The sequence below is a fragment of the Cupressus sempervirens genome, chromosome 10, assembly GCF_028749045.1.
Source record: "Cupressus sempervirens isolate cs-2001-9-10 chromosome 10, ASM2874904v1, whole genome shotgun sequence".
NCBI lineage: Eukaryota > Viridiplantae > Streptophyta > Pinopsida > Cupressales > Cupressaceae > Cupressus > Cupressus sempervirens.
Genome location: NC_143127.1, coordinates 957,590,462 through 957,734,640, shown reverse-complemented (window position 1 = coordinate 957,734,640; position 144,179 = coordinate 957,590,462). Strand labels below are relative to the sequence as shown.

Sequence of the window (144,179 nt, the reverse complement as noted above, 5' to 3'; positions counted from 1 at the left end):
TGAAGATCTATGAAGATAACCAAGACTAAAGAGAAACCATAAAAACCATAACATGTATCATGTCCTTCTACACAAACCTCTAGATGTAAACGGTGCTAGTATGATCTCCTCCATAAAACACCAACTAAGAAGCCACAACAACACCCAAACCATATCATATAACTAATCATGGATGTAAGTCTCTCACAAGAAGATCAAACTCATAAACCATTCCTAAATCAAGGAATAACCATTTCTAATCCAAGGAATATGCCCAATATAAACCATCTCCCAAACTCAACCAAAATAACAACATATGCACAAAGAGATAACCAATACTAAATAATCTCTCAAATGAACCCTTCAGAACTAACTCATATACCATAGCTCAAGATCCATATAAATGAAATACAAGCATGGACATAATGCACCTAAGAGAAACAATGGGCTATACCTCTAAAGTAGTAAACTACTAAGTAGACCAAGAGTCAGGAATGAGAATGCTCATCAAAATATCGAAGTCTCCAACCAAGACTCATCTAAGAATAATCTCCTCTCAAGTCCATATCAGGTGAATGCCCCTCTGATTTCTTTCTCAAGCTATTAACTATCCTAATCATCACCACCATCTCCAAGTATCCATGAGCGTATGTAACCAATCAATCTATGCCAACTCCAAATGCAACAAAGAAACATCATGAAGTATCCAAAAAATGGTCAATGTATTCAATGCAAAGAAACTAAACCAAGATCAATTTCAAAGTTCCAACCAGGGCCTTATGAACATAAACATGACAACATGATCTAAATTATCTCAACTAAAAGATATAACATGTATCATACGAACATACCATAACATGTCAAAACTCTAAATGCATATCAAGAGTATACAATGACATAATAATGAAACCATCTTAACACCAAGGATGAAATGTCAAATGAAAGCATAAACCACACCTCTACCAAGAATCTCATGAGTCCTCAAGATGAAACCATCTCCACACACCATGAAGATAACCACCAACAAGTCCACCAAGAAAATGTTAAAGATGCTTCTACAACAAGAGAATCTAAGACATCCTCCAACATTTGAAAACATTCAATAGATATATGTCAATGCTAATAACTCCCACTCAACCATGGTATTGACTCACCCATGATATCATAAATTCCATCTTCTACATGAAGACCCTCTAGCTTTACACACACACAACCAAAGTGTTGGTACCAAGTGAAAACAATATCTCCAAACCAAGAAGATATAAACCAAACCATGAACGAATCCTGTACTACCACCTCATCATTGTCAACGCTCCCACTAAACTATGTATCCAAGATATCCATGACATCATGATGAGAAAAACTATCCTCTAACAATTAGAATCAACCAAGGCATCAAACCATCAAAGAACTCAAAGTGCACATCATGAGCTCCTCAAAATAAACTAAATAACTAAGATCCTCAACCAAGAAGATATACCACCATAAAAAAATCATGAATCCAAACTAATGAGCATTAATTAATTGCCTATATATCCAATCATGTCATGCTGAAAACCATGACACCATGATCACATCCATGTATCAAGTATCTAATTCTCAAAGTGTCCAACCTATCAGCATAAAATAGTCAACCACAATCCTCCACCATGACTGTACTTGGTAACAACATTTCATCCCTTTTATATGAAGGCAAAACAAAAAATCATGTGACTAAGAGCATAGACAACCCAAATCCATGCCACCAATCTAAATATATAATTTATAATGAAATATCAATGGGAAAAGATAACCCATATTCAAGTCATAAATGCAACCTATAAGTATAGACAACTTACAATATTGTACAACTTGTAGACCCAATAAGTCTATTCGAAACTACAATTGGAACAATTGTTGTGTTGTCATTGATGTCAAATCTATTGGTGAGACAGTTTTCTATCTGATCTAAATGTTGTATCTATTTGATTGATGAAGAGGATTTGAGAATTTATTAATAACAAAAGCAACTAGAGGAAAGATTGAGTTATGAAGAGGATACTACAAATGGACATTTGATTAGTTACACTTTGAAAAGACAAAGTGATTTTTTAAATCATGTTGATAGTGGAGAAGATAGTAATGTTCAACTCTTGAAGTTGTGAGAAAAGATAGATCAATTGTGTAAGCTTGAATGAGTAACAGAGTAAAAGAGTAAGGAATTTTGATGTACATGCCGAGTGATTCTAGTATCAATCGAGCCACAGTAAGTGCCTAGAAAATTCTATGTTGACTGAGCATTAGTATCGACTAAGTTGATTTCTTGAGATATGGAAAATTTGTTGAAGATAAGGATCAATAAGTTAGATCATTTAATTTTAGGAGAGGATTAGGTAAATGGCCTAAGAGATGAATTCAAGGATAATTTTCTAGAAAAGAAGAGATACATAGAAAGGTGATTAGATATATTGTATTTGATGGATTGAATCATAAACCCTAAGATCTATGGTATTGATTAAGTGATAAAAGATCATAACTGCCTATTTAAAGAGGTAAAAATGCAACCTTTCTATGTAGGAGAGAGAGTGTAGAGTGTAGAGCAGTTGTGCATGTGTGATAGAGTTCCAGAGAGTTGGAGTTGTTATTGATGTTGTTGATTGGAAAATTAAATAAAAGGCTTAATTAAGAAGAAGTGAAGAGTGATTTCTTGAAGGGTTGCCAAGTGAATCTAATATTGAGATGGTAATGAAGGCTAGACAGTGAATCAATATTAGGGACTAAATAGAGATTTGAACATGCAAATTGAGTATTACTTAAAAAATAAAACTTGTTGTTACTTTCTAACCATTGTGAATAATATTTGAAATCCTTTAATCAAGGTTAACCTAATAGTCATAAGGAATTAACAGTCTATGTAAATCCTTTAACCGATTGATATTCTAATGGAATGTTTTAAAGTCCTCTAACAAGGCTACTCCTAACAGGGTGATTAAATCCTTTAACAAGGTCACATTTAACAATGTGTATTGTAACCTTTAATCAGGTTGACTCTTAATAGGGCTCACTTCAAAAGAGTGAAAATTGGTGACATGTTGCTAGTGGTTTATTCCAATCAGAGCATTGGTGCTTGTAGAGAGAAGTTTGAAGGTACTCACAGCTAAAGATCATGGCATACAAAACAAAGGTTCCAAAGTTGAACAAAGAAAATTTCTCTTGATGGTAGAAGTCGATGAGACTCCATATAGCTAGTATTGGTGATGATGCACTAGATTCTATGGACAATGCATATGTGGACATAAAAACAGTTCCTCTGACTGATCAACAACTGAAAGAAAAGAAAGAACATAATCAGTCAATTTTGGAGATTGCTTCAACCCTAAGCTATGCTAATTTTGATGACCTAAAGGAATATAATAATTCAGAGGAAAGGTAGGATAAACTAATGACCATCTACGGAGGAGATGAAAATGTCTTGAGAGCCAAATCAGAAAGTCTGAGAGGTAAGTTTGATGAAATGATAATGATAGAAGGTGAGAACATAGTGAAATATTGCATAAGAATCAAATAAGTTGTCTATGCTATTATAGGAGCTAAAGGAAATATTAAATATGAAACAATAATCAATAAGTTATTGATAATTCTAATTCCCATTTATGTTATTAGGGTTTTGCAATACAAGAACTAAGATGTACACTAGGTAATAACCTAACTTTGGAAGGTGTTATTAGTAGGCTTATTTCTTTTGAGATGTCAAATTTTGATAATTACACTCCTGCTGCTATTGAATCTTCTTTTAAATTGCAATTGATGCTTAACAAGAAAGGAAAGGGAAAACATGTGAAAAATGACAGTGATACTTCTGATGATGAACTTGAGGCATTGATATCTAGGAGATTTGGAAGAGGCAAAGGAAAATACAAAGGTAAACTTCCCATAATATGTTTTTCATGTAACAAGGTTGGTAATATTGGTGCAAGGTGTCCTAATAGAGAACACAAGGATGAAAGAAAAGAATTCAAGTACAAAGGAAGAGGAGATGACCAAGACTACAAGAAGAACAAGAAATACAAGGGCAAAGGTAAGAAACCATGTTATATTACTGAAGAAGAAATTGATACTGAATCTAAAAGTAATGATGAAGAGTTAGTCTATGTTGCTATGAAAGAAGATTCTAATGAAGAAGAGAAAATTGCTTTAATCTCTTATGTGAACAAAAGTGATAGATGGATAATTGATAGTGGTTTCTCTATCACATGACTGGTGATAGAAGTAAATTTGAGGACATTGAACCATACAAGGGTGACTGTGTTAAATTTGGTAATGATGTTCCATGTCTTTTGAAAGGTAAAGGGACAATTCAACTAACTGATAAAATTAAATGTGACAATGTTTACTGGGTTGAAGGACTTAACTATAATCTATTGAGTGTTTCACAGTTATAAAAATCAGGTTACAGAGTTGAACTCCATCATATAAAGGCCAAAATATTTGATACTGATGGTAAACTAATTGGAAGTGGTGATCAAACAAGAGGTAACTTGTTCTATGTAGATTTATCTGATGAGACATGTTCATTTGCATAATATGAAGATATTTGGTTATGACACAAAAGGTTATGTCACATAAACTTTGACAATTTGGTTAGCATTAGTAAAATTAAAAGAGTAAGAGGTTTGCCTAAATTGAAGAAACCTAACAATGCTATGTGTAAACAATGTCAATTGGGAAAAATGACAAAGTCTAGTTTCAAGAGAAAAACATATTCATCTGGTGAAATTTTGGAATTGGTTCATTTTGACTTATGTAGACCTATTAGAGTTCAAAGCTACTGTGGAGATAAATATCTCATTTTATTTGATGATGATTACTCTAGAATAATGACTGTGATATTTCTAATAGAAAAATATGATGCTTTTTAGTTGTTTAAGTGGTATTTGGCTAGAGTTGAAAAGGAGACATGGAAGAATCTAAAGTGTGTAAGATCTGACAGGGGTGGTGAATTCATTTCCAATGAGTTCATCATATTCTACAATGACAAAGGAATCGAAAGATAGATGTTTTCACCTAAGACCCCTCCTTAGAATGGAATAACTGAAAGTAGAAATAGATCAACTATGGATTGTGCTAGAACAATGATGATGGGGAAGAATGTGTCATAGAAATAGTGGAGAGAAGCTATAAGTATAGTTGTTTATACTATGAACATAAATGATGTAGTGCAAGGTAGGAGAATCCTCAAAGGAGATGTACTAGCCCTTGGAAAATAACCATACATTGAAAGATAACAATAACTCAGATATTTAGATCCAAAACAATACCAATTCTCATAATATAATTATAAGATTTACATCCAACATGCCCAATTATAAGGCATTTTGAGTTATGACCAAATATGTAAGAAAATACAACAACAAGCTCTGCAAGATTTTGCAAAATCCAAACCCTAGCTAGCTCAAATCCACAATCGGGTAGAAACCTCAAGAAGAATCTAAACTTGTGCTCTCAAGCCACCAAGCAAACTTCTTATTTTTCAAGATTCAATTACTAGCTTTGCTCACAAACTTTACCTAACATCCTGGTGTAAATTGCCTCACATTTGATGATCTATCCACACACTTAGGAAAAACTTCACTCACTCAGCTACTCCATCTTCTCCATGCTAGATCCACTTAGAAAATGAATAGTGACAAGGCAAGGCCCTCTACTTATACCAAACCAAGCCATAAGTCAGCCTAGAAAGTTACATTAAATAAACCCTCAAGCCACAAGTTACATTATATAATGCCACATAGTAAATCCCTTTTTGATGTAGTGCAAGGTACGAGAATCCACAAAGGAGATGTCCTAGCCCCCAATAATAAACCACATAGTGAAAACACAACAATAATGCAAGATCTGATACTGAATCACAACTCTTTATTCATAAAATCAACTATTTACATTCAATATGCCTGGCTATAAGGCCTTTTGGGTTGAGGCCAAATAAAAAAAAAAATTACAAAATAATTCTATAAGATCCCTCAAGATCCAACTCCACACTAATCCTAGCTAGTCCAGATCTGCACTCTTGAAGAAAACCTAAGGAAATCTCAATTTGTGCTCGCAAGCCCACCAAGCAATCTCTTAGTTTATGAAACCTCAACTACTAGCGCCCTTCCCAAAGTTTTCTCCTATACTTCATCCCTTTCTCCAAGCTAGATGACCACGACTTCCTTAAGACTCCACCAAACCCCCTTTTAATACCCAACTAAGCCACAAGTTGGCCCAATTCATTACAAATTAAATTAAATCCTTACATTAAATATATGTTGAGCCACAAGTCAGCCTCCAACAAATATTAAATACCAAAATGCTTTAAAAGGCTTACAACCCAAATTAAATGCACACATGGGAGATAACCAAGACCCAAATAGGTCCACACAAACTCCTAGATCGATCCACATTAGGATCAAATGCTACATGCATTAAATGCACCAAAAAAATCAAGAAAACGCTCAAGAACTCCATTTGGCACCAACACATGGCTAAGTGTCAGAAAAATCCCAAGCATTATCGAGCAACCAATACATACTAAGCACGATAGTGAGTGTCAAACAATAGAATATGTTGAGCTACTTGAGCAACTAAGCCCCTTCAATGACCAAGCACCTTGGCCAACACTATACCTAATAGTGACTAAGAATAATTCCTTTGTTGACCAAATCCACAACTCCTAGCCAAAATCCCTCCAACATGCAGGATTACAAGTGAGCCCAAGATGCTCCTACATTAGACACCCTAGGTTTGAAAGATGTTCTTAGTAGCTAGAAGAACATCTTCTTGGATTCAACACATAAATCCCAAACTGGTCCTTCACATACATATTCTCCAAGTCCTCAACTTGTAGACTCTTTTCCTTGATCCACTTTTGCTTCTTCACATCCATCCTTGGTGTGTTACAGGTCTGCTTCCCATGCTGATCTCTAACCCTCTCAAATACCTTCAACTCAAATTAGTTACAAATACTCAAGTTCCTCCTATCGAGCTCTTCATTCTGCAAAGGAATCAGGGAATGCTTCCTGCCACCTTTCACAATTGTAAACACATTCTTGAATCAATCATTCACAACCCTATAATCATACTACCAAGGTCTACCAAGCAACACATGACAACTGTTCATTTCCACAATATTACACAATACTTGATCCTTATACTGCCTAATCTAGAAATCAATAAGGCATTGCTCCCTTACTTCCAAAGCATGCTCACCTTTTAACCAACCAATCATATGAGGATAAGGATGTCTCATTCTCTTTAAACCAAGTTTTTGAACCATCTCCTTAGCAACAAGGTTATCACTACTACCACCATCCATAATCGCATCGAGCTAGACAACTCTCTCCTTTCTCAAGTTGACTATCATGGACTTCAACCTCATTCAAAATAGCTCTCCCACCATGAGGAAATTCAAAATATCTATGCCTTGCTTCACTACATTTGAAGGAAGTACCCCTAAAATCACCTCCTCCTATCCTCCTCTTCTGATCAATAGGTTTTGGTTCATCTTTTGCACTCGGTTTAGCCTTTGCCAAGTAGTCCTACTTCTCCTTCCCTCAAGAACTACCTTGATTCTTCTGATTCAACTTATCTTCTTCTCTCAAAGCATATTGATAAATATCCTCAACTGAATCAATCTTCAAGATACTAACCTCATCTTGGATGTTGAATCTCAAACCATTAATGTACCAAGCTACCTTTTCTTTTGACAATTCTCTATGCCTAGACCAAATAGTCAATTTGTAGAACTCCTTGGTATAATCTTTTACAATCATATCTTTCTGTTTCAAATTCTACAACCTTTTGAACAACTCAAATTCATAATCAATAGGAATGAACTTAGCCTTCAGCTTAGTTACCATCAACTTGCATCTACTCATCTTCATTTCACCTTCCTCCTCTCTATCTCTTTTTAGTTCCTTCCACCAAAGAGTAGCATGTCCTTTCAACTTATTTTGTGCCAACCTTACTCTAAATGGATCTCCAATATCCTCAAGCTCAAAGTAGTTTTCTAATTCACCAATCCAATCAATCAGGTCTTCAGAATTCAAAGTACCTAAGAAATCAAAAACCTCCATCTTATGCTTTAGCTTCAACTAAGATCCAGGTCTACCAAGCTTACCAATCCTAATTCCAATAGGTCTCTCCACACAATTAGTTATGTCCTCACCACTCAATCCAATAACTTCAAATTCTTCAACAACTTCCTCATAGCCATCTTCAGTTCCACATGCCAAGTTACATGACCTATAGCACTCACAATTTTAGCAATCATGTCACTCTTCATCAGTGTCATCTCAGATCTAAAACTGGCTTAACCTCCTCCATTTTAGACCTAAAATCAAATTTAACCTTCTCTAAGATCCTTTCTTCCATAACATCACTAAGATCATCAATTTCCCTAGGATCCAATCTTCTTGGGGGAATCTTCCAAGATCTCTACAAACCTAAGGCAATAAATCCACAAATCTAGAAGATCAATCAACTCCACTAGATCAACCTTCACTTCTAGCCTTCACCCAAGTCCTAAAGAAAATTGCCTCAAATTTGGTGATTTGTTTACAAACTCAGAAACAACCTTCACTTTGATACCACCTGATGTAGTGCAAGGAAGGAGAATCCCCAAAGGAGATGTCCTAGCCCCCAACAAATAACCATATAGTAGAAACACCAAGATTTGATACCAAATCACAACTCTTTATTCATAAAATCAAATTTTTTACATGAAATAAGCCCAATTGTAAGGCCTTTTGGGTTAGGGCCAAATACAAAAAGAAATTACAAAATAGTTCTATAAGATCCCTCAAGTTCTAACTCAACACTAGTCCTAGCTAGTCCAGATCTACACTCTGGAAGAAAATACCAAGGAAATATGAACTTGTTCTTGTAAGCCCACCAAGAAATCTCTTGGTTTACCAAGCCTTAGCTACTAAGCCTTCCCAAAGTTTTCTCCTACACTTCATCCCCTTCTCCAAGATGGATGACCATGATTGCCTTAAGACTCCACAAAACCCCCTTTTTATACCCAACTAAGCCAAAGTTCAACCCAATTAATTACAAATTAAATTAAATCCTTACATTAAATATATGTTGAGCCACCAGTCAACCTCAAATAGATATTAAATACCAAAATTCCTTTAAAGGATTACAACACAAATTTAATGCACATAGGGGAGATAATCAAAACCCAAATAGGTCTAAGAAAACTCCTAGACTGATCCACATCATGATCACATACTACACATGCATTAAAATCACCAAAATGATCAAGAAACCCTACAAGAACTCTAGTTAGCACCATCACACAACTGAGTGTCAGTAGACCCCTAAGCATTGTCGAGCAACCAATACATGCCAAGCACAACAGTAAGTGCCAAGCAATAGAAGATGTCAAGCTCCTTGGGTGAACGAGCCCCTTTAATGACTAAACACCTTAGCCAACACTACACCCAATAGCGACCGATCACCTTTCCTTTGGTAACCAAATCTACAAATTCTAGCCAAAATCCCTCCAACATGCAAGATTGCAAGCAAGCCTAATTTGCACTTGTATCCCTTTTTCCCTCTTTTCTCCATTTTTATTTATTTATTATTATTTTTCTTCTAATTTTCATCACTTTCTCACTCCAATTTTTTATTTTTATTTTGTTTCCTAAAATTATGTCCTTTATTTTCTAATGCAAGATGCTCCTACATCAGACTCCCTAGGTAGATAGAAATATGTGTCCCACACTTTGATGCCAAAAGAAATATCTACAACCATCTTCATCTTCACCAAAGGCTTCCAATCCATTAGGACAAGAGAAAAAATCTAAAAATAAACTATCTATGCTTCATCCACTTAAACATCTGAATCAAATGAATCTCAATAACCCAATCAACATGCTCACTCCTAGGAACAAACTAAACATAATGCTTCACCAATAATTCTTGCAACTGATCACAACTAGCAAGACCAACATCCTCAATCATGAAATTCATGTTAGAAACATTATGTAACTCCAGAACCAAACCAACATGTAAACTCAAATACACATTAAGAGCAACATGTAAATCCTCAACTACATCAAGAACTAGTGAATCCACACTAGCAATATCAAACTCCACATCAACACCACCAAAAAATGCCAAACTCCCAACACCAACAATATTATTTCTCACAATAATATGCTCCACACCATGTAAATCATTACCCACAACAACTTGATTATCCACGATCAAGTGCTCTGCAATTTCTATGTTAGACTCAACCAAATGATCATGAAAACCAATCTCCATCCCAACATCAACAAGATTAGGAGCCTCTTTGAAAACAAAAACAAGTCAATCTATAGGTTTTGTATTAGACTCCATAAAATGATCAACAAAACCAAATTCCACCTCAACCTTGTCATGCCTTCTTTGTTCTTGAACAAGTCTTCTAACCAACTAGACAACTCCTTTTCAGATTAGTAGACTCCAACTCTAGTTGTGTACAACTTCCTTCTTTTGTTTCTCAAATCTTTTAGATAAAGTAGTATCCACCTAAGAAATTGCCTCCTCATTAATCCTCTTCTTCACCACATTACAAAGATTCACAATCATCCCATAGTCCAATCTTCTTGGAGACATCTTCCAAGATCTTCACAAACCCTCTACAAAAAATCCCACCCAAGCACCTTGTGACAAACCAAAATTGTTTTCAAGTCAGATTGTGAGCTGCCACCTCACATGAACAACTAGGAACAAATCACAAATCTAGGAACATAGATTTGCAATACAAATCACACAAACTTTCTGTGGCCATGCTCTAACAAGATCATACTTCCATCTTCACAACCATCACTTCATGTTAACATCCATCTCCAAGTCCTTTGTAATTTCAAGTCAGAACCATGATATGCCACCTCACAAAAAAGATATCTAGGACTCTAGAAAGAACAATCCACCACTTGAACAAGATCTTATTAGATAAGTTTGTCCCAACCCAAGGTCCTGGTACAAATTGCCTCAACTTTGGAAATCTGTCTACACACTCAGGAACAACTATACTTTGATACCATTTGATGTAATATAAGGTAGGAGAATCACCAAAGGAGATGTCCTAGCCCCCAAGAAATAACCAAACAAAAAAATATAAAAATAACTCAGAGATTTAGATCCAAATAATGCCAATTCTCATAATATAATTATAAGATTTACATTCAACATGCTTGACTATAAGGCCTTCCAGGTTATGACCAAATACATAAGTAAATACAAAAAGATCCAAACCCTAGCTAGCTTAGATCCACAATCTGGTAGAAAAAATTATGCTCACAAGCCACCAAGCAACCTTCTTGTTTTCCAAGTGACAACTACTAGCTCTTCTCACAAAATTCACCTACCATCCTAGTGCAAACTGCCTCACATTCGGTGATCTATCCACACACTCAGGAAAAACTTTACTCACTCAGCTACTCCATATTCTTCATGTTGGATCCACTCTAAAAATGAATAATGACAAGACAAGGCCCTCTACTTCTACCAAACCAAGCCACAAGTCAGCGTAGCAAGTTACATTAAATAAACCCTCAAGCCACAAGTTACATTAAATAATGCCACATATTAAATCCCTTTTTCCCGCTTTTCTCCATTTTAATTTAGTTTTTATTATTTTTCTTCTAATTTTTGTCACATTCTCTCTTAATTTTTAAATTTTTAAATTTTTTTTTTGTCTTCCTAAAATTATGCCCCCCTTTATGTTTTGATGCAAGATGCTCCTGCATCAAGAGTGCAAGTCAAGAAAGGTACAAATGCTACACCTTTTGAATTATTGTATGGTTATGCACCTAATGTAAAATATTTTAAAGCTTTTAGAAGAAAATGTTACATACTTAAAGACTATAGAAATGGAAAAATTGATGCTAAAAGTGATGAAGGTATACTCCTGAGATATTCCACCAAGAGAAAAGCTTATAAGTGTTTGAACTCTAACACTAACAAAGTTGTGGAAAGTGAAAATGTGAAAATTGATGAATATACATAGAAAAATGAAGTTGATAGTAAGAAAAAACCTAAAGATTACAATCATTCATATATGTGAATGATAGTGCTCCAAGCACTCCACCTAAACAAGAAATTAAAGCTGTAGATCCTCAACAGACTAGGAATGTTGAGTTACAATAGCCAGTTGTGGAGCAATAGACTATGGGTCTCGAAAAATAGATAAATGATGTTGAATCATAGATAGAGGAAGTTGAACAAGATGAAGACAGTGCTAAGTGTACAAAACCTGAAACAAAACCTGAACAAGAAAGAGATAATGATCTTGAAATTATTTTTCAAGATGAACCTGTTGAACAACAAAGAAGGAAAGTGCATGTGTTAGAAAAATATTTAAGAAGACATCATACACCTAGACAAATAATTGGAGATAAAAAGTTTGGTATTATAACAAGGAAAAGACTCAGAAGTGATACATGCTTATTTATTGAGTTTGAGCCCAAATTAGTGAAAGATGCTTTGGAGAATGAAGATTGGATACAAGTTATGAAGGAAGAAATTGAATAGATTGAAAAGAACAAAACATGGTCTCTAATACCTAGACCTAAAGACAAAAATTTTATTGGAAAAAAGGTGAGTATAATGGAACAAGCTGAATGAGAAAGGTGAAGTCACAAGGAACAAAGCTAGATTGTGATATGCACAAGAGGAAGGTGTTGACTATGGGGAAATATTTTCCCCTATAGCAAGATTAGGTGTAAAGAACACTACTTGTATATTCTTCTTATAAAGGATTCAAGGTATATCAAATGGATATCAAATCTACAATCTAAATGGGATACTACAAGAAGAAGTATGCATAGAACAACCTGAAGGATTTGTGGATCCTAACAAGAATAACATGGTATGCAAGTTGCACAAAGCTTTATATGGTTTGAAACAAGTGCCTAGAGCATGGTATTAAAGACTACATTATTATTTAGTGAAGATTGGTTTTGCAAGGACAAAAGATAACAACAATCTATATTTGAAGATTGGAAGGAACAATGAGGTATTGTTATCTAAATTTTTTGTTAATGATATTATATGTGGAGGAAAGGAAGTATTATGAAAAGGTTTTGTTGATGAATGAAGAAGGAATTTGAAATGTCAATTTTTGGTGACATCAAATTCTTTTTTGGTTTACATGTATATCAAATGAAGCAAGGTATTTTCATTACTCAGTCCAAATAAATCAAAGAGATAATAAAAACTTTTGGGATGGAAGATTCTAAACCAGTGGGTACACCTATGGTTACTGGACATAAACTATCTAAGAATGATAATTTTGCTAATGTGAACCAAACACAATATAGATTGATGATAGGTAAACTACAATATGTTGTTCATAGCAAACTAGATATTGCATTAGTTGTTGGGATAGTTAGATTTTGAGCAAGTCCTAAGGATAATTGTATGATGGTAGTAAAGAGAATATTGAGATATCTAAAAGGAACAAAAGACTATGGATTGCATTACAAAAAAAGTGATAAGTTTGAACTAAAAGTATTCACTAATTCTAATTGGGCAAGAAATGTTGATGATAGGAAAAACACAAGTGGTGGTGCATTCTTTCTAGGAAAGGGACTAATTTCATGGATAAGAAAGAAGTAGAACTACATTTCCCAATCAATAGTTGAAGCTGAGTATGTGGCAACATCGGTAGATTATTCAAATATCATTTGGATTGAAGAATTTTTGAAAGGTATGAATCAAGAAATTACTAATCTAGTGGTTATCTATTGTGATAACACAAGTGCTATTAATATATCAAAGAACCATGTTATGCACACAAAGACAAAACACATTGCTATCAAGTATAATTACTTGAGAGAGATAGTTCAAGACAAAAAGTGAAATTGGAGTATGTGAACACAAAAGAGATTTTTTTTGACATATTCACTACAAATTTACCTAAGGATTCTCATGAATATCTTAGTGTTAAACTAGGGGTGACTCCCCTAGACAAAGATAATTAAGCTATAGAGAAGCATTGCATCAAATGTGTCGATCAAACTATCTTTCACATTGATGTAGACAACTCTACTTTAGGAGTTGCCTAAGGTAGTAGTGGAGAAGAAGAACAATATAAGATGTTAGTCATATGAAGATGATAGATGAAGAATTCAGACCTAACATGTAATTATCTACATAATCAAGATGTATGAGCAAGAGATAGTGTCTTTAGAATTATTGTCAAAGAGGGAGAGATTTCATAAGATTGCATAAAATATTATAGATATTATAGAGGGAGATATTATCTTCAAAGAGGGAGATTTAAGAAAGGAGAAATTAGATGCTAGTAGAGACATGCTAAGTAAGAGGGAGTGGTTACTTAGAGGGAGTTCATAAACTTTTAAGAGGTGTTACTAGATCAGAGATATGCATCAGAATGAAACTAAGGATATTAATAAAAGATTTGATACATTGAGTGTGTTACTCGAAGTCTATAATTTTTTTTGGATTGTATGGTAACTTGAATTATTTTTACAAATATTTTTGATGTACATGCCGAGTGATGCTAGTGTCAACCGAGCCATAGTAAGTGCTGAGAAAATTCAATGTTGATCGAACATCAGTATCAATAGAGTGACAATGTTAGTGGTGAGAAAGAAGTTTTATAGAGATCGAGTAACTCAGTGATGATCGAGTATCAAAACTTAGTGTTTACTGAGGAACAACATTTTAACTTTTTGCAAGAAATTGTAATTTTTAGCAAACTAAGTTAATTTCTTGGGATATGGAAAACATGTTGAAGATAATGATTGATGAGTTGGATCATTTAAGGAGAGGTTTAGGTAAATGACCTAAGAGATGAATTCAAGGAGAAGTTTCTAGAAAAGAAGAGATAAACAAAATGGCCATTAGATACATTATATCTAATGGATTGAATGATAAAACCTAAGATCTATGGTATTGATTAAGCGACAAAAGATCAAAATTGCCTATTTAAAGAGGTACAGAGGAAAACTTTATGTATGTGTGTGAGAGGGGTAGAGTGTAGAGTAGTTGTGGCCATGTGAAGGAGTTCTAGGGAGTTAGAGTTGTTACTAATGTTGTTGACTGGTGAATCTAAGTAGAAGGCTTAATTGAGAAGAAGTGAAGAGTGATTGCTTGAGCTAAGTGAATCTGAGATTGAGATGACAATGAAGGCCAGACAATGAATTAGTATTAGGAGTTCAATAGAGATCAGAGCATAAAAAGTATGTTGTACTTAACAGATCAAATCTATTGTTACTTTCTAACTATTGCGAATAGTATTTTAAATCCTCTAATCAAAATTGATCTAATAGTCTATGTAAATCTTTTAACTAGGTGACATTATAATGGAATGTTCTAAATTCCTCTAACAAGGCCACTCCTAATAGGGTGACTAAATCCTTTAGCAAGGCCATATTTAATAGTGTGCATTGTAACCTTTAACCGGGTTGGCTCTTAACAAGGCTCACTTTAGAAGAGAAAATTGGTGACATGTTGCTAGTGGTTTTTCTCAAATTAGGTTTCCATGTAAAATCCTAGTGTTAAACTAGTGTGGATGTTATTGTGATGCTTTATTGATTTAAGTTTACATTCTGCAATTCTATAATTTTAAGAACAATGGACAACCAACTAGTGTTGCAAATAGTTTATAGTAGAGGCCTAGTAATGGAATGATAAGATCTAAAATTGTTTAAGTGTTTTTTTGTTCAATTGGTACATTTGGACCTTGGATAACTGATTCAACCCCCCCCGCCTACCTTTAGTTATTCTAAATATTCTAACACAAGTCATCATACATATCCAAACCAAACACTTATAACCATATCATCATGAGACCAATTTCAAATATAAGCTATATATATAATGACATCATATCTCAAATATCCAAAACATACAATGTGTAGATCTCTCTAAGAGCTTTCAATTGACTATTTAAAGTCCAAAATTTGACTTCACGTTCCCAAGTTATGCCCAAATCTATTCTTAAAAAAAAGGCATCTAACTTTCAGGATCTTAATACCTTGCAAAATGTCATAATCATAGAATCAAACTTGCACCAAGTTGTAGTGCTATGAATTGGCTTTCCAATTTTTGGAAATACAAATGGGAAATATATACTTTTGGGGGGGTGGGGGGGGGGGGCGGTGAATTAGAAGTACTAGTCTTTAACCAATAAAACTTTTAACTTAAAACAATGCATGCATTAACATATTGAAATAACATGTAAAATAAATGCATCCACATAAAAACTTGACACAAGATATGATTACTCAGAAACCCTCCAATGAGAATGTAAAACTAGGGTGGGGATGACACCCACAATTCTTCACTACTGCAGTAATAAAGTGTCACCTGTTAAGGTTACATAGTTTGACCATTTTCATGATCTGCCCTATGAAAGGCTTGTCCTGTTAAAGGCTTACAAAGGATTGTTAGATCCTACCCTATTAGAGGATTTTAACACTATATTAGAAGTGTGCCTAGCTAAAGGACTTTAGAACACTCACTTTGAATGTCACTCTATTAAGTGATTTTACAATGACTGTTAACTCAACCTTAGTCAAAAGGATTTCACCCTACTGATATAGTTGTTAGAAAGTAATAGTAGAATGTTTGATCTGATAACTTACAACTTTGCTTTGCTGATTTTAGATCATAGTTCTATCCATCTTGATCCTCTTGATCTATTATAACAATGCTATATATCTTCTCCTCTATTCTGTAAATTGATTCTGTAGTTCTTTCACACTTTTATGTCACCTTGAATGTTTTATGATCAATTCACCCCATTCACTTCCTTCAATTCTTTGATCACATCACTTCCTCACATACACATTCAGACTAAATTATGGGGATTCATCTCTCTTTAAAAAGACTTTGGTGGCTTAGGGCTAGGTATGAATCTACGACTGAGATTCATTCATTTTCCCACTTAATTCCTTCTTTTTTTTGATTGGTTACATGTTGATTGCATAGGAAATCCAAATAGATTTGATCTTATCTTTAAAGCTTCAAGATCTATCCATAAGTTGGCTCAAAAATGGTTTACATAGTTGTTTGTGCCATCACAAATAACTAGGTCCATTCTATATTACTCGACACTTGATAATACTGATGCTTGACACTTACTATAATTTTGTCTTTCTTGACACTTAAACTTGCTTGACATCAACTATTCACTTGACACTTGAATTGCTCGACACATGAGTGACTCGACACTCATTGCAACTCAGGATCTATACATATTATACTTAGCATGTGTTATTAGCTTAGCATGAACTTAGTAAATATCTTAAGTGTGTTAACACTCAATTGTCAAAACCAATCTGAGATCAACAATCTCCCCCTTTGACATCAGTGTCAAAAACACTTAACTATACGTAAAAAATCTAATTTCCTCGAGTATAATATATACATAGTTTGACATATATATACAAGACTTCAAAATTTATATACCTCAAAATTTTCCTCAAAATTTTGTAACTCCCCCTGAGTTAATGTGTCCATTATGTATCCAAAATTTCTTCTCTTCTCTGAGTAGATTTGCTTCATGCTGATACTCTTTGTCTTCAAAAATACTGACACTCTATTTCTATCTGATATACTCTATTTTCTATTCTTTTTCTAGTTGCTCCCCCTTTTGGGTTAGTTCCCTCTTTATTATCTCCCCTTTATTTGTTAATATCTCCCCCTTTTTGACACTAATATCAAAGGGTCTATAAACTAATTGTGTATTTGTCCAAAAAATTCTTGTAGACTTCCATTATGATCTTTAAAGTAGCATCCCAATTGTCTAATGCAACATCTAAGGACTTTATCTAGATGGCTATCTCAGCTACAAGATGAACTAGTCTGTCTAATGTTGAAAGATTGGGATCTTTCTTTAACACTATTTTTGCATATGCTAGTTCTTTTTGGAGTATTTCCATATGAGGGGTAAGGGAGGCTTGTATATTAATCAACTTGGCTCTTAACTTAGCCTCTTTTGTTATTAACACAGCTAGTGGATTTTGTGTATGAAGCACTAAATTAAAATGCTTCTCACTTTGAGTTGGATTTTGGGGCAGTTGCATACTTGAGATCTTCAAGTTTCTTTTCACACTCAAAATTTTGTGGCTCATTTCTTGTGTGAAGAGTGTGGGATCACATAATTTTGTGTACAATGAGAAAATTTTCTCAAGTACTTTCTTCACTTTCTCAATTTTGCTAGCCAATTCAACTTGTGATAGTGTTATTCCATCAGATATCTTCTCATTGACTTTCCCTTGAAATTTCTTTTTAGACCATTCCATAAGTTTAACATTGGTATGTTGGTCTTCATTAGTCACCTGTTCAATAATTCCTGATAGTTGTTCTAATATAGATCTAGATTCATCAAGTGTTTGCAAGCTAAACGCATCTAAAAAGATGTCTTTGATCTCCTAAAGTGCTTGCCTCTATTTGTACTCTTTTCTAAGTAATTCTTGATTCTTCTTTCTTTCCAATGCTTCTTGCATTATATTGATCTGTTCTAATGTCATTGTTTCATAATCATATATTGGTATCACTATATCTTCATCTAAAAGTCCATCACCATAGTGAAATACCTTAGCAACTTTTTTTGAGATGGAGCTTGGTGCTAAAATCTACAATGGTATTGCATCAGTGCTTAGCTTACCAATGTTTGTATGGATTTTTATCCTTCTCCTTGGGTATATCCTTTTCTTCATCATATCTACCTTGATTAATTACAATCAATTGAGGTGCACCTTGTGTTTGTGCATGAGTTACATAAACATCTGTCTATCCTACTTGTTCTTTTGTAGGCTCCTTTACTTCTGCAATCTGAATTACATCAAATTTTGTAGTAGTGTCAACCTTTGTAGATTTATCCTCTGGTTGTATTATGTGTTGAGCACTAGTAGCTATAGAGATGGTAGAAGGTGGTTCTTGTGTGTTCACCTTTTCCCTTGTTATGTTAGCTACTACTTTTTGAAGTTCATCCACACTGACCAATATAGGATTTTCACATAGCCTTGCTTGTAATATTGATTGGTCAAGTATCTTTTTCAATTCCTCTAGAGTTAATGGATTAATGTTCTAAGGTGATTTATCAGAAACATCTTTTACTGTTATGGTCTCTACAAGTGTATTTATGTCATGTGGAGGGCTCATGGCTGGCAATTGTTAGTCTTTTGTACTTTGTACTGCTTACTACTCATCAGTTATTGCCATCTCATCTTTTTTTGTTCTATCTCTTCCACAGTTGTGTCTTCTTTTTCTTTTTTTGTTTCTTCCTCCTTGTCCTCACCTTCTTCCTCATTATTTCTCCCTTCAAAGGGAACTACTTCTCCTTCTTTGACAGTTTTTAATCCATATATTTACCTCCACATTTGTGTGGATTTCTTCACATCATCGTCAATTCTATTTTGTAAAATGTTGAATGCCCTATACTTTGGTGCAAATATGCTACCATATTTCTTATTGGCCTTATTTATTTGTCCTTTTGACAACTCTAGCATCACTTGTGTTAATGTAGATTCTCTTATTTCCTTTTTCATGTTTAGGCAATAGTGCCATTTATTCTCAACAATTGTATATAGTTCTTTAGGCATTGTATTATGAAATTCAAGAGGAGTGTTATTGAATTTTGCCATCATGGCATATATTGATTCTTCAATCATGTTCTGGTCTTCTCTACCAAGTTTATCAAATTCAATGTTTTTCAAACCTATCAAATCTGCATTATCTCTAACATTATCACAAATGTTTTCAAGATCAGATTTGGGAGCATGACTTACCATTCTAAATTGGCTTGTGTCCTTAGATTCTATCTTCTCATCATCTATCTCTAGTTGTGCTACATATTTTCTTCTTGGTTTCTTCTGCACAGGATCAATTTTCTTAGTAGCCTTAGTTTTCTCTTTGGCTTGCTCCTTAGCTTTTTGAGTAGTTTCCCTTGTAGTGGCTCTTGTTTTTGGAGCTATAGGCTTTGTTGCACTAGGTTTTGTAGTCTTCTTTGCCTTTGGTTGTGCAATAGGCTATGTCTTACATTTTCTTTTCTTTGATTGTGGTTTTGCTGGTGCTTCCTTGACATCTTCTTCCTGATCTTCACCCATGCCTTGGGTCAAAGAAAGAGGTTCTTGGCCTTGTACCTCTTCTTCCTCTTCTTCTTCTTCATCATCTTCTCCATCATTATCTTTGTCACCTTCCCCAAACCTAGCTTTTAGTTTCTTCAGTCTTTAATTCCATCTCAACTTTTGACTTTATAACATCATAATTAACAATTTTTTTCGTAGTTTTATCAACTTTATCAGCAAGTAGTGTAGTGATAGTGGCTAAAGCTTCATCAATATTTATTTCATAACCTAGAGGCATTAACCATCTAACTCTAGGAATAGTAGCCTAGATGAAAGTGTAGTTAATATCTACAAGAAAGAAAATATCATTGTTGCTCTACTAGGGAAACATGAATTCTTAACCTCTGTTTTATGGACTTCTTGAAGTCTTCAAAATAGCTAGTCATTACTGACTCAAAATTATCTCCCATTTTCTCAATATACTCATTGATTTGCACAACAAATGACTTATTGGTCTTGCATCCTACTCTACCAAAAGATGGGAACTCATTTTGAACATTGAAAAATATAAATATCAGTATTGAACCAAACTTACATTGAGCACTCTTTGAATTCTTTATTGCTCCTAGGTTTTCAATTATTTGCTGCAACTGGAGTTTTTCAAGATCAGAGGTATAATCTTTCTTGACTATCTTATAGCCTACATCAATTGCTATAGAAGGAAAACTATTTAGTCTGCTTGATTGATCAAATTTGTGTGATATGACCGTAACAAAAAAGTCAAGAAGTGGATTTGTAATAGTGTCAATAGTCATCCCAGAATTGTTCCACTTGGCTCCTATATTTCGCTCAATTACCTCTTTAGAATCACTTCTCAATGTTTTGGGCCAATCTAGGGTTGGGTATCCAGTAACCTTATGTATAATTCTCTTTGAAATTTTGATGGGTACACCTTCTAGCCATAGAAATCTATCATGTATTCTACTTAGAACAATTTTGATCCATTCAATTTTTAAAACTGTTGGGAAATCTAGGGCACAGGTTAAGCCCTTCCTCTCTACAATTTTAAATTCCTCCTTCAACACTCTATTTTCACATAATTTAGCACATGCTTGTCTAATTTCCATGTCTCCAATGCCTCCTACCTTGCAATTATAACACTTCCTCACATCTTGGACCATTATAACCTTAGGTGGAATAATAGATAACAGACTTTCTAGGTCATTCTTATATGCAACTTTTTGTATGGCCTTGAAATTTGGTTGTTTGACCTTGTTGCTAACTAATTGGACTTTGAATAGTTCCTTCTCCTTTACATTCTTTGAACTTGAGGCCATTATGTAGGCTAGGGTTTTAGCAAATATGAAAATGTGTAGCTCGGTAGGTGAAGAATATGTTTGAAATCAATGAATTGATGCTTGATCTTGACTATGATCCATACAAATGCTTCAATCTTACTTGTAAATCACTTCTTCACTTTGCTCACTCTTTCTCTGTGATTGTAATGACAAAAAAAATGTGAAATTTGACCTTATACCCTTTCAAAATATAACATTTATTGCATGGTACATGTACAACTATAAATTCAGCTTCAATACAATTTCTGTTTCACTTGGCATTCATTGGTTTTACCATTTTTTGACAACTATAAGAATTAACCTTAATCGACACCTATAGAAATTTCCCTCACTCAACACCTACTATTGACTTGACTTCCATTGAATTTGGCTAACAACTCGATACATACTAGTACTTTACTCGGCAATTGAAGAGGACTTTTCACACTCAGTAGTAATGTGAAAAATTAAAGATTTGGCCTTGGAGTTTATTTATTACCTTGCATCTTTCTTCATGCTAATATATCTTTTTAGTACTAACTTCTTTTGGAACTAATGTATGATAAAAAATTTTAAATATCAGTCCCACATTCCTCCTTTTGCTTAATTTGATGAGATGTGACCACTTGACCTATTAGCTGAAGTGATCCCTTCATTTGATTTGCTACATCCATCTTTCTTCCTCCATGTTTTGTTCACCTCTCCTGTGGGGTGTTCAACATCTACCTTTCCCTTTTCTTTGTTGAACTCTGAGTTAGGTGCCTTTGTCCTTATTGGGCAATGCTTGCTGATATGATCAGTCTTCAAACAACTAAAGCATGTAGCTTGACTCAACCATCTATTGTAGTTACCACTGAAGTGTGTTCTTATGCAATTCTCAGGGATGTTTCCATACTCTTGACAATAATGACAGCTATGTCTTGTATTGTAATCTTAGTTATAGGAGTTTTCATAGCTTCTTCCCTTTGTTGGCTTGTTTGATGACCATGTGGACTTGGATCTGCATTCAAAGGCTCTATGTCCAAAATTCTGACAATTATATCAGTGTGCTTCAAATTTTAGTGCATGCATGGTTCTAGTTCTACATTCATGTGCCTAATGACCTTGTTTATTGCACTTGTGACAATGAGTCATGTTCTTAGGCTTAGTATTCTGACTAGTATTCTTGCTCCTACAAACATTGGTTGTATGTCCTTTCTTACCATAATGATGACAAGTAGGTTTAGAAGTCTTACCTTTATTGTTTCTTTCCTCAATAGCTTTGGATGATTTTTCTTCTTTAGTGCTTATGTAGGCCAATCCTGATGTGTCTTTATTGGATCTTGGGGATTTCAGTAGTTTCTCAAAGTACTTGATGGCTTCATTTGGCTTGTTGAAACTTTTAGCAAACTCCTTTTCTCTTTTTAGGTCTTTCTATAGCTATTTATTCTACAACTTCAATGCAGAATCTCAATGTCTTTGACGTTCAACTCATGATGAGCATTCATCATTTGACTTAGGGTGCCCAATTGCATGTTTGAGATCTTGGATAGCTTTGGTGACTTTTCTTCCAATCTATTTTCCAAAATTATTTTGTCTTCTTCAATCATGAACTTGTCTTCTATAACTTTCTTCTTTTGTTCAGTCACCTCACATAGCAGCATAGCTTGTGATTCTTGTTCCAACTTGAGATTTCTAATTTCTTCAACTTGTGCTCTATTCTTTTCCATGATATATACAATTACTACATCGAATTCACAGGAGTTACTATCTACAAATAACTTTTTGGTGTCAATCTCTTTGTATTTTGTGTCATTATCTACCATAGAAATCTCTTTCCTTCTCTTCAATGAACTTCTCAAAGCATTTTTGGCTTCATTTAGTTGATGTACTAAGAGATGTATCTTAATCTCTTGATTTTCAATGGTCTTTCCAAACTTGTAAAATTCCATTTCAAGATCTTTTCTCCAACCTGTAAGGTTTCTCCTAATGAGAACTAAGCTCTGATACTAATTGTTGGAAATACAAATGGGAAATATATACTTCTGAGGAGGGGGGGGGGGGGGGGGGGGGATGGTGGGGGGTGAATCAAAAGTACTAGTCTTTAACCAATAAAACTTTTAACTTAAAACAATGCATGCATTAACATATTGAAATAACATGTAAAATAAATGCATCCACAACACTTGACACCAGATATGATTACCTAGAAACCCTCCAATGAGAAGGTAAAACTGGGGTGGGGATGACACTCACGATTCTTCACTACTGCAACAATAAAGTGTCACCTATTAAGGTTACATAGTTTGACCATTTTCATGATCTACCCTATGAAAGGCATGTCCTATTAAAGGCTTACAAAGGATTGTTAGATCCTACCCTGTTAAAGGATTTTTACACTCTGTTAGAAGTGTGCCTAGCTAAAGGACTTTAGAACACTCACTTCAAATGTCACCCTCTTAAAGGATTTTACATTGACTGTTAAATCAACATTAGTCAAAATGATTTCACCCTTCTTGTACAATTTTTAGAAAGTAATAGCAGAATGTTTGATCTGATAACTTACAAATTTTCCTTGCTGATTTTAGATCATAGTTCTATGCATCTTGATCCTCTTGATCTATTATAAAAATGTTGTATATCTTCTCCTTTGTTATGCAAACTAATTCTACAATTCTTTCACACTTCTAAGTCACCTTGAATGTTTTATGATCAATTCACCCCTTTCACTTCCTTCAATTCTTTGCTTGCATCACTTTCTCACATACACATTCACACTTAATTATGAGGCTTTGTCTCCCTTTAAAAAGACTTTGGTGGCTTAGGGTTAGGTATGAATCTATGATTGAGATTCATTCATTTTCCTGCTTAATTCCTTTCATTTTTTTGATTGTTTGCATGTTGATTGCATAGGAAATCAAAATAGATTCAATCTTATCTTTAAATCTTCAAGATCTATCCATAAGTCAGCTCAAAAATAGTTTACATAGTTGTTTGTGCCATCACAAACAACTAGGTCCATTATGTGTTACTCGACACTTGATAATACTCATGCTCAACACTTACTATAATTCTATCTTGCTCAACACTTGAACTTGCTCGGCATCAATTGTTCACTCAACACTTGAATTGCTTAGCATATGAGTGACTTGCCACTCATTCCAACTTAGCATCTATACATATTATACTTAGCATGTGTTACTACCTCGGCATGAACTTAGTAAATATCTTAAGTGTGTTGACACTCAATTGTCAAAACCAATCTTAGATCAACACAACTATAAGAAGTGTAAAATGTGATATCCTAAGTGAACATTATAGTAATTTTACCAAGACAAACTTTTTCCCATTTTTAATGTGATTTATTTTTTCTAAAGAAAATTCTAACTAGATTAAATTAGACTGTCATCATGAGATAAAACTAAAAAACTTTCATTTTTATTCAACATGGCCAAAGCTGGGTATATTAAATATCAAAATTTATGAAAAAGAAATGCCAAATCCAATGGTGAGGTCTATTTTTTCCTAGGAGGTCATTTCTACAAGCTCCCCCCTAAAACCCTCGTTTAAATGAAACATCCAAAAACCCCTTGTAGCCAACTATTTTAAATGCCCAAAATCTACCAACAACCCATCATAACAACAAACCCAAAAACCTCATATATGAAATAAGAAATTATGAAACCCATACATATTTCTCTTTCTTTCATTCTTTCATGCATTCCCATGGATTCAATCTAGGGTTAGAAAAATAAACCATAGTTCCAATACCACTTGAAAACAAACTTGCAACCAAGAATATTACCATTTCCACAAAACCCATAATAGATTTGAAACAAAAAAAACTTAAAATCAATTAGAATCTACATGCAATAGAATAGAAAATATACCCACAAATATGTGACACAAGATATAATAACTTGGGAAACCCTCATTGTGAGAAATATCTCGCCTTCAAACGCCTCCATCACCATGTATTATTTAGTACAAAACCATTGCAACACAACCATGGAAGCCTTCAAATCCATAGCCAACACCAAGAAATCCATGTGAACAAGCATGAATCCACGCATCCCATCCCATGCTTCCAACCTTCATAGATGGTCCCATGGCTAACCCGTCAAGCTTTGTCTTGCTCAATTTTCCCTTTTTGTCTTTTTTGTCTTTTTTTCCTTTTTTACCTTGCTCTACAACAACCCTTGTGGTTTCTTATATAGTATCAAGCTCCCACAAAACCACCAAGTGGTATTAGATAAACTATGTGCTACCTAATCCAATGACCCCACATTTAATATTGGACATTTAATTATTTTCTCAAATATTAAAGAATTACATCAAATATTATCACAATGTTATAATACAAATCATCAAGGATATCCCATGTGAATCTCTACATGTTGCACGTCCATCTAGGTGCTTCTAGGTGCAACATTACATAATAAAATAAAATAATAAAATATAATAATATTATGCAGTGTGTGTAACATGCATAATCTCAACATGTCATAGCAACAAATGTTATGATTCAGAATGGACACTTGCTTTCTTGTAGCATTAACATAAAGATGAACAATCTCAACCTACTTTGTAAAATACTTTATGGTAGTAATGATGAGCTTATGCCCATTCGATGCATTAGGACATATTTGGCCTACCAAGTCAAAGACCCCCTACTAAAAAGGCCAATGTGTAATAAATGGAATAAGTTCTCATCCTAGAGCATGAATTAGATTCTCATGCATTTGACACTTCTTACAAGACTTAGCATAGTGCACAACATCATTCTATATGATAGGACAATAATAACCATCACTTAGTTTTTTTTTAGCTAGAGCATAAATATGAATAAAAACTGAACAAGTTGTACTAATATAACAAAAATACTAAAATACTAAAATTAAAATTAACCATATTTTATTTAATTCAAATAGAATCTATTATATGACCTAAATGAAGAAATTATGTGGAAGCTCCATGATTGAGGAAATGAAAGATATGGCAGGTTGATGCCACCCTTGCCTTGGAGCACTATTTTCTTTCAAACAAAATAAAATTTATGACTGTTTGTACATTTTTTAGGTAGAAAAGTCAACAAAGCTAGTGATTTAAATTCACATCTTTTTCAGATATATTTTTGAGTTTTAGTAAAATAAAAATATAAAAACTTGTAACATGTCTATAAGATTGTTGAATGTAAACTTATTACAAGGAATTAGGTCTCAACAACGCTATTTGAATTGAACAAAATTGTGCTAAGATTTTTCAAGCTCTTTTCAATTTATGGTTGGAACTTGATATAAGAAACTCTCCTTGTAATGTAATCTTAGAAAACTTGCAAAATCTTGCTGACATCATGACATCATTTGTTTCTTTTAGAAATTCCTTATACTGGATTCCTAACTTAGAAAGCTTGAAAAAATTGTTTAAGACTAGGAGTAGGTTTTACTCCTGTGATGATATTATATTAAGTCTATTAGCACACCATATGTAAGAATCTAAGATATTAAAATTATGTTTCTTATTAATGAGAACTTGTCTTATTTTTGTTGAACAATATATTTTCACAATATTTAATGCTCTCTCAAAGTAATTTACCCATGGTTAACTAGGAGTTTCTTTGAATGCAAGTTTGTTACTCACCCGAAGTGATATTTGTCAAAGGAAAATCCACTAGTTTTCTTCATAAAATTTACTTTTTAGGTAAAATGTAGGCTATATATTAGGCAATGCCCAAAATAGATATACAAAACATGCCAAAACCATATCTATCAAATTTTTGGTAGAACCTAATTCATAATTTCTATCATGTTATGAAAGATCCATGATGTGAAGATAAAATTATATCATCAACTATTGTAATGGTCATAAAGTTGGGTCTGTTAGGGCTAAATTGACACAGGTTATTTTGAATGTAAATTTTATTTGCCTTTAGTAATTACACAGTAGCTTTTCCAACCTAATTCTTCAACATACAAAGGAATACCCTATTAAGACTCAAAATTTTGTTATCAGAATATATGATAGACAACTCTACTTATTATATCAAAGTTCATGCAAGACTTGCACTCAACTTTGTCTTTATGGGAAATGATATATATATATATATATATATATATATATATATATATATATATATATATATATGTTCATGTTACTTTTTGAGAAAATGCAATGCACATGCTAAAGACTATACAAAGAATTTTTTTATCAATGTCTTCAAAAGGTACATTTATTTTGGGCATTCAACAAGCTTATTATTATTACATTTTATCTGATGATTCTAATTGAAAAAATATATAAGAGAATAAAATGAGAAGACAATAGAGAATCATAAGAGCTACAAATAAAATGAGAAGACAATAGAGAATCGTAAGAGCTACAAATAAACTTGCAGTTTTACAATGAGTAGAACAAGCTATAGAAGACATAAGGGAGTCAAAATACAAAAAATAGTAGAAAAAGTACAATACTAATCTTGTATATGTTGCATTAAAAATATGAAAGTAGTAGAAAAAATACAATTCTAATCTTGAATATATTATTTCAGTTTAGTACTTTTTCAATGTTTGTATGTGGGGTTTGGATCAATATTTTTCAACACTCCATTTCCCCATTGTAGGAAGCTATATTACTTGTGATGGATATCAACGAGGAATATAGTTTGGCACATAGGCACACTTTCACAAACTTACTAGACCAATATGTAAATTTATTATTTTCCTTCATTTCACTTTGTCTTATCAGCCTTTTAAAGGTTTCATCACTCAAATGTACTAGTTTAGAAGCTACCAACACATGACACAAACTCTTAACTTGTTTGCAACAACATTTTGTAGGTGGGATGAGGCATGTACATGGAAAAAATTAGAGGCATGATCACTCAATGTTGTCATTGCCTACTCATAGTCAAGCAGGAGTATCCAGTAGTGTAAGGGCAATCCTATATCACCCAAAAACATGTTTTGCGTTAGTTTTTGTTTAATGTGTTTATATTTCTAGATACCCATTTGGGCCAATTAAATATTCCAACTAGTTTTTTGGGTTAGTGTTTTTGAGCACCTCAGGATATGTGCTAGTGTAGAAAATGGGTTTTTTTGTAATTGAGACATAATTAGGATGATTAAAAGGTGCAAGTTGGAGGGATGATTGTACTTGTAATTTCAAGCACTCCAAAAAAAGAACTAGGTCAAAAGACTTTACGATTTGAAAGGTATTGTAGTTTTAAGTTGTTTGGAAACCTTTTAAGAATGCTTCAAAGTCAAATTTGAGACACTAACCAATGTCGTACGAGCCCAAAAAATGGGGGACAAGCTATGTGTTGTGGTTTCACAACACACACCCCATTTTGAGTCTAAAATTGGGACCCCTTCTTTTCAAGAGACAAATCCTTTTCAAAGCACCCAATTAAGCACCTTGATGGAACAAGATCTCCCTCTAAGTCTAGGTCAGTCCACGATACCCAGTCAGGAAATTTTGAGTATTATCAAAAGATAAAAAAGACACAAATTTTTCTTTAAAGTGAAAAAAAATTAGTTTCACACTTGTGCATGTGTGCTGAGTGCACAACATACACACTCACATGTGCACACCTTCCTAGGTCATTGCCTATAAATAAGCCCTCCCTCACCTCATACTATTCACTTGTCCGCTTAGAGCCTCCAAAGCTCATACTTGTGCACCCCTTAGGCATCCACATCTCTACATTGTGCACTACCTCATCCACACTTTTTGAGGTAAAACAAATAGCAGAAGGTGTGCACATGCACATGTGTGTACCCTCATATTGTGCACATAGACAAGAAGAATACCCCCACATTGCACAAGTAATGTGCACATGTTGTGCACATGCACATGTGTGCTAAGTGTACAACATGTACACTTATATTCATTGAATTTTGTAACCCTCTAAAAGGTACAAATTGCACACCTTGCACACATGCATAGGTGCGCCATGTGTGCAAGGTGCGCATATCACATTTCAGACATGATCAGGGTTTTTTGTCAATTTCTTCTATTTTGGCCAGGCCTCTATTAGTTTGAGTCATGTTTCTAAGGTCATCTTAAGTTTTCATCAATATTAATACTGATATATTTCTTTTCTGTAGATAAAATTGCGTCGACTTCATCCTCTATGGCCGTGAAGATTACATTGAAACTAGTCACCTTCAAATATCAAGAGGCACCTAAGAAATCCCAATTTGGAGACAAGCACCCAAAAATATGAGACATAGAGCTTGGACATATCGATTGGAACACTTTCCTTATACTATGCAACAAGCCCAAGGAGAGGTCAGATATGGTATCAACCTTGATCAAAAGTGGACTAGTAAACATAGCCTCTCGTTTAGTATCAGTCCAATCATCAAAACTGATTACAACTTTAGCACATCACTATGTAATAGAAGAGAAAGTTGTCAAAAGCATGATTGGGGAAATTGTCTTAGACATTAGACCTTGAAACATTGAGGTCTTCCATCTACTATAGCTAGATTAGTAATTACAAATCATCTATGACATGACAGATGAATGGTATAGAGAAAATGAGTTAGAAGCAAATGAGTTGGCGTAAAGAAAATACCTTATTGATAGGACACCATTGAAGCAAAGAAGTGGAAAGGTCAATATTACTTGAGGTTACATGATCGATGACATTGGCTACTCTACAGTCCTTATGAGTAGTGCCATTGGCCTCCCTACATCTAGTCACTTAGAAACATGGATAGTGCACTTCATAGAAACTATTAGAATGCAAAAGATGCCTATTGATTAGGCTACTACCCTTAATGACAATCTAGATGAATATGTGATTTCAGTAAAGAATGACCCTTGCTTCTATATGACTTCTTATATAGTATATCTTCTAGTAGTTAGACCCACAGATTACCCAAGGTTGGTTAGGAAGGGAAGCATGTAGGATGAAAATACCTAACCATAAATAGTTTATTCCCGAATCATGAGGAAGAAGCTCCCATTAAAAGGTCTTGAATATAGGTTGGTCAATGATGAGTTCAAAATCTCCATCATTTTGTTTATAGAAGGAGATTATTCCAAGAGAATGGTGATAGAAGTGGCAACATGAATAATATAAATTAGATCTTTTTTCATCCAATTTAACACATTTTCTTATATTCAGGTAGTTGGTACTCTCCTATACTCAAAGAAGCTCCTATAATACCCATCAGATAGACTATTGTTATTAGAGACAATAAGGGAATTGGCATCCACCTATAATAGGGTGAGAAAGCAACATAAGAAGACATGGATCTAATCGATCACCATTAAGGATTTTGAGGTTAAACAAAAGTAGGACATTGCTAATTTTGACTCATAATGGGACCAATATCCTCTAGAAGATTATCAATCACCTTACCCATATTTTGGCAACATTGGAATGGTACAACATTTGGTAAAGATAAAGCTCGTACTTGAGATGGCACTTGAAGATAATGGATGGATTGTGTAGATGACTATGATGTTAAAATTAGGGACTATTGTAGGATGAGTCTACAACTTGTGAAAAAAGGTGCTTAATCTAGAAATACCCCTCAAAGAATGGGATAAGGATGCCACTGGGGTGCTAGATCCCTTATACAACAGGGATAAGATATATGAGCAACCCATTATGAATGTAAAAATTGGGGGAGAAGAGAATGATGATATCCATCATAGGGCTCAACATATTATTGAGTTAACAAGGGAATGGGTTAGGTAACCCTTTTTTTTAGACCTAGTTCCACAAGCCCCAACCTTATAGGTCACGACTCGACCCAAGAAGGGAAAAGGAATAAAATTCATGGTTCCTACCTACCTTGAGAAGTCACCAATAAGGCCATAAATGGTGCATTATCATAAAAGGGAAGTAGAGTACATTAAAATAGAAAGGATAAAGAGCAAGAAGATAAAGAGGGTCACTCGAGTGAGAGAACAATAAGAGCAAGCATGAGAAGGGGTTCAAGAAAAGAAAGAAGAGGCTTAACTCATAGAAGAAGGGGTTTAGATACAAAAAGACCTTTTAGCCCTAGCAAAATCCTCCTTATTAGTGCCTAAAAGAGCTTGGACTAAGATGACATTGGTAGGAGAGAAGAAAAGGAAGTTGAAGCAGAAAATCTATCACCTCAAGTTGTAGAAACCATCCCCAAGGTACAAGATAAGGAAGAGGGGAAAAAATCAAATATGTCCCACTTAACAAGAGGACTTAGTCAACTAGGTTTTTAGAAGAAGAAAGAAGGAGAATTTGACTCAAACACAACCTTGTATTCATTGAGAGCCCACCCATGTAGAGGTATCAAAAGAAGAACAAGTGGGATGGGCCATAGAGATGGGAGGTGAAGGAACAATTTTTTTTAACATTTTGTACTTTGATTTCATCCTAGTGGGAATTGAAATGGTAGGGGAGAAGATACATGATATCACTTGGAATGAGCTATTAGAAGAAGATTGGGAACAATTGTCTACTTTATCCAAAGGGTTCTTGGTATACCTCCTCTACCATCATAAGATCTTCCATCCATGCCTCTTTAGTTGGAGAAAGAATAAATTACCATACCTCCTCTGATAGTAGAGCCTAAATGTTAGACCTTAGAGGAAGAGGAGTATGTTGAGTTACATACTGAAAAAGTATCAAAAGAAGGATAGATTGTTGAGGAAGGAAAACAAGCTTGTATAAGAACTAAGACTGGAGAAGCTAAGGAGGAGTTTGATTTTTCAAAAAGAAGATGTAGAAAATGAAGAGAAGATTGACTTTGAGGATGTTAGTCATTTCAAGGTAGTTGTACATAAGCATCCAACCAATATAGATGAAACATCAAAAGTAGCACAGGTTTGCCTGGATTTAAGTTCATTAAATTTGATAAGTTGATTTAAAATGACAAGACAAAAATAGAGGATACCATAATAGAAATGATGGGAACTTTTAATATGACATGACTAGAGATTGGATATCTCATACCTAAAGAATTATATAGTAAAATTGATGAGAGATGGCAATTTTCCATATCAACCAATAGGCAAATCAAAGAGGCTACATTGGCAAAAATAATGCCTTCTTTGAGTAAGAAACATAGTGTCAAATTCATGGAGAAATATAGGAACACATTTGTCCCCAAATACAGAACATTTCAGTAATAAAGAATAAAATTGAAGATGTAGTTCAACAAAGAAAATTGATTTGGAAAATGATTTTTGGCATGATCCTTGACAAAGAGCGGAAGGATGAAGGGACATTAGGTCAAGTTGAACTTGATAATAAAAAAGATTTTGATGAGCTTGATAACTTGGAATATGTAATAAGGAAGAAGGTAGAGAAGAGTTAGAATGAAGGCGATGTTACCATTGAGGATGAAACTAAGGATACATAGCTAAATATCAATGCCTTGATTGAGGAAGAGCTCAAAAGTGAACCAATCACAAAGGAAACCTCAGAAACACCTCTACCATGCATAAATATGGTTTTGATCCAAGTTCATGATTATCCAAGCATAGAGAGCACACCAACTATGAATTATGTACCTGATAGCTCACCAATAACTATAATCATAGTTAAAGAGAAAAGTATACACTATGACAGTGATGAGGGATAGGGAAAGACATCAATCAAACTTTTTCATCCATCTCTTGAGGCCAAACTTGTAATTGATAAAGAAAAAAGAGATGGGAGAATCCAAGATCAAGTAGACTAGTCTACCATTGATGCCTCAGGACCTCATGTTGAGGAGGAAAATGAGGTTGTAACGTTAAGAACTGGGGAGACACAAGTGCCAAAAGAGAAAGAGATCATTCAAGCATTGGTTTTGATGTATAGTGTAGAACCTATTGGAAGCATCATTGCTGATGATATTACTATAGGGGAGTATTGTAGATATGTTACTATGATGATATGTTACATTAATGACTGTGTTTGTCATTAATGTCAACATAGCAATTTTTTGTGGCATCTGATAGAAGAACAACAAAAAGATCAAGTTGGTACAGATGGCTAGTTGAGTATTCTCACTGTTTGAGGTTATGGGAAATACTTTTGAGTATCTAGTATATGTAGTTAACATCAGATGAAAAAGTTTTAAGTCTAGAAGAAGTTATGCAAGTTTTGGTGATGTCTATTATGAGATAGAGTTTAAAGAGGCATGTTCTAGTAAACTTGTTATATCTCTTAGTAGAGTTGTTATTTTGAGAATCAAGGTTGAGGATGTGAAGAAGAATGTTGGTGATGATGTGGCTAAGTTTTCTCGTTATAATATTACATGTATGAAAAGATATTCAAGTTGCAAGGTGATAGATTAATGTTATCACTAAGTGTAACGTGTTCTTAATTTGGTTCTATAATAATTAATTGAGAAGGTGTAACAATTGACTTAGGGAATTATTTTTTGGACTCAGTATAAAGGAAGGAAATTTTCCTTTTTCATATGGCATGGAATTGTATTGATGCGAAGTAATTGTAAGAAGTAGAGAGAGTAGAATGCAAAGTTGAGCAAAGTAGAGCAGAAGTGAAGGAAACTTCATTGCCAAGGTTCTATTGTGTGATCTAATGTTTGATATTTGGATATGAGGTTCATGACCTAATCTACAAGGTTTGACAATGATAGGTTCAATTGATAGAACAAAGGAAAGAGGAACTTAATAGTAAATTACTTGCTTAGGTAGTGAGCTCTTCTTGCAATTGAAATTACATGTTTGGGTAGTGGTCTCTTCTTGCATACATTATACTACAACTCCTAATAGGGTTGGAATTTCCTAATAGGGATTCAAAGTCTCGTAATAGGGACTCATATGTACTAAATGTTGTAATAGACTCCTAATAGGGTCCATCCCCTAACAAGGAATATTTATATTAGTACATCATCTTGTGGGCGTCATTTCCACCAGGGTTTTCCCTCTTATCAAGGGTTCCCCTAGTTAAGATATCTAGTGTAATTGTGTATGTGCATATTTGTATGGTTTTTGTTTACTTTGGTTGAATGGTTAAGTTTATTCAAGGAAGACAAATGTTTTATTTTTTGGATAATAGATTCACCCCCTCCCCCCTAGTTATCTTGGTGGACTATTGTTTCTAACAATTAGCATCAAAGCATCAGGTCCTTGAAGATAAAGTTTAACAACTTTGGGAGATCCATGGTGAACATGTTTAGGAAAGATAGTCCAAAGTTTAAAGGAATAAATTATGATAGTTGGAAGGAAAATATGAAGACACATCTATTGTGTATGGGTCCAAGATATTTGATCTTGAAAAAATTTGAAAAGACAATCATTGCTGAGAAAAATTTGGAATCTTGTATTAAGGATGAAAGAGATCTTTTCATGTGTAACATGAGAGCTAGAGAAGCACTACTGTCTGCTCTTCTTGACATTGAGTACAATTAGATTAAATCACTTGTTACTTCACATTTGATTTGGAAAGCTTTGGAAAATAGTTTTGAAGGTGATGAACATTCTAAGAAATTGAGTTTACAAAGTTGGATTTGTGCATTTCAAGATGCTATGATGATGGAAGATGAATCTATAAGAACATTTGTAAGTAGAATATTAAAAATTACTGCAGGTATTAGATCTCAAGGAGGAACCAAAGAAGATGATGAAGTTATATGGGAGATATTGAAGAGCTTAACACCACCATTTAAGCCAATAGTTTAACTAATACAGTTGTTGATCTCTTGTACCAAATATTTCACTAAGGAAACATTTCTTGGAAGACTTGAAGTAGTTGAGAATGAGCTTAGACAGTTTGGAGAATTGACCAGAATAGAAACAACTTTTAGTGCCTTGAATATTTGACATAGTTTATCAAGGAGCACAAGTGCTAGAGGAGATTTTGCTAGAAACAACAAAGTTAATGAGGATATAAAGATTGAAGAAGGAATAACCCATATGGTTAGAAGAGAAAAAGATGGTAAGAAAATCTTTAAATGTTGGACATGTAATGAATATGGTCATTCTGCATCTAAGTGTCCTAAAAGAGAAAATGTATAGAGGTAATTTCAAACCTAGAAGAGATTAAGGATGTCTATATGCTAATGAAGAAGATGATTTTGATGAATAAGAAATAAGTGCTACTAATGATGAAATTGGATTTATAGCTATTACAGAAGAAAGTCCACAGAAAATGGTTGGCATCATAGGTTGAAAAGAAATATGATTGGATAATTGATAGTGGTTGTTCACATTATATGACTGGTGATATGAATAATTTTGTTAATTTCAAAAGTCATGATGGAGGCATTCTTAGAGTTGGAAACAATGCATCATGCCAAGTTAAAGGTATTGGATCTATAACTCTTGATGGTATGACTAACACTAAGGATGTATATTTTTTTGATGGTTTGAAGCACATTTTTTTGAATGTTAACAACTAGTGGATAAAGGTTATCAGTTGCAGTTCATAGAGAAGACATGCATGATCAGAGACAAAGATGGAAAGCTAATTGGAATAGGAACTAGATATAGAGGTAATGTATTTCACTTGAATCCTATTGAAATGTCATGTTTGGTTGCAAAAGTAGATGATAGTTGGTAATGACATAAGATATTTTGTCATATAAAATTTGACAATATTGTGAAAACTAGTAGTATGTTTGTAGTTAGAGATTTTTATAAGATTGTAAAGCCTACTAACACAATTTGCAAGGAGCGTGTTTTGGTAAAACATAACATAACTTCTTTTCCCAACAAGAAGTTTACTAATACAACAAAATTGGAGATTGTACATACAGATCTCAGTAGTCCTATAAAGACTAAAGGATTCTATGATGAAAGGTATTTCATGATTTTGGTTGATGATTTTTCTAGAATGATGTGGGTTGAATTTCTTAAAGAGAAATCTGAGGCATTTGATAAGTTCAAGATATTCAAGAATAGAGTTGAGAATGAATCTGGTATGAAGATTAACTGTACAAGATCAAATAGAGGAGGATAATTTACTTCAAATGAGTTTAACATATTTTGTGAAGCTAATGGAATCAAAAGATAGTTATCAACTCTAAGAACCCCTAAACAAAATGGTATAGTAGGGAGAAAAAATAGATCACTAATAGAAGAAGAAAGAGCTATGTTAGCTGAGAATGATATATCCAAGATGTTTTGGAGAGAAGTGAATACAAAAATCTACACTATGAACAAAGTGCAAGTCATAAAAGACACAAACAAGACCCCTTATGAATTATGGTTTGGTTACTCACCTACAATTAAGTATTTTAGGATTTTTGGTAGTAAGTGTTATATCTAAAGAGATGATGATATTGGTAAGTTTGATGCTAAAAGTGATGAAGTTATATTTCTTGGTTATTCATTGAAAATCAAGGCTTATAGGTGTTATAATCTGAGAACTAAGATTATTATGGAAAGTGAAAATGTGAGAATTGATGAGAAATTTAGGATACAAGAAAGAATAGTTGATTACAATTTAGATGAGAATGTTGTTACTAAACCAAGGAATGATGAAGTATTCCTTGAGACTAGCAATGATTTCTAGAATGAAGGAGAGCCAAGGCAGGAATAAAGCTTGGAATCTTTAGGAGAGCTAAGAGTTGAGATAGCAACTTGTACTTCAGGTAAGAATATGAAAAAGAATCATCCAACTGAACAGATCATTGAAAGAAGAGATAAAGGTGTGATGACAAGAAGTGAAGTCAATGAAGAACTATGTTTGATATCTCAAGTTGAACCTAAGAATGCAGATGAAGCATGTGCAGATGACTATTGGAAACAAGCTATGAAAGAGGAATTGGATTAGATAGTAAAGAATTAGACATGGGAATTGGTTCCCAGACCAAAAGACAAGAATGTGATAAGAACTAAATGGATATTTAGAAACAAGATGAATGAGCAAGGAGAAGTTGTAAGGAACAAAGAAAGATTGGTATGTAAAGGCTACTTACAACAAGAAGGAATAGACTATGATGAAACATATGCTTCTATGGCAAGAATAGAAGCAGTAAGGTTATTCTTATCATATGCAACATACAAGCAATTCAAAGTATATCAGATGGATGTGAAGTCAACATTTCTAAATGGAGAACTTGAAGTAGAGGTGTACATAGAATAGCCTGAAGGTTGTCCTTTGACAGATGAAAAGGACATAGTATACAAATTGAAGAAATAATTTTATGGCTTGAAGCAAGCACCCAAAACCTGGTATGCAAGGTTGGACAAGCATTTGACAAAGCTTGGATATAGCAAAGTATGGTAGATAGTAATCTCTATTGAAAATAAATTGAGGATGGATTGATGATTTTGGTAATATTTGTTGATGATATCATATTTGAAGGAAATGTTGATGAAAGTGATAAGTTTTCAAAAGAAATAAAGAAAGAATTTTAAATGAGCATGATAGGAGAGATGAAATATTTTCTAGGATTACAAATTGTGTAGGATAAAGAAGGAATCTTTATTTCTAAAGCTAAGTATTTGAAAGATTTACTGAAAAGGTTTGGTTTGGAAACTTGTAAACCCATTGGAACACCTATGGTAATTGGACACAAGTTATCTACAAAGGATGACACACCTGCTATTGAGCAGAAGAAGTATAGATTTATGATCAAAGTATTACAATATCTGACTCACACAAGGCCAGATATAGAAAATGCAATTGGAATTGTTGCAAGATTTCAAGCTAATCCTAGAGAAGCACATTATGCAGTAGTCAAAAGGATATTTAGATATCTGAAAAGAACATTTGAATTTAGATTGTGTATGACATATCTAATGATTTCACTCTAAATGCTTATACTGATGCTGATTGGGTAGGCAATATGGATGACAAGAAAAGCATCAATGGTGGAGCCTTCTTTCTTAGAGGAAGATTAGATTCTTGGCTGAGTAAGAAGTAGGATTGTACCTCACAATGTACAATGGAAGAAAACTATGTAGCAACAACAAACAATTATAACCAAGTTTTTTGTATGAAGAAGATGCTGAAGGATATAAGGATATAATTCAGTGAACCTATTGTTATACATTGTGACAACACAAGCATAGTAAACATGTCTAAGAATCTAGTGTTGCATTCCAAGACCAAGCACATTTCTATAAAGTATCACATGTTGAGAGAGAAAGTTGCAGAAAAATAAATTAGATTGGAGTATGTGAGCACTAAAGAGAATATTGTAGATATCTTCACTAAACCTCTTCCCAAAGAGACTTTTGAGTATTTGTGAGGTATGCTAGGGTTTATGCCCCTTCCTATATCAGAGTAGATGATGCAAGAGTGCACTAGTCTAGTGTAACATAGCACCATTGTTTGTCTAGACTGAATGCTGATGCTTCCTATATGGGGGAGTATCTGTGATGGACATAGTCATCTAAGACTCTTGTTGGATGTTGTTTTGAATAGTGTCTTTGGACACTTGAGCTAAGTAAGAATCAATTGTTGTAGAGATTGTTGGTTGCAAAATCCTTTGACATTGATGTAAATGGGGGAGAAGCATGACATGAAAAAAATCATGAGGAGAAGCAAAAACATTCTGAGGAAAAAAATCTTGGGGAGAAGCAAAAACAAGAAAGAACAAGTACAACATGTTTAGGAGAAGTAAAAAATGGAAAAATAGAAAGCACGCATTGAAGTATATCAATGGGGGAGAATGATTGATGAAGATGATTTGAAAAGAAAGATTAACAACCTTTTGTTCATATTCTTGGAACTAGATGTTTTTCATCTATGTTGCCATCAATGCCAAAGGGGGAGATTGTTGGAAGCATGAATATTGATAATATTCCTATGGGGGAGTATTATAGATATGTTACTATGATGATATGTTACATTTATTACTGTGTTTATCATTGATGTCAACATAGAAATTTTCTATGGTATTTGATAGAAGAACAACAAAAAGATCAAGTTGGCACAAATGATTAGTTGAGTATTCTCACTATCTAAGGTTATGGAAGATATTTATGAGTATCTAATATATGTAGTTAACATCAGATGAAGAAATGTTAAGTCTAGAAGAAGTTATGCAAGTTTTGGTGATGTTTATTTTGAGATAGAGTTTACAAAGGCATATTCTAGTAAACTTGTTATATCTCTTAGTAGAGTTGTTATTCAGAGAATCTAGGTTAAGGATTGAAGAAGACATATTGGTGATGATGTGGCTAATTTTTCTCATCATAATATTATGTGTACAAAAAGATATTCAAGTTGCAAGGCAAAATATTAATGTCATCGCTAAGTGTAACATGTTCTTAGTGCGGTCCTGTAATAATTAATTGAGAAGGTGTATTAGTCAACTCAGGAATTATTTTATGGACTCAGTATAAAGGAAGCATTTTCCTTTATCATATGGCATGGAATTGTATTGATGCAAAGTGATTGTAAGCATCAGAGAGCATAATGCAAAGTTGAGCAAAGCAGAGTGAAAGTGAAGGAAACTTCACTGTCGAGGTTCTATTATGTGATCTGAGGTTTGATATCTAGATCTAAGGTTCATGACCTGGTCTACAAGGTCTAATAGTGATTGGTTTAGTTGACAGAACACAAGATAGAGGAACTTAACAGTAAATTATTTGTTTGGGTAGTGAGATCTTGTAATTGAAATTGCATGTTTGGGTAGTGGGCTCTTCTTGCATACATTGTACTACAACTCCTAATAGGGCTGGCACAACTCCTAATAGGGTTGGAATCTCCTAATAGGGATTCAATGTCTCCTAACAAGGATGTATACTAAATGTTGTAATAGACTCCTAACAGGGTCCATCCTCTAACAAAGAATATTTATATTAGTACATAATCTTGTAGGAATCATTCCCACTAGGGTTTTCCCTCTGATCAAGGGTTTCCATAGTTAACATATCTGGTGTAATTGTCTATGTGCATCTTTTTATAGTTTTTCTTAACTTTGGTTGAATGGTTAAGTTTATTTAAGGAAGATAGATGTTTTAATTGTTGGATAACTGATTCACCCCCCTGCTTCTCTGTTATCTTGGTGGACTATTGTTTCTAATAGAAAACTCAACACTAATTGAAATAAAGACAACTACTACACCTTATTAGTAGGTATTATCTACTTAGCAAGAGATAATTGCAATTATTATTGACACCAAAAGTCAAGAGATGATGAAGTTGAGTGTTGAAGTATCATCATTATAGATAACCTTGGTGAGTACCAACACACCCAAGGTGAAAAGGATGAAGAAGAAGATAAAGTCACCTGGAAAGCCAATAACACTTGATGAGGTCATAGTAATTATAAAATTTGAACCTTATAATATGACCCTTGACTAGATGCAAATTTTATAACATGTGTTGGCAAGGAAAGCCAAACAAGAAGAAAAATAAGAAGAAATGAAAAGAGAACATCAACAGAGGCAAGTATTACACAAAATCAAAGATATTTTGATTGATGCATTTGATATTCAAGGTATTAATGAGTAGACACCTCTAATAGATCAATAAGTTTAGATTATTGAAAAGGTCAATAAAGATGACATAGAGGCTAATAAGAAAATGATGAGGTGGGTTGAAAAGAAGTTTGAAACCAAAATATTGGAGAAAGATTCAATAGAAATTGCAACAAAATAGGTTGGACTTTCTAACCTTGCAAATAATTTAGGAGTTATAAAAAATGTCCATTATTTGTATAAAAATATTTGTGATGTAGAATTATTTACTAAGGACAACCAAAAACTTATTGAGAAGTTTCAGTCAGATTTAAAGTCAATACATAGAGCATGGATGCAAGTTCAAGCTCCATTCACTTTAACAGGTTGAATTTTACTCAAGGGAAATTAGCTAAATTGATGGATAAAGATGGTAACGTAAGGGCTAAATTGATCTCCATCTAAAAAATGTGAATACCTCATTTGGAGGTCATGCAAAGGGAATTGACAATTGCTAAGGATTTAGTATAGAGAAATCCTCATCTCTCCATTGCAACCAGTTTGATTGATCTAACTACTCAACTAGAAATTAAAATTCAAGTTTTTGAATCTATCAAGTCTAGTTGGGATAATGAATTAGCCATAATTCTACAGATACACAAACCTTTTTTGGACAAATACATTTTTATCCTAGCACCCCAGCAGCCACAAGTGACAAAAAAAGGGGGAATAAATGAATGTCACAAGGGGGAATAAGAGTCAGATGATAAAAATAACTAGGAAAGGTATGCCATAATGTTTGATCAATTTTGAATATACAGTTTTGAACTCAAAGTATGTTAGCAATTATATATATATGATGTATATTGTAAAGTCTTTGGGAAGACCGAGTCACACTTCAAGGGGGAGTACTATTTTGTAATTTTGAATATAATATTAAAGTCATGACAAAGTGTTTTTGTCACTAATTTCAAAGGGGGAGATTATCTATCTCCAATTCACATTGTCAATTAATGTCAAACACTTAGTTATTTTTAAGGTAGAGTTGGTCGGTCATTATTGTGATCGAGCCATTCTACTAAGGTTGAGCAATATATTTTATTTGTGTAAATATCATATATGGACCGAGCATTAGTTACTATCAAGAAAATTAGTGGTTTCTGAGTACTCGATTATGTATTGAGTTAAGAAATTATACTGAGTGACAATTTATATAGAGTAGTGTGAGTGTTGAGTGATGACATGTGGATAACAGTTATGGCCGAGCACCAAAAATGTTTATGATGAGTAAGCTAGTTTTAGTATATGTGTTTGAAAAAGAAAAAACACTTATGTAGACCATTTTTTCTGACTTCCATGCATGTTTTAACAGTAAAGGAGTAATTCAAGGAGATGAGTATGCATTTTCTTTTGATCACCAATCCCTATGCAAGACATGCAACCAATAAAAAAAGGGAATGTCTAAACAAAAAAAGTGTTGAATACAAATCATTGATATTGATCTAGAAGCTTCACCATTTGCCTATTTTAGTAGGATCAAAACCCTAAATTAGTGTTGAGCAAAGGAGAGAAGCATGTATGCAAAAGAGGATATGTTTGGATGTTAAAGGAAAGAACTAGGCGGAGAAACTAAGAAGTGAAGTAAAAAAAAATGTTTATCAAATCAAAAAGAGGATCAAGAATTGGAAAGAGGAGGTCTATAATCTAGCATTAGAGTGCTAACCGAAGGATCATGAACTGATACATTCTAGCAAGTGAATTAGGGTAAATGTCTTAATAGAGTGGTCTTAATAGGCCTATGCAAATCTCTTAACTGAATGCTTACTTTTTTGTAAGTTTAAATCCTTTAATCAATGTAGAATGAATAATTCTTGTAAACCTCTTAGCAGGGTAGACCCCTCACAAGGTAGATCACCAGAAGTGATCAAACATTGTAGCCTTAATAGGCACACTTTATTGTTGCATTAGTGGCGATTTGTAGGTGTCATCCCCACCCTAGTTTTACCTTCACCTTGGAGGGTTTCTAGGTAAAAAATCTATTATGTTGTGTTTATCATTTACTTTAAAGCTTATCATTATGATTAGTAGTTTAGATCAGACACATCATTACAATGCATATTTATGTGATCTGTGATATTGTTGAGTTAACAGTTAATGGTGAATAGTTTTATATTTATTTCTAAGCAAAAAAGTTTTATAAATTTTAATTCACTCCCCTCCTCCCTTTCAGTATCCTAATTTACCAATAGACTTCCAAAAAATAGTAGTAGGGATATGCTCTCATCATTTTGGATTATCACACTCCTAGAACTACTCTTAGTTTCATTTCATTTTTTAGTAGGTAGCATAAAATCTTACAGACAATACCTTCTGACACTTGCCTTAATGAGGATGGTGAGAGGGAAAGCCAAGAGTGGGATAAAAATACTTTAACTATAGTATTCTGATAATGCGAATGTAATAGCCTTCATATAGTAGTCCTCATAGATTGTGCAAAACCTCCCTGGTGTTGGTTGGAATGTCTCAAAAGAGAGGTAAAATTAGGCTATTTGGATGAAAAATCCTAACTAGACTCTTGTTAATTAGAAACCACCTTTTTGACCATTTCCAAATCAAATTGAACTTAGGTAGATTTTCTAGAATCTATTCTTGCAAATACTTGTCAAAATTTTTTGGAACAAACATTCAATGTTTATCTCTTAGGACTATTGATTGGAGTTATTGTTGTGTGTGTTTACTTTGTTGCAAAATTCATAATTTCATGTTTTAAAAGTTGTCAAACAACCTTCAAATGAAAATTTAAGGTTCACCATCAAGGATCCTAGGTCCTTAGAACCAAGAGATCATAATCAACACATAAAAAATTCTAAATCATAGAGAGGATCCTTTCTTTATCAGACTTTATTACAAAGACTAACTTTAACCTTGGAATAACTGCAACAACTATCTGAATCACACTTCATGTACCTCAAATAAGTAGCAAGATGTTTCTTCCATACCATTTTGGTTAGAGACCACTCATGCAATATCAAACAAGGAACAACCTAGATGACATGTACTTCAATTCATTTCCTACCTATGATGAGGAACTAGATATTAAATATTATGATGGAATAGACTCTTTTATCTATTCCTAAAGTTTCCTTGAGATGACACAACAATAATAGAAAATTGGTATCATACTACAACAAATGAAATGCATGTGAGCCTAGATAGATGAGCTTAGAAGTCAAAGGAAACCAAAGTCTTATACCATGAAGGACATATATCCCTACCCTATCAATTAATCAATTAACATGCCTTTGATCACATTACAAGTCAATGAACATCTATGTACTCCATCAAATCCATTGTCATGGATCTATAAAAGAAAAAAAATTGAAAATATGTCATCCTTTGGACATCAATCAAGCATGATAAAATAGAAACTCTTTGCACCACATGTTTAATCATCAAATGTTGTACAAAATGCAAATATCAATGTGGAATCATCAACAAGATTGCCCAACCAACGAAAAATCCAATCTAGTCCTTTCAATCATTTGCTACAAAAATTGGTTGATAATCATCTAATTATTATTCAAGAGAATAAAAATCATCTACCCATGTCTAGAAATGACACATATGCCTCACATGATGAAATTATCCTTGAAGAAGCCTCCATAATTCTCACCATTCCTCAATCTCCTAATGTCACAAGAGTAATCTTTTCCATTTCTAGCAAATGATATATCTAGTAATGAGAATTTCCAAGGGCTATCCACAGTGGGTTCCCAAGTTAATCCCTTTCATGATGCAATTCCCTTCCATAACTAAACTTTCCTAGATCTAATGCCACCATATGCTCCATTTCGAGACAAACCCATCTCATAAAGTCCCATCCAAAGTCTATCTCCCTCACATAAACACATTTAACCCTTTCAAGGGTCCACCTCTCATGTTCCAATTCATACTCCATTTCAAGAGGACGATGTAAAGAATAAAGATACAATTCCTAAAAAAAATCAAGATAAAGACCCCAATAATCACAAAAACTATCCAATTTTTGACCAAGAACCCATCTTGTTGGAGTCCCATGAAGATTCTATAATCCATGTTCATCCTATAAATGATGATCCCCATCTATGTAAAGATCAAAGTTTTATTCCCAATATTACATGGACCTTCTAATTCCTATTCCTAAGAAAGATCATGAAATCATATCCATTCTTCTAAATGATTCCATTCACAGTCAAGAGAAAATGACCCTTAAAATAGAGTCCAATAATCACTTTCCAAGTCAATATCAAATTATCCCTTCACCTTCATGTCTACCAAAAGATCCCATCATCCCTCTAGATCATCCTCATGAGCCTACAATTTTCTTGTCTCCATGGCCTAGTCCTCCATAACCTCCTACCCTCCTAAAGAATCCTTTCATTACTCTTATTCAATCACATGATCCCATTAGTCCTCATGAACCCCCTCATGGACCAAGAAAATTTGTGCAAGTTGTTCATGAACCCCATACATGTCAAATAAGTTTATCCACTTTCATCCAATCTACTCTACTTACAAATCCTTTTATTTCTTCCATGGTATATCCACCTCAGAAGGGACTTGCATCTTGTAGCAAGTATCCTACTAGTCAAAAGAATTATCAAGTCAAAGGGTTAAACCTCCATGGAAAAAATTATATCAAGACCTTTTCATGTCAATGAAAATTTAAAAGATCATGGCCTCAACTAAAAATATTGCTATAAAGGTATTGGATTCCCTTCCAAATCCAAATCCAAATGTATACCTCCCCCTTCATCCCTTCCATCCATCTTGGGTCCATATATTCCTCCATCCCCTAGTTCACAAATCAATTATCCTTTCATAGATCAAAGTCAACGAAGGCATACATCTTGGAAAACTATCTCCCCATCAAAAAGGCCTCCATATCATTCATATCCATCCATGAATCCCAAAGCCTTGAGAAGAAACTTGAATGCTAAACATAAAGATAGCAAGTCCAAAAATCCACATCCACCAAAGAATCAATGAATCCTATCAAATCAACATGCTTATCAAAATGAAAAAGAATCCAAAAGGTAAAAATTGACCATTGAACAAGAAGAAATATCAAAGAATCTATGGCTTTATAAATCCCTCATTAAAGAAATACATTCTAAAAATATCACAAAGTAAAGAAAATTCAAGAACTATGTGAATCCTCAAGTCTCTCATAAAATACTTGCATACTAAAACAAAAACTAAAGGTGGCATTCAAGGTTCCCAAGGCCTCCTAAAATTTATAATCCAAAACACTTCCATCCACTTCCAAATCCATTTTGGGTCCTTATATCCTAAAATCAAAATACATATTCACTTTCCCATCAAATCCAATATGCATAACCATTCCTCCATCAAATAAAAAATCTCCTTTTCTTCCATCACTCCATCAGCCTTCAAGGTGTGTGTCAATGTTGACCTTGTCACCCTTTCCATCTAATCCTAAATAAGTCTACCAATACCCCATCTATTATCCAAATTGTATGCTCCATCCTTCCATCCATCCAATCCAATAATTTGCATTAACCTTTATCTAGTTTCATCCAACCATCCATTTTATCGCCTTTTTTCTTTACCCTACCAACATCTTTGAGGTTTAAGAGCACTACCCAAGGAAATAATGCTCAAGTCCTTCCCCTTGTTAGAATTCTTTAGAATAACTGAGAGGGGGGGTGAATCAGTTATTCAAGGTCCAAATGCCCTATTAATACCTTTTTACTACCTTTAATAAATCCATACACTTTTCATTCATCCAAACTTAAATCAATCATATAAGCAAGTTACAGTAAATCAACATGCAAAGATAAAACATGCAAGATCAACACATGACACAATGATTTATGTGGAAACCAAATTTGGGAAAAACCACCAGTAACATGCTACTTGATTCTCACTCTTCTGAAGTGATGCCCTGTTAAAGGCCTGCCTTGTTAAAGGCTTACAACAGATTGTTAATTGTGACCTTGTTAAAGGATTTCACCAAACTGTTAGGAATGGGCCTGGTTAAAGGTCTTTTGAACATTCTCTTGGAATGTCACCTTGTTAAAGGATTTATCTTATGGCTATTAAACCAACCTAAGTCGATAGGATTTAAACTTACTATTACAATTGCTAGAAAGTAACGATAATGGTTTTTTGATCTGATATAACTTACAACATACTTTGCAGATTTTAGATCACACTCTCAGTTCAATCCTTATGCTTGGCTTCAATCACTTCAGCTCTGTCTACTTGTTTTCCTCTCAAGCTTCGTCTCCTTGAGTCTTCTTACTCATTCTGCCAATGCATTCATCCTTATGGTCATCTATCCAAATAGAGTTCCTATGCTTTCTTCTCCTTAGCACCTTCTTCAGTACTTCATACTTTTATGCTTGACCACCTCTCTCTCTTCTCTTTTTTTATTAACTTGTGTCTTCTTAAATAGAAAACTGATTTTCCTTTTCCGCTCAATTCTCCCTCTCCAATTTTAGGGTTTCAAAATGGATTAGGTAGGATACAATGTATCTACCCCATATCTTGTTCTCTTCTAGAAACTTCGCCAATTATATCCTTAAAAATGTTCTATATGGTGTTCTGTGCCACCAGCTCATCATTCTTATCTTCCTTTTTAATTTAAAAATTTCTAGATAACAACCTTGTCGGCTTAGATCTGGAAAATCTTCGATTTCCAAAATAATGCAGCAACTCGACATTGTTGAGTTCTGGTGCTCGGCACCTCTGTGTTACTTGGCACCTATACCTACTTGGCACTTGGTTCTGCTTGGTACTTGATTCTGCTCGGCACTTGATTCTGGTTGGCACTTGGTTAACTTTGTGTCACTCGGCATCTAAACTTTCTCAGCATCTAAAGTTTACTTGACATCTGAAGTTTACTCGACATCTGATCTTGCTCGACATCTGAAGTTTACTCGGCATTAACTAGGAATTTGCTCAGCTCTTACTAGCTTGCTCGGATCCTTCTCTCTAATGAACTTAGTTGAGCTTTACAAAAGATTTAACTAAAGCCTTAAATCTTTGATATGTTCTAGTGTGCCCATTCTTTGTATCTTATAGTATGTCATCAAATACACTTTTTCATCAATGGCTTAGCTGATCCTTGTACTTCATTACAACATCATAACTTCAACCTTTCTCTAGGTGTTCTGGTTACATCTTATTGATTGTCTCCTCCTTGAAAATCAACTAATTGATAGTATTTGGATCACTAAAGCAATTGTCATTCTTGCAAGTAGCAAGTTTGACATCAATGACAAAACAATGATTGAGGACATTCTTTACCAGTTCCATATATTATTCCAACAATTTTTCTTATGATCATTTCAATCATTTCCAACACCCCTATGACCTATCATGTGTCCATTATCTTTCCAAAAAAGTCAAAAATAAAAAATAAAGAGAAATAAATTTGTCCAATAGTGAAAAAATGGCAAACAAGCACTTTTGGATAAGTACTATAACGAAACTTGGAAAACATGCATTATGTGTAAGTTATGAACTTCTTGCATTCCATACTAGGGGGTATATTTTATCCATATTTTCCTATCATATAACATCCCTTTCATTTCCTCCATTATCCTTTGTACCTCATATCCCTCATCTTATCCACATTCATATCCCATTTGTTTTCCAACTTTGTTCTTTACAAGGCTGTGACTATCCCTAGAAACATCACATGTCCTATATGTTTCATGTTGTCCACATCCTTTTGGTCCATATCCATTATCCTACCCACATCTATTTGTTCCATATCCATTATCCTACCCATATTGCTTATCTTATCACAACCTTAAGTCTATATCCCTTATATTGTCCATTCTTGATCTTGCTTCACCTATTATTATCCTATCCAAATCCCTCTCTTGGTCTTGATATAAAAATAAAAGGACATAAAAATGTAAACATGTTTTCAATATCCTCTTGACATGTCCATTCCTACATTTCATGCTAATCAATGCACCATATTATCACCCTATCATTTCATGTTCAATCTCCAATCTTGTCAAAAACATGTTATCATATCACGTGGATAGTCCTTAACATCCAAACATCTCGAGGCATACTAAGGAACTTTTGTTCTTCATCCACCTACCAATCCATCCATCAATCCCTTACCTTGCTAGACATTGGGGCAATCTTAAAGTCTTGAAAATCATCAAAAACTTTAAAATACAAGTCTTGAAAGAAATTCTTCAAAAACATTCAGAAAATATCGTGAATAAATTCAAAAACATTCAAAAGAATGTCTAGAAAAAATTCAAAAACATTAAAAAATGTCCTGGAAAAATTCTTCAAAAACATTCAAAAAAATCCTAATTTTTTTAAAGTATTCAAAAAAATTTCAAAAAAATTTGAAATATGCCTTGAAAAATTCTTCAAAAATATCATATAGAATCCTAATTTTTTTAAATAAAGTCAAAGAACATCAATTTTTTTGCAAAAAAATATCTCTACATAATGATAAGTAGAAAAATGTGATACTCAAAATCAAACCAAATCAAACAATGGGCTTCACAAATCAATAATGGACTTGTGAGATATGCCAATCAATCAAATCAAATAATAAATCAATTCAATTAATGATCAAAGGTCATTGACAAACTCCTTTATATTAGTCCATTCTTGATTTATCTTTCATGATTATGTTTTTATGGTTCTCAAGGATACCAATGAGTGGTGAGAGCATCTATGATGGTTCATAATCTAGTTTTTCTTCGTTTTTTTTTTTTGTGAAGCATTTCGATAAAATCTTGGGGCAAGGATGATGTAGGGTGAATGTGATAATCATTGTCACACATCTGGTAGCCATAGACACCCATGATCTGAGAGAACCCTAGAATGATATTGAACCATTCCCTTTCTATTTTTGTTTGTTAATAAGAGATAGTAGTGGTATCTAGATGGTCAATATGTGGGTGCACTTGTATCTCTTTCTTTTTAATAAAACATGATGATGAACACTTGTGAAAAATATTTGACAACGACTCAATATATCATCCAACTTGATAGCACAAGTTCAATTATTCTAAATCATATCTCCTAATTCATTCTTCTCGCTCATTCATGTGCTTCTCACTAATATTTCTTCTATCAATCAAATTAGTCAATCCATCAATTTATCAACAAAATTCAAATCTTGCTATCAAAATTCAATACATCATATGTCTTATGCAAGATGTATCTTTTCTAAAACTAGATGTTGTCACTTTTCTTATACAAGGTGTACCTTCCCTGACACTAGACACTATCGCAAGTCTTATACAGGATGAGTCCTTCCTGAAATAAGACATGATTCTTGTTAAACAATCTCTATCAATCAAACAATCATCAACGTAATGCTTCACTTCTTACTAAATATTCTCATCTTTCATCATTTCATCTAATATTTCTCATCTATTATTGAGAGGTCATTTGTGCCTTTATTGCACAAATAATCTCTTAAGGGGACATATCGTCCACTTGCTACCACTAGGGCAAGCTAGGGCAAAACCTAATATAAAATTCTTTGATACAACACTCATGATCACATTATTATAAAGAGGGGCAAATGTAGCCACCCAAAAATGGAGAGACTTGTGAGTTCAAATTCAATGCACTAATAATCCTGCTATTAATTAATGACTCTTAGATCATTAATTAATAATCTTTATTCCTCCAAAATTAAATATTTTCATCATTTAATCTTCCCTAATATTAATTGAATAATTAAACTTACTTAATTGATAACCCTTTAATTACTTGATTATTATCAGTTAATGAAACTCAATTTCCAATTTCCTATAATTTAAATATTTATTTAACTTAGCTAATTTATTCTTCTTCATTAAATTAAATTATAAACTTAATTTCATCTCAATTTCAATTTTGGTCAATTTTTAATTAATTTCCATTTAATTTCATCTTTCTAATTTAATTGAATTTTTAGTTCAAATAAATCTTATAAGATTTAAAAAATTAATTATATGAGGAAATATAAACTTTAAAATTTAGAAAATCCTCACAAATTGATTTTTAAATTTTTTTTTTTCTGAAAATCCAAAATAAAAAATGATTTTAAAGTTCTATTTTCAAATTTTGGAAACTTTTTCTCTCCAAAAATTGAAAATATCTCATATTTTATCCTTTATCTTTTTCAGTTTAAAATTGGAAACTTTCTAATTATTTGTCCAGTCTCTTTCATCCTCATTTTTTGATCATGATCTTCCCAAATCGATCTGAACCATTTATGGTTTTCCAGAAAATCTATATAAACAACCCTCCTATCTCACAATTTCATCTCTCACTCGCTCACTTTCACATCCAACCTCTATCAGTTTCCTACCAACTCGCTACCATTTCAAACCATATATTTTTATCATATTTCTTGGAGCTCCAAGTCTAAGTGCTGCCAAAATCATAGCTGAGTGGACACTTCATATGATAAAAAAGAAGCAACATAAGCTTGGAGTATTTTTTAGTTTGCATGCATTCATTTGTGTGTTTTATTTTTGATAATATGCTTCTTACTTTGTCATTTGTAGGGTTGAATGAATTTATTAGTTTACCATATTGATTAATCAGTGCTAATAATCAGTTTGTTTGAGTCTTGTAGATTTCCCCTTTGAAATATAGTTCCATGCACGGAAGAAACTAATAAATGCATTGATTAAACAAGATTATTCAAATACAACGATCTAGTCTCTAAGACAACAATTTCAAAAAATGTAATAGTTGGAAATTTTAATATACAATAATCAAGTATTAAAAAGGTAGCTATTAATGACATAGAAATTAAATATCACAAAGGCAATCATCAAGATTTAAGAAAGGTTGTGTGGATGTTGCAAGGACATCATATTTAAAACAGATGAATCTCTTTATAGAGATATGAATATATAAATATAGTGTGTGGGATGTAAAGATTAGTGTAGGTGTATGGAGATATATAAGAGAAGTCATTTAGGGAAGGGAAGTAAAATTTATGAAGATCATAATAAATATAAAAGCATATCAATAAAGAATTGTAAAAGACTAAAAAATGTGGAATTTAGAAAAGAAATAAATTTAAAAAATCTAGTAGAAACTTGTGAAGGAAAATATGCTACATCCTTAATATTGGTGTATATAGGGTTATGAATAGTCAACTTGTGGCTACCTTAATCCTTAATCCATTCATGTTATCATTATTATATTATTATTTAGGTAGGTAGGTCGGCCTAGGTGTTATGTAGGGTTGTGTCTATTCAGCCTAAGCATAATTAGGTAGATATATAAGGTTATGAGTCTTATTTCAACATCATATTGTGAAGTGTGTTCTCATTGGAAATATCTGGAGGTTGCCCCCTCGAAGTGGCCTATTAATCTCAATTATTACCAAGTATTTATAGAATATTTCATATTATCTCTTCCATTGTGCAAGTTATTTCATTACAAGTGGTATCAGAGCATGATCTTGGCATCATAGAGGCAAGATTTTTTCTCAACATTGGGTCAATTTTTGGAAGAGCATACCTTCAAATTTAAGCAATATTTTCAAAGATTTTTAAAGGGTTTTTGAAGACCATATTAAAGAAGATATAGTCCAAAATTTAGAGGAATTAGAGAAAATTTGAGAAAAATATTGTGGAATTACTATTTCTACACAATTTATTGAGATCTACATATCTCTCACATCCTGTCGAATTGGAGTATAACTTGTATTGGGTTTTTGAATACATAGTAGAGGAGCCTACATTTCAAATCTTGGAGAAATTGAAGCAAAAATAAGCAAGTTATTACAAAACTAGAACTTGCATTGGAAACAGGTGCAAGGGGTAGGCTGATAGATTTTTATTTTAAAAGGAAAATTAAAGATATGTAGAATTAAAGGAAGAATTTAAAATTGAAAGCATATAATTTAGTTGTTTGATAGTCAATTCACAGTGTAATATATCACCCAGTTCAAACTTCATAAAAGTGTGTGTCAGCTTCCATACTTTCCCAACTCCCACACTTAACCAAGCTAGCATACTTGGACAAGAAATGCATGACTTGTGGAAATGATGACGAAGTGATAAATGATGACCTTTGGCTTCCCTTGTTTCAAAAACCACATTGGAAACTATTTGGTAACAAATGAGATTCATTCATCACAACCAGTTTATCAGCGTGAATCAATTTCTGGTTGCAAGCAACCTCAATAGTAAAGCCTATTGGCTAATAATCATTCAAATTAATCATCTCCCAAATTAGATCCTTGATGAGCTTCATTATTTTTCCTCTTGAACCCAAATACATGCAAAAATGAGCAATTTCAAAGAAAATATGAACTATGAGAAATTTCAATTTCAAAGAGTTGATAGATAGAAATCTTAGAAGTTTGAAGATATATAATTCTTCTTAACATTTTAAAAAATTAATCACATTCTATGATCTATGATCCATATAAAATCATTTAACATTGTTAAATTAAAAATATTTTGAAATTAGAAAATATTTTATAAACATATTTAACCACACTCTATAATTTGAATGCGATTTATCTATATCCATCATCTTGTGAAGAAGGAAGATAAAATGAGTAACATAGTTTTATTTATGTTTAAAATCACTTGTAGTGCTGAAAATCCTAATACTGTTAAAGGACCTTTTGACCTAATAATGTTAAAAGCTATTATGACCCTTGACTCCAAATGAATCTATGAGAAATGAATCTTCATCATACTGAATAGGAAAACCTATCGTCACAAATATGGATACCCAGTCCTTAATTTTTTATTTTTTATTTTTTGGACAAGCCACTGGATATATATAATATATTAAGTAAAAATTGGTTCAAGAGCTCAACTAGGAAATAACTAGAAAGAAAACCCAGCATCATTGCCATATTTACAATTGACATAACATCGATACTTACAATCTAGCTGTATCGATGAACAACCTATCAAACTTCAAATTTTTTTGAATTAAAAAAAATTTCATCACATAGTAGGCATGCTAGTCTCCAAATCATTCAAACAAGGATTACAACATTCTAAAAAACATGCCAGAAGTGAGGAGAAGAAAGCCTAGCAATGCAAAAAGATACCACTATGCTATCTTTCATCCATGTTTTTGCTAGGAGTAGCCATTTTAGTGAAGTCCCATCCCAAATTTGGATGTGGTGTAGGGGCAACATCCCAACCCGAGATCGGGCCCTCAAAAACAACAATGTCCCATCCCAAATCTGGACGTGATATAGGGGCAACATTCCAACTCGATCTCGGGCCCTCAACAACAACATTTGAGGTGCAAGTAGAGAAACCCATAGATGCAGGCATGTCCCAACCACTAGGTATAGTGACATCTGGGTGCAGAGGTCGAGTGGTTACTGCTGAAGCAAGGTGACTGAGACTAGGTTCTTTGGAAGTTGAGAACAAATAGGTGCCAGGTTCACTGACTGAATGAAAGGGAGTGGCTAAGAGTGACTTCATTTGAGTAGCTTTTGCTTGTGCATCATAAATTGGAATTCCCAAAATGTCAATTAAAGCAAAAGTAATTTTCTTCACCTCCTCAGTCAACTGGAAACCTAGAGCATGAGTAGTGAATTGTAGGGTCTTGAGCAAGAACCGAGTGTTGTGGTTCTCAAAGGTTTTTTGTATTGCTTCAAAGGTCATCATGGCCTCATGGTTCTTCATGAGCATTGTTCTTGAAAATATGCTAGCAACTAGGGCATTGCCGATCCATAAGTCATAATTCTACATCGCACTTTTTAGTTTATTATCCACCCAAAATTTTGGCCGAACCACCTTGATGGCAATAATTTCTAGTCTCGACGAAGATTGAAGAAGGTCAATGGAATTGGAGAGAAAGATGGAGACCAAGGTTGAAGGAAATAAAACATTTCTTGTAGATGCAAAGAAAAGATCCTACCCAATTATGGTTTGAATCACACACCGGATGTTATATGAATGTACAATAAACATACTTTCTAGAGCTGCATCCTCCAGAGGGTGAGAAATTGCATCTTCATTGAATGCCTATTGAAGCCTAACTCTAAAGTTTTTGGGCAGGATGCTACGATGGAGTTGATGGCAAGAATCATATTTTATGCAAACATCTTGTGGGGGCGACATGTTGGAGGCAGTTTTAATGGAAAGCACAACAAGCTAGATAAATGTTAGATTGAGATCCATTCTGCATCTTAAATTAAGTCCCTCAACATATGCACAAAGGAAGTGGAGTACTTGCACTCGTGTGTAGTAAATATAGTACCTTTAAATCAGAAATCAGTTGCAAATTGAGAAGGGCAAAGTACAAATTTGACATGCCCAGAATTGAATAGTGAGCAATTTTATCTAAAGCCATGTATGTTGAAATTAATTTTGCCTAGTACAAAATGCCACATGACCAAAATGAAACAAAATCGTACTTGATTAGCATCAACATTCTATTTAATGATAAAGATTTGTCACGATTTTGCCTTAATCTTGAACATGAGAGCCTAATTTATGAAAGCTACAATAAATGTTCAAAGCCCAATATAGATAGTGCACAATGACCATGGGGTGACATTAGGCTATCCATTATAGCATACTCGGCGCATATGATGATATGATTTTCTCGGCATCATCCATAGTTCTGCATATGAAACACACTCAGCACTAGGAACATGTTCGGTACTAGAATGATCTTAGCACACTCGGCACCAGAAACACACTCGGGTCCTTAATTTTTACCTCTTACTAGAAGATGTTTTAGGCCACCCTTGATCCACTAGTATACTCGTACTTCATGCCGTTCTAATCTGAACCTTCATCAAGAAAAATCCTAATATAGCATAACAATATGGACTTTTAAAAGGACTCCTTTCTATTCAAATGCATGACTAACACACACCATGCTTCTAAAACCAAGAGGTTGATTCTCCATTATAAATACCATCAACACAGTCAACATCTACACCATACAATGCTACATACCATATTTTGTGTGGTATATGCTGCATACCACATATGAAAAAACTAAAATTAGGTTTTTTTTTCTTCAATAGAACTATATAAATAAATCATAGGAAAAGCTAAGCAATTTGAAGGAGGTGAGTATGGAATTCAAGGGATGAAGAGAAAAAAGGATAATGATCAGTATTTGTGCTTAGAACAATATCAAGAGACCAAAGTTTAATCATGGCCTCTTGGTTTTCTATTAAAATTACTCTATCTAACAATGTTTTCATATAAACTCTTGGGACCTTCATCAATTCTTCTAACTCCTCACTAAATCTGGTTGTGTAGCATGCTAGTGCTAGTCTTATGAGGATTGAAGTTATAGACGCATCTTCAAAAATAAGAGTATGTTAGGGATAAGGTGTCTCAACCTTGTATAATTCCTATTCTTATTATTTGTTTTGTAAAATATATTTCTTGCAAATAATGTTGATGTGTCGACATCTTGAATTGTGTGTAAGGAGATCATGGCTAAAACGGTTATGATAGATTCTTGTGACACGTAAGAGCTATGTTAGGAAGATTCAATGACAGGTGAAGACATGTGGCAACTAAGATATTTGAGTACTATACACTCTACCCCAAAATTTTATTTGGGGTTCCTATTTTCTCGGAGAATGGTAAAACCCTAATACGGTTTACCTTTGGGAGTAGCCCTAAAGTGAAGTGCATGTTATAAGTGTTTTTAGGGTTGCAAAGAGAGATGATGAAAAAAGGTGTATTGTTGGTACTATGAGTTGCTACTAGAGTCTTCTATTGTCGATGTTGAACTTGCATTGCAAGTGTATTGTAACCTTTTGTTGAAGATAATACATTGTGGAGGTTCTGGAGGGGTGGGGTTGTTTTACCGAAAGGTTTTTCCCCACTGGCAAATCTTTGTGTTATGTTTTTCTTTCTCTATCTATTTTCTGTATGCATGGTTGGCTACAATATTGTTGTTTACATGATAGTGAATCTATAAGTGAAGAAGATTTTAATAGGATTTGCATCATACTTTCCCTATGAGATTAGTGTAGGAAGCTGTTTTCGCACCTGAGTTTCCTTACAAGTGGTATCAGTGCTTGATCAACTTTTGATCCTAGTTGTTGGGTAGCGTTTTTTGAGCTAATCTCAAGTTGAGTGGGAGTCTTGTGCAGAGCATCCTGAATCTTATTTGCAGATTGAGATGGAGAGTTCATCATATGGAAGAATGGAGGTGGAGAAATTTAATGGCACTAATTTTGAGTTATGGAAACTCAAGATGGAAGACATGTTGGAAGATTGTGACCTATGGGAAGAAACTACAACTGCTATAAGACCAGCAACTATAGCTCAAGTAGATTGGGATATCAAAGATCGTAAAGCTAAGGGTCTCATAAGAATCTGTTTAACTGATGAAGTTCTTCTGAATGTTCTAAATAAGAAAACCGCATATAGTTTGTGGGAAAGACTTGGGGCCATGTATCAGGCCAAATCTTTAATGAACAAGTTGTTCCTAAGGAAGAAGTTGTATTCTCTATGAATGGAGGAAGGTGGATCCTTAATGAATCATTTAAATGCATTTAATCTGCTGGCTGCATAGTTGACATCAACTGGTGTCAAGTTAGAGGAGGAGGATCGTTGCTACACACTTTTGTGTTCTTTACCAGATTCATGGGACCATCTTGTGATGGCTCTCAGAAGCACATTAGTCACCTTCAAAATGGATGATGTGGTGTCTTCACTGCTATTAGAGGAAATGCAGAGAAAGGCTTCTGTTTCAAAAAAAGAAGCCCTTGCTATTCGTGGGAGATCCACGGAAAGAGGGAAGAAGAATGACAATAAGTCTAATAATAAGGGTAGATCCAAATCCCGTGGGAAGTCAAAGAATTCCAATAACTCCAAGGCAAAATGTTGGAACTGTGATAAGACTGGGCACTTCCGTAAAGATTGTAAAGAGCCTAAGAAGAAGAAGAAAGCCTCAAATTCTGGTTCTAAAAAATATCAAGAAGATGTCAATGCATTCATTATAGCTTTGGCAACCCATGCATCTGATGATGTGTGGTTGGTTGACTCGGGTGCATCTTTTCACATGACCTCTCATCAAAACTGGTTCTCAAGATATGAAGAGTTTGATGGTGGAAAGGTGTACTTGGGTGATGATTCTCATGTAAAGATAGTTGGATGCGGAAGGGTCACTATCAAATTTCCTGATGGACAAGTAAACGAAATCAATGGAGTTATGCACATTCCATGTTTGGCATGAAACCTATTATCTGTAAGTATGTTGAATGATGTAGGTGTGCAAGTTATTTTTTTCTAAAGATGGATGTAAGATGATGAGAGGAGCTATGGTGCTTGCTAAGGGTATTAGGAGAGATACTTTGTTTCAGCTTGATGCATACATTTCTTAGTGTAATAGTTCTTTTGTTTCAAAGAAGAGAGTAGCTATCACTTCATCCCCACCATCTGAACGAGCAATAAAGAAGATCGTGGTTAGTGGTTCTGATGGTAGTGCAACAAGTGTACCTAAGGGTGCAAACACTTTGGAAGGAAAGCTTCCTGCAGAAAAAGACAATGTTGTGGCATATGAGATTTGGCCACATTGGTGAGAAGGGTCTCAGAACCCTAAAAAATAAAAATCTCATTGAGGGGTTAAATGATTGCAATCTCGAGTTTGACTTCTATGAAAACTATGTCTATGGTAAAAAAAATCATGTTCAGTTTTACTCTAGTTCTCACAAATCTTATGATGTTTTGGATCTTATTCATTCTGATGTATTTGGTCCTGTAAAAGTTCCTTCAATCTCCAAGTCTATATTTTTTATATCTTTCATAGATGATTATAGTAGAAGGACATGGATTTATTTCCTAAAAAGTAAGACAAAAGTCTTTAGTCAATTCAAGGAATTTAAAGCCCTTGTAGAGAATCAGACTAGTAAGAAGATTAAGTGTGTGAGAACTGACAATGGTGGTGAGTTTTTCTCAGCAGAGTTTGAACAATTCTATAAAGAACAAGGTATCGAGAGGCATAAGACAACTCCTTATACCCCAGAGCAAAATGGAGTTGTAGAGAGAATGAATAGGAAACTGATGGAGAAGGCTAGGAGTATGCTTAGTGGAGCTAGTTTAGAAAAAAGGTTCTGGGCCAAATCTATGGCCACTGCTTGCTATCTGGTTAACAAATCTCTTACATCAACCCTTGTTGGTAAGACACACATGGAGGTGTGGTTTGGTAAGAAGCCTTCAATTAGACATCTTCGTGTTTTTGGTTTTGAAGCTTATGCACATGTTCCAAAGGAGAAAAGATCTAAGTTGGAAAACAAAGTTGTTAAATGCATTTTAATCAGAAATAGTGTTGGTGTGAAAGGATACAAGCTTTGGGATCTTGTGACTAGTAAGGTGTTGTATAGCAGAAATGTTATTTTTAGAGAGCTAACATCTTATCCTATTGTGCTAAAACCAGATGAAAATGAAAAGGAAAAAGATGTTGTTCAGTTGCCTCCTACCCCTGAGAAGATTGAACAGAGAGACCATGTTGGGTCTAATGATGAGGAGAGCTCTAGCAGCTCTGACAGTTTAGAAGAAGAGGAAGAACAACCTCAACCTCAGACCTTGAGGAGATCCATGAGAGAAAGAAAGCAACCAGAAAGGTTTGGTTATTCTATGTTAGATTCCATTTGTGTTTTTCTTTGATTACTAACACTGATGAGTCTAGATCTGTGAAAGAGGCTTTGGGCATGGAAGATGCAAGTTCTTGGATTGAGGCTATAGATGATGAGATGGCTTCATTAGAGAAAAAAAAAAACTTGGGACCTTGTACCTTTGCCTAAAGGGAGAAAATATGTTGGCTGTAAATGGGTGTTCAAGAAGAAATTTTGTGGAGATGGCACTGTTGAAAGGTACAAAGCTAGATTGGTTGCAATGGGGTATTCACAAGTAGAGGGAATAGATTATGGTGAAATATTCTCTCTTGTTGCAAAGTTGACATCCATTAGATTTCTGTTATCTCTTGCTGCATCATATGATTTAGAGATAGAACAGATGGATGTGAAGATAGCTTTCCTTCATGGTGATTTGGATGAAGATATTTATATGTCACAGCTTGAGCACTACATTGTTAAAGGTAAAGAATCCTTAGTTTGCAAATTAAAGTAATCTCTATATGGTTTGAACCAATCTCCTAGGATGTGGTACCTTAAGTTTGATGCTTTTGTGTTGTCAATTAGATTTGTAAGATCAAAATTAGATCATTGTGTTTATTTCAGAGTTGAAAATGATCCCCTTCTCATTGTTGCATTATATGTTGATGATATGTTGCTATTTGGGAAGGGTACGGGTATGATTTCTGATTTTAAATCTCAATTGTCAGAACAGTTTGAGATGAAAGATCTTGGGGTAGCTAGGTACATCTTGGGTATAGAAATCAATAGAGACAGGTCTAACATAAAACTTTGGTTGAGTCAGAGTAAGTATGTGAAGTCTGTGTTGGACAAGTTTAGCATGATAGATTGTAGACCACTATGTGTTCCTATTCCTGTGGGAACAAAGTTATCTATAGATGATTGTCCAAAATCTCGTAGTGAGGTGAAGGACATGAGTAGAGTACCTTATGCTAGTGCAGTTGGCAGTCTTATGTATGCTATGGTCTGTACTAGACTAGACATTGTCCAAGCAGTGGGAGTCCTGAGTCAATTTATGGCTAATCCTGGACGGATACATTGGGATGCAGTTAAGTGAGTATTCAGATATTTGAGGGGTACATTAGATTACTCCATATGTTATCATGGTAACTCTTTTGGATCTCTGCATTTAGTTTGTATTCATGGGTTTGTGGATTCAGATTGGGCAGGTGATATTGACCGCAGGAGATCCACCAGTGCTTATGTGTTCACTATGTTTGGTGGTGCCATCAGTTGGATGAGCAAGTGACAACCTGTGGTTTCTTTTTCCACTATAGAAGTTGAGTACATGGCTGCTACTCATGCTTGTAAGGAAGCCATTTGGCTTAAGAGATTGTGTTTTGATGTTGGTGTTGATGTAGAACATATTACTATTTTGTGTGACAGTTAGAGTTCTATTTGCCTTGCAAAGAATCCAACTTTCCATGCTAGAACGAAGCACATTGATGTGCAGTATCACTTTGTGAGAGATATGGTGGAAGATGGAAAGGTAAGTTTGGAAAAGGTAGATACTGTGAAGAATGTTGCAGATGCATTAACAAAACCAGTGAGCACTGAGAAGTTCAGATGGTGTTCGGAGTCTATGGGCCTTTTGGCCGATAGCGGTTAGTTCCTATTATGTTCCTGTTGCTCTTACAAGGAGTTTGACAAGTGGGAGAATGTTAGGAATAAGGTGTCTCAACCTTGTATAATTCTCATTCTTATTCTTATTATTTGTTTTGTAAAATGTATTTCTTGCAAATAATGTTGATGTGTCGACATCTTGAATTGTGTGTAAGGAGATCATGGCTAAAACGGTTATGACGGATTCCTATGACACGTAAGAGCTATGTTAGGAAGATTCAATGATAGGTGAAGACATGTGGCAACTAAGATATTTGAGTACTGTACACTCTACCCCAATAGTGGGGTTCGGGGCATTGGCCCAAATATTTTTTTGGGGTTTCTATTTTCTCGGAGAATGGTAAAACCATAATACGGTTTACCTTTGGGAGTAGTCGTAAAGTGAAGAGCATGTTATAAGCATTTTTAGGGTTGCAAAGAGAGATGATGAAAAAAGGTGTATTGTTGGTACTGTGAGTTTCTACTGGAGTCTTCTATTGTTGATGTTGAACTTGCATTGCAAGTGTATTGTAACCTTTTGTTGAAGATAATACATTGTGTAGGTTCTGGAGGGGTGGGGTTGTTTTACCGAAAGGTTTTTCCCCACTGGAAAATCTTTGTGTTATGTTTTTCTTTCTCTGTCTATTTTTTGTATGCATGGTTGGCTGCAATATTGTTGTTTACATGATATTGAATCTGTAAGTGAAGAAGATTTTAATAGGATTTGCATCATACTTTCCTTATGAGATTAGTGTAGGAAGCTGTTTCCGCACCTGAGTTTCCTTACAGAGTAAGATATTGAACAACCATCAATATTTTTTTTACTTGAAAAGATAAGCAAGGAAGTTATAGAGATGTAGATCTAATGTATACTTTAGTAGGACTGAGTGGGTAAAGGGTTTCTCTTTGGAATTCTACCCTAATTTTATAAGTTGTTGGGGATGCTTTCAACCAAGACCATAGTAGAATTCACTCACTTTCAACATGTCTAAAACTCCTTGCAATAATAAAAAAGGGATTAATACTCATAATTGTAATTAATTGGACCTGTAATGAGAATGGAGCCTTAGCCTCACTTTTATAAATAAAAAATAGATGGCAAAATTTGCATATCTTAGTATGGTCTATAAAGTGACAAAACCAAGTATTTTCTCAATACTAATATGGAAAGCTTTAGAACAACTGTTGCTTTTGTTAGCATGTACAAAATTATCACAAACTCACAGATCTTTCATGCCCACTAGCTTATATGCTTACATCATGTTACACTCAGTTTTTGCAATACACTAGAACCATTAGTTAGATAGATAACAAAGTAATGATAATCATTTTAGTAGGGAAATAAGAATTATGAGGGAAATTCCAACTCAAAAAGTAAATTTTTCTCAATTTCTATTAAGTACAAATTACCCAACTAAAATACTCAAAAATCTCCATCAAGAAACATAATTTACACATAAACTACAAATAGAAGTTACCCAACTATAATACTCAAAGATATGCCACAAGAAACATAGTTTATGAAACTATGCAAGAATCTTACAAGATAATTGAGGCAAGGATCACAATCAACATTATTGATTATGAATTGTTAAAACAAAACCTCCATAAATCAATTCCTCTCATCTATGTAGTCTCACAACTAAATTGAATCACTTGATTACCAAGAGAGTCTATATTTTCTCTTAAAAAAGTAGATAGACATGAATGCTTCAATATGAACATCTCTCCTTTAGGATTTTTCTGCATGAAAATGCATATAAGAGATAATTCAAAATGTAGGAATGTAGAACAAACTAACTGAACATATTGCTTTGAAAAAAACCCATTTGAGAGCATTATTGCAGCAATGTAAGCAACAACTACAATCATATGTCCAAATGTGTGAATTGTGTGGCTCAAGCTCAACCCTCTTGCACTGTTACCAACTAGCACAACCTGACTAAATACATAAAATTAAAACATTGTCCATATCATCAATATGCCTCATTTGAAAAACAAGATGATAGATAATTTTTTTCACTCACAAACCTTTACAAAGTCAAGCAACCGGGATAGAAGTTCCATAAGAGGCACATCATAATGTGCAAAAGATGTGATAGAATGAAGATTGAGAGGGTTAATGCATGCCCCTACAAGATCCAATATGACACCTTATGCCTTGAGTTTTGAAGAAGATGAATATTTTTTACCAACACAAAGATGGTGTAAATGGAAGGCACTCTTTAAAAATAAATGACAAAGAAATCGCCCATTCAATAAGTGGCAACTATATGGTACATGCTACCTTATTAGGTGATCTCAAATCTTGTAGAAATTGGTAGTTTTCTGGGATGAACAAGGTTTCCTTGTTTATCTGATTTAAATAGGCTGCAACATGAAATGCATAAATGAAACATTTTGTATCGGGATGAAGGTTGATAGAGTGTGGGCAAAGGAAAATTCAAAAATAATTATTTTGGAAGCTAGGGATACCCTCTTTCTATCACTAGGATACACTACAACTTTGTCTTGAGAGAGAGAGTTCTGCATTGAAGATCTATTTTCCAATGACTCCAGCTGTAATCACTTCTAGGCATCCATCATTTTTGCAAACTTTATTCCTAGCAGCACATTGGAGGAGTCCCTACAACCATGGAGGGAAGATCTAGATCCCTTTTCCTAATTATGCACAATAGGATGGGTTACAAAGATGAGTAAAATAGGTAGATTTGACCAAAAATAAACATTTGTCTTGAAGCTTCTAAAATTAACTTGTGCTAAATGAAATGCAAGCTCATCAAATTGGGCCTGCAGTCTGATTATAATTTCCACTCGCTTTGATATACATTCAATTTGAGTCCAAATTTATTTTTTGGCCTAAGGAAGAAGTGATTAAAGGAAGCAATGACCCCAAAAATTCTGAACAAAAAAAATTAAAAATACTTATCTTAGTTTTCTAGATGAGTCAAAAATTAATTTGATATGTTAAATAAATTTTTTTCTCCTAATTGATAATTCATTTGCGCTAATAAATCACAAATTGTAGTCAACTTGTTTGTAATTAAGCCCATTTTCTAGTATATAAAATTGACAAATGTGCAAGCTATTTAAACTCTAATTTCCTTCCAAATTGTGTGTCCAATGTCATGAAGGAAAGTCTCAAGGAAAAGAAAAACATATAGCCTCGCTACAAGAAATAAGGCATTAAAAAGTGGTAGAGCTCAATGTGTACTGAGTGAGCATAAAGTTTGTCAAATTTACAGAAATATAATCTAAATGCCACTTCTACACCATCTTGCTAACCATTTTTAATCTCAGACACGTTTGTATGGTAAACTTAGTTCAGTTAATAACATGAAACTAATTTTAACAATATTTTAGTAAGATAACTTATAAAGAATAACATTTTAATACACAAAGACAAAGATTCAAAAGATAAGCTCACCTTAAATTTAACATGTTGTTGGCACTCAAAGCTAGCATTCAAGTGCATAAAAAACTAACAATGGAGAACAAAACAATTCAAACATTTCCCCTTGTGGTTGATTTCGATGCAAGCGAAAATAAATGTGAAGAAACTAGTTTGGATCTGTGTCGCTTTGAGCTTCACAATAGTTATGAAATAAAATCTTGGGTGCATTTTTATAAATTTTTACAAATTTGACTATCCATCTCACTACTAAATCCCTCCCCTACAATTTTGAGATTTGAACTACCTTTTTCTTCTTCATATGGAGTAAAAATTTCACCCTCTCATATAAATCTTGCATGCCCCGATCAATCATAATGTGAATGCTAAGAAATAATGTGGGGTGGAGTAGAGAATAAGTGCATAGATAAAGATTGTAGTGAATTATGCCATATAATAAATGCAAACTGAATACAACTTTGCATTTAAGATTTGTACAGATTGCTTCAAACCATGATCATAAAACAATTTATAGATGACAAACCACTATGATGAAATAGTTTACACCACTATTGAAAAACAATATAGAGGTTGTGTGAGACAAATTCTGGTTGCAAGCAACCTCATAGGAAAATCCTATTGGTTAATTAGGAAAATTCACTCTCAAGGCAGCAAATTTGCTAATTTTTTAGATTTTTCTGAGTAAGGGTATCTTGGCCCTAGTAAGTTACAGTAAAAAAGTCAGAGAATTTACATTTCATTTGTATGATGTATTTCAAAAATATTGGTTTCCATCATTAAGAGGCTTGCAACAAGAGGCAAAAAGAATGCTACCACACTAGGGAAATCCTTTGATCAGGATTGCGAAACAACAAAGGATACTAATCCCAATGAGGAAATAAGTAAGTTCAAGAAGAGGTTAAGAGGGATATGTGTGACCTAAGAGGAGATATATTAGATATACAAAGCATGTTAGGCCCCTAAATGAATGAAATAAGAAAGGAGCTCTCAAGTAATCAAGGTGAAACCTTCAAGTCAACTAGTAATGACACAAATTTTAATACTCCTATAGGATCTAGGAATTTTTTTCCAAAGGTGGATATGCACAAATTTGATGGAAAAGATCCTCTAACATGGATATATCAAATGGAGATTTTTTTTTGAAGTACATCAAACCCCATAAGGACAAAAGGTTATGATGGCTTCCTTATATCTAGAACTAGATCAATTCATTTGGTATCATTGACTTTGTATTCATAGGAGGAAAAAGAGTCTTACTGTATCATGGTCAATTTTTACAGAAGAACTCCAAGCATAATATAGCAATAGTGTGATAGAGAACTTCTTTAGCCAACTTGCTAAGCTTCAACAAATAGGATGGGTTAAGGATTATATTAAAAAATTCCAAAGTCTATCCTTAAGAGTGGATACAATTACGAAGGAGAACATGAATGATTTATTATTGGGTGGTCTCAAGGATCACATTCAACAAGAGGTACACATGTTTAGTACTAGCTCAGTAAATGAGTCTTTTATATTGGCACACAAGCTAGAGGAGAAGTTCTTGATTCCTAGAAAGCAAGGGGCTAATGTGATAAGAGAAAAGGGATATTCAACACCTTCTCTTCCTCAACTTACTAGGTTGAATCTAGAACAAATTGAGGAGAAAGGAGAAAAAGGTTTGTGTTTCAATTGTGATAGAAAATATAGTCAAGGACATTAATGTAGTAAAAAGAAATTGTTCTATATTGAAGGTCCAAGTGAGGAAGAAGAGGATGAACCCATATTAGAGGAGGATAGGGATTTAGGTGAGGATTCACATGATTCTCAACCAATAATTTCTTGTCACACACTTTTAGGTTTCAGTGCACCACAAACTCTCAAAGTAGTGGGTTTCTTAAAGAAGAAGAAAGTAACAGTGTTGATCAACTCATGTCATACTCATAATTTCATGAAGAAAAAGTTGGAACTCTTCTAATTGTTTTTTATATATCTAGCCTTGGAGTTCAAGCTTTGATTGCAGATGGGGGCACCATTAGTTGTTCAGTGAAGTGTCATAACATAAAAATATCCATGGGAGATTATCAACTTCATACCCCAATGTATGTGATATCCATGGGTACAAAAAATATTGTTTTGGGAGTACAATGGCTTACTACATTGGGAACAACTGAGATGAGCTTCCAAGAACTATTCATGTGATTTCAATCAAAAGGAAAGGTAGTGGAGCTAAGGGGGTTGAAGGAAAAATCACCATAGATGGTAAGATCTCATCAAATGAAAAAGTTTTTTAAGAAGGGAGTGGACGGATTTGTGGCCCAACTATGTTCATTAGAAGTCTCTCAATCTAATGCTCTTACTCATCCAGATTTAGAAGCAACAATTGATTGTCACTTAGTGATTCTTGGAGATATGCCTAAACTACTTCCTCCAAAGAGGAATCATGACCATGCCATACAACTAGTTCCAGAGAGCCAACCACCAAACATCAAGCCTTAAAGGTACCCACACATACAAAAAAATGAGATAAAAAGACTTGTTGAGGAAATGCTAGAGGCAGGAACTATCATACATAGCCAAAGTGTTTACTCCTCCCCTATTGTGGTGGTGCATAAGAAAGATGAAACTTGGTGCATGTGTCTAGATTATAGAGTGCTCAAAAAGTACACCATTAAATATAAGTTTCCTATTCCAGTCATTGATAATATGATAGATGAATTAAATGGAGCTACGTATTTTACTAAGTTAGATCTTAGATCGGGTTACCATGAAATTCAGATTAAGGAGTAAGATATTTGTAAGACAAAATTTCAAACTCAAGAGGGTCATTATGATTTTTTGGTGATGTCATTTGGTCTTACCAATGCACCATCTACATTCCAAAGTTTGATGAATTTCATTTTTAAGAAGTTCTTGAGAAAGTTTGTGTTAGTGTTTTTTGATGATATATTAATTTATAGCAAGACTTGGGAAGAAAATTTGTAGCATGTAGATCAAGCATTAAAATTACTCAAAGATCATCAACTCTATGCTAAGCCATCTAAGTGTGCTTTTGATCTTAAGGAGGTGGAGTATTTGGGACACATAGTTTCACATGAAGGAGTAAAGGTGGACCCTAAAAAAATTAAGGCTACCATGGAATGGCCTATTCCAAAAACCATTAAGAAGCTGAGGGGTTTCTTGGGATTGACATGGTACTATAGAAGATTTGTGAAGAATTATGGTTGTATAGCAACACCCCTCATGACTCTATTGAAGAAGGATTATTTCATTGTAATGAATCTACAAATGTAACATTTGATCAATTGAAGGAGACTATCTACTACTTGCCACTCTAGACTTTTCCAAGGAATTCATTGTGGAATGTGATGCTTCTGGAAATGGGATAGGAGAAGTTTTCATGCAAGTAGGTTGACTAGTTGCTTTTGAGATTAATTAATTAAAAGGTAAAAATCAACTCATACCTATTTGTGAGAAGGAAATGCTAGAAATCTTTCACGTAGTTAAAAAATGGAGGCCTTATTTAATGGGTCAACACTTCAAGGTTAAGACAGATCGTGATAGCCTAAAATATTTTTTGCAACAAAGACTATCTCTGAAAGAGCAACAAAATGGGTCACTAAGGGATATGACTTTGAAATTGTATACAAGTAAGGGGAGGAAATTTTTTTGGCTGGTGCACTTTCTAGGAAGGATGAAAAAGATGAAGCCTTATTGTGCTCCCTTTTAATATTACAAGTAAATTGGGTGGTAGAAGCAAAAGTAGAGTGAAAAAATGATGCGACAGAAGGATATCTACATTGTTTCACTTCAGAGAAACAATCTCAATGGGTAGATTGGCTACCTCTTGCACAATGGTGGTACAATACTTCTTTTCATAGCTCATCAAAAATATGTCCATTTTTGGCACTTTATGGATATCATCCTCCTTCCATCACATCATCATTAAAGTTTTCACCAAGAGTTCAGCTAGTAGAGGACCACCTCCTTCATCAACAACAAGTACTTTCTGGACTCAAGGAGAATTTATCTATGGCACAAAATTGAATGAAACAAGAAGTGGACCAACATTGTAGTGAAATAAATTTTGAAGTTGGGGATTGGGTCTTCTTGAGATTGCAGCATTATAAAAAAATCTCAATTAGATTGTAGCCTTATAAACAAATCTCAATGAAGCAACAAAAAAAGAATAATAAGTTGTCTCCAAGATATTATGGACCATACCAAATCATGCAAAAGATTGGTAGTGTTGCCTACAAGCTAGAGTTTCCACCAACAACATAGATACATCTAGTTTTTCATGTTTATTGTTTGAAGAAGCTAATTGGGTAGAATATTCTTACTCAAATAGTACTTCTAGAGCTTGATGAAGAAAGAAGAATAATTTTGGACCCAGAATGAATTCTTCAAACACACACAATGAAGTTGAGGAATAGAACCCTTACCCAATATCACATCCAATGGAAGAACTTACTAGTTGAAGAGGCCACATGGGAGGACGAGGAGTTCAATCAAAAGAATCCACACTTGGTTAGCATTGAGGACAATGCTTCTTTCAAGAGAGGGGACATGCTACACAATTAATATAGGTGTATATAGGGTTATGAATAGTCAACATGTGGCTATCTTAATCCTTAATTAAGTCATGTTCTCAATATTATATTATTATTTAGGTAGGTAGGTTGGCCTAGGTGTTATGTAGGGTTGTGTCTATTCAGCCTAAGCATAATTAGGTATATATAGGAGGTTATGAGTCTTATTGCAACATCATATTGTGAAGTGTGTTCTCACTAGAGATATTTTGAGGTTTCCCCCTCAAAGTGCCTATTAATCTCAATTATTATCAAGTATTTATAGAAAATTTCATATTATCTCTTCCATTGTGCAAGTTACTAGTCCCTGCCTATATAATAGGCAGGGTACTAATGTTTTCATTTGATCCCCTTACCACTAGTTTGTGCAATTAAAAAAAAATGCACTTTAAGGTTTGAAAAGAGTTTATTTTTTAAATTAATTTATCTTCACTAATTTCTATTTTTTAATTGGTTCTTTTCAATTTTCCTGGGGTTTAAGTAATTTTGTTAATATCAAAAATTAAAAAAATTAAAAGATGCATTAATTATACTATCAGCTCTCTTGCACGTTTCACTTCCAATTGTATTTAAAACACAAGATCTTTTTAAGAATCAACTTATGCTCATGATAATTGATGCGACTGTACCCTGTACCATATTGACAAGTGCAATTTTTTTGGTTGTGGTATCAATGTCATTTTAATTGATTTTAAAAGATGGTAGAATAAATTTAAGTACATAGAACATTCATGATTGTTCTAACGACAAGATTTTTGTTGAAAAAACCTAATATTAAAAAGTTTAAAGAATAATCTTGTTTATGTTTTTATTTATTTGAGAAATTTTTAAAGAGCAAGTCATATGAAAATTTTGTTATGTTTTTGAAATTCTTTTTATATTATATAACTTAAATATATCATTGTATGATAGTTGTATAGCTTATTAAGCAAATCTAATAATAAAATCTAATTTTAAAAAAATTGAAAATTTTTATGCTTATAGTTTTAAAAATTTACTTTAGAATTTAGTTAAATAATAAATTTATATATTAAAAAAAATTAAATTGTATGAATATTATATGTTTATAGTTTTTTTAATTATATTAATCCATATTATTTATATCATGTAAATTATTAGCAATTAAAAAATATTAAAAATTTAGCAATAATATTTTTTCTTTTAAACAAAACAAAAACACACACACACACACACACACACACACACATTTCATAAGATCTTTTTTACAATAGTACAATAATAATTAGATTAAATAATTGTACTAAGCTATTAAATTATAATCTAAAAGATTATCAAAATGAAAATTAATATTTTCCTATAAAATATAATCATTTAGAGTCAAATAGATAGATTAAACTCATAATTTTCATAGAGAAAAGTAAATTTAGTTTTAGTTTTGTCTTATGGTTCTTACAACAATTAATTTAGGGATCACTTGCATTAGTTTGTCATATTTGTGATAAAGATTAATATTTTTGATTGCTTGTTAAAGTTTAGCATTATTTTGTTGAACCACAATTTGGATTCCAAGCTGGAGAAAAACTAGTGGTCATGAATTTGATTAGTATGTATGAATTCAAAAAATCTATTATGTCAACAATTCTTATGTACAAATATGTTGTAAAAGCCTGTTTTTGAAAGAATTGATTAATATCAATTCTACACAACCCAAGAAGAAATTGTTAGCCAATAACTTGTCACAAGAGAAGAATAATGAAGATAGAAGAAAAGTTGCTCTCAAATGTGAAAAATGCATAAGAGATAAAGAAAAAAGTACAAGGCTCAACCTTATAAAGGTGAGATAGAAACCCTAAACTAAAAGGCTAGGTTGCACATTATTAATTAATAATTAATTAATAATGCACCTAAATGAAGCTTAAGTAACTAGAGCAATAGAAACTTATATAATTAATTCAATATGATATAATTAATAAGTATAAATGAAAAAATACTCTAATACCCCCCCTTAAGTTGAAAACAAGGAGTAAGCTTACTTAGCAAAGAAAAGCTATGAAAGCAAAAACAAGTGGGTCCCGACAACAAGGCTTGATCAGGTACCCAGTACAAGGAAATCTCTATAAACTGGAGTAAAGGAGAAAACCCAGTGGGAAAAATGCCTCTCCAAAAAGAGATATAATGACTTCAAGAGACTCTCTCAAAGCCATAAATACAATGCATGACTTCAACCCCCCCATGAGAGAGGGTCGAGACTCCAAAGCCCACCCAGAATGAAAGAACCCCTGGATCAATGAACAAACCACTTTGACTCCAATGCAGAGGAGTGAAAGGTGGTGGACAGTATAGAGGGAACCTCGAAAGCTGAGGTGTCACTCGAAGGCCGAGGTGATGCTCAAAGGAGTAGACACGAGGATCTTGAAAGGGAATCCCCAATGTAAGTGGTATGATAGGTGTGCGAACACTGTCATCAAAGAGGAGATGAATGTCCTCTATAGAATCATCAACAACTACACCTAGTGGCTCGATGAATGGAGCTGGAGGATCAGGCAGTGCTGAAGAAGAACCTTGTTGAACAGAAAAGAGCTCAAGAGGAGGTAGCAAGGCAGTCACAATAATAGTCTTAGGAACCACACAGAGGTTTAAGAAACTTGACTATACCACATGATGCTCTCTCAAAGGAGGAGAGTCATGCTCTGGAAAAGGTGGACCAAAGTGTGAAAAAGAGTAGAGATGGGTGGAAAGATCAACTGTCCCTGTAGCAAAAATACCTCCTGTTATACTATCCAGGATGAAAACTAAATCTAGAGTGAACTCAACTGTCTTCCTGGACCCATTGTGAGAAATCTGATAAACTAAGAGAAGGTTTGTAGACAGAGATGGAACATACAACACATCATTGAATGTGCCATCCTGAATGCATACAGTGCCTTTCCCATAGACTGTCTTAACAGTGTTATTCCCAATGATAATATTGGGAATAGGAGAAGCTTCAAAAGAAGAGATCTCTCGAGAAGATGCCATATGGTGAGAAGCACCTGAATCTAGTATCCAAGGGACTTGTGAAGGGAATGTGAAAGAAGCTAGTAATGCATGACCCTTTCCAAGATCTTGTTCAGCTATAGGATTGATAGAGGAAGATTGATAAGTAGACCCCTGTAAGCCAAAAGAGGATGGAGAGGAAAGATTTCTCTTCTGAAGAAGATCTTGCAAATCTGCTATCTATTTCTCATAACCATCAAACTTCTTCTGATAACAAAGTGACTCATCATGTGTTCCCTTCTGACAATAGGAACATGTAGGTCTCTCAGTCTTTTGTTTCTCCTTCTTAGAAGAAGATGGTGGGCCAGTAGAGTGCTGAGAAGAGGAATCTGATAACTGCTTCGGCTTCTATGTGCTTTGAGGTGGCTTGGCAATCAATGCCTATGATTATGAACTTGTAAGAGAATCCATTTGAGTGAGCTTTGATTGCTCACGAGTCAACCGGTCACAAAAAGTCTCGAAAGAGGGCATAACATGTCGTGCACCTAGAGCATCCATAGTGGAGTAGAAGGTAGAAGTGAAAATCTGATAAGGTCCTCGGCTTGGACAGTATTAGAAAGATACACTCATTATCAGATTTTGTCTTTCTTGCAACTTGTAATATAGATCAAAGAGACTTGAATTTCATCAAGAAATCCTCAATGCTGGTGAATGATTCAGGAATCAAGGAGGTAAAATCTACATCTATCTGTAGAATCCTAAACTGATTCATTGTGCCAAATAAGGTTGAAAACTTGTCCCACATAGCCCTGGGTGTATTCAAACCATCCAAGTGAAACAATAACCCCTCTAAAATATTCATGGCAATGAGGCCCATTGCCTCATCCATTTTATTGCACTGCATAAGAAGCTCATAAGGCCTCTGTAGAACTGGCTGAGCTGCATCAAGACATGACCATAATCCCTTTGCCATAAGCAATCTGGTCATCTGTCCTTTCCAAGTATGATAGTTGTGTGGTGTAAGGCAGGTGACATAGGAGTCCGCCATTGAGAGAAGACGACAAAAGTAGAAGGGTCTTATTCTGAATTTAAAGTACATAAAAGAAAATGTTCCCCCCAATATATATAATGATATCTCTCAAATACCAAAGTAAACAACTATAGAAAGAATAAAAACTTAGAAAGGAACCTGGATTTCGGATGCAAAGAGGAGAGAAATAGAAGCCTATATTTAAATGCCAAAATTGAAAGCTCAAATGAAACTAGTACCATTGTCTCCATCTCTGAACCAGCTTTATGGCACTTCTTTCGGATTGGAAAAAGACCTTCGTATGCCCAAGTTATGGCCAAAAAACCAACTACAGGTCCAAAAAAGGAGCTCTCTGAAAAATTACAGACCTAGGAAAAAATTTGACGACCGTATGACATTTTGATGACATCATCGCTGATAGTGCCCTGATGTCACTAGCTAACTGGTCGCTAATGTGGCGGTTGATTGAGCGCTGATCTCACTGGCTGACTGTGCGCTGATGTGGCACGTTGAAATGCATGTCCAAAAATGCAAATTTTTTTTGCATGTGCAAAAAAAAACTTCAATTTTGCCAAATTTGGCGGATCTCCAAAAATCTCGCCAAAAAAGCAGATCTCAACAACAAAACCACGAAATATGGCGGAGGAGGGAAAAAAAATTAATTAATTAAAAAATGCCAAAAATGGTGTACCACTTAGCTGTATTGATCTGTGTAGGAAGCGTACCATCTAATGTAGGCTGTACAAGCTCCTGCGTAGGTGTACCCTACTGTACTTGCTGACAACGTTGTCAAATCGACTTTTTCAAGTTGATTAAAAACTTTTCAAACGCATCAATTGTAATAAAATTTGTATTTCAACTTTTGCAAAAAAGTTGAAATTAAATTTTTTTATGCAATTTTTTTTTTAAATAATAAAATACATTTGTACATTTTTCAAAAAAAAATTACCTCAAAATTTGTGCCAAAGGTCATAAATTTTTACAGATTGGTCTGGTAACTAAAATAGGTCAAATTTTATATCAAAATTCTCCGGATCGATCCTCTGAATCCATTGGTGAGGTCTATTTTGGCTCAAGAAGCCTCCAAAAAAAGTGTATCCCCAGATCCAACCAAAAATTTTTTTTGAAAGATCAAACCCTTGAAGCTCCAAAAAATTCTTCAAATTAAGAACATGCAGCCGCAGATCTGAGCTCTGATACCATGAAAGAATTGATTAATATCAATTCTACACAATCCAAGAAGAAACTGTTAGCCAATAACCTGTCACAAGAGAAGAATAATGGAGATAGAAGAAAAGTTTCTCTCGAATGTGAAAAATGCATAAGAGATAAAGAAAAAAGTACAAGGCTCAACCATATAAAGGTGAGATAGAAACCCTAAACTAAAAGGCTAGGTTGCACATTATTAATTAATAATTAATTAATAATGCACCTAAATGATGCTTAAGTAACTAGAGTAATAGAAACTTATATAATTAAATCAATATGATTTAATGAATAAGTATAAATGAAAAAATACCCTAATAGTTTTTAGTATATTTTATTTTCCACATCTTTATAAGTATTTGTTGACTAGTTACTATACCCACTTTCTATAGATTAAGCACACTAATAATCTATTTCTTTCTATTTATAGCAATAGGCAGGGGACTCACACTCAAATAGAGCTCTTGTTTCATTACAAAATACATGTTGAAGAAGTTATGTATAGATTTTGAACTTAAGATTTCTCTAAATTTTTTGAAAGAGATTTCAAAAAATTTATGGGCGAAAGGATATGTATAATCAAATTTTATAAATTCACAAAAGAGTTTGTCATCTATTGAAGAAGACATGTTTCGAGAAGGCTAACACTTGATTATTTGGAAGTTGGTGCTTAGCAAATGGGGTTGGTTATGTTACAAGCTAGAGTTGTCGTTGCACCAAAAGATCAACTTGTCAATACCCGATACAACCACTAGACTTATAGAACAAAAGAGGCGGTTAAGCCATGTAATGAATCTCAAAGGGGAATGTTGGTGGTTAGTCCAATAATCCCTCCTCAGCATTACCCAAGGAGATTTGAACCTATGACCAAGCTCTGATACCACTTGTTACAAGATAGAGTTGTCATTGCACCAAAAGATTGACTTGTCAATGCTCAATATAACCACTAGACTTATAGAACACATGAGGTGGTTAAGCCATGTCACAAATCCTGAAGGGGAATGTTCGTGGTTAGTCCAATAGGTTCCTCTATCAGGTTGGTATTTAAGAATCGAAGGGATTGGTGTATCTTGTAGGTTGGTACCTATAATTTTGTAAAATAGTTTGGAATTTAACAATATTTTTCTATGATTTTCTTTCATTAGAGTTTTGACACAAATTGTGATGTTACTTGTGACATGTAATCATTGTATCTTACATGAATGCTATTCTAGAATGTCTTATTGTGACTAAGACTATGAAAGATAGGTTCCTTGGAACCAAGATTATTTATTTAGAAACTGTATATTTTCTATAGAATTATAGCCCAACATATTTTATAAATCTAGTTATGGTTTGTAGCATGGGCTTTCTATATTAGCTTGGTACTTGAGATAAAGATTGCAACACTTTTTTTTACAAGAAATTGGCACTTCTACATGAGGATGGATGTTCTTTGAAGATTGTATTATGACTACAAATACATAAATACATTTATCATAATTCCCTTTAGATTCTTTCATGATTTTTTTCCTTTATGTATTGTATCTATTTTGAGTTATTTATTTTCTAAAACTTTTTAATAATAATTTCTATGGTTTTTATCTAATGTACCATTTTAGAAAAAATAAATTATTTGAATTGCTTTCATGTCATCATGAAAGACCTAACTTTTCTACACCTCTAGAAATGCATGTAAAATATTTTATAGAACACCTATAAAATTGTATGGAACCTTAAAAAATTGATAGATTAACAAAGACCCTACGTTAATTACCTTGGTTATAGGGTTGAACACACAAGATAATGAGTCATTTTAAAACAAAAAGTGACAACTTTTTTATCTTAATAGTCATAAAATGGGCTAAAACTTTGAAAACATTTATTGATAGAACATCAATATTATGTAAAAATAAGAAATGAAGGACTTTGACAATATTCAAAATTATAATATACTTAAGGATGATAAAATTTGATTAATGATGGAGGTGCAAAAGTGATATTTTTATTACATGTTAAAGATCAAAATATACATATGCACAACCTACAAAAAGTAGTAAAATAAAAAAATTTCAAAACACTTTTTTTTATGGATGAATGTAATAAAGCTTGGTTTGATTTTTAAATAAAATATTTAGTATGTGTATTTATTAAATTTTTATTGTGATTAATGAATAAATTGGAAAGTCTACATGTATGATCTTTATAATTTTGACCTAATATAAATGTGACATGAATTTACTAATTAGTTTTAGAGAATAATAATTATCTTAATTAGGTGCATACCAAAGACTCACAAATCATTGTTATGTTATAGACTCTTTTCTGAAATAATAATATATTATTTTTTATAAAGATGTCTTGTAAATTATTAATTACATATATACTGTTGATAATAATTAAAAGTGATATTTATAATTATATCAATTAAGAAACTACTCATACAAAAATGACATTTTACAAAACTAAAAATAGTACTCAAATATAATAATATAGTTTGAAAATTTATATCTTTTTAACTCCTCTACAATCAAAAGTTTTCTATACATTAAACAAGTGTCAGGCCAGATTATTATCGTTTTCGTTCTCTTTCTTTAGTGCCACTTCTCAAGGGATTATCTCTATTCTTTTTCCACTGATCATTGGTTTTGGGTGCCTCTATCTTACGACACATATAGTGTGATCCATTTTTATGTAGTCATCTGTAAGTGTCATCATATGTTTTGTAAATGTCATCATATGTTTAGTATGTCTTATTATAAGGATGCTTTAGTGGGTATATACAGATCTATGATGCATGTTATAGATATTCATAGCTATGCTTTTCATATTAAAAAAAAAAGTTTAATTCTAATAATATTGTAGTAAATATATATCTAAGATGAACAACTAATTTATATTTTATATTTTATACTTTATAATTCAATATATACCCAATATCAATATATATTTCAACCCTAGAATGATATACATGAAATAAGGGTGAAGAATAAATACTTTATAATTCAACATATACCCAAGATCAACAACCAATTTATAAAATGTAAATATATAATTAATCTTTAGAATAATATTTAATAAAAAAATAATTTAATATTTTTCTATTAGTCAATTATAAATTTAAAAATTAATTTATTTGAAAACTAATTTATGTTTCATTTAAAAATTAAAAGAATACAACTTAATATAGAATTAAAAAAAAAAGAATAATATGCAATTTTTTGATAAGTAATGTTTCTTAAATATTATTGATAATATAGAAAGATTTTATTTTGATAAGTAATGTTCCATTGTAAAATATTCATGCATGTTCATACCACGATGATGATGAAGAAGGAGAAACTTAGGAGATTTCTGAAAGATGGTCATGCTGCCATTTTTATTTATGAACTAAAGCATGTGTATGCCTAGAGAAAGAACCTTGATGAGTTGTAAATGTTTGAGAGGACATGTGCGAGGTTGAACGAGGAAGTCAAGAAGAACTACCAATCTACAAAAGATGAGATTTACATGCTGAATCAAATCCAAGAAAGGAAAAGCATCGTGTGGATGGAGGGTCCTTTAGGATAGACTGTCTAGGTGGACACTCACAATGATATTCTACATTAGATTCTCTTTTGTCTATATGACCAATGTATTTTCTCATGTTGCTATCTCCGATGTAAATCATTTTTGATGAGGCTGGGCCTCTGCTTTTGTACTTTTTTGTGGATACAACTCTGTAATGTTCTTTTTGATCTACCTATATATAATTTTAAAAAATTCTAGATTTTAGTTTTAAAAATTATTTTGAGATCATTGATAACTTCTTTAAAAAAAATGTTAATATAAATATTAAATAGTTAAAATATAGAAATATTCTATTATGAACAAGATTTTAATTTTGAAATAATAAGAAAAAAATATTTAAAAAAAAATCTACATAGATTTTAGTTAAAATTTGGAGAGATTTTGTTGAAATAACAATTAATTAATTTTAGAAAAGCGATGACTCATTTTAATTCCTTTTTAAAATAGAATTAAGTTTAATTTATAGAATATTTTTTACTTCATCTAAAAAATAGAATAGTCACTTTTTTAAATCTATATTGATTTTTTTTTTCACAACTAAAATCATATCATATCTTACAAAGTATAAAAATTAACGTTAGTTATTAAATAATATTTTATTTAAATATGTATAATAGAAAATATAAATTTTAAATTATGATTATAGGGTACTAAAATTAAGACTAAAATTATGGTTATTGTTATTCTTAATCCTAAATGATAAAGTATGGTTTTAAAAATCATAATCCTAACACTATACCCTTATCTGAAGTGCTAACCCTAATCAAACCCTAACCTTAAACATAATTCTAAAAAAGACGTAAACTCATATCATGACCCTATTCGTACCCATGTTGCTAGTACTAGATGTTAAACCCTAACCCCATCTCTTAATGGTAATCCCTAATCCTAATTGCTAAACTATAACCTTAAATACTAACCTTCATACAAACCTTCCTATCCTTAACCATCATACCAAGAGTTGTGTAAATCCATAGTCTAACCCGAATTCTATACATAAACATAAACTTGTGATGAGTCATTTATGAAAAGTACATCCGACACAAACTAGTACCTATTGAATTTATACTTTATTTGATATCAAATTTTCAAGTCTAAGTTTAAGTTTTCAATTTGTTCTTTATATCTATATTTGAACCTACTCAATATAGAATTTCTCTTTATTATTTTCCTAACTTATATTCACTTTCTTAGCTTTTTTTTAATATTTAAAGCATAAAATTATTTATAATTGTATTGAAAGAATAATACCAATTAAAGTGATTTAATGTAAAATTATGTGGATAAAACATAGAGGATAAGATCTTTGGATGATAAAAGTGAATTAAATGTAATAAGTACTAACACATATATGACATCTTTAAAATTGTGCACTTAATCAACTCAAGGAAAACACATAATAGAGTTGAGTTGACTAATTTATAAATTTAAATATTTCCAAGATGGTGGTCAAGTCTAAGTCTATATGGTTGAGTTCATGGCTACAAAGATAATCCTAGGAGGACAAACTGCTTGGCTTAGGTGGATATGAACTATACTAGGGTTGATGTATGCATATTTATGTAACTAATTGAATAATATCCAGCTATTTACAATACTTATGTTGATAAGTTGGGGCTAAATGTGTCAGATTCATGTGTGCCTAGGGAGAGGCAAAGGCTATAGGAATGAGCTAAAATCAACATCATTTGCATATGCATACATATATAGATCATCGTCCAAAATGAGAACAAGATACCTAAGAATTTGCATGGATATGCAAATTTTAGCTTATCAATTTTTTTTTTCAATAATAAGTTTCTCTCAAATTTTCATAATATTTTTTTTTACAGAAAATCTAAAATAAAATTGTTACAAATGTCTTTGGAGATAATATCCATATGAGGTCTAAACATGTATGTTTGTTAATGCTACTTGCTCTTCCATACTAGTAATTTAAGATTTCACTTTTAGTCATGTATTCTTGAAGTTTTACTCTTGTTCATTTTAATTTTCTAAAATTCAAACTATTATATTTTATGTCATGTTGAAGTCTATTCCTTTGATCAAAATCTCATTATTATTTATGTTAGCTTTTCATCCCCATCAAATATATCACTCTATCCGCTTATCATTGTACATAATGTTGAAGTCTATTCTTTTGATCAAAACCTCATTATTATTTATGTCATATTTTTATCCCCATCAAATATATCACTGTATCAGCTTATCGCTGTACGTACAAAACCGTGCAATTGCTAGTAATATAGAGTCTACAATAAATACTAATAACATAATACTTTTTCAAAAAGCCTAATTTATAAGTTTAATCAAAACATAATAATTAATTGATAGATTCAACTATCTTATAAACAATAAAAACATAAAACTAAAATTATTTAAAAAAAAAAAAAAAAATCATGTAAGAAAAAAATATTAGATGAAACTAATTTTAACAATTCATATATTAACTATCAGAATTTTTGAATTAAATTTTATACATTTCTTCATTATAATATCATTTATGACTTTTATGAAATTATTTAGTGTTTCCTTATTGTATTGAAAGTGATCGTTTTCATGTAATAAATTTTGAAAATTGTAACAAAAGTATTTCAAAATTTACAAGAAACAATAGGGAAAGAAGTGAGTACTTTCATAAGTTTGAAGTTTGAATCACATTTTGCAATAATTTCTAATCAGGTGATTGTGGGGTTGAGTTCTATTGGGCATGTTGTTTTTCAACTTTTCCTACTCTTCTAACTTGGGCTTCTTATATTGTAATTATGACTTAATTTTTTTTTTTTTCTTCAATTTTTGGAATGGGTTCATGCTTCTTCTATTTCAATTTTTGGAATGGGTTTGGGATTTTTCTATTGTTTTTTCCTGAACTTTAGTTTTTTCTTTAATTTTTGGAATGGGGATAAATTCTCACCATTCTCAAAACAAGTGGTTTTCTTTTAATTTTATCAAAAACACACACACACACACACACACACACAAAAGAAGAAGGACCATCTAATAGTATGTTTCAAAAGACTTTATTACATATATTCTCTAAATAGATATATCATTTTTGTATCATTGTTCACATATATTATACCATTATAATCATCTTCTTCTATCTTAAGTGTGTTTGATCTAGAAAATAATAAGTTATTTTTTTGGGTTTCAAGTATCTCTAAGTAGATCTTAAAGCTATTTTTAGGTACACATTTGTCTTAAAACTAGACACAATTACATATACAACACATTGAAATTACAATTTCTAGTGATTCACTAACCAAAATTGCTATTTATAGTAAGTCACCTCATGATGAACCAACCACAACTACTGACAATCAATGATAACTCCACATTCCTACATTCTCCCAAGTCAAATTCCATAATTCTATATTTTTAAATAAATTTTTGTAGGTATCTTTATTTATATTGTAGTCAATTATTTCTTAAAAGCATTTAAAGCATTCAATTTCACTTTGTCTTGGTCTTTCATTTACAATGGTATTTGATTTGGGATGTTCATTAAATATATTTAGTGCATCAAGAGGAGCTGAGATTAAATCATCTTCTTAGAATTATTAACATGTCTTACAATTTATGGATATGAAGTAGGGTATAATATTTAATTCTATAATTAACATATTAAACAATAAAATAAATAAATAACATTTGATAAAAATTATTATTGTTTGATAAAATTAAATTGATTTAAATAACTTTCTAATTTTATACTTATATTTTTAATTCATGTTACAATTAGAGTACTCATGTTATTTCCAACAAAATATTTGCTCCCAAATCCAATTAGTATTGTGGGACTGAAATTTTTATTACATTAATGCCCAATCTACAATTCAAATATCACTACCACTTGCATCTTTGAAGGGTGCAAGGATTTAGCCAATAGTCTTGTATACTTTTGATGATGTTGTTGAATAGCTATTCATAAACTCTTCATGTCTACTTCCCTACCGCAATTTTTATATCTTTCTTATTCAAACACATAAATGCTCATTTTCCCCTTTCCATCTCTATCTTATATTACCTCTCTTCTACATATATATATTATATTTCTTATATTTCTCTTTGATATATTCTATCTATGCACTTGATTTATCTATCTATCCACTACCCATCCATCTCCTCGTATATATTTATTATTCTCTCTCTTTATCTGTATGATCCACCATTGTACCTAAATGAAATTGTGGTATATTTATGGATCTCTATCACTCTCTATTTCTATATCTACTTGTTTCTCTCCAACTCACACACTCATTGTATCTATCTCACTATCCCGACCTTGATATCTTTCTTACTCGTACACATAGACACTACTTCTTTATTGCATATTGTTATCTTATCTTTACCCTCTCTATACATTTTACCTCTCACTATCTATATCCCATTTATTCTTTCTTTTATCCATGTATCTCTATCAAATAAAAATAAAGAAATAGGATATAGATACATATGAGCAAATGGTAAAGAGGGTAAGATAAAATAGATATAAGAATGGATAAAAGATTGTCCATGTGTGTGAATAAGATAGATAAAAAGATTGGGGTAGGGAAGTAGACAAGGACATATAAATAAGTATTCAAGAACATCATCAAAAGTATACAAGACTATTGTCTTAACCCTTGCACCGTTCTAAATTTTTTTTTGTTTTGTTTTGTTTTGAAAAACTCTTTATTAGAAGTTTGTGTACTAGTTTGATTAATTATACAATAAAAAGTAGTAAAATTAATTAAATCCCTTAAAATTACATTTTCAAATTCTAAATAGTAAGAACTAGATAATAATTTTTTATTTTATTAGGAACTCTAATCAAGAAGGCCTTTAAAAAATTACAAGGCATAATTTCTATTTTCAATACCTTAGTGTAATGTCCACATCTCTTTAGCCTCTCAATAGATTTCTTAGCCTTTCGTTCTTCGAAGGCTAAGTAGAAATAATTAAATTTATTTCTTATAAAGTTATTAAATAATTAAAAAATTAAAAAGATGACTTTATATTTAATCAATTTAATATTAGGGAATCGTCAAGAAGCATAGCTCATCTATTGTTGGAAAGGAAGAAGCTTCCAGAATAGTGCGATAAGATAACACTAATGATTCTTCTAGAAGGGGGGGGCGGGGGGGGGGGTGCAAGAATAATATAAATAGAGGAGAGAGCCTCGTGGGAAGGCATTAAAATTTTTTATTAACATTTGCATGTGTATTTGTCGAGCCAAGGGCTTGTAGATAATCAATTTGTCTTTGGGAACGAAAACTCCCAATGATAGCAATTTTGAGGGTGTGAAACATCACCTGAATTATTGCCGATTGGAGGTGGTATTACAATCACTTCATTGTGCTGAATTTGTGGACAAGGGATAGGTGTGAAGAGGAAGAATAAGTAGGGAATTTTCTATAGGAGCTTGTTGCAGGAACACTGTATTACTTTGTCATTAGGGCATAATACTTGGAGATATTGATTACATTGTCAGTGGAGTCTCAAAGTGACTTCAAGAACTAGGTTTCTCCTATTTATTCATGCATATTATATGCTACTACTATAGGTGTCATTCTTTAGCATTTATTTATATATATGATACCAGAGTTTTGGATTTGATATTAGTTTGTATTCAGATCTTGTAAAGATGTCTTGGTTGTAGATGCATCCTATTCTCTTAGTGCATTAACATATGAAAGAAAGAATTATATTCATTATGGATCTTGCAACCATTTATTACAAGTAGAAAATAAGGGTAATTTGTGACCAGTTTGAGCAAGGCTCATTACAGTGGTATCAAAGCTTTCATCCTGCCATCCTGTGATCAGTCAAACAGCAGATGAGTGAGAGAGAAATCAGATGTTATAACAGGGAACAATGGAGACAAAACTATTAGAATCCACTAGTTGAAGGGGATACATCCTCAAAAGAATTAAGAGAAAGAGATACCAGCAAAACAATTCAAAATATGGTAGAAGAAAAAAATAGGGATGCAAGAGCTGAAAAAAATTTGATACCATGCTTGATATGTTGTCATGCTTATTAGCAAAAATGGATCAACAAGCCACTCAAAATCAGAACACAGCCACTCAAAATCAAAACACAACTGAACATAGTGGAGAAAATGAGGGAAGGTCTATACATCATGCTGAAGACACTAGAGGAACAACCTCTAGGCCTCTTTTTCCCACCTTTATACCAAGAGAAGAACAACCACATGCTACTCCAGCTATTTCGTTTGGAGATGAAGCTAGACATGCCTACTTGGAGTATACCACTCTTCCTCCTGATATGAGAGAAATATGGACGTTTGATCAATTCATGAATCAAAGGAATAGGAGAGGAGAAAGGAATGATCACTGTGCTCCAAGAAATGACTATCAACAAACACTTGGTAAGATTTCTATGCCTTACTATGATGGAAGTAACAAATGCACAGCTAGGTCTTGGGTTCAAAAGCTTGATAATTATCTTTCTTTAAGACCAATGTTTGAAGAGGATGCCATAAGATTTGCCACACTACATCTTGAAGGAGCTGCTCATGAGTGGTGGTATCATGGGTTAGTCACTCTTGGACACAACCTTATCACTACATATGAGGAGTTTACTAATAGTCTGATTGAAAGGTTTGATGTCAAAGATCTTGAGGTAAGTTTTCATGAATTGGCACAACTAAAATAGTATGGTTCCCTTGATGCTTATGTGAATGACTTCCAATAGTTATCGGTCATGGTTCCTAACATCAGTGAAAGAAGATTGGTGGTCTTATTCATGGAAGGATTGATGGAGCCATTGAAGGGTTGGTTGAAAGCTTTTGATCCTCTCTCACTACAGGAAGCAATGAGGAAGGCACGAAGCATGGAGTTTGCTACCCCTACCAACAAGTTTACATCAAGGGGAACATTTTCCAGTCATGACAACAAGAAGTTTCCTAAGAAGGACAAAGCTAAAGATAAGTCTACTTTTCCACTTGACTGTGAGACTCTTAATAATTTAAGGAGGAAGAAACTATGCTTATATTGTAAGGGACCATATGATATTAACCATGACTACCCTATGAAACCTAAGGGGAAGTCAAATCGTGCAATGTGGGCACTAATTGAAGATTTTGATTCAGACCAGCAATCTAAAATTAATGATATAGAATCAGAAAAATCAAAACATGATGAATAATTAGAGGAAGAAGTGAAGCTTAAAGAGGCTCATCTCACAAATATTCAATGAGAAGGGTCTTTTAGGATGTGAGGGGTTCTTGCTGGTCAAAATATTATTACTCTTCTTGATACAGGTGCGACACACAATTTCATTGATACTAGGCTTGTTGAGAGGCGTGGTATACAGAATGAGAAGTTTGAGGGAATTCGAGTTAAGGTTTCTGATGGTTTCACTCTTAGGTGTGACAAAATGAATCAAAATTTCCCATGTGCTTGAATAACTATGAGTTCAAGGCAGATTTTTATGTGGTGAACATGGGAGACACAGATATGGTTTTGGGAATGACATGGTTACATGACATAGGAATATTCACCCTCAACCTCCATGAGATGGAAATGAGATTTGAGATGGATGGGAAAACTCATGTGTTGAAAGCACTCAGAGACACCAGTTGCAAGACTATTTTTCTTAGGAAAATGGAACATCTCTTGCATCATGACATGGTTGAGTGGGCAGCAGGGTGTGTTTTGAAGCCAACATAGGAAGAGCAGCAAAAATCTGTTTATCATCTTGAAATACAAGAGTTGAGGATCAGGCATGATAAGGTTTTTAGCGAGATTCCACCTGGTAGACCTCCAGATAGAGGGATAAAACACATTATCGAATTGGAGGAGGGTGCTAAGCCTGTCATAGTCACTCCCTACAGGCACCCTAAGCAACTTAAAGATGAGATAGAAAAAACTATCAAGGAGTTGCTAGCTATGGGGCATATTAGATCGAGTAAGTCACCTTTTGCTTCATCATTAGTATTGGTTAAAGAGAAGGATGGCACTCTAAGGATGTGTATTTATTATAGAATGCTTAACAAGAGAACAATCAATAACCATTACCCCATTCCAAGGATTGATGAATTGATTGATGAATTGCACGGTGCCAAGTACTTCTCCAAAATTGATCTAAGATCAGGTTACCTCAGAAATTATATCGCTGGGCAGCAAAAAGGATGGGTAAAGTGGATATACCTTTGTGAGTACTACTACAACACCACTTACCATATTTCTATTCAGATGCCACCATTCATGGCTTTGTATGGTTATGAGGCTCCTAGCTTTCTTGATTTGTTGATTAGCAGAGTGCCTAGTGCTGGAGACATGTTATAGGAAAATCAAGATATCATGAGGGCTCTTCATGAAAACATTCAGAAGGCACAAAACTAACAAAAACAATATGCAGATCAGAAGAGAGTGGAATGCTCTTTTGAGGTTGGAGACATGGTGTATTTGATGTTGCAGCCCTATAGAAAATCCGCTCCCAATAAGAGTGGTGCAGAGAAGCTCAAGCCATGATACTATGGACCCTTCCAAGTCAGTAGGCATGTGGGTGAAGTGGCCTACGAGCTAGAGTTTCCGTCGGACAACAAAGTGCACAATATTTTCCATATATCATACCTCAAGAAGGCATTGGGACATCATATGACTCCTTCTGTGGTTCTACCACCCTTAGATGATGAGGGTAAGTTGATTTTGATACCAGAGGTTGTACTAGATTTTAGAGAGAAAAAATTGAGAAGCCGTATCATTAGAGAATATTTGATTAAATGGAAGAACCTACCTATTGAGGATGCTACATGGGAGAGTGAAGAGATTCTACAACATCTAGAGTTGAGATTACTTAGGGACAAGCAATTTCCAATGGGGTGGACTGTAATGTCCCCATCTCTTTAGCCTCTCAATAGATTTCTTAGCCTTTCATTCTTCGAAGGCTAAGTGGAAATAATTAAATTGATTTCTCATAAAGTTATTAAATAATTTAAAAATTAAAAAGATGACTTTATATTTAATCAATTTAATATTAGGGAATTGTCGAGAAGCATAGCTCATCTATTGTTGGAAAGGAGGAAGCTTCTAGAATAGTGCGATAAGATAACACTAATGATTCTTCTAGAAGGGGGGGGGGGCGCAGGAATAATATAAATAGAGGAGAGAGCCTCATGGGAAGGCATTCGGATTTGTTATTAACATTTGCCTGTCTAGTTGTGGAGCCAAGGGCCTGCAGATAATCAATTTGTCTTTGGGAACAAAAACTCCCAATGATAGCAATTTTGAGGGTGTGAAACATCACCTAAATAATTGCTGATTGGAGGTGGTATTACAATCACTTCATTGTACCAAATTTGTGGCCAAGGGCCAGGTGTGAAGAGGAAGAATAAGTAGGGCATTTGCTTTAGGAGCTTGTTGCAAGAACACTATATTACCTTGTCATTAGGGCATAATACCTGGAGATATTGATTGCATTGTCAGTGGAGTCTCAAAGTGACTTCAAGAACCAGGTTTCTCCTATTTATTCATGCATATTATATGCTATTTCTGTAGGTGTCAGTCTTTAGCATTTATTTATATATATGATACCAGAGTTTTGGATTTGATATTAGTTTGTATTCAGATCTTGTAAAGATGTCTTGGTTGTAGATGCATCCTATTCTCTTAGTGCATTAACAGATGAAAGAAAGAATTATATCCATTATGGCTATTGCAAGCATCTATTACAAGTAGAAAATAAGGGTAATTTCTGACCAATTTGAGCAAGGCTCATTACACTTAGCCATTAATTTGTAGATCCTACATATAGGCTTGGTCTTACCAACCTAGCCCAACCCAAAAAATAATGCAAAGGGTGGCTAGTGAATTCAACTTTTAGATAACACATGTGTGAAAAAAAGTGTACCCATTTCATAAATATAATAACTCTATGTGTAAAAAGTGTTTGTAGGTATTAGGCAAGAGCCTATAACATAATGGTAAATTGTGAGTCTCTCATTTGGGAGATCTTGGTTCTGAGTCTACTTGAGCTTAACATATAATAATAACTAATATCAATAATTAATAATAAAAAAATAAGCTAGGCTTTAATGGATTACCCATTAAAATAAAGTGTTTGTAGGTATTATTCAAAATGTGTACTTTTTTTGAAAAAATATGAAAACTTATTTTAAAAAGCATACCCATTTTAAAATAAATACCCATTTTTTTCCAAAATGTGTACCTATGTATAGTGAGATTTATATGGTTGGAAAAACTTTCCCTAATTTGAAACTCAACTTTTTGCATGTACCCAACTAACAAAGTTAACTATCATTGGACTTAGTAATCCTATCCTTATCCTTAGAAAAAAAGTTGAACATGCTCTGCCAGTCTCTTGTATCCTCATTTCACTATTCTTCCTCACTTTGTTTCTCCTCATTCCTTCTCTTTATCACTTTCTTAATCCTTGTTTTCATTGAGATCACTCCAAATAGAGCACTCATCATTATCCCATCAATCACCCTATAGAGACAAAGAAATGACATTTTTGAAATAATCTTTGACATTCATTGACATTGTAATTAAAGCATCCAGAGTAGTGATTTTCTTCTACTAGTGAGTAATTTAATTTTTCAAGTAAGGGTCTCATGTTTTCTTTTCCAGATGGTATTTGTAAACATGAATGCTTACCAAGTTTGATCTGTCTTTATCTTGCACAAATAAACAATATCCAATCTAGAAATGATCACCGATAATATGTAAAACATGAAATGTCAATGATCTGCAAGTAATAACCTCTAAATGCATATCGATAGTATACTTGGAATATCGTATTATTTGATCAGTTATTTCCGCAACCTGTTTTATTGTCACTTATGACAACTTTGACAACGAGAAAATGTTTTTTGGGTAAGACATCTTAATTTCTACATCAAACTTCTGCATATATTAGCCTATTGACTAATTATTCTACTAAAACACCCTAGCTAATGTTGTGTATTGTTTGATAATCTACATACATCAAAGACATTCTACACCAAATGAATTTCTCCCTACCAATAAACTTCATCATAATATTCGTAGGGTTTATGATAACGAGAATCTTTTCCAAAGAGATATGTCCTTCCACCACTTCATGAACAAAGTGTATTGAATATCAATATGCTTTGTTTTGGAATGATATATTGAGTTGTGTGCTAAGTGTAAAGCACTTTGACCGTCACAATGTAAAATATATTCATGTTTTACTTGCAACTCACCAAAAACCTTATGAAGCCAGATTGCCTCCTTGTTAAAATGTGTTTCCACCACTTATTCAACTTCGGTATCTCACAATATCACCATTGTTTGTAACTGTCATACCCATGAGATAATAGTACCTCAAACTAGGGAGAAAACATAACTTGCAATATACTCTCTTATCTTTGTCTTCACAAAAAATTGCATCCACATACCCATTTACTTGCATACTACTCCCACTATAATAGATAGCAACACTTGAAGTGCCTTTTAAATATCTAAGAATCCACTTCATAGTTTTCTAATGATCAATATCAAGATTCTCCATGTACGCAATGATAACCCCACCTGATTGTATAGTCTCTAGTTTGGTGCATATAAGGCAAACATAAGACTACCAACTACTAATGAGTACACTACATAATACATATGTATCTTCTATATGTCTATGTTAGGGCATTATTATGAAGACAATATTATGAATAGAAAATGCAGTACTAATTGGTTGTACATTTTGTATATTGAAGCATTGTAGAACCTTCTCCACAAAGTCTTCTATGACAACCATTTTGTCATATTACCTCTCTCTCTCTCTTTCTATATATATATATATATATATATATATATATATATATATATATATATATATATATATATATATATATATATATATATATATATATATATATATATATATATATATATATATATATATATATATATATATATATATATATATGGATTCTCATTCCATAATTTTAGTTGTACTCCCTAAGTTGTTAATGTCAAACTCCCAAGCAAGATGAGTTTCCAAATGGATGATTGTATACATATTGGAACCTGCAACCAATATATCATCTACATACAAAAGTAGAATGATAAATTTGTCCTCATACCTCTGAAAATAGGAAAAATGACCAGTCTCACATCTATTAAAATGTATACTTATGATGAAAGAATCAAACCATTTATACCAACACCTTAGAGTGTATTTTAAACCATACAATAATTTTTTCAATCTACAAATAAGACTCTCTTTCTTTTTTCCTTGAAACCTTTGGATTCTATATATAAACCTCTTCAAATATATCACCATGAAGGAAGTTTATTTTAAGTCACAATTATTTTAACTTTAAATCAAGACTACCAACAAGAGCTAAAAAAACTTTGACAATACTCAACCATACAACTGTTAGAAATAAGGAATACTTGGGGGAGGGGTGGTTGGGTGAATCAGTATGCCACAACAACTTTTTTTCCATCTATGGATATTAATTTCCAATTTTAAACTTGCATAAATGATTAAACTAGAAAGTAATAACAAACATACAATAAATAAACTCATAACATTGTAGTTTTTTAACTAGGGAAACCCTAGTCAATGGAAAACCCCAATTGGGATCGTACCCACCAAATGATCCACTAATTAAAAGTATCTTGTGAAAGATGTTGACCCTGTTAGGAGTTTGGTTCATACATATAGTGAATATGTTCTTGTTAGAGGACTAGGCCTTGTTAGAATCCTTAACCATGTTAGGAGTTATAATTACAATACATAGGTGAGCTCACTGCTCATACAAAGATATACAACTTTACAAGTAGTATAGATGAATACCAAAACGTTGATTGTGTTGATATCTTCAATATCTGATCAATCCATTTTAGTTCCTTGCATCAAATCACACATACAATTGTCTTCTTTGCTATAACAATCAAAGTCGCATCTATACAATTCCAACAAAATGCACATATGCCAATCATATCATTACAATACAATTGGTAACTTTACTAAACAAATGTTCATTCCTTTATACTGAAATATTTAAATGATGCAGGAGCATCCTAGGTGTAAGAGAAATCTTGCATTACCCAATCATATGAGCTCAGAATGTCCTAATTTCAGAGGTGGATATTCATTTTGGATATATTAGCCTACCAATTGAGGCTCAATGCCATGAGTATTCATGGAGTTATTATGGATTTATTGCATGCAATTTTGGTATAAAAACTTTAGGCTCATCGTTGGAGGCCCAAATGTGCCCAGATGAGGCCCAAAAACTCAATGGATGGGTGCTTCCTTGAATCCAAGCCTATAGCTCAACAATCAAGGGTTCTAAAAAGTGGTTATAATAGCCAATCGAAGCAGTAGTTTGAAAGTTATGGCCTTCCAAAGGTGAGCTGACCAAAGCTTCCAAAATTAATGTCAAAAATGTATTTGGCCGACTCTATATGTATTGTTAGGGTCTGTCATCCCTAGGTATTAAGTTTGAGCATCTAAAACCTTCCCAAGTGGCATAAATTTGCTTATTTAAGGAATGCCCATACATTATCTAGGACAACTTTGAGTGATAGTTTGCAACTTTGTCTTGAAAATTACTGTAATGAAGGCAAACATATGGGTTACCATATTGTAATCCTAAATTTTGCAATTCTGCATTTGTGGTGATAATAAGAAGCCCATATTTTGTTCTCACAATTTTTTGTTATTTCTTTGTTTATGTTATGTCTTTATGGTATTAAGGGGAGCACCCTTCATCAAGTGGTATCAGAGATGGAGTTCTCGAGTGTGTGGACATATTTCTAATTGTGAGGTGGTTCACACCAGGACTATGGTTTGGGCTAAACATGTAGCCTAATCGTTGATTGTGAGGAAATTTGAACTAGGGTTTCAATGGAAGCAAAAAAATGCCTCCACAAAGAGAGTGTGGTGGAAGAGTTGTAGGTGTTATAACTAAGGGTTTTAGAGCCCTCCAGAGACAAATGCAAGCATTGGAAGAAAAAATGCATAGAAGAATAAATCTTGTCGTAAGAGATGAAAATGAGGATGAAGGTGAAGAAGAAGAAAATGTTGAAGTAGAGGCGGTTCTAAACCCATAAGAAGAAAGAATTTTCAAGGCCATCTCCAAGATTGGAAAAAGGCCTAAGTTTGAGGTTCCCACATTTCCAAGATATCTTAACCTAGTGGAGTTGATCAACTAGATCAATGAATTGGAGGAATACTTTGAGTATGAAGATATTGAGAATCCTGATAGGGCTAAGTTTACAAAGGAAAAATTGAAAGGACATGCGAAGATTTGATGACAAGAAATTTAGCTGCAGTGAAATAGAAGAGGAAATGGAAAAATAACTAGATGGGATCAAAAGATAGCTAAATTGAAGTCACAGTTTATTTCTGTAGATTATGAGCTTGCTATTGAATAAAATCCAAGGGTTGAAGTAGGTGGGAAGATATATTCAAGAGTATATTGAGGAGTTCTACCTAGTTTTAATAAGAACTAGCCATGCAAAAGCTGATAAGGAGAAAGTAGCTTGTTGTTTTAATGGGTTAAGGCCAAGTATTCAAGAGGAGTTGAGTCTGGTTCAAATGAATGGTATTAGGAGGTGTACTAGTTTTCCCTAAGAATTGAGGAGAATCTGACCAATTAATATGATACAAAGAATAGTGGAAGAGGTCACAGTGGAAGATCTGGCAGACGATATTATAAAGGCTGAAATGATAATCAGAATGTTAGTTTGTGGTGACTAATTAGGGAAGTACTATACATACTTCAAAAACGTTTTGGGCTACTATTCAAAAATGGTGGGCTACTATTTGACAATGGCTAATATTCACCAATTGGCTATTAATTTTATTCACCAATTTATGGCCAACATGTTGTAACTAGTTTTAACCCTAAAGTGGTAGAAATACTTGTATAAAAGGGCTTAGGGTTAGGGATTGTTTTATAAGGTGTGATGTGAAATTGCTTCTTGTAGTGGTATTGAGTTGTAAGGGATTGCAGATTGTAATAAGGTTGTAATCACTAGATCATAATAATATTGGACTTTCTATTTGGTGGATGTAGCCTAGGGTTTGGGTGAACCACATTAAATTTTGGTGTCTTATGCTCTTTTCTTTGGGATCTATTATTTTTTGATATTTTTGATATTTGCATGTAATTGTTATTTTTGTTTGAGGTTTAATCCTAACATATAAGAACAAGGATCAGACCAAAAATAGCATTCAAAACCAAAAGGGAAATAATTCCAAATGTTTTTATGACCAAAATAATAGAGATCAAAGAGGAAGAGGTAGAGGGCAAGGATTTGGAAGAGGAGGTTTTACTAGAAAAAAAATTTCATTGTGGAGAAGAAAGGCATAGAGAATTTGAATGCTCCCAATGACAAGGAAGGATTGATAGAAGAACTGAAGGCTAGGCTAGAGTTGAAGATGCCAAATCATCACATTCTAAAGATGTTGAAAGAGGAGAAGTCCTAAATAACAAAAGAGTCCTGCTTGTTGAGATAATGGGTGTTGCACACATTGCATAATATTGTTATTTTATTATGTAATGTTGTGCCTAGATGGACGTGCAACATGTAAAGATTCCCATGGAATATTCTTGATGAGTTGTATTGTAACATTGTGAAAATATTTCATGTAATTATTTAATATTGGGGCAAAAAGAATTAAATGCCCAATATTAAATGTGGGGTCAGTGGGTTAGGTAGCACATGGTTTATGTAATACCACTTAATGGTTTTGTGGGACTTGCTACTATATAAGCAACCACAAGGGTAGTTGTTGTAGAGAGAGAAAAAGAGTGACAAGGAGAAGACAAAAGGCAAGAGTCGAGCGGGACAAGGCTTGACAGGTTAGCCAAGGGAACATTTGTGAAGGTTGAAAGCATTGCATGGGATGTGTGGATTCATGCTTGTTCACATAGTTTGCTCGGTTGTGGCTATGGCCATGAAGGCTTCCATGGTTGTATGGAAATGGTATTTTTTGCTGAATAATACAGGGTGATGGATGCTTTTGGAGGCTGGGTTTTTTCCCTCAATGAGGGTTTCCCAGGGTATATCTTATGTCACATTTTGTGGGTATGTTTTCTATTCTCTTGCATGTGGATTTTAATTTTGTGTTTATTTTAGATCTATTATGAGTTATGTGGAAACAGTTATATTCTTTATTGCCAAGTTTCCTTACAAGTGGTATCAGAGCTATGGTTTTATTATTGTAACCCTAGATTGAATCCATGGGAATGCATGAGAGGATAAAAGAAAGGGCAAGATATATGAATGATTTATTGCAAATCTGAGGGTTTTGGGTTTGCTGTTATGATGGGATGTTAAAATATTTGGGCATGTGAAATTGTTGGACAGAAGAGTTTTTCGGATGTTTCATTTAAATGAGGGTTTTGGGGGGTAGCATGTAGAAATGACCTCCTGGGTAAAAACAGACCTCACCATTGGATCTGGGTCGACATTTCCATAAATTTTGATATATAATATGCCCTAGTTTGGCCATGTTTAGACGAAATGAAAGAGTTTTTTGGTTTCAGCCCATGATGGCCGTCAAATTTATTCCCGTCAGAATTTTCGTCACTAAAAAAAATAAAAAATAAAAAATCATACTAAAAATGGTAAAAAGACTATCTTAGTAAAATGGCCATAACTTTCTCTTAGAATATCAAATTTCAGAGTTCTTATAGGCGTTGGAAAGCTAATTCAGAGCACTACAAGATGGTGTAGGTTTGGTTCTATGATTTTAAAATTTTGTCAGGTTTTAAGAGCCCTAAAGTTAGATGTTGTTTATTTTGAGCACGGATTAGGGCATAACTTGGGCATACGGAGTCAGATTTTGGACTTTGAGTAGTCAACGGAAAGCTCTTGGAGAGCTCTACACATTGGTTCAGATTTGGTGTAGGTTTGACATGATTTATTTGTTGATATATTTATATGAACAACTTATAGATAGATTTTGACTATGGTAACTTGTGAGTTTATGGCATTGGAAATTTAAGATTTGATGTCATTGTATACTCAGTTCATATTTCAGATTGGTCTCATGATGATATGGTTATTAGTGTTTGGGTTTGGATATGCATGATGACTTGTTGGGTCTACAAGTTGTGCAGTGTTGTAAGCGGTCTATACTTACAGGTTGCATTTATAGCTTGGTTATGGGTTGTCTTTGCCCATTGATCTTTCATTATTGATGCATATTCAGATTGGTGGCTTGGATTTGGGTTGTGTATGCCCTAAGTCACATGATTTTATCTTCATGTAGAAGGGATGAGATGTTGTTACCAGGTACAGTCATGGCAAAGGATTCTGGTTGACTATGTTGACAGGTTGGACATATTGAGAGCCTGATGCTCGGTTCATGGATGTGATCATGGTGTCATGGATTTTGGCATGACATGATTGGATATACAGGTACATCCTTGATGTTCATTAGCTTGGATTTCTGATATAGTTATGGTGGTATATCTTCTTGGTTGAGGATCATAGTTATTTGGTTTCTTTTGAGGAGCTCATGATGTGCACTTTGAGTTCTTTGATATTTTGATGCCTTGGTTGATTCTCATGGTTAGAGGATGGTTATTTTTCATCATGATGTCATGGATAGCTTGGATAAACAGTTTAGTGGGAGCTTGTGATAGTGATGGGGTGACAGTGCAGGATTAGTTCCTGGTTTGGTTTATATCTTCTTGGTTTGGAGAGGATAGATTTTATGATTCCATAGGTGACTTGGTAACACGGTTGAGTGGGAGTTTTTGGCATTGATATATTTATTGAGTGTTTGTAGATGTTGGAGGTTTGTCTTAGATCCTGTTGCTGTAGAAGCGTCTTTGACATTTGCATGGTGCACTTGTTATCTTCATGGTGTTTGAAGATGGTTAGATCTTGAGGACTCATGGAGTTCTTGGTTATCTTCATGGTGTGTGGAGATGGTTCTTCATGGTATGTGGAGATGGTTTCTTCATGGTGTGTGGAGATGGTTGCAACTTGAAGACTCATAGGGTTCTTGGCAAAGGTGTGGTTTATGCTTTTATTTGGCATGTTATCCTTGGTGTGAGGATGGTTTCATTATTATGTCATGGTATACTCTTGATACGTGTTTAGAGTTGTGACATGTTATAGTGTGTTCATGTGGAGCATGTTATCTCTTTAGTTGAGATGGTAAGATCATGTTGTCATGTTTATGTTCCTGAGGCCATGGTTGAAACTTTGACATTGATCTTGGTTTAGTTTCTTGGTATTGAGTACACTGATCATAAGCTGGATACTTCATGATATTGCTATGTTGCATTTGGAGTTGGCATGGATTGATTGGTTACAGGTGCTCATGGATACTTAGAGACGGTGGTGACGCTGATTTCTCTTGGATTAGAGAAGTATTTGTTAAGATGGTTGATGGTTTCAGTAGGAAGTCTGAGGGGTAGTCACCTAATATGGACTTGAGAGGAGATTGTTCTTAGATGAGTCTTGGTTGGAGACTTGGGTATCTTGATGAGCATTCTCATTCCCCACTCTTGGTCTACTCGGCGGTTTGCTACTTGAGAGGTATAGCCCATTATTTCTCTTAGTTGCATTATATTTATGCTTGTCTTTCATGGATATGGATCTTGAGCTATGGTATATGAGTTAGTTCTGGAGGGTTCATTTGAGATATGGTTTAGCATTGGTTATCTCCATGTGCATATGTTGTTATGCTGGTTAGGTTTGGGAGATGGTTTTATATTGTGCATATTCCTTGGATTAGGAATGGTTATTCCTTGGTTTAGGAATGGTTTATTGAGTTTGATCTTCTTGTGAGAGGCTTACATCCATGATTAGTTATATGGTATGGTTTGGGTGTTGTTGAGGCTTCTTGTTGGGGTTTTATGGAGGAGATCATACTTGCACAATTTACATCTAGAGGTGTGTGTAGAAGGACATGATACAGGTTATGATTTGCATGGTTTCTCTAGTCTTGGTTATCTTCTTGGATGTTCAGTTTTTCTTACATTAGATTTGAGATTGGTTAGAGATTGTGATCATTGGTTTGTGTTCATGTATGTCATGTGAGAGATGACATGGTTATTTCTTTATCTCTTTCCTTTGTTGGTTGTGGAGAACTTGGGAGAGCATTGGAGACTTGTTATGAGAGTTTTTCTTGCAGGATATCGGTTTATGTATTGTGGATGTCCTTGATACTACATGGATTCACTTCTTTGAGATGTTGTGAGTGGATTGGTTATAGATTTGACATTATCTTTTGCAGTGGGAGCTTCTTGGTATATATGTGGCAGGTATTGCTCTTGAGGCTTGTGATTGCAGGTTGCAGATTGGATATGTCGGTGATATGAGAATTCACTTGTTATACCTTTGAGGTATGGATAGTTGGATGGGTTTGGCACTTTGCTGTGGGTGCTATTTTAGCTATGGATATTTTAACAACTACGGATACATGTGATTACCTTTGGATCAGGTTATTTGTGCTTGGAATTTCAATTGGTATAGGATTTTATGATCTTCTAATGTGACAGGTTGGGTGGCTTTCTCTTTGGATGGCTTCTATGTATGTCCAGTAGGAGTGGCATAATAGGAGGTGAGATCATTCATGTTCGAGATGCTGGATACTTTGATTTTGTTGTGGGTACCAGGATGGAGCACTTGGTGTATTTTGATCCATGATGGTGGATGTGCTGGGAGGGATTGTTCCCTTGTTCATTTATGTGGCTACGGATTGACCCTATGCAATGTATACAACAAGTGGGAGATTGTTGAGATAATGGGTGTTGCACACATTGCATAATATTGTTATATTTTATTATTTTATTATGTAATGTTGTGCCTAGATGGACGTGCAACATGTAAAGATTCCCATGGAATATTCTTGATGAGTTGTATTGTAACATTGTGAAAATATTTCATGTAATTATTTAATATTGGGGCAAAAAGAATTAAATGCCCAATATTAAATGTGGGGTCAGTGGGTTAGGTAGCACATGGTTTATGTAATACCACTTAATGGTTTTGTGGGACTTGCTACTATATAAGCAACCACAAGGGTAGTTGTTGTAGAGAGAGAAAAAGAGTGACAAGGAGAAGACAAAAGGCAAGAGTCGAGCGGGACAAGGCTTGACAAGTTAGCCAAGGGAACATTTGTGAAGGTTGAAAGCATGGCATGGGATGTGTGGATTCATGCTTGTTCACATAGTTTGCTCGGTTGTGGCTATGGCCATGAAGGCTTCCATGGTTGTATGGCAATGGTATTTTTTGCTGAATAATACAGGGTGATGGATGCTTTTGGAGGTTGGGTTTTTCCCCTCAATGAGGGTTTCCCAGGGTATATCTTGTGTCACATTTTGTGGGTATGTTTTCTATTCTCTTGCATGTGGATTTTAATTCTGTGTTTATTTTAGATCTATTATGGGTTATGTGGAAACGGTTATATTCTTTATTGCCAAGTTTCCTTACACTGCTGAGTGGTGAGAATGAACCTAATCAAAGAAGGAGCTTGCTTCACACAAGGTGCAAGTGTGAAGTTAAGTACTGTGATGTGATCATTGATGGTGGAAGTACTCAAAATTTGGTGTCAGAAAAGATGGTCACAAAGTTAAATTTGAAGAGGTAGAAACACCCATGTCCTTATCGTATTGCCTAGGTGCAAGATGACCACAAGGTCATGGTCAGTGAGCAATGCTCAATGAAGTTCAAGATTGGAAGCTACTAGGATAAGGTGATGTGTTATATCATACCTATAGACACATGTCATATGTTGTTGGGTAGGAGGTGGAAGTTTGACATGCATGTTGTACATGATGGGTGTACAAATACCTACACTCTTACAAAGGATGGAATGAAACATAAGCTGAAGCCATTGAAGGATATAGATGAAAAGGTATGTAGTGTTGCTAGAATTTGTTTTGTTGATGGAAAGAAGCTCTTAGAGGGTATGAGGCATGAACATACATTTTTTGCAATATTTTGAAAAGATGGAAAAGAAGAAGTAGAAGAAGTACCTATAGAAGTTGTAGATTTGTTGAAAGAATTTCCAGATATTATATCTAATAATGTGCTAGATAGTTTACCACTAGTAAGGAAGATTAGTCACTAGATGGATTTGATTCCAGGAGCCATTTTTCCAAATAAAGCAATGCACAAAATGGCACCAGCAAAAAGTGAGGAGTTGAATAGACAAGTGCATGAGCTGTTACAAAAGGGGTTCATTTAGAAGAGTTTGATTCCATGTGTTGTACCAACAATATTAGCACCAAAGAAGAATGGGGAATGGAGGACGTGTACAAATTCTCACACTATCAATAAGATCACAATCAAGTACAGGATTCCATTGCCAAGGATGAATGATATTATGGACCGTTTGAGTGGAGCTGTGTATTTCACAAATATAGATTTGAAGAGTGGATACCATCAGATTCACATTAGAGAAGGAGATGAGTAGAATACTACCTTCAACAAAGTGAAGGATTGTACAAGTGGTTAGTCATGCCTTTTGGGCTAACCAATGCACCAAGCACTTTCATGCGACTCATGAATGAGGTGCTGAAGGATTTTTTGGGCAAGTTTGTTATTATTTACTTAGATGATATTTTGACATTTAGTAAGATGTTCGAGGAGAATTCGATGCATATGTGAAAGGTGTTTGATAAGTTGAGGGAAGAAAAGTTGTTGATAAACTTAAAGAAGTGTAGTTTTATGAAGGAGTTGGTGTACCTGGGTTTTGTAGTTTTAGCAGAAGGTCTAAAAATGGACCCAAAGAATGTGAAGGTTATCCTTGAATGGCGTACTCCAAATAGTGCTACAAAGGTAAGATCTTTTCATGGACTAGATAGTTTTTATAGAAAATTCATAAAAGGTTTTAGTAGTATTTGTGGACCCTTGACAGAAATAATGAGAGGGGATAGGAAAGAGTTTAAGTGGATTGTAGGAGCAGATAAGAGTTTTAATATGTTGAAACAAAGTTATAGTGCAAATTGTTTTAGCACTTCCAAATTTTAACAAAGTATTTCAAGTAGATTGTGATGCTAGTGGTATTGCAATAGGAATTCTTTTGAGCCAAGAAGGTAGACCTATTGCTTATTTAAGTGAGAATTTGAATGATGCCGAAAGAAAATATTTTATTTATGATCATGAATTTTATTCTAGAGTTTAGGCATTGAATAATTGGAGACACTATCTATTAAGAATATTAGCTTCACGAAAATTGAAGCAAAATAATATATATGATGATTAATCAGTATATTAAAATCTAATTATACATACATACATATATGTACATATTTATATATTATTAGTACTTATGCATTCATATTCATACATATATATATATATATATATATATATATGTATATATGTATGTATATATACATATATATATATATATGTATGTATATATACATATATATATATATATGTATGTATATATACATATATATATATATGTATGTATATATACATATATATATATGTATGTATATATACATATATAAATATATATGTATATATACATATATACATAAATATATATACACATATACATAAATGTATATATATATATACATAAATGTTGTTGGCATAAAGTTATTTGCCATTAGTGACAACACTTTTCTCACAGTATTAACCGTGTAAAGAGGAACTCAGTGTCAACCGAGTTCAGTCGGTTAACATAGAACTTAGTACTAACCGAGTTCAGTCAGTTAACTAAGAACTCAGCATTAACCGAGTTCGGTCGGAACTCAGTATTAACCGAGTAAAGACAGATACAGTGTTAACTGAGTTCGGTCGGTTAACATAGGACTCAGTGATAACCGAGCTCAGTCGGTAAACAAGGAGTTTGTTCTACCAAGTTTGTTTTGCTATTCGGCCGACTCAGTTAAATTTTGTCTACTTTTATTCAGCCGACCATTGCATGTAATTGTAACCAGGATGGTATATATATGTAATGTATTGTATCATTCTATATATATAAAAAAAAAATATGAAGCATGTGAAGAATGTGTGCGAAAGCAAGTAAGCTGAATTTTGAAGGTTTTCAGCAAAGTCAGCATTGGAGCAGAAAAGTTTTATCTGTCATATCAAGGACAATCAGAGCGTAGCGGATCTTATTAGCAATCAGTTGTATTCAGATCCACTATTTCATTCTAATAGGTGAATCAGTTTTTATAAATCCTTTAACAGGGTAGACTTAACAGTCTTTGTACTAAATCTCCTAACAGAGTGCATACTTATGAAGTATGTTTCAAATCCTTTAACAAGGTGGATATAACAATCCCTTATGCTCCTAACAGGGTAGATCACCAGAAGTGATCATTGTATGCCTTAACCGGCTAACTTCCTACTGCAGTAAAGAAGATTTGTGGGTTTCATCCCCACCCCAGTTTTACTTTCTATTTTGGAAGGTTTTTGGGTCACCAAAATCTCTGTGCTTATGTGTTATGAATGTTTACATACTACAGATTAGATGATTAAATATTTTACTGGTTAATATGAATTGATTTAAGATTTTAAGTTTACTGATTCACCCCTCCCCTCTCAATAAACTATTATATCTTGAATATTTCCAACAATTGGTATCAGAGCTAACTTGGTTCTCAGGACAAAGCTTGACAGCTTGAGCAAAGATCAAAGTCAATGGAGATATTCAGATTGGAGAAAGTTATAGAAAATGAAAAGTTAGATCTTGAAATGGCCATGGTTCAACTTAAAGAAGCAAAGGAACATCTTTCTCAATCCCTAAAAAGAAGAAAGGATCTTGCAAAACAAATGAATGATCATCAGTATGTTGAAGTGAAGATTGAAGACCTGTTACCATCAAGCAATTCAGAAGAAGCTGACCAAGCAATCAAAGAACTTCTAGAAAAGAATGGATCTCTGCAAGAAGAGGTAAGAAAGCTTAAGAGAGAACAAGAAATACAATCAATCAGGCTATGTGAAGCTTTGGATCAAAGAAACAAAGCACAAGAAGAACTGGGAGATAGAAGTCATGAAATCTGCAATCAAACTCATTAGTATGAAGATCTCATAGACCAACTCACCAATGCAAATGAAGAAATCAGGATTCTCAAAGCACAAAATGAAAGAATAAGGAATGATTTGAACATTGAAAAGCAAATCAATGAAAGTCTACAGAATGACTTGAGATCAGAAAGAAAAATCAATGAAAGCTTGAAAAATGACCTAATCTCTGAAAGGCAAGTCAATGAAAGGATGATGAAATCTCAGGTAGACGTAAATCAATTGAATGAGCAGAATCTTCAAAGACAAACAAGCAAAGCTGGCCTTGGATACAAAGAAGCTGGTGAATCCTCCAAGCAAGGTGAACAAAGGAATAAAAGATCCACTTGTAATCATTGTGGCAAGATAGGTCATACATCAAACAAATGCTGGAGCAATGGGAAAGCAAAATTCAATGGTAAGTGCTTCAACTGCAATCAGCATGGTCACAAGGCAAATGAGTGTAAAGAAAAACCAAAATTTGAAGGCAATTGTTACAAATGCAAAAAGCATGGTCACAAGGCATTCCAGTGCAAATCCAAATCATTCAATCCAGCTGAACAACTTGTCAAAGCCATATTCGGATGGGACTACAACACCTGGTGCAGATGTCACTATTGTGGAGAGTATGGACATACTGGCATGAATTGTGCCAGACATCACCTAAGAAAAAAAGACACAACTGTAAGGTGCTATACATGTACAGAACTCGGTCATATAGCCAAAAATTGCATGAATATCAAAAGAATTGAAGATGAAAAGAAAATCAAAGCAGATAACATTCAAAAGCAAATGAAGCAGCAATGGATTCCAAAATCTATCGAACAAGATAAGTCAGATAGGAGTGTCACTCAAGAGGTGGGTGACTCTACCATTTCCAATTAGTATTCATATAAGAAACATTGGAACTGCATCTTCCAAGATTTATCCTATGCAGCTCCAAAGGAAGAAGATGGATCAAATTAGTATTGTAGATACACTCTGACTCCAGGACGGTTCAATACTTTACCAAGTTTGGTTTGGATGTAACAAAGCTTCATTAACCGAGTAGCAGTTACCGAGTTGAGTCGGTAAGAGACTTTGCCGAGTTCGGTCGGTCACAACTAAGTTTCATTGACCATGTTGTGTCAACCGAGCAAGGTCGGTTCGTGACCCAACCGAGTAAGGTCGGTACTTCAATATTTTCTTTCAATCGCCGAGTTAATAATATCTACCGAGCTAGTGGATGACAACCTGTCATTTCTTCTGCCATCGTACCAAAACATTTATGGCAAATTTTTTATCAAAAGGGGCAAAATTTGATCTAAATTTTCACTGCGAACAAAGAGCTAAGGTATTTTCTGCAATTTCAGAGCGAGCTTAAGACATTTCCAAGCGAATTTTTCAAAAGAGCGAAAGAATCAATTCAGAATTTTTCTACACCTACCAAGTGACAATGGCATCTGAAAGTGGAAGCTCTAAGACTAAGAAAGGCTCAGAAATGCTGGTTAGAGGAGAGGAATGGAAGGCGCCGAACTTCAAATTAGCACCAGCTATTGCAGAATCACTGGACCCTAATGGTGCCCAATCTCAAATTCCTTCAAAGGTACTTCTTGTCAATGATATAAGATTTCATTTTAAATGCTCTATTCAAGAACTTGGAAACCTAGAAATTGATAATGCCCTAGGTGAAATGAGCATAAATGGAAACCTAAAACCCGAACATAAGCATCTTGAAACAAAAGGGTTAACCCACATTTTGCACTTACCAAGGAAATTTCAAGTTAAATGGGTTAGGTATGTACTCAGTCGAGTTCACAATGGCCAATTGTGGTTAGAGAAACCAGTGCTCATCACAAAGAAAATGATTAACAAAATTACTGGACTCCCCATGCTGAGCAAAGCCAAGGCTACCAAAACCCTAGGTCGGGAGGAATTGCAGAAACTGACCCAAGCAGAATGGGATGGTAGAGGACTTAAGCTGAATACTGTAGCTGACGTCGAATTGAGATTTGGCATTCACGTCATTGCTCACAAAATCTATAGTTCAAGCCATCCAAACAGTGTACCCTGTGAAGCTGTGGATCTGGCGTACAAAATAGTGAAGAAGAATTTAGAATTTGATTTATCAGAATTACTTTTATCCCAATTCAATAAGAATATGGAAAGCATTAGAACCTCCAAGAACAATCCCTGCAAATTCGGTTCGCTTTTGATTTGTTTATTCTTCTATATTCAAAAATCTTTTCCATCAAAGGGATCAGTAGTATGGAGAAAAGATATACCAATTCTTTATCAGATAAACGAGTTCATTGCAGAACTAGGTGAAAATTTTGATATTATTTTGGATAACTATTTTGAAGAATTTAAAGAAAAGATGAATCATAGGTTCCGAATTCCACCCAAACTGGTTGAAGAATACAAGGAAGACATATGCTTCATGGTAGATTGCGACAAGGTATACATTCAGGCAGCCAGGCCTCGAGTAGCATGGGTGAAACCTCTTCGCTATGAGGTAAAAATTGACGAAGCCAGGGATATCATAGAAGCACTGGTGAATGAACCAGTAGACCTAAGGCAACCAATTTTTGGAACATATGATCAAGCTAAGGCCAGAATTGAGCTCCAAATTAAAATCCCTCAGGCCATTAGCAAAGGAAAGAGAAGAATAACCCAACTGATAACAGAAGGCAAGGGAGAAGACGGAGAAGAAGAAGAGGAAACCGAGTCAGACAAGGAAAAGGAGCCTCAACAAAAGAAAGGCAAGGTGATCATCACCAAACCTAAAAGGCAAGGCTTTGTAGTCTTCTCCAGGAGAACAAGACAAGGAAAGAAAGAACTTGTGCTTGTTAAGCCTCCACCCACATTTGAGGATAGATTGAAGTAATTAGAAGCAGGTGCTAGCTTCACAAACTTCAAAGCATTGAAGTTTGAAACCAGAATAGAACAAGAAAAGATGCAGATTGAGGAACTGGTACTGAACAAGATGGGTAAATGGAAATACTCACTGGACCAGATAGCCTCCCAGATCTCCAAAGAACTATTGGAGAGGTTGCAAATCATATGGGAAGCTGCAACCAAGACTGTAAAAGACATCTATGAGCAGACACTGAAGAATCTCCTGCCGAGTTTCACTAATGCTGAAGTGAAAGCATCACTGAAAGATCACGAAGGTAATATGATGATTAGATTCCACACCTGTTTGATACTTGTCAAAGACATTGAGCATGTGGTAAATGATGCAACAAACATGTGGAAAAACATCTATCATCTACACAAATCCAGTGATGACACGGTTGAAATCAATGACATTGACAACAGTGGTGATGATGAAGATGATGATGATATTGAAGATATTCTAGAGGATCTTCATTCAATCATGTTAGAAGTGGAAGAAGAGGCTAAGAAAGAATTAGAGGAAGAAGAAGCTGAAAAAGAAATGGAGGAGAAAGAAGAACAAGCAAGGGTGGAAGAAGATCCAGTACAAATTGCAGCTGAACTCATTGCATCTCCTCCACACTCTCCATCCAAAACAGTTACATCAACTATGGAAATAGCTTCTACTGGTAAGTCCTCTCAGCTCCATGTACCATCTATGCAAGTACCAATCACTTCATTAACCGAGCTGCAGCCACCTTCATTAACCGAGCCTCCATCAGTCTCTGCAGTAAGTTCATCATGCACATCAACCTCTACTGCAGAATGTATAATAAGTGTACCTACAGATACTACAATTTTGACTTCTCTTAATCAAATTTTGGCAACTATTAGCTCTTCCACTCCATCCTGTACAGCAACATCAATTTTTGATACCATTTGCACATCTCTTAGTCTTCCTATACATAGTCCTATTCCAGTCTTATCAGCCAGCCCTGCCTCATCAACTATAGTCTCAGTTCACAAGGGTCAAGATGAAGTCTTTGCTGGAAAAGCAAAAAGATACATGTTTTCCAGCAAGACACTGGATGAGGAAATTGATTTGGATAAGGACATTATCCTTCCTAAAATAGATCTTGATACAGCATCAGTTGATGAAATGAGAATGCTCAGTCAGCTATTAGAGCAGAAGGCTAGGCAGAAACAGCTACGGCATGAAAGAGATCTGGAATATAGCATCATTGAGAGTGCTAAAAATATTATAACAGAGGCTATAGGTGTTGAAGTAGATTCTACTCAACACATTTTGATTCAGTTGGAAGAGGCTGTAAAAAAATTCAATGAGGATACCTCCGGCCAAGAAAAGTTGATTGAAAAGGCAGAGAAGAAATTTGACAATAAGGTGCTTGAGCACATTGCTCAGCATATTGCTTTAAATCAGGTAGAATTGTCTACAATTTTGAATAATTTTGAGAATTCTTTTAATAATGTAACTTCACTTTTTGGAAAACTCTATGATGTTACTAAGTATACCAAGGATATAAAAGAAAAGTTGAATAAAATTGATGAGGATATGAAGGTCAGTGCCCAAGTGCTGCAATCTGACCTCAGTACAAGTTCATCCCATCATCATAAAATAAGATTTTTGTCGGAGAAATAGGCAGAATTGCTGAGAGAGGAAGCAAGAATCAGGTCTACTCTCATAGATATCCAGAATATGATTCTTCCTGTCATGACTTCAATGCAAAAGCATATTGCTCATTCCAGAACATTGATTCATGACAACAATTTCTCAGTTGCAGATCATATGATTGAACTCTCTGCAAAAATTCAAATTGCACTCTCCTCCAGCAAAATTTTGCAAGAAAATTGGGATAAGACTTTGGCTCTTATTCTCAAGGTACATTCAAAATTTCTCTCTCATTTTGAAATCTCAGTGTAAATTATTTGGCATTATTGTCAAAAAGGGGGAGACAGAACTTCAGAACTTCAGAGCTATCTGTGCAAAGATATATGTATTGATCTGTAAATACTGTACATATTGTATGGGGGAGACATACATCTAATAAGATCTACAATTTTGGAAACTTTTTGAAATGTATGTCAATTTCTGTACATAAACTTTGATACATAATTGTTTTTGTCACTAATGCCAAAGGGGGAGATTGTTGGCATAAAGTTATTTGCCATTAGTGACAACACTTTTCTCACAGTATTAACCGTGTAAAGAGGAACTCAGTGTTAACCGAGTTCAGTTGGTTAACATAGAACTTAGTACTAACCGAGTTCAGTCAGTTAACTAAGAACTCAGCATTAACCGAGTTCGGTCGAAACTCAGTATTAACCGAGTAAAGATGGATACAGTGTTAACCGAGTTCGATCGGTTAACATAGGACTCAGTGATAACCGAGCTCAGTCGGTAAACAAGGAGTTTGTTCTACCGAGTTTGTTTTGCTATTCGGCCGACTCAGTTAAATTTTGTCTACTTTTATTCAGCCGACCATTGCATGTAATTGTAACCAAGATGGTATATATATGTAATGTATTGTATCATTCTATATATATAAAAAAAATATATGAAGCATGTGAAGAATGTGTGCGAAAGCAAGTAAGCTGAATTTTGAAGGTTTTCAGCAAAGTCAGCATTGGAGCAGAAAAGTTTTATCTGTCATATCAAGGACAATCAGAGCGTAGCGGATCTTATCAGCAATCAGTTGTATTCAGATCCACTGTTTCAGTCTAACAGGTGAATCAGTTTTTATAAATCCTTTAACAGGGTAGACTTAACAGTCTTTGTACTAAATCTCCTAACAGAGTGCATACTTATGAAGTATGTTTCAAATCCTTTAACAAGGTGGATATAACAATCCCTTATGCTCCTAACAGGGCAGATCACCAGAAGTGATCATTGTATGCCTTAACCGGCTAACTTCCTACTGCAGTAAAGAAGATTTGTGGGTTTCATCCCCACCCCAGTTTTACTTTCTATTTTGGAAGGTTTTTGGGTCACCAAAATCTCTGTGCTTATGTGTTATGAATGTTTACATACTGCAGATTAGATGATTAAATATTTTACTGGTTAATATGAATTGATTTAAGATTTTAAGTTTACTAATTCACCCCTCCCCTCTCAGTAAACTGTTATATCTTGAATATTTCCAACAATTGGTATCAGAGCTAACTTGGTTCTCAGGACAAAGCTTGACAGCTTGAGCAAAGATCAAAGTCAATGGAGATATTCAGATTGGAGAAAGTTATAGAAAATGAAAAGTTAGATCTTGAAATGGCCATGGTTCAACTTAAAGAAGCAAAGGAACATCTTTCTCAATCCCTAAAAAGAAGAAAGGATCTTGCAAAACAAATGAATGATCATCAGTATGTTGAAGTGAAGATTGAAGACCTGTTACCATCAAGCAATTCAAAAGAAGCTAACCAAGCAATCAAAGAACTTCTAGAAAAGAATGGATCTCTGCAAGAAGAGGTAAGAAAGCTTAAGAGAGAACAAGAAATACAATCAATCAGGCTATGTGAAGCTTTGGATCAAAGAAACAAAGCACAAGAAGAACTGGGAGATAGAAGTCATGAAATCTGCAATCAAACTCATCAGTATGAAGATCTCATAGACCAACTCACCAATGCAAATGAAGAAATCAGGATTCTCAGAGCACAAAATGAAAGAATAAGGAATGATTTGAACATTGAAAAGCAAATCAATGAAAGTCTACAGAATGACTTGAGATCAGAAAGACAAATCAATGAAAGCTTGAAAAATGACCTAATCTCTGAAAGGCAAGTCAATGAAAGGATGATGAAATCTCAGGTAGACATAAATCAATTGAATGAGCAGAATCTTCAAAGACAAACAAGCAAAGCTGGCCTTGGATACAAAGAAGCTGGTGAATCCTCCAAGCAAGGTGAACAAAGGAATAAAAGATCCACTTGTAATCATTGTGGCAAGATAGGTCATACATCAAACAAATGCTGGAGCAATGGGAAAGCAAAATTCAATGGTAAGTGCTTCAACTGCAATCAGCATGGTCACAAGGCAAATGAGTGTAAAGAAAAACCAAAATTTGAAGGCAATTGTTACAAATGCAAAAAGCATGGTCACAAGGCATTCCAGTGCAAATCCAAATCATTCAATCCAGCTGAACAACTTGTCAAAGCCATATTTGGATGGGACTACAACACCTGGTGCAGATGTCACTATTGTGGAGAGTATGGACATACTGGCATGAATTGTGCTAGACATCACCTAAGAAAAAAAGACACAACTGTAAGGTGCTATACATGTACAGAACTCGGTCATATAGCCAAAAATTGCATGAATATCAAAAGAATTGAAGATGAAAAGAAAATCAAAGCAGATAACATTCGAAAGCAAATGAAGCAGCAATGGATTCCAAAATCTACCGAACAAGATAAGTCAGATAGGAGTGTCACTCAAGAGGTGGGTGACTCTACCATTTCCAATTAGTATTCATATAAGAAACATTGGAACTGCATCTTCCAAGATTTATCCTATGCAGCTCCAAAGGAAGAAGATGGATCAAATTAGTATTGTAGATACACTCTGACTCCAGGACGGTTCAATACTTTACCAAGTTTGGTTTGGATGTAACAAAGCTTCATTAACCGAGTAGCAGTTATCGAGTTGAGTCGGTAAGAGACTTTGCTGAGTTCGGTCGGTCACAACTAAGTTTCATTGACCATGTTGTGTCAACCGAGCAAGGTCAGTTCGTGACTCAACCGAGCAAGGTCGGTTCATGACCCAACCGAGTAAGGTCGGTACTTCAATATTTTCTTTCAATCGCCGAGTTAATAATATCTACCGAGCTAGTCTCAAGATACTTACACAGATAGAATTATATAGTTCAGTTAGTCTCCACCAATAAATGATCATTCAAATTTACATGGTATTAGAGCCTAATTGTTTGAGAGACTTATAAATTTAAATTCTTGAAAAAAAAAAGTGACAACATGTCAAAAAATTTTAGAGTAGAGGATAGGCTTGAAGGAGTAGAAAATTTCTTCTCATGGAATATTCAAATTACAACAATTCTCAAATAATTAGAACTAGAGTCATTCATTGAATCAGATATTTCAATACTTGAAGATGAGGTAGGAAAAGCCACTTGGAAAAGATGAAATAATAAAGCTAGGAAAATTATCGATGATTTATTGAAAGATCATATTCTTCCATCCATCTCAAATCTCAAAAAAAAATTTGAGGTATTCAAGAAAATTAAGGACACATTTGAAATCAACAACTCAAGTAGATTGACTACATTAATTAAAAATCAATTGATGAATACAAAAATGAATAAAGGATAGTCAATTTCATCCTACTTTGGAGAAATTTATGAAATAAAGAATCATCTATAATCTATTGGAATATATATGGGAAAAAAGATACTGTGGGTGGGGTGAGTTAGGATCTTAAACTTTTGACTTTAAAATTGTTGGTAAACAGATTGTTCTTTTATATTATTACTCTTTATTACTTAATTAAGAACAATATCTGATCACACAAAATTTTAAAGCCTCTTGTGAATAATTTATCTTTACTCTGAATTGATAGGTACAGCTCCCTAAAAAAAATTTGCAATGAATTTTGTTTTCTTCCTAAACTACCTTGTGGTATGCTCTTAACCCGAGAACAGTAGAGGAATAACCAAGTTAGACCTAAATTAAATCCAACTCAGGTAGATAATAACTTCTCCATACTGAAACAGATTCATGTACCCACACATCTTATGAATCCATAAATCCATTCACATAATCAACTGATGCTAAACTAAGTCAAACTCAAATCTGAAATACAACTGATGAATCAGGAAAAACTAATAGAATCCTTTTGTCAAATGAATTATAACAATACTTATTACATTCATTTGTATTCTAGAAAATTGGGGAAATGAAACTCTTTTCTTCCTTAGTTCTCTGTGATATAGAAAGGAAATACTAACTAATCACAATACGTACTAGAATGAAAAATGATTTGAAATAAAATACCATTCAATTATCTCTGCAACAAATAGTACTTCACACCAAAAAAATTTCTGACCTTTCATTAATCATTCAACTTCATACATATAGATTTTGAGAGATGACCATTACAATAGGAATTTTAATCAGTTCATCTTCTGAGGAGACAAATGGCAAGATGCCAGTTTGTCATATTACAAAATTTACAAAATTGGTAGAAGCTGTAAAAGAAAGTGAAAAGGAGGCATCATCGAATCATTTAGACTTCTTCCCCTTTTCAACTTTTACCCTATATGCCTTAGCAGAAACTATAATGGGAACTAATTCCTCATGACTAGGCACATGTACATTAGTGAATCTTAAGAGCCATTTTGAATGTTCTCGAGCCAATTCTTTCACAGAATTTAGATGTCCTATCAATTCTTCAATAGCTATGTGTATGCATCTAGCTAGTATCTATAGCTCTGTCACTCTATTTTGAACACTTGAAGCCATTCCTGACAGGTTACTTAAATACACAGAGAAGTTGTTCTTCATTATCTCTACTCCAATAAGGGCTCTCCCTTGACCGCTAGTTTGTGGGTCAGTGTGTAATCCTTTCATCAATTCAAATTCCCTATCTTGAGTTCTCTTCACTTTATCTTATGTTTCCTTGAGTCCTTTTTCAACTTCTTGAATCATCTCTAGCTTGAATTGCATACCCTGGAGCCATTCAAATAGGGGTTCAGTTCCTTTCTTCAAAATCTTTACTTCAACCACCTCCTTTGCCTTCATCTAGATAATCATTTTTAGGAGGGAAATACACTCATCACATATTGCTTTCTCCACGGTCAAAGTGCATTGATTAGATGAGATATTATCTTTCTCAATCTCCAATTGAAGGATAACATTCCCAATTCGATCAATCAGAGCAACTCCATCCGCATTGAATTTATCAATCCATTCTTTTCCAATTTGACCAAAATGTTTATCTTTCTGAAGCTATGAGATGAAATCTTGTACTTCCTCTATTGTAGGATTTTCAGTAGTAGGCACACTAGTAATGGTTGCCAATGGAACAACTAGCTGCCTGATGAATCTTTTGAGTTCTTCTATCTCAGCTTTCATCTTAATCTTTGATAATTTGAGGCTTTCTAGCTGACCTTTTATTATCTCATTTCCTGATCTCCATAAGCCAACTTTTGTATCATGCTTGGCTTCTTTGAGATCAACTGAATGCAGAGTGAAGTCTTCAGGAGTCATATCCTCAATTCCCCTTGCTTTATTTGGTTTTACAATCTCCATAGTCAAATGTTCGATCTCTAGATCCTGCCCAAGTATGGACAAAGTTTTCTGCTTCTTAGCTTTTACTATGGCCGATCCAGAGCGTACCACTTGAGACACAACATCCTTTGTAGGAACACTTTCATCTTTCCTCTTTCTTTTTCTTTCTAAGGTATCTTCAAGCTAGGACTCCGTACCAATCACCTTAGAAGCCATTCCGAGTGACTCTATGCTGAACATTTTCTTCTTTACTAGAGTCATTGCTACTATTGGTGCAAAGAAGGGGTTCTTTGGATCTTGAGAGAGGAGACGAGATGAACCTGAGACATTCTCTTCTTCTTGAGTTCTCTTTGTAGCTTCATCAGATTCAATGGACGTGCTATTGTTTCTCTTATCATCTCCAATCTCTACTATCTAGATGGGAGAACTAGTTGGATTCAAAAGAGAAGCACCTGCAGATGGAGTAGGACTATGATGAGGTGATGAAATAGGGGTAACACAGGGGGATAGAATTGGAGTAGCATGTGGAGATGGAGTTGGAGTGGTGTGAGGAGGCGAGGGTGAAGCGGTGGTTCCATCTTTTGGCTCTTCTGTCCCTTTTTCTTTAGTACCAGCCTGAGCTCCAATCACTGGTAGAGAATCTCCTTGGAAAGTTGGAGCTATTGAAATATTCTTCTCTGCAGGTTGATAACCTCCTCCTATAGATTAAGTCGACCCTTGAGTAGCTGAAGTTGTAACATTGGGTGTGGCACTTTGAGAGGAAGTGGGAGTAGCAACGGCTGGAGAAGCTTGAGTAGTCTTGCTCCTGCTCTAAATTTGTTTTTGTTGTCCACTCAACCCATTTCCTAATTCTCTTGATGATCCAAGCCATCATAACATCAATATCTTCTTCTATATTTACACACGGCTTGGAGCTGATTGGGATGTTTCTTAATTTGGTCAAATATGTATTACCATACATATTTTTCCCATCATCTTCTAGCCCTTCCACATCCAACTCAATGCCATAGGTCTTTATTTGATCTACTGTGAGTCTCGCAAAGGCATGGTCTCGACTCTCTAGCTCATCTCTACAATCGGCCCAGTAATATTCTATAGTAGTTACATGTTTGACGACGCTTCCAATTTGAAACACATCTCTATCATACCCATTTGGATCAAACATGGTTCTTATCACTTCATACTCCTCCAGTCTATATTTATTTTCAAATGCTTTGAGTATGTTCTTTGCATCAGATCTAGATTCACAAGTATAAGCTCCAACTTTTATGGGGAATTCATACCCCTTCTTTCTCAAACTAGCACTCAGTACATTTACTTGGATTGCTTGCCTAACGATCTTGATGAGCATGATCATATCATCTGGATATCTAGGAAGCTTCAAGGGAATTCCATCAAACACTACAAGATGTAAATAAGAGAAAGATGAGAATTGGATAAAATAATAGCCAAACTAGTTGATGACTGCCACTGCTTCTGGGCTGAACCTTCGCTTTGGACACCCTTGGAGTTCCTTGTAGATTCTCATAGTGAATGCATCATTAACCCAGAGATACTTCACATAGCTATTCTGTAACTACAAGCATGGATAAAACTCATAGCTTTTTACATCTTCGAGAAAATTCTCTATTTTGGGGAGTCCCAGCCACAATTGTAGGGAAGCCAACATGTATATCAAGAAAAATGACATATAAAATGAATTATAAAACTTGGCCGCGCCAAGAGCCCTAGAAAGATGTTCACTAACTTCAAACACCCAGTCAACATATTGTGTGTCTGAGCAGATAATTTGCACCATAAAGAAGTATTGTTCTATAAAATTGAGTGCTTCTACATCACCTTTTAGTCGATGTAAGAGGACCAAAATATCCACAATTTTGAGCATAAGATCCATGCCAAATAGGGTTTTAGGGACCTTACTTTTTGCTCCCCTGGGCTTTTGGAACTAGGAGTTCATGATCTCCTTCTGCCACACCATCTTCCTCAGGGAGAATTCGGACATGGCTCCTCTGATTGTTAGCTAAGAGAAATTCTCTCATTTCAAAATCCACAAAAAATTCACCACCGCTTGCCTATCAATTGAAATCAATACCATTTGATCATGCAATAGGATTTTCTTGGTGTCTGGGTTGTAATGATTGATACATTCCATAATTAGCTTAGGAGCTTGTACTGGGATAGGAAACTCAGCTACTTCCACCAGTCCACTTCCTCTGAGTTTCTCCATTATAGGGTGAATCGGCTTAGTTCTCAACCTTCTCTAAAAATCTTGCATATCAAAGAAACATAATGAAGTATCAAAGATACTCTACCATGTTGACTTGATTCCACCCAACCCATCAAAACCAAAGAATCTTGATGCCATCTTGCCTGATATAGAATGATAGAAATTCAACAATTGTGATAATGTAAAGAAATGAACACTAAACTTTGAATTTTTTTGGAAGCACTATTCAATATAACAATATAACAGTAAAGCAATGATTTGAATTTCTGTTAGATTCTTCTTTATATGAAAACCATTAATCTGCCCGTTAAATTCTACAATCCATGTCACACAAGTGAATTTAAGGACAAATCCATTGGACTAGTAAATGTAAGGGTTCTAATAGATTTCTCCTTGTCATTTCATAGTTTTTGTTGGCCCAACAGTAACTCTCCTTTATTACTGACTTACCTTTCCATTTTCACCCAATTTCAGAAAAACAAGAAATGAGTACTCCCTGGGGAAAAATTTGCTTGGCTAGATTCCATTCAAAATATCCTTACAAATTTATCTAATTTACTTCCATTTTTGTCCCAACACATCTTGTGATCAATTCAAACACTTACCATGCTTGTAGTAGCAATTTTTTATTAGATGCAAAAAATTGCCCTCGAGGGTAGAAAACCCGCAATGGAGAAGGCGATTTCCATTTTTTTGCTTATGCTTTTGCTTTACCTTTTCTGCCTTAAGCACTTTACTATAAGACTTCAGAAAACATAAAAAGGCTTCGCAAGAAAAAAATGTGGCCCACTAGTAACTTTACCCTTCTATTTAGGCCTTTTCAAAAAACTTACTTCTTGTTTCGAAACCTGCCAAAGGAGAAGCTAGTTCTGAGTTTTCCGTCGATGCTTATTCTGATCATCCTGGTGAGTTCTGAGTGATTCCCACTATGAAAACATGATAATACTTGAATGATCCATCCATATTATGACTCACCTTTCCTTTTTTTATCCTAAAAATAGCATTTATAGATCTTTGCAGAGTTTCACCTTCGGGGTGCGAAAACCTGCTAAGGAGAAGAAGACACTTGATTTTTTGCCAATTCAACTCTCTTTATACTCAGATCAAATGAGTTGCAAGTAAATTCATCTGAGGTAGCATTATTCAAGAATCTCCATCAAGTAAGGATCTAGACTACCCACATGACTCATGACAAAAAGGAACACCCACCCGACTATATAATGCGAGAAAAGAAAAAGATGGAAACCTGATGGAGAAACTTAACACTTGAGGAACAAAGGACCAACTGACTTGACTAGACTAATCACAATATGAGTTAAATCCTCCACTTTGCAAAATTGGAATATGGTTAAAAAGTGGGGCAACAAAAATCAATCTCATTAAATCATACCTAATTCATCATTAAAATTATAATGTTGAAACCTAAAATAGGTTCATCACATCCACAATAGTTTAGACATAACACAATGATTTGGTTACCTAGAAATACTTCAAGTTGCAAGTAATATTAGGGTGGGGATGAAACCCACAAATCTTCACTATTGTAACAATAAAGTTAACCTGTTAAAGTTACAATGTTTGATCATAAGATATGATCTACCCAGTGAGGGGTATGACCTGTTAAAGACTAAAAGACTCTTAGGTCTTGCCTTGTTAGAGGGCTTGACACTTACAATAAAGTAAAGAATCTATTAGGAAATTTACATAGGCCTATTAGGACCACTTTGTTAAGAGATTTTCCCTATGTAAATTACAAAATAATTTATTCAGTACCTGACCCTAGATGTGCTCTTCAAGTTGATCTTGGGTCTCCTCTTTCCTTTGCCTCTAATCTGATTCTCCTAATTTGATAAATATGTTCAATCCTTCTCTTCTCTAATTTCTCTCTCTGTTGAAACTGATTCTTTAACTCCTTCACATGTGTGTATTCTTTTGCATTTCATCCCACTTATGATTCTAGGGTTACAATACTCCTTAAATAGAATTCATGTGAAGCTTCCAAATCTTGATCAACAGTTTAAACTTAATCATCTTTTTTCATTTATGTCCCTTTTTATGATTGGTTGAATTGTTTTCCTAGGGATCATCACCTTCTACTAATGAAGTGTAAATAGAATTTGATTTCTCTCTATAGGTACTAAATCTTATAGAAATGTTGGACAGAATGATTCACATATGATTTTGTGCCATTACAAAATCACATAACAAAACTGTATTGCTTGACACTTGAGTGCTTCTGACACTCAGTCATGTATGTTGTTGCTCAACTTCTATAAGTTTGTGTGCTCAACACTTGATAAATTCTCAATATTCTTGGTCATCATTAAATTACTCATCTCATACTATATTCCTCAGCTCATATATCTGCTTGGTCTCTATAGAATCCTCAACAACCATTGTTCTACTTGGTCTAAGTGTAACTTGCTCGACCTTTACTAGATAACTCAGTCACAATGATGACCTTGTAATCTTGCCTAGCAAATGATTTACAAATGACTAAGTGTTTGGTCACTAATAGGCAACATAGGCTTAGAGATCAACAATCTCCCCCTTTGACATTAGTGGCAAAAAAATTATAATGAAATCATTCCTTACAAAAATAAATTCTCCTTTAAGACCAAATTTTTTTATTTTTATGATTGATATCTTCTTCTTTATAACTCTCTGACTATGACTCCCCCTTAAGTTTTACTTCTCCATTCTTACCACTATAACATCCCCCTTATTTTTGTCATTGATGGTAGGTAGGGAAGTTGGGGTGAGTTGGAACTTCTCAAAAAAAAAATGATGACTTGCTACAATATTAGCATAGCTTTGGTTCCATATGTCTTGTACCTTGTTCAAAATTTGAAACTGAATCTCTAGCTCAGTAGCTCGATCAATAAATCCTACAATGTGTGCAAAATTTGTGTCTTTCTGCAAAATGTCCTTGGAAACAAAAATAACCTTATGAATTATCTCTATGTATGGCAATATCTAAAGTTAAACTAATGCCAACTTGGTCCATATTTTTGTATCTTTAGCTATAAGTTCAGCTAATCTTGTTTGATTAAATATAAGCTCACCAAATGAAGATGGACTTGAACATGTATTCTTGCTCAATGAGTGAACATTAGTCTTCCTACTTGAATGTAATAACTGTAATGATCATTGAGTATCTATTGTAAAGAAATCTACAACACACCATCTCAAATATAAAGAGTTTATTGTCTTCAAAATTGTTTCCAATTCTGTAATAGCTATAGAAAGCTTGACTTGTCATTGTACAATTTCATGCAAGACTTTCTACAAAAATTTATGCTTCATTCCCCTATTAGACCATTGTAACAATTTCTCATTTAGTTTCTATGTCCCCTATCTAAACTTTATCAACAACATATACTAGTTGATCCAAAATTGTATGTTGATGATTGCCATCTGTAATGCCAAAATCATCTGTAAAATATCTCTAATAGTATGAAATACTTGTCTTCTCTTATGTTCTCTCTTCAAATGTTCTTGTTTGGCCTTTCAACTTAACAAGATTTGTAGTTCATGAATTTTTTCTAAGGTAAGATTATTCAAATCATATGTAGGTAAAGTAATTACCTCATTAAGGTCTATGGATTCATTAATAGCCTCTTCTACATGAGTCATAGCCTAAGATCTTGAGGGTGTATCACTCAAGAGTGATAGTTGTAATTGCTTCCCTTTCTCACTTGATATCTCCTTTGGTTTTTGCATTGGTGTAGATATCTCCTATTGTATAGGTGTCACTAGTGTAGGTTCTAAAACCTTTGCACTTAAAATTTGAATGAGAGCTTGAGTAGCCTCTTTCTCTTTCTATGTAATTCCTTCATCTACCGTCAATGTGCTTGAAACTTTCTTAGAATTCTCTTCTTTCTTCAAAATTTGTTTACAAGTCATTGGTGGTGAATCTACAATCAATGCCTTACCAAGTTTCCCAACACTTGTAGCCCCTATAACTGGCATGACTAACCCATCATCAGTCTTCTTGACTTCAAGCTTTGGATATTAAATTTCCTGTAGCACAATTAGATTTGTACATACTTTTCTTGATTCCTTCATCAATCCTTGAATTTCTTCTTCAGTGAGTATATTTGGATTAGGTGGAGAGATGTTAGTATCATCTTCAACTGTGACAGTATCCTTAAATTTAATTCCTCTGATAAGTTCTTCCATTTTTGCAGTTAGCTGAGCTACTTCTTTCTTTTATTCTTTAGTAAGTTCTGTATCATCTTGACCTTCTCTCACCTCTACAGTTGGAGTTTGTACTCCAAGCACTTCTTTCCAAAATTCAATACTCACTTCCTCAACTTTAGGAACTTTATATGCCCTATTCCTTGGCATAAGCTTCTTAAAAAAATCTTTAAGGGCTATAGACATATGTGTCTTTCCCAAATCTGGCATGATATGTGCTAATTTTTTTTCTCTTATTTGCTTCTATGTGGTCAATGCCCATTTCCATTTGGCATCCATTCTATTATACAATCCCACAAGAATTCCAATTTCCACTTACATAGGTGTATGTGTAAACTTGATCAACATATTAATTAAAGCTTCTTCAATTTTATCATTATCTTCATTGCTCAAAGAATTGTATGGTAAATATTTAAGAGCCAAAATATTTTTTGATTCTATCAATTTTTCACATACCTGATCTATAGTCATTGGAGGGAGTACCTTTACAATTTTAAGCTTTCTAGTATCATCAGACTCTGCCCTTTGTTCATCTTCTTCCCCCTCTTGTGCAATTATCAATTTCTTTGGCTTCACTTGCACATTTTCTTGCTTTCTATTCTTTGATGGGCTCCCTGGTAGTACTTTGGTAGTAGGTTGTGTTGACTTCCTTCTTGTGATGAACACCTTTCCCTTTGTCCTGGATGGTGTTACCATTTTTTGCATGTTCTTCTAGAGGTCTTCCTTTACCTTAGGTGCAATAATTACAACCTTTCTTTTTTTTGGCGCCTTTTGTTTCTCAACTACAAGTTCTTTACCTTTTCCTTCCTTGGCTTTTAAAGGTTGTCCTGATCCTTCTCCTTGTTCAAATTGACTAGCCTTGGAAACTTTTCCTTTTCCTTTACTTACTTTCCTTAGGTGTTCTAGCTTCAACAGTCATCTCGGCAATAGATGTTTCATATGTACCAACCTACTTAGCACTAACATCTATGTCTTCTACCTATAGTATAGTGACTACTACTGATATGTCATCAACATTTACCTCATAGGGCATAGGTCTCAACCATGCTACCCTAGGTATTACGGCTTGTACATAAACAAAATTTGTGTTCATAATGAAACAAATTTCATCATAATATGTATCCATGATTGATTTTGGAATCCTCGTCGCCTTCTTCATTTTAGTTTTGAATTCATCAAATAGGTATCAATGATTTCTTCAAAACTATCTCCTAATCTTTGTATTAGTTCATTCAGCTGATCTACAATAGTTCTATTTCTATCCCATGTAATCCTTCTAAAATTAGGGGAATAGTTATGTACAAAGAAAAATATACAAACTAATAGAGATCCAAACTTATAAGATGTGTTCTTAGTTTTTCTTACTTCTTCTGGGCTCTCTTTAAGTCGTAACTGTAGCTTGGCAAGATCATATTCATGATATTTCTTTACAATTTTATATCCCAAATCAACTGCAATGCACAACACCCTATTCAATCTTCTAGATTGTTAAAACTTGTGTGCAATCACATGAACAATGAATTCAATTAGTGGATCCTCAATATAGTCTATTAACATTCCATGTCCATTCTATTTTTCCTTAGTTAGGTTTTCAATTTCTTTCTGTGTGCCACTCCTTATGCTCTTAGGTTGATCCAATGTAAGATACCTAGTTACTCTTTGAATAATTTCTCTATTGATCTTGATTGGTCCACCTTCCAACCATACTTTCATGTCTTGAACTCAGCTTAGAATAATTTTTATCCATTCGTTCTTGAAAACTTTGGGAAAATCTAGGGCATGAGTCAACCTTTTGTCTGCAATGATTTTGAATTCATTTTTCAGAATTCCATCTACACATAACTTGACATAAGTTGTTTTGATCTCAAAATCTCCAATTTATTTGATTTTATATTGATAACATGATCTAATGTCTTGCACAATCAAGACTCTAGGTGGAATAGATGGCAACACTCCAACATTATCAACAGGGGTTTCAATATCAACTATGTTTCTAAAGTTTGGTGAAGGCTTGTGATCATTCCTTATAATTTGTGCATTTTTATCCTTTTTCATTTCACTTCCAAACACCATTGTGAACTAGGGTTTTCAATAAAATATTTTCACAAAATACCTTACTCAACAATAATAGTAATACTTACTTCTTTTCACAAATTTAATAACTCCTTGTTTTGATTCCTTGCTCTGGTTATTGAGATCACCTTTAGTCTTCTCTTGAATTCTTTGATCACTAAGTAAGAAATATAATCATTCAGATTTGATATATACCTTCAATCTTTCAATTTAGGTCTACAATAAATGTCCTTATACTCAAATAGTGTATGAAATCTGTGCTTGGCCTTAACTTTAGTTTGATTAACATTATGCACTTAACCAATTCACTTTGCTAGTATGTGATCCTTCCTAATCACTCAACCTCTACCGCAAGACTTGGTCAATATAGATTGTACCACTGATGCTTGATACTTGCTGAATTTACCTTTTTAAAAAGATATTTTCATACATCTATAATTATGAAAATATATTTTTTCAACACTTTAATGCTAGGAAATGATGTAAAATATAGCTTTCAAGTATACAGTTCCTACATACCTCTTTTCTTTTAGTGAGATGTGGTGTGATCACCATATCTATTAGATTGGGTGATCATAATGGCTTCTACTCTTCTACTTCTAGCTCTTACAATCTCTATCCACATCTTCTTCTTTTCTAGTTTGTCATTTTCATTTCTTGATGCTGGTGCAGGTGTCTTGGTTTTGCAATTCTTACTGATGTGTCCCACTCTAAGAAAAATGAAACATACTATCACACCATTTAGCCATTTCTTGCAGTTTCCTCTGAAATGTTTCCTAAAGAAATTCTTTGGGATGTGTCCATATTATGTCCATACTTTTTACAATTATAGTGGTGAACTTGGAATCTAGATACCTTTCTAGTTGAATCAGTGTTCTTTGTTTTGCATTCATGAACTTGATGTTCTACTTCCCTGAATTTAGTACAATTACCACTTGGCCTAGGTTTAGGAGTTTCCTTACCACTTTTTCTTTTGAAAATGTTAGCTTTATGTCCAACCTTTCCATAGAAATGGCATGTAGGTTTTCCTTTATTGTTCCTTTTTTCTCCGCTTTTGGATGAGTTTCCTTCTTCAGTAGTTGAAAATTGCTTGTATCCAAGTCGTGATGTTTCTTTTTCTCTTGGTGACTTCATCATGTCTTAAAAATGTTTGATTACTTCATTTGGTTTTTTCATCCTTTCCATGTGTTTCTTTTCATGCCTTAACTCATTATTCAATTTCTCATTTTTTAGGTTTCGATTTGTGCTCTCCAAATCTTTTTTGTTTACTTCCTGATTTTCAATTACTAATTGATTTATCATATCAAGCTGAGTGTTTGTAAGCTTCTAAACTTCAAATGATGTTTCTTCAAGTCTATTAGCTATTTTCCTTTTTTCTTCTTTAGCCATGAGCTTATCTTCTATTGCTTTCTTCTTTTGTTCAATAGCTTCGTGCAGTGTGATGGATTGGATTTCTTGTTTTATCTTTAGATCTTTTGCTTCATTCACTAGGGCATTGTTCTTCTATAGTAATTATGTCATTGCTTCATGTTTTTAACTAGTCTTTTAATTATTCAAAAAAAAATTTGTGTCAATTTCTTTGTATTGAGTGACATTAAGCTATGTAGCCATTGCTCTTCTCCTTTTGAGGGATTTTCTCAATTCTTCTCTTGTTGTCTCTAATTGTTGCAACCCGATCTATAATTCAATTATTTGATTTCCAATGATCTTTACCATCTCGTATACTTGCATCTCCATGATCTCAAACTCTCAAATTGTTAAGCTTCCTTACAAGAGAACTGAGCTCTGATACCAATTTTTGGAATGTATTTGGGAAACAAGATATTGAGAGGGGTGGGGGGGTGGGTTGAATTAGGATCTTTAACTTTTGACTTTAAAATCAATCTCATTAAATCAATACCTAACTCATCATTAAAACTATAATGTTGAAACATAAAATAAGTTCATCACATCCATAATAGTTCAACACATAACACAATGTTTTGGTTGCCTAGGAACACTTCAAGATGAAGGTGAAACTGGGATTGGATGAAACCCAAAAATTTTCACTATTGCAACAATAAAGTTAACCTATTAAGGTTATACTATTTGATCATAAGATATGATCTACCTGGTGAGAGGTTTGTCCTGTTAAAAACTAAAAGACTATTAGGTATTTCCTTGTTAGAGGGCTTGAAACTTATAATAAAGTAAGGACTCTATGAGGATATTTACATAGGTTTGTTAGGACCACTCTATTAGGATATTTTCCCCATCTCAATTACAAAATAATTGATTTAGTACCTAATCCTCAATGTGCTCTGTAAGCTGATCTTGGGTCTCCTCTTTCCTCTATCTCTGATCTAATTCTCCTAATCTGATAAATCTATTCAATCCTTCATTGCTTTGATTTCTCTCTCTGGTGGAATTGACTCTTCAAATCCTTCACATGCATGTTTCATTTTACATTTGATCCCACTTATGATTCTAGGGTTAGGATCCTCCTTAAATAGACTTCATGTGAAGCTTCCAGATCTTGATCAATGGTTTAAACTTCATCATCTTTTTTTGTTTATGTCCCTTTTTCTAATTGGTTGAATTTTTTGCCTAGGGATCATCACCTTCTACTAATGACACATAATAGAATCTAATCTACCTCTATAGATATTAAATCTTATAGAAATTTTGGCCAAAATGATTCACATATGAGTTTGTGCCATTACAAATTCACATAACAAAATTTTATTGCTTGACACTTGAGTGCTTCTGACACTCAGTCATGTATGTTGTTGCCCAACTTGTATAAGTATATGTGCTCAAAATTTGATAACTTCTCAATATGCTCAGTCATCATTAAATTACTTAGATCATTCTATATTCCTCAGCTTGTATATCTGCTTGATCTCTACTAAATGCTCGACAATCATTGTTCTACTTAGTCTACGAGTAACTTGCTCAACTTTTACTAGACAAGTCAAATGCAGTGATCACCTTATAATATTGCCTAGTAAATGACTTGCAAATGAGTAAGTGTTTGGTCACTAATCAGAAACATAGGCTTAGAGATCAACACTATCTTCTATTGGAAGAAAAGTAGAAGACCAAGAACTATCCATAATAGCACTTAGAGGATTACCTATATCTTGGAAAGCATTCATCTAGGTTGTCAGAAAACCATTAATACCATATTTTGATCAACTAAAAAATGATTGCACATTAGAAGAATCAAGACTAATTTCTAGAGGGATCATTTCAAAATAAGAGGGGGAAAATCAAGCTCTTTACTCATTATCTAACAACAAAGGGAAGAAGAGGATATTAAATGGAAAGAAATAATGATTAAAGGAAAGGAAATAATAATTACAAAAGAAATGACTTCTCCAAAGTTCAATGTTATGAGTGTGAGAAATTTGGACATATCTTCAAAAAAAGTGTCTAGAAAGAGTAAAAATCCTAGCTTCCTTAGCTGTAACAAAAAAGGATGAGAATTTGTTGTTCTATTCTGCCCTATCAAGTGAGATGAAATCCAATGAAAATGTGTGGATATTGGATAGTGGTGCTTCCCGACATATAACAAGATTTAGAGATAAGTTTGAAACTTTTGAAAATTATCTCATTGAAGGAGTCACCATTGGAGACAACTCCACCTATCCATTAAAAGGAATTGAGACCTTTTCTATACAACTAAGAATTGGGGTTACACTAAAATTGAAAGATGTCCTTTTTGTACTGGGCATAAAAAGAATCGATCTCTAGACTTGTTGATGAAGGGTTTCAAGTCACCTTCAATGAAGATAAAATATTGTATTGGGCTAAAAATACTAATCTCAAGAATGTTATAACTATAGGGACTAGAGATGGGACCCTACGTAAACTATGCAACATTCAAAAGAAAGCCCTAATCCATCAAGTAACAAATTATAATGAAGTATGGCATAGAAGACTCGAACAAATTAGATTCAGTTCACTTCCAAATGTAGAAAAACTCACCACTAGAACACCTAGCTTAAATTCAAAACATGTAGGCACTTGTAAAGGATGTGCTCTAGGAAAGAATATAAAAATACCTTTTCCTCCTAGTAAACACAAGTCTAAATCAGTTCTGGAACTAGTTTACTCTGACTTATGTGGACCTAAATCAGTAAAGGAAAATGATTGAAGAAAATAATGTTGAGCTAAATGAAATTTCCAGCAAAAGCAAGAAAACCATAAACAAATCTTGTTACATTTCTCTAGTACCATCAACTGTTGAAGAAGCACTAACTTTTCAAGCTTGGAAAGATGCTATGGTTGAAGAACATCAATCCATATTACAAAATGATGTTTTGGATATTGTACCTAGACCAAAAGAAAAATTATTTGTTTCATCAAAGTGGTTATACAAAATTCAATATGCTTCAGATGGCAATATTAAAAAAAAATAAAGCAAGGTTTGTTGCTCAAGTTTTTTCTTAGAATGTAGGTATTGACTATGAGGAAACCTTTGCTCCAGTTGCTTGATACACTTGAGTAAGAATAATTATTTTAATTGTAGCATCCAAAGGATTGAAGATACATCAAATGGATTTCAAGACTGCATTCTTGAATAGTATCATTAATAAAGAAGTATATATTGAACAACCTAAAGGTTTTCTTGTAAAATATAAGAATCTATATGTATGTAAACTCAAGAAATCTCTTTATGGCCTTAAAAAATTACCTTGAAATTGGTATGAAATGATAGACAACTACCTTACCAAACTAGGATACTCAAAGAATGAAGTTGATCCTAACATCTACTTCAAAATTTCTAATGATGGCATGCTAATACTTGTTTTATATGTTGATGATCTATTGATAACATGTGTGATCACTTGATTGAAAGATGCAAACAAGATCTTGTTGTTGAATTTGAAATGAAGGATCTAGGCCTACTACACTATTTTTTGGGCCTAGAGGTATGTCAAAAGAAAGATTATATTTTTCTAAATCAAGGGAAGTACACTTAGGAAATCTTGACTAGATTTGGAATGATGGGAAACAAACCTCTAGCAACTTTGATGGAAAATAATCTACACAAACTAAAATAAGAAGTTGTGAATTTAGAGGCTATTGATCCCACTCTTTATAGATAGATCATTGGATAACTTATGTATTTAGTAAATACTAGACCTGATATTTTCTATGCCACAAATGTTTTAAGTCATTTTATGTGTGAACCAAAAAATATTTATTCGATGGCTGCTAAGCATATCTTGAGATATATACGTAGCATTATTGGTCTTGGTTTGAAGTACAAGAATGTTGATATTAAACTTGAAGGATATTCTAATTCTAACTGGGCTAGATGTTCCATAAACCATAAGAGTATTGCAAGATATTGCTTTAGTCTTGGGTCAGCAATGATATCATGGTTCAGTAGAAAATAACCTATAGTTGCCTTGAGTTCCACTGAAGCCAAATATATGGCAGCTTCTGTGGGAGCCCGCAAAGTAGTATGGCTAAGAAAGCTATTAGTTGGGATTTTTTGGAAAACAAATAGATCCCACAATGATTCATTGTGATAACTAGAGCTACATCAAACTTTTTGCTAATCCTATTTTCACAATTGATAAAAGCACATTGAGACGCTTTATCACTACATTCAAGACATGGTCAACAAAAATGTTATTAAGCTGATTTACATCACCACCAATGAGAAAAATGTTGAAATTTTTACTAAGCCTCTTGCAAGGTTGAAAATAGAGTACTTTAGAGATAAATTTGGTATGAAAAAATTGTAAACACATTGTTACATATATATTCATGAATAAAATTAGATGTTTGAAAACTTGTGTTATGAAAGGTGACGACCTTTCTTACATGTAAGATCACTATTGTAAGGTGATAACCTTATTTATAGTTGATCTATCTTCTAACACAAAAATTGTTGAAGTATGTGTTATCATTATTCTTCAGGCTGAATTTTTCTAGACACATTGATAACCACCATGGTTCTTCGGGTCAGATTTTTTTAGACACCATGAAAATCTATTGCTATGGTTCTTTGGGCCAGATATTTCTACACATTGTAATTTGGTTAAACCACATTTTAAGTGGTGCATAACCTTGTATTATATTTCCTTTAATTCCGTCCTTGCTAAAGAGGGAGTGTTAAGAATATTAGCTTCATGGAAATTTAAGCAAATAATATATATGTTTTATATATTTGATGATAAATTAGTCTATTAAAATCTGATTATACATGTATATACATACACACACCCACACACATATATATACAAATTTATATTATTAATACTTATGCATTCACACACACACACACACACACACACACACACACACACACACACACACACACACACACACACACACACACACACACACACAAACACACATTGTTGAAAACAGATTGATACAAATATGATAAATGTTTTTTAATCATTATTTTATCATTGATGTCAAACCTGCTAGTTGCTGGTAAGACAACTGCTTATATGATTTAAGTACTATCACTTATTTCATTGATGAAGAGGATTTGATCAAAATATGTAAAAATAACACCTAGAGGAAATGTTGAGTTATAATATGAAAAGGAGTACAAGAATCATGTAGGTGTTGAGAAAAGTTAGTGCAAGCTGAGTAGAAAATTAGTTGGAGCCGAGTAAAATTCTATTTTAGTGTATGTTGAGTAAAAAATTTGATGCAAAGTAAATTTTAGTTGATGTCGAGCACCGGTAAACTTTAGTTTGTGCTCAGTGATTTTACAGAGGATACCAAGAAATGTAATATGTGTCGGGCATTACAAGTAAGTTAATACTGAGTGTCAACATTATTTGAAATATCATGAATTCAATAGATTTGAGCCAACAAGTTTTTTTTCTTAGATTGTGTGAACCATGTGAAAGATAAGGTTGATGAACTGGTGGCACAAAATCCATGGCAAACAGTTTTGAGGCAAATTCAAAGAGGATTGAAGGAGAAATTTCTAGAAAGAGATGAAATGAAATAAGAGGTAGATTCATTAAATCCTAACTAATCTAACCTAACCCTAAATTGGATGATAGATAATAAATGAAAAAATATCTCAATTCTCTATTTATAGGGATGGTTGGTCAGAAGCAAAGGTTGTCATGTGCAAGAACCTAAGGAAGACAATGAGTATAGGGTATTGCTTCATTCAGTGATCTAAGTGAAGAGTTTTCATTGGAATGATGATCAAGAAGGCTTAAGGATATGGATACTTGAAGGGTTGACAAGCTATCAGAGCTGAAGTGTGTGAAAGCCAAGCAGAATGGAGGACTAAAACAGAGATCTGTAATCTACAAATAGAGTTGTAAGTTTTTATCAAATCAAGCCTTACTATTACTCTCTAATAATTGTAATTAGTCTAGGGTAAATCCTTTGGATTAAGGTTGACCTAATAGTCATTTGTAAATATTTTAATAAAGTGGCATTCCAAGTGAATGGTCTAAAGTCCTCTAACAAGGCTCACTCCTAACAAGGTGATTGGAATCCTTTATCTGGGTCACATTTAACAATGTGCATTGTAACCTTTGACAGGGTTGGCCTTTCACAAGACATCAGTTTAGGAGAGTGAGAAAGAGTAGCATGTTACTGGTGGTTTTTTCCAAATTGGGTTTTTAGGTAAATCATTGTGTCAAGTGTGTTATTGAATCTATTGTGTTTCATGTTTACATTTCTACAAATTGATTTGATGGTAACCTACAAGTTTTAAGTGATTGCATAATCTTATGGATATAGCCATGATGATAAATTTTTTATGGGTTTACTAAGTCGTGAAAAGTTTTAATTGTACATGTGGACCTTGGGTAACTGATTCACCCCCCTCTCAATTATTCTAAAGAATTCCAATAATTGGTATTAGAGTCATCTGCTTAAGAGGACTAGTTTGAAGGTACTAGAAGCACAAAGGTCAAGATGTCAAAAAGAGAAGTACCCAAGCTTAATAAAGATAACTTTCCTACATGGAAAAGTCTAATGAAGCTACAACTTGGAGGACTTGGAGATCATGTACAATCTACCATTACTATTGAGCATGTTGATCCTACTAGAGCCCTAACTGTTGAGGATCTAAAAAAGAAGAAAGAACACAACCAAGAAATGTTGGAGATTGCCTTTTCCATAAGCTATGTTGAGTTTGATGATATCAAAAGTCTTGGTAGTGCAAAGAAAATGTGGGATGCTCTAAACCATCTATGGAGGAGACAAGAATGTTCTAAGAGATAAAGCTGAAAATCTTAGAGGTAAGTTTGATGATATGAGAATGCAAGAAGGTGAGAATATTGCTCAATATTGCTCTAGGATAAAAGATGTTGTTAATGAAATAAGAGGAACTAATAGTAAAATAGATGATGATACTGTACTAAGAAAAGTTTTGAGAACACTTCTACTCATCTATGCTATTAGATTTTCTACAATACAAGAACTAAGATGTGTACCAAGGAATGATCTAACTCTTGAAGGTCTAGTAGGTAGGCTCACCACTTTTGAGCTATCTAATTTTGATAATTACAAACCTAAAAATATTGAATCTACTTTTAAAGATAAGTTTTCATTAAAGGAACTTGAGAAGAAGAAGAAGAAGAAGAAGAAGAAGAAGACAAAATATGTGTCCAGTGACAGTGATATAGATGAGGAGGATGTAGATCAACTTGAAGTACTACTGGAAAAAATATTTCATAGAGGTAAAGGCAAGTTTAATGGTAAATTACCTATCATTTGTTTCAATTGTAATGAGGTCAGTCATATTGTTGCTAGATGTCCAGAGAAGAAGAACTATAGAGGTGGTGACAAGTACAAAAGTAGAAGAGATGAAACAACAAAGATTACAAAGACAAAGGCAAGAAGTCTTGCTACATTTCTTAAGAGGAAACAAGAGATGAATCTAATGAGCATGATGATAAAGTGGTGTATGTTGCAATGAAGGATAAATTTGATGAAGATGAGGCAACTGCACTTGTTTCTTGTGTGAAGAAGAATGATAGATGGATCATTGCCATTGGTGTCCACATGGCATGACTAGAGATAAAAGTAAGTTCATTACCTTTAATTGTTATGATGGAAATAGTGTAATATTTGGTAATAATGCACCATGTTTGATAAAAGGAAAAGGTTTTATCAAACTCATAGAAAAGATTTTGTGTGACAATGCTTACAATGTTGAAGGACTTAACTATAATCTATTGAGTATGTCACAACTAAATAATTCAAGATGTAAGGTTTTGTTTGAAAACAAGATTGCTAAGATATATGATACTGATGGAAAATTGATTGGAAAGGGTGATCAAACTAGGAGTAATCTATTATACCTTGATATAGAGGATGCTACTTGTTTAGTTGTAGAATTTGATGATGTGTGGCTATGGCACAAGAGGTTATGTCATGTTAATTTTGATAACTTGGTTAGTATTAATAACATGAGAAGAGTTAGAGGTTTGCCTAAGTTGAAGAAGCTTGACAATATAATGTGCAAGTACTATCAGTTAGGCAAGATGACAAAGTCAAGTTTTAAGAGTAAAACTCATACCTCTAAAGGAATACTAGAGATTGTTCATATTGACTTGTGTGGACCAATTGAAGTGCAAAGCTACAAAGGAGATAAGTACATTATGTTTCTTGTTGATGATTATTCTAGATGATGATAATTATGTTTTTGAAACAAAAATACGATGCTTTCCAAATGTTTAAGTGGTACTTAGCAAGAGTTGAAAAAGAAATAGGTAAAATTCTAAAATGTTTGAGATTTGACAAAGGAGGAAAATTTACATCAAATGAGTTTGAGATGTTCTATAATGATAGAGGAATCAAAAGATTAATATTTTCTCCTAGAACCCCTCCACAAAATGGAATTGTTGAAAGGAGGAATAGGTCTATAATGGAATGTGCTAGGACACTTATGATTGAGAAAAATATTTCTTTGAAATACTAGAGAGAAGTTGTAAGTACAATTTTCTATACCTTGAACCATGTACAAGTCAAGAAAGGTACTCATTCAACACCTTTGAACTATGGTATGGATACTCACCAAATGCAAAATATTTTAAGGTATTTGGAAGAAAATTCTATATTCTCAAAGATTTTAGGAATGGTAAACTAGATACAAAAAGTGAAGAAGGTATATTCCTAGGTTATTCCACAAGAAGAAAAGCTCATAAGTGTTTAAATACTAACACTAAAAAAGTTATGGAAAGTGCAAATGTGAAATTTGATGAGTGTATAGAAGTATATGAGGCTGAACCTATGAAGGAACCAGAAGAATACAAATCATTTGTATACTTTTATGAAGATATGCCTGCTAAAGAATATGTTGCAAATCAAACTACAAACTAACAACAAGTTTCAGTGACTATTGAGTCACATACTATGAATGTCAAGTTGCATTAAGGAACTGAGCTACATTCAAGTTGAGTTACAAAATGAAGTTGAGGCACATTTTGATTCTAAGATTAGTGTACATGAAAGAAATGTTGAAATACTTGATAGAGATGTACATAGTGATTTATAAGTTGAAAGACCGAATGAAGAATCTAGAGCCGAACCAAGATTGTCTAAATATGTCAAGAGACATCATCCTACTGCACAAATCATTAGAGATAAAGATGCTAGACCAATGACAAGGAAAAAATTGAGAAGTGATAAATGTTTGTTGAGCATGAAGGAACCCAAAATAGTTATTCTAAATAATTCCAATATATATATCATTATAATCCTAAAATTTCAATCAAGTAATATCGATCTAATAAAATTACATTACTAGTATTGGACTCTAAATATGAACTGAGACTATGATAAGACAAAAGCCTTGGTTAAGGTTGAGTTTATATTAGGTAATTGTAGCACTTGATCCATGCCTCTTAAAAGATATTAGTTATGTTTTGATGTATGGTTACGTAGGTTCATACCCCTACATAAACATATCTCAATATATACATACATATATATATGTATATATATATATGTATATACATATATATATGTATATATATATATGTATATACATATATATATATATATATATACATATATATGTATACATATGTATACATATGTATACATATACCTATATATATATATATATACATATATATATATATATATACATATATATATACATATATATATATATATATATACATATATATATACATATATATATATATACATATATATATACATATATATATATATACATATATATATACATATATATATATATATGTATATATATATACATATATATATATGTATATATATATGTATATATATATATATGTATATATATATACATATATATATATGTATATATATATGTATATATATATATATATATATATATATCATATCCATTTGTGAATTTTGAGATATAATCAATAACAAGGCATTACTATCTCTATCAAATTTAGATCTACATATTCTATATCTACTTGAATTAAATTAGTACAAAGAAATTGAAAGGAAGACCTATTCTTATTGATAAATTCAGAATTAAATTGAAGATTTCTAGATACTTACACAGATAGAATTATATAGTTTAGTTAGTCTCCACCAATAAATGATCATTCAAATTTACTCTACCTTCTTCCTAAGGAGTTTTTTTAATATATTGATCATCAAGCTTTGCAATATTTGAATAGTCAAGGAAAATTAAACAAGAGGCAATTGAAGAGGGTCAAGTTTTAGTTTTTGTAGAGTTATGTTGGAAATGTAGAGAAGGCTAGGTGACTTGGGGGGGGGGGGGGGGGGGATAAAACTTTAACTTCAATTCACCAATTAATCATTTATAAACTAATCTAATCTAATTACATGCATGAAATACTGAAAGTAATTAAACATTTATAAAACTTGGCATAATATTTGGTAACTATTGGGAATCAATATTGTAGCTCTGATTTTGAGTACCATTAAGAAAATTAAGCCCTATAAAAGCTTTTGATGCACGTGTACCTAGTTGTACTTGTGAGGCCTATGAGGTGTTTAATGTTTCTAATGCCATGCATTCAGTATGCCTATGTGTTTCATGAGGTTAAATTGTCATTCCAAGTCATTCTATGAAGTTCTATTTTGAGCAATTGTCAAATCTACATTTTTTGTAAGTGTCAAATAGCGATAGGAGGCCATGTTTGCATTTGAATAACTTTAACCCAGAAATGTTTCATGATACACTACTTTGGGAGTATTTAGTGTCCATACCTAAGAGCCTATGTTTCAAATTTCAAGTTGTTTTGAATGTGTTTGTCTAGGTTTTGAATCCCTCAAAGTTGGTCATTTGTTGATGTCATGCTGATATGAATTGTTCTAAATTTTGGGAAGCCCTATTGAATTGTTATAATTTTGACTCAGTTGACTAAAATGATGAAATTCCTATTGTGTTACATTTTAGTGGTCAGAGACTTGTTATTTTTCAAGTTTGAGCTTATGACAAATCCGTTTGATCAGTTTTTGAACACGATTCCAAATGCAACTTGTAACTTTTTCTGGTTTCATAAAGTGTAGATTTGTTAGAACCATTTTTCGTGATGTCATAACTTGAGATCCATGATAGATGAGATAAAAAAAATTGTTCCACTGTGTTTTATTTTGAAAATACTTCAAGTGTGCCAATTTTTAAGTCTTGATGAATCCATCTACACACTTTCCCAGGTCAATTCCATTTGCAAAAATCACCTTTTTGGCATTGTTTCAACCTGCAAAATCTGAGTAGCCCACTTTGACCACTTGCCATTTGTGCCTAGGCATTCATCATGAGCCCAAATCCCAAATTCATACTCTCCTTGTGACAATGAACCTACGCCCCGATTTTCATTCTCCCAAGTATTAGTTTACCCAATTTTCAAAGCCAAATTTGAACATAATTTAGTGTTTTTTGACATGTTTATGTGCAGGTGATTTTAAGTAAGCAACTTTAATCGTCAATATATTTTGACTGAGAATTTTTCATGAGACAAGATTCGACAGGGTAGGAGTATGCGGAACACAGAATCAATATGCTTGATTTCAAAGCTCGATCAGAGGTTTGGGTTAGTTTTTAAAGCCGATCAAAGTACCGTTTGGCATTAAATTAACAGTTTGCAAAAAGAGATGAGTTAACTTTCAAATATTGATTCAATGGTCGAATTTGATTTGGATTTGTATCAGATGACTAATGGATTATTTTGACTGTTTAGTTGTTTGGAAACGAATTTTTTTTTAGCTGGACCCACTTTGGGGTTTGACTAATTACATCAGACTGATAAGAGGAAAAGATGATTATTTACCAAGAAACATAATCAAAATTGATATTCACAACTTCGTGACATATAGCCATTTGGTATCTAGGTCATGACCTGTCTTAATCTTATGATTGGGTCAAATGGAACAGGCAAAATCTTTTTAGTATCTGCAATTGCATTAGGCCTTGCTGGAGAGCCCCAATTACTTGGAAAAGCATATTGTATTGGTGATTATATGAGAGGAATTGAGTGGAGTTGGAATTGCAGGTAAGAAGGATATGGAGAGATCCTGATCTTGCTACTTGCACAATGGTGATTCACCAACTCTACAAGTCAAACAAGCTAAATGAAGCTTATGAACTCTTTGATATGATGGTTTAGAGGGGCATTGCACCATAATATATTACATATGAAATGATTATTATTGTTACTTAGGTTTGCACCCTTGTCTAGAGCCTATGCGTGAGGACAACCTAGTGAAACATGGAAACAACCTCCAAGCTGTGGGACTTGAACTGTGAGGTTGAGTCTTTGGAAAAGGCCGGCTTCCTCTTACTATCAGGGTGCACCTAACTACTCTTGGAAGGGAAAAGGGAGAAAGAGAGCATGAAGCAAATCTACCTAATCTAATCTAAAGAGGTGATGCAACAAAAATATAGTGTTCAGACCAATCTCTGCCCATATATGCACTATTGAACCAGAATGAAACTAAGGATATACACATCCAGACTTGATTTAACCAAATAACCACATGCAGATCAGGATGATCAAGACGAATGACACAAGGAAAGAGAGATTCACTTATATACCATTCACAAGCCAACAAAGATACAGTCATGCAGATTACAGACTTTCACAAAACAATGGCGAAGGCAAAGAGTTCTTGCACTTTCATACCAATGGCTGAAGGAGATAAATAGAGAATCATACAGTTCAGAGGCATAGGGGAATTTACACTGGAATTATAGAGCAACGATAGAGAAACACTAGAGAAAGGTCCTCCTCTTTAAAATCTACCAAAGTTTCCTTTATAATTTAGGCATAACTGAGATCTTTTCCCACTGAAGTGACTTTGCAGCTACCTACCATTAAGTCTTGCAGAGAACAATCAAGGGGAAATTTGATCTGGATGCGGATCCAGACACAATGATTTGGAACAGGGCCCTAAGAAGATCAAAATGGCACCATAACTATGCTTTGACCTAGTAGATAGATCAAAAGATGGGTGGTGGAGTGTTCTTCTCCTTTTGAATTCATTTCATGGTGGTTGGAATCGATCATGAAGATCAGATCACGCAACAAAATTGATTACCTTCATTTTTTGGTTTTTGAATTAGTAGAGTTAGCAAGTCAACCTATTTTTGTAAGAAGGATGGACCACGTGGACCAACAACCTCTTTTTATTTTTCCACCTCATGAAAGTCCTACAAAGTTGACCATCTCTTTCATCACTAATCGCGCCAACTCCTCAAACTCTTGCTACGATGGTTACACTAACTGCCAGCCGTTAACTATCACATTGCCAGGCCTGCAAGACATGTGTCATCAAGGCGTTATTTTGCTATGAATAAAAATCTCACAGTTCTCCATAGTGAGATAGTGCCCATCGTTGATCTTTCTTAATCTGACGATCATGGAGACTCGTCGTATTCTACACTTTTCTTTTCAACTTTTGGGCTCAAGAAATGTTGTCAGCACACCTAGCATCTACTTGGCATAACCTGGCATCATCCTTGAGGTTCACGAGATAACACAGGCCCACCTGACATGTGTCACTAAGGTGCTATGTCACTATGGTATGTAGTGTGCAACTTTCAATAGCGCGATAATGCCAACCATCGATCTTCTTGAAATTTGACGATCGTGAAGACTCCTCGTAATACTATGCTTATTCTTAGCCAGGCCAATCATACCTAGCACCATCTCAACAACTACACCACACTCGAATGACACTTGGCAATCCTTGGCACACATACCTTGGTGAGACCTGGCCCCCTGATCCACGTGGTGAAAGGGCACTATGTCGCTATTGTTAAAATTCTTGCAGTTCTCCATAGTGAGATAGTGCCTTTCGTAGATCTGCCTTAGATCTATGGTGGTCCACAAAATTGTACAACTACATCTCGAGCTAGCTGAATGGACCAATGAAAAAATGCCACTATATTCTAACCCATCTGAAAACTAGCATAGAAAATGAGATGTACTATCACTTTGAAGAAGGGCGGACCCATTATGTCATCTATGCCATGTGTCACCAAGGCGTTATGTAGCTATGGGTTTCTATCATGCAACTCTCAATAGCAACATGACGCCAACCGTGGATCAAATTCACATCTATGGTGCTCAAACTCTTTGCAGGACTACATACCTGGTTAATTGGATGGGCCAATTAGATCTGCCTACGTACTCTGACTTGTCTGATAGCTGCCACGAAAGACAAGCCACTTGTTTTTTCCAGTAGCCCACAAGATGAAAATGGACCCACATGCCACGCGCCACTAAGGTGCTATGTCGCTATGGTATCCACCGTGCAACTTCCCATGGTGAGATAGCACCCATCGTTGATCTGAACTGATCTAACGACAAGCACCCTTGTCTAGACTTCTTAGTGCATAGCCAATAAGAACTGGCCACGTGCTAACTATCTGATGAATCCTCACTGATATCTGATGAGGCACACCTGGGACTCACCAGACACGTGACAAAAGGGTGCTATGTCTCTAATGATGAGAAGCTTAGATTTTTTGATAGCACCATAGTGCCCACCCTAGAACTAGCAAAACTTGACACTTGAGAAACAATCAAGAAAAAGGGGAACCCTCGGACACGCGGCAGAAGGATGCTATGTCGCCAATGTATCCACCGTGCAACTTCCCATGGCGAGATAGTGCCAACCATAGATCTGCCTTAAATCTAAAAATGGAAGACTTGCAGGGCGCAAAACATATTATAAGGTTTGATCAGGTATTAAAAATAATATTAACTCTACACACTAGCCGTTGGCGAGTAAACATTTAAAATTTGAATCTTGACGGGGCGTAAAATATGATAACATTTCTGGCGACTCATAGGGGATGTGAGCCTGCTATGCATAAGACTAGTGGCCTAAAGTGTCCATTGGGCTACAAAGTCAAAAAGATGTAGATCCTATGCATTGTGAAACCCTAACCCTACTTCTGAGAGAAAAACCTAGAAAACTCTATCTCTGCAACTAGAACCAGAGACCAAAACTCGCTGCAATCTTCAAAACTTTGAAAACCTACTATGTCACAGAAAGACAACCATGTTCTCATGCACTTCTTGGAAAATAGAAAACAAAAAAAGAACAGAACTAAACTAACTATATACATGGAACCCCAAACCCTGTCAGAAACATGGCTTAAGGTAAATCCCATTGACTGGGATGGGCAGAATCTCACCATCAGACCTGCTTAGCTGGAAAGCATTGGCTTGTTTGCAATTGATAATTAGATAAGGACCACTCCACAATGCATCAAAATTTGAGTGTCTTCCTGGTTTTTCCCTATCTGCATCCCACTTTAGAACCAAATCTCCCTCCCTGAAGATCCTGACCCTAGCCTTCTTGTCAAAACTCATCTTCACTTGCTACCAGTGTGCCTCTAGGGTTTGCATGGCCTAATTCCTCTTTTCTTCTAGGTCCATCAATTCTATCATTCTTATTGTCATGGCATCATCCTCAATCAACTCTAGCTGATGAGCTAGTTCTAGAGCTGGGAACTCCAATGAAATTGGAAGCCTTGCTTCTCTATCATATACCAACACAAATGGTGAATTCCCCACTAATATTTTAGGTGTTATCTTGTCAGCCCATAGTGCAGTCTTCAACCTCTTATGCCAACATCTTTGATTCCTCTATTGTCCTCTTCATGATCTTGATTAGGTTCTTGTTGGATGACTCAGTCAAACCATTACCCTAAGGATAGTAATTTGAGGATGTACTCATATAGATATTATGATCCACTGCCCATGCATAAATCTGAGCTCCAACAAAAGACTTGGCATTGTCTAAAATAATGGTTGAAGGGGCACCAAACCTGGTCACAATTCCATTAAGGAACTCAACAACCGAAGATTCGGTGGTATCCTTCAATGCCACTGCCTTTTTCCACCTGGTAAAGTAATCTGTGGTAGCTAAAATCCATTTGTGACCAGAACTGGAAGGAGGATTGATAGGGCCTATGAAATCCAACCCCCACTAAGCAAAAGGTTGATCCACCTAGAAAGGATGGAGGGGAAGAGCTGCAAGTCTTTGTTTTCCAGAGAGAAAGGCACATTTTTCACACTTCCTTACATACTTATGATAGTCATGGAACAGAGATGGCCAGTAATAACCAGCCCTCATGATCTTCATTGCAGTTGTTCTAGCCGAGAAGTGGCCACCATTAGGACCATCATGAAGTTCCTTGATCATTCTTTTAGCTTGGTTTATATCAAGGAACCTTAATAGGGCTCCATTAAAATCTCTTCTAAAAAGGTTATCATCAACTATGACATAAGGAATTGATTGTAGCCTATACTGTCTTCTTTTAGCTTTGTCTAATCCTTGGAGGTATCCATTCCCTAATAAGAAATTCTTCATGTCATCCATCCAATTCCTTGGGCCATCATTTCTTGCTTCTTGTTCTTCTATTAATACCATGACAACTTCTTCATCAGGCCCTTGAGATGATAACATCTGCTTACACAATCCCTTACCTCTTACCAGCTTAGTGACCTAGATATCGACATCATACTCCATCACTCTTGTAATCCAACCAGCTCTTTTCTCACTAATATCTTTTCTCAAAAGGAAATCCTTCACACTGGCATGGGGTACTAACAAATGAATCTCTTTATGGGATAGGAGGTGTCTGAATTTCCTTAAAGCTCTGATGACTACAAGGGCTTGCTTCTCTAAATAATTGTACCTATCTTCATACTCCTTAAGCCCTTCACTAAAGAAAGCTATGGGATGTTCTTCATTCTTGTCATTTGTTTGAGTCAAGACAACAGAAATGCTTGACTCACCACCTAAGGTATAAAGAACGAAATCCTTCTCAAATTTTGGGTTCATGAGAGTAGGGGTTGAGGCTATGGTTGTCTTGATCTCTTCAAAACTTTCCTTCCCTTCCTTGGTCCATGCAAAGACCATATCTTTCCTAAGCATAGCTATAAGAGGTTTCACCATGGTAGCAAGATTTGGGATAAATCTTCTCACAAAATTTATCCTGCCTAGGAAACTTTGCAGCCCTTTCTTGTGTTTAGGGAGAGGGAGAGCAAGTATTGCTTTTGTTCTCTCTAGATCAATGGTTAAGCAATCCTTAGATACAATATGCCCTAATAATTTTCCTTGGTTAGTAGGAAAGACACACTTGCTTGGGTTAAGGGAAACCCCAAACTCTCTGCATCTTAGGAATACCTGTCTGAGATGATCAAAATGATCATCTACATCCTTTGAATACACAGTGATATCATTGAGGTAGACTAAGACAAACTTATCAATCAATCTTTTGAAGGCCAGCTCCATTGCCTTCTGAAATGTAGCACCTACATTGGTTAGCTCAAATGACATCTTACAATGAGCATAGGTACCCCATTTAGTGGTAAATGCAATCTTGTACCTGTCAGACTCTTTAACCAGCACTTGATTGTAACCAGAGAATCCATCAAGAAATGAGAATCTCTTTGAACCACTAACCTTGGACAAAATCTACTCCATCGAAGGGAGAGGATGGTGATTTTTAAGGGAAGCTTGGTTAAGGTCCCTAAAGTCTACACACAATCTAATTTCCCCATTCTTCTTCCTAACAGGGACAAGGTTTGCTACCCATGATGAGTGCTTGATAGGGAAAATTATATTGGCCTCAATCAACTTGGATAGCTCTTTTCTTATTAATGGTTCAATCTTGGGATTCACTGGTCTTTGTTTTTGTCTTACTGGTTTTGCATCATCAACTAAATCTATGGTATGTTGAAATAACCTTGGGTCAAAACCCTTTAAGTCATCATATGTCCAAGAAAATATATCATTAAATTCCTGACATAGATGAATAAAATTTTCTTGTTCAATTTTAGAACATACCTTTCCCATGTTTAAGGATTTTCCATTAGCAACCATGATTGGAGTATGATCACCCTCATCAGCAGCTAGGTTCATGGCCCTGCCCTTTGCTTGATCGTTAGGATTAAAAACACTCTCTAAAGTAATGAGACCTTTAGGTAGCTTGATCATCTTATGGTAGCTTGTTAGAATTGAATGAATGATCTAATCACCATACTGATCTTGCAGTCTTGACTGATTTCCTTCTAAAAATTCTACCTCATTCTGCAAGAAGCTGACAATTTTCTCATCAGACTCAAACACTTGCTAGTGGGTGTTATTGTCAAGGATGGTAGGCCTTACTACCACTCTGATTTGTTGCTTCTTCTCCTCCTCAAGATTCCCTGGCACATCATAAGATGCACCTATTGCTGCAAGTCTATCAACATGCCTATTTCCTTTTCTAGGGATGCTTTGGATGTTAAATGCATTGAAACCCTCAAGAAAATCCCAAACTCTATGTTTATAAGACTTGAGAAAACCATTTTTGGTGATATTCTGATTTCTCGCTTGATTAACCACCAACTCACTATCTCCATAGATCCTTAAGGCTTGAATTCCTCTTTTTTGAGCAAGTAAGAGACCTTGGATCAAGGATTTATACTCGGCCACATTATTGGTGCAACTGAATTGGAGCCTAAAGGAGAAGTAATACCTTATTTGTGCAAGGGAAATTAACATTACACCAGCTCATGATCCATTTTTATTCCTTGATCCATCAAAGTACATACTCCATATCCCACTTTCATCTTCTTTAGCATCCACAAGATTGGGAACCAGGGTATCCTTTTCCAATATACAATATGTACTGAGACCTGTCTCAAGGATCTCTGACATAGGGTCAAATTGATATGCGTCAGCCCACTCATCCAAGAAGAAGTCAGGTATCTCTACCAGGGGAGTGGTGGGCTCCTTCACTATGTCATTCTCATCCATCTCTAGAATAGGGCAATTCATGTTGATGGGGTTGGGGGTGTAAGATTTAGTATGATGGAGGGGTTGAGGCTCTACTCTGATTGAAGCATTGGCTCCATATCTTGTTTTAAAAGACATATATGACCAATCAGAAGATATGAAACCACCTATTTGGGTAGTAAAGTCTCTTGACAGACAGATGGAAAAATATGGCTTGACTTTAGCAATAGAGATATCTTGGATTATAGTACAACTAGGGAATGCATGTAGGGCCATCTCCACATTCCTAAGGATCCCTACAATCTTGATAGTACTACCATCCAACTATTATACATCCCTAACAATGGGCTCATATTTTATTCCCAAAGCATCAGCAACACACCTAGGCATCACTGAACTACTGGCCCCTGAATCAATCATGCAATTATTGACTAGTTTGCCTCCTATAATTAGGGAAACATAGAATGGAGGAGGTCTAACCCTTTTACTTGTTTCTCCCTCCCTTGATGGTTGTACTAGGCTTGTGGCACTTTCCATGCTAGGTGTTTGATCCTTTGGTTCAATTCTTTCTAACTTTACCTGCAGCAACCTCCTTTGCATTGGCATAGTAGCAACAGCATCCCACATGGAGATATTCACATTTGTCTTCTTCATTTTCTCTACCACACTAAATGGCATAGAAAATGGTTTGGTAGAAACCTTGGGGATTGTAACTATATGAGGTTGTGATGGGATGGCCTGAGGATCACTTGTATCATTTCTACCATGGTTTTGCCTTTGCTGCTGAAAGGCACTTGATTGATTATTTGTTGTTTTCTCATGAGGTACTCTATTCGAAGTTGAGGCCTGATTAGGAGGAGAAGGGACAACATCTTCCATAGCTCTTCTTTTGCTTCTAGTGTTATGAGCAATGGAATCCTGGTTTACATTACAATGCTCCTCCATCTGATGATTCATAAAAAAGTAATAACTCTGTCTTTGCATATCTGAGGCATCCTTAAATTGGTCCTCCTTGTATGCTTGTTTTTCTACAGGTTCTTGGACTGTCAAGGCCAAATAAGATTCAGCCTTCTGACACATACAATAGGCATAAGAGTAGTTACAGGAGGGACAAAAATCTTGATCTTGAGCCATATTGTTTTGATGGACTATGGCCCTATTTTGGTTTACATTTGAGGTTGAAGCCTGGCCATCCTGCCTACTCTAATCAAAAGAATGGTTCCAATGATTAGAATTTGGAGGCCTACCACTATTCAGAGTTTCATATTGAAATTGATGAGGCTTACTACCTTGAGCTTGCTATCTTTCTAAAGTCACCACTTTGTTGCTCACTTTCTGCATCATAGAGAAATTATCCTCCAACCTCCTTCCTTGGTCTTCTAACTTCATCCCTTGATCTTGCAGTCTTTTATCAAGGTTCTTGTCTCTTTTTTTGATGTTCTGCATCATAGATTGCATCATCTCCTTGATTTCATCTATCCCATGTGAGGATGTGGAAGCTTGAGGAACTGGAGTAAGGGGTTGTGATATAGAAGTTGTTGGAAGGGGAGCCATTGCTGGTTGGTGATTTGGAACATCAGGGAAGAAAGGTATAGGAGGCCTTGGAGCTAACTTACCTCCTTGTATCAAGATGTTTTTTTCCCTTATTGCTATGTCATAAGTGTTAGGCAAGGTATCTCCTCCCATAGTTTGGATTGTAGTGGCAATATCACTGTTAAAAGCTCTAAGGTAATGCAAGAAGGCATTACCAGGGGTAGGCTTTATCGAAGTAGGTATTCTATCCCATGTCTTTTGGAATCTATAGTTAAAATCAGTCATACATTCATGAGGGGATCTTTTTATAGTAGTCAATTGCTCTAAAAGTACAAATAGTCACTCTTATCCTCAAAATGTTTGCACAATCCTGCTCCTAATCCATCCCAATCTATTATAGAACCATGAGCTAAACCTCTATACCATTGTAGTGCTTTTCCTTTCAAGGATGAGGCTAGGAGTCTAACTGCAACATCATCCTATGTAATGCCATGGATATTGCAGACATTTGCAACCTCTTGAATGTGTTCTAAGGGGGAGATAGAAGTTTCACCAATAAATTCTGGTATACTTTTGAGTGCAGCTACTGGTACGTCATGTCTTTGGGCTAACAAGAGAGGGCTCCCACCATTAAAGGTGGAAAAAGTATGAGCTCTAGGAAATGCCACATAGACAAGTGATCTATTGATACATGTTGATAGCAGTCTAGGCTGAGATCTAACAACAGGAGGAGTAGAGATAGATCTTGCAGGAGTATTTGTTACTACTGCACTCCTAACTGGTGATAAGGATATTCTAGTCTTCCTTCTTTTAGGGTTTGAAAGTGAAAGCTCTTGGTATTGAAAATTACCTCTAGAAGATGTCCTTGTCTTAGCTTTGGGCATGAATCACTGCAAGTTTGGTTTGGAACTAGATATATGTTTGAAGCTCAGAGTTTCCAAGTACTTTGAAGAATGAGCCTCTTGAAGGCTTAAACACCGAAGCCAGTACTATCTCTTCATTATTAATCTTGAAATCTTCCTTTTTGACACCAATAGACTTGAAATTTTCTAAAATGGTCCCACTAAGCATGCCAAAAACTGTTGTCACTTAAGTTTGCACCCTTGTCCAGTGCCTATGCGTGAGGACAACCTAGTGAAACATGGAAACAATATCCAAGCTGTGGGACTTGAACTGTGAGGTTGAGTCTCTGGAGAAGGCTAGCTTCCTCTTACTATCAAGGTGCACCTAACTACTCTTAGAAGGGAAAAGGGAGAAAGAGAGCATGAAGCAAATCTACCTAATCTAATCTAAAGAGTTGATGCACCAAAAATAGAGTGTTCAGACCAATCTCTGCCCATATATGCACTATTGAACCAAAATGAAACTAAGGATATACACATTCAGACTTGCTTTAATCAAATAACCACATGCAGATCAAGATGATCAAGATGAATGACACAAGGAAAGAGATATTCACTTATATACCATTCACAAGCCAACAGAGATACAGTCATGCAGATTACAGACTTTCACAAAACAATGGCGAAGGCAAAGAGTTCTTGCACTTTCATAACAATGGCTAAAGGAGATAAATAGAGAATCATATAGTTTAGAGGCATAGGGGAATTTACACTAGAATTATAGAGAAATGATAGAGAAATTCCAGAGAAAGGTCCTCCTCTTTAAAATCTACCAAAGTTTCCTTTATAATTTAGGCATAACTGAGATCTTTTCCCACTGAAGTGACTTTGCAGCTACCTACCATTAAGTCCTGCAGAGAACAATCAAGGGGAAATTTGATCTGGATGCGGATCCAGACACAATGATTTGGAACAGGGACCTAAGAAGATCAAAACGGTGCCATAACTACACTCTGACCTGGTAGATGAATCAAAAGATGTGTGGTGGAGTGTTCTTCTTGTTCTGCATTCATTTCATGGTGGTTGGAATCAATTTCATTTCAGTGAGTCAACCTATTTCTGTAAGCAGGATGGACCATGTGGACCAATAGCCTCTTTTTATTTTTCCACCTCACAGAAGTCCTACAAATTTGACCATCTCTTTCATCACTAACCGCACCAACTCCTCAAACTCCAGTTGCAACGGTTACACTAACTACCAACTGTTAACTGTCACCTTGGTCGGGCCCGCAAGCACATGTCATCAAGCTGCTATGTCGCTATGAATAAAAATCTCATAGTTCTCCATAGCAAGATAGCACCCATCATTGATATTTCTTAATCTGATGATCGTGGAGACTCGTCATATTTCACGCTTTTCTTTTCAACTTCTAGGCCCACGAAATGCTGTCAGCACACCTGGCATCTACCTGG

At 34.2% G+C, this 144,179-nt stretch overlaps 1 pseudogene; it reads right to left on the bottom strand.

Moving 5' to 3' along the window:
- Nucleotides 1–55,694: 55,694 nt before the first annotated feature.
- Nucleotides 55,695–118,749, bottom strand: LOC149537156 (methylesterase 17-like; annotated as a pseudogene).
- Between the last annotated feature and the right edge of the window lie 25,430 nt (nt 118,750–144,179).